General features: G+C 45.0%; 1 protein-coding gene across 2 annotated transcripts; it reads right to left on the reverse strand.

The window, feature by feature from the left end:
* Nucleotides 1-107269: 107269 nt before the first annotated feature.
* On the reverse strand, nt 107270-111385 carry LOC123091970 (nascent polypeptide-associated complex subunit alpha-like protein 1). Of its 2 annotated transcripts, none has more exons than XM_044513602.1 (4): nt 111172-111385; nt 110725-110803; nt 107993-108123; nt 107270-107920 (listed from the first exon to the last, which is right to left on the reverse strand). In XM_044513602.1, exons 1-4 carry the CDS (start codon nt 111241-111243, stop codon nt 107585-107587), a joined length of 618 nt encoding a protein of 205 aa, XP_044369537.1. In that variant the 5' UTR covers nt 111244-111385; the 3' UTR covers nt 107270-107584. The 2 variants fall into 2 exon arrangements, with proteins under 2 accessions (XP_044369537.1, XP_044369536.1); XM_044513601.1 differs by having other exon boundaries at nt 110725-110806; nt 111172-111382.
* Nucleotides 111386-144179: the final 32794 nt, after the last annotated feature.

The raw sequence follows: 144179 nt of genomic DNA on the forward strand, positions 1-144179 counted from the left end.
CTAGCATAGCAATGATAGTAATGAGATCCAAGGTGACAGTCATCTTGCCTGAAATCCCGCAAGGAAGAAGAACGAGTCCATGAAGAAGATGAAGCCACGAAGACGAACCAAGCGTAGACGAACGAATCCTCACGATCGCAACGAAACGGGAACTATCGAGAAGAAGCACACAACATGGTAAACACACCACACATGAACAAGGCATGATGCACAACCAAGCATGATGCATGACAAGGCTACATGAAGCTACTCATGGCAAGAGACGATGCATACAAGAGCAACACATCAAGGCAAGTTTAAATGAGGCCGGGAACAACATATAACAATTCCGGTAAGTCCTCATATGCAAATTTCGAAATTGTTCCAGATCTGAATAAACCTTATGTTCAATTTGTTAAATAGCAAGTTAAAATGCACCATGATGATCTACACGAGATTCTAGTCAAGTTACATATAAAGTTCATTTAATTCGGAGCTACGGCCTAGAAGATATGAGCAAAACAAGTCAAACATGGCATTGATGCAAAAGGCATACAAACATCAAGAAAACACCTCAAAACAAGGATGCAACATTATAATATGAAGCTACATGCAAAATCAAGCAAGTTTCATATAGAGCACACTCAAAACGGAGCAACGGTGCAACACATACCCTCCAAACAGGACATAACAATCTGCCCAAAACAGCAACTAGGCATATTGCAATCATCAAAACAATATGCTATAGCAGCTCAACATGATAACAAAAGGCATGGACCTGATGTACAGGTAAAGCATAACAAAACATGAACACTGAGCTATCTCCAGAAATCACTAGAACATGCTCAAACACACATGGCAAGATTGCAAATGATAACAGTTTCAGGCTTAGCAGAAATAACATCAAGTTGCAATGTTTAGAGCTATCAAACAACATGTTACAGGAACTTATCATGGCAAACAAAGGCATGGCATGAATCTATTAATTGTGTAGAACAAAAGTCCTTTACTGACCATGAGCCAAAAAGGAGCAGAAGATATGATGGCACCCATGTAAACATGGCAAGTTATATGACAGATTCATACATGGCAGGAACAACGATAAGTAGGATGTTGGTGAGCTTGAACCTCTCACCACAGAGCAATACATGGCATGAAAAGGCAACCAACAGTAAGAAGACATTTTTATGAAGCTAAGCATGGCAGGAGAAAGTTCATAGGGTGCATGTATCACTACCAAAGCACATGGCAACAACAGAACTTAATGTTAACAGGCTGACAGCAACATTATTTAGTAACTTTAGAGCAAGATTACAACAAGTTACAGCAAGCTATAAATGCAACCAGGGACATGGATGTATAGAACATGACATTTATAACAAAACATCCTTAGTGAACATCTCCAGATTATGCATGGAATGACTTGTAGCAGCAGGTTTACATAGCATCACAAAATAACAGATTCAGCCTAGCAAAACAGTAACAGCAAGTACCCTACTTAACAATCTTGATTCACTCACCACAAATCATTGCATGACAAGATAAGCATAGCATCAGCAAGAAGACATGTTTATGAAACTAACCAAGGCAAGAACAAGTTCATAGCATGCAAGGATCAACTACAACAACCTTGGCAAAATTGAATAACATGTAAACAATCTGCCAGGAAACATTTTATAGCAAAAGTAGAGCAAGAAAATGACATGCTAGACTACTCCATAATTGCAAACAGGGGCATTAATGGACATAGAATAACCATATGTTCACAACATCCTTACTGAAGTATCTCAAAATATGCTTGGATCTCTCTGTAGCATCAAGTTTACATGGCATAAAAATAACAGCAGAACAGGGACTGAAATCAGCAACATCTCGAAGCCTAGTTTGTATGCTTGTTCTAGTCACCAAATTGATCACAAAAATACATGGCATACAGCCCTGTAAAGATGGCATGATGTATCACAAAACTCATGTAGGCATCAACCTCATAGGATGCACACACAAAATGCAACGAAAAAGACAAATCATCAAGTTATAACAGTTTCAGCAGATTAACATCATATAGCACTCTTGCAACAATGATTCAGACATCAAGATGAGTTCAAATGAACATGGTGAAATAGAACGAAATGTAGAGCATCTCACAACGAACATTTTGATATATTACACGCACAAAACGGAGCAGTATGCAGCAAGTTATCATGCGATGAACAAGAGCTAAAAATATGCAAATATTCGGGACTTGGACGAAAAACGGGGTCAACCTCTGAGATCTGGATCTGGATCTGGCGTGTTCCACGAGGGCAGCCACAACATCACCGGAGTTGGGGCCAGGGTGGCCGGCGACGAGGAAGGAGGCCGGAGAGGGGGGCGAGGCGAGGCGGCGGGGCACGGGGCACCGGGCCGGCGATGCTCGAGGCCGGCGGCGGGGTAGGAGGCCGGCGGAGGGCACGGCGCCGGCGGGCGACGGGGAGGCGCCGGCGCAGACGACGACGGCCGGGACGGTGCGGAGGCGCGGCGGCCGAAGCGGGGCAACGCGGGGAGGAGGCGACGGCGAGGACGGGCGGCGCCCGGGAGGAGTCGGCGGGCGGCGCGCCATGGCCCCGGCGGCGGCAGCTACGGGCGAGGCGCGGCGGAGTCCGGCGACGGCGTAGGCTGAGCGGCGGAGGCTGGGCGGCGGCCGGGTGCCTGCGGGCGGCGGCCGGGCGCCTGCGGGCGGCGGGCGGTGGCGGCGGCCGGCCGGGCCTGCGCGGGCCCGCGATGGGCTCGGCGGGCCGCGGTGGCCGTGGGCGGGGAACGGCGGCGCGGGACATGTGGCAGCTTCTGATTGGGCGCGGGCGCGGGCGGACATGTCCGGGTGGCGGGTGGACGTGTCCGTCGGCGGGAGGAGGGAGAAGTTAGGGTTTGGACCCGGGATTTCGGGGGAGAGGGCATATTTATAGTTTCTCGGAGCTAGGAGAGTCCAAATGAGGCACGGTTTTCGCCCACACGATCGTGATCGAACGACCGAGAACATGGAGGGGGTTAGGATGGGTTTGGGGCCACTTTGAAGGGGGTGTTGGGCTGAAAAGAGAAGGGGGGTCTCGGGCTACGCGGTTAACCGTTGGAGTATCAAAGGACCTCCAAATGGCACGAAACTTGACAGGCGGTCTACCAGTGGTGTACCAAGGCTGCTTGGCAAGACTCGGTCCATTCCGAGAACGTTTAACAGCCGCTCACTACAAGAGACAAAAGGGGAACGCCGGGGGACATAGGAGTGCCGGATTGCAAAACGGATAACGGGGAAAATGCTCGGATGCATGAAATGAACACGTATGCAAAATGAGATGCACATGATGACATGGCAAAGTGCAACACGCAAGCAAATGACATGACAACGATGGCGAATAACTGGCAGACACCTGGCGCATCGAATCCGGGGCGTTACAACACTCCTCCACTAACAAGAGATCTCGTCCCGAGATCTTAGGACCGAGACGGAAGGGAAACGGGATGAGGAGAAACAAGAACTCAAGAGAATAAGCAAAGAATCGAGAGCCCTCGAGAAGAAGAGAGGAACAACGAGAATGACGAGAATCAAAAGCTCACGGAATCAGATAGACTATGAAACCACTCCGGTTAGAACGAGATAAGAAACGAATAAGACTGAAAGGATTTAGGCAGCACTCTGGCTGAACATGGAAAGAATAGAACATGAACTTGAGAGGATGAAATGATACTTGATGAACTCTTGAAGAATGAATTAAATCATGAAGAACGACCATGAAGAACTCCGTTGACAAAAGGATGGTGAGATAGTATGAAGGATGAAAGAATAAGATTAAATCTTACGATTATTTAGATGGGGGTTTCGACGAAATGGCCGAGTAATTAGAAAGGCGCATGGAATCCGGGGCGTTACAGGTTGTTGGCTTGCCCGGTGGATAAAAGGCTGCAAGCCCCCAAAGAGTTCTCGAGAACTATGCGGGACCCACTAGATGTCATGTCTACTAGACCCATATCGTAGGCCTGACGGTATAGCTTCTGCCTGTTCGCATGCCATGCCGGCGCGTGGATGTAACTTCACTTAATTCCGTCAACCGCCGCGCCTCCCACGACCTTCGCCTCCCTCGCGCGGTCGCGCCCTTTGAGACTTCGACCGGCTATAAATGAGCAAAAAATTTTGCCTACTCTTCATGCATGATACTCCCTCTGGTCATTTTTACTCCCGTCAACCATTTGCAAAGTGTTTGACCAAATTTATACTCTTTTTTGAACACCACCTTATATTAACTAACCAGCCACACCAGTACACTCATTCGATACAATATTCACCACACAGGGCGGTACGTTATTTACAAGAATACCATCTAAGCTATTGTCAAAGCTATACTTAGCGATTAAGTGTGCCACCTTATTGGCCGAACGGCTAATCTTTGATAATTGAATATTGTTGATCAACTTCGAGATGCTCAACGCTTTCATCTTCAGGTCACGCATAGCTGACCTGTCATAGTCCCCCGATGCAAGAGACGCTACCACAAAAGCACAATCAGTCTCTAAAATTACAGGATTATGAAGAGAAATACCTATGTAGAGACCAGCAATGCAAGCCCTAAGCTCCGCTTCCTCCATGCTTTGACAGGCATCAATGAAATCCCATGACCAAATTTATACTAAAAATATCAATATCCACAATACTGATTATAATGAGTATATATAAGAACTACGTTTTATAATGAGTGTAAAAATATTGATTTGACATTGTGAATGTTGATACTCCCTCCGTCTAGGTGAGTAAGTCATCTTAGGCTGTGCACCGTGACCAAGGAGGAGGGGAAAACGAGAGACATTAATGTTTATTTGCTAATTAAATAGTATTGCATGCAATGAACTAACCACTGCATGTCATGTTTGATAGTCTCAGGTCATTAAAAGCATGCACACCCTCATCTCTTATTGGTTGATATGTCAAGAAACAAGAAACGAGGTAGAAGTTAATGCACCGCGCCTACGTGTTTTGGGATTATTTGGTTTTCGTAAGATGACTTACACACCTAGCTATTAGAGTACCACTACCTCCCTTCTAGTTTAAAGGGCTCGACTCAAAATTTTCACCTACTCTTAGCAAGATAGTAGAGGTGGTGGAATAGTTTTTGAAGTCTGCAAAAGTACTCAACTAATGCTGTCGTTCTTCCCAAAAAAATATGTTTACCAATGCATGCATGAACACTAGTTACTCTAACCCCCCTCTCTTCTTTAATTCTTTGCCACGTCAGCATGTTTGCTATTCCCGTGTGCATGATACCAGCTAAGATACCACCATTATGGCCAGCCTTAATCATCGCATGCAATAATTTAGTGCACCTTGAAACATGAACATGTGTGGGGCGTGTATGTTTTTAATGACTTGAGACTATACCTGGCCCGGCATGCAAGATGACTTATTATGCACCGTTCCCCATACCTGCAGGAAGCCCGTTCGTCTCCAAATCTTTTCCTCTCCATGTGTGGAAACAATATGCCTGCCAAACTCTCCTTCTCCCTCCAGCGGTGGCACCACTCCACCCCGTGTGAAAAAATCTGCATGCATGACTCTCCTCCCCCCACGCTCGTCCAATCCGTTGTGACCAGCAATATTTCCACCCCTTCGCTCCCTCGTAATTTACTCCAACAAATATGCCCACATACCTTTTACTTAACTTCAGGTGCATTGGGTCACTGACATATGGGCCCAGCAGGGTACTGGCCCACATGTCAATGACGTAACTGAACCTGCAATTAAGTCAGTGCAGCTCAGTCCATATCTTACATAGGTGTGACATTGCTCGCTATAAATACTACGCCTCCCACGACATCACTATCTCCTCCCCCTCACGTTCAAGTTCATCGCTATCTCCTCCCCCTCCCTCTCATGTCGACCACCATGGCATCGCCCCTCCCAAGCACTAGGAGCCCCTCGCTGCACCGCGCTGACGGTCACGCGTCGCTGTTTCTTTCCTCGCCGCCACTAGTCGAGGAGGATGCATCGGTGTTCCGCTCCTCACCGCTATGCGACGCGTCGCCGTTCCATTCCTCACCGCCACTAGTCGAGGAGGACGCATCGGTGTTCTGCTCCTCGCCGTGACGCGATGCATCGCCGTTCCGTTCCTCGCCGCCACTAGTCGAGGAGGACGCGTCATTGTTCCGCTCCTCTCCACGACGCGTCGAGGTGGACGCGTCGGCGTTCCCAATCTCGCCAGCATGCGCGTCGAAGGACGCGTCAGCTCCCCGCTACGAGGAGAACGCCGCACCGCCCGCTGAGCCCCCCAGTCTTGAGGAGCTTTGGAAAGAAATGGATGTCGCCTTGTGGGAGGCTTTGCCTCCAGCAGAGCGCGCCAAAATAGAGGCGGAGAAGAAGGCCGAGGAAGAGAAGCGCACCGTGCAATAAGCTTTCTCGGAGATCTATGTCGCGTCCGAGAGAGTCGGGCAATTGGCTCTTTAGCAGAAGACTCGTGCAAGGGCCGTGAGGGTGGCGGAGGACGCCCGTGCCGATGCCCTGAGTGCAGTCGGGCCCAAGCGCCTCATCTATGCTTGGCGGTACGTGGACCGGGTGCACGCTTCCAGCCAGGAGGAGTACCTGTTGGCGCCGGATCACCACACCGGTGAGATCGCGCTCGCCCGCCGGCAAGCCGCCAATCAGCACCTCGCGAGTTGCGAGGATGAGGAAGAGGCGTTGTGTCGGCGCTGGGAAACGGCCGCGCACCAGGGCACTCATGGCGTGCTGCAAGCGCTCCTGCGAGCGCCGTGGCTTTTAGGAGGAGTATAATTTTTGTTTCGTAAGGCGATCTCATTAGTTTTGGGACGCAAATGATAAATCCCGAACGTTCAGGAATTTTTAGCGTCCTTAATTAAGTATGTAAAAGGGAAAGTTTGGAAACGTTGTGTATTATTACGCATTTTGCAAGTACGTGCATATAGCACAAACTTTACTATATACTATCGGACTACACGTCTCTCTCGATATATGCTTGCAGACTGTGCTACTCCCTCCGTCCAGGTCAATAAGTCATCTTTGGTTGTGCACGGTGACCAAGAAGGAGGGAAGACTTGTACACCTAGACGGAGGGAGTACTACTATTACTTATGTACGTGCAAATGCACGTTTTAACATTACGATGCGGTTTTTGTAAAAGTAGAAAAACAGCACTAGTCAAGCTTGTGAAACGATTCAATGCAAAACAAATGCAAAAATGCTCGTTTGATTGTTTACTTTTAGCTTCCTTCTCTGTGGTTATTTCTCTGTCGTACTTTGTACGGAGTATCTCACTGGTTGGAAAGGCATGCAAATTCCCAAACCGCTTCCTACACCCTGTATCGAATTTTTTGCCTAACAAGTTGTGCCGTGCAATTGGAATTCCAACTTGAGTACTACTACTAGTAGGAGTACCAGGGGCCAGTTCTTTTAGGCTTCTAGATTAGTAATCCCATAACTACTACCTCCGTCCTGGTTTATTGGTCCCCATTGTAATCTGTGTCAAATTTTGATCATAAATTTAACTAATGAAATGTTAGTGCATGTCACATGCACTACTCCATCCGTCTAGGTGAGTAAGTCATCTTAGGCTGTGCACCGTGACCAAGGAGGAGGAGAAAACGAGAAACGTTAATGTTTATTTGCTAATTAATAGTATTGCATGCAATGAACTAACCACTGCATGTCGTGTTTGATATCTCAAGTCATTAAAAGCATGCACACTCTTTATCTCTTATTGGTTGATATGTCAAGAAACAAGAAACGAGGTAGAAGTTAATGCACCGCGCCTAAGTGTTTTGGGATTATTTGGTTTTCGTAAGATGACTTACACACCTAGATGCACCGCGCCTAAGTGTTTTGAGTAACATTTTATCAGTTAAATCTTTGGTCAAAATTTAGCACAAATTACAATGGTGAGGAATAAACCAGGACGGAGTAGTAGTTTAGAAGCCCAAATAAATGAGTGAGGCGCCTTATTGTTACTCTCCACTGTGACTAGTCTTGTGGGAAAAGCTGGGGAAGCCGCCAAAAGAACTGGCCCTAGGAGTAGTAGCTAGGGATCGAGTGTGGGAGATGAACCGGAGAAAGTAAATGCAGAGAGATGAAATGCAAAAAAGACGGAGGGATGTGATGGTTGCTTGTCCGTTTATTTTACCAGGCCACTTATTACTGGGAGTGGTTGGGTTTTGTGATATGACGGCTTTACTGCCGCGCCACGAGCGGGGTGAGAGGTGAGACTCCCGTGCAGCGCCGCCCTCTACACTTGTACTACATCGGTCGTGGTTTATTAGTCCCCCATTGAATTTGACTGAAGATTTAACTGACAAAATGTTAGTGCATGTCAACAAAAACTATATCGTTGGATTCGTATTTGAACATAGTTTTGAATGATATAATTTTAGGTGACATGCATCAGTATTTATCGTACTATATATAATGTTAGTTCAATTTTTGGTCGTACTAATCTATAGTAGTAAGGTGCCCGTGCGTTGCACCGAAGAGTGAAATGCATTGATCGGGGAGTTGTTTATTTTGACAAAGGATGTGGGGGTCATCTCATGTGTAACGGGTATCGATAGGTTTCTTCGGATATTATCTCATCTCTAGAGCTCACAAACATCCGGGTGAAATAGATAAAAAGGTATCTTTTGCAAACAAAAGCGTTCAACTGTTCAACCTGCATCCAAAACTTGTGAAGAAATAACACTTATTGTGCTTTGCAAGAAATGATCTTTAAGAATTAGTTTTTGAGTATCGATTGTTATACATGTTGGCTACAGATGACATGGCACTTTCTTATAGTCAACAGTTGGCTATACTATTAAGTAATATTAACCATGCCCTTATACACCTAGACGGAGGGATTAAATCAGGATGACTTGCAAGGGGGCAGAGGAGATGTAAGAAATGGTTCATCGTAAGTCTTTCACCAGTACTGTAGTAAAAATTCATACATGGAAGATTCTAGACTAAACCATAAACGGATACACTTTTATTCATGCGCGATACTCCAATAGAGCAAGATCCTGCATGGAAGTCTCCACATGCTTAGACAGCGGATTACATTGAGCGAAGACTAATGATCAACATTTAACTTGATAATGCGTATTTTTTTAGAAGAACAGGGAGGCTCCTCCCCGGTTCCATTATCAAATGAAACCCAAAGTGTCTTACATCAGCTCACTGAGAGGAGCAGTTCAAAGGAAGGACTGCGGCGAAAGCCACTCAAGTTTAACGACAAGCTTACAGAATTAAAAGCGGCAAAGACATGAGCCATAAGCGCCCACACACACTACATGTTAAGTGCACTTGATAATGCGTATGTCCAGGTGAACCTCCTTGGAGTCCTCGTGCACCGAGTCGGCGGGTAAAGGATGGAACGGATGCCATGGGTTTTCCAAGTCCACATTGGCGGGATAGTCCCAGCTCCCCAGAGTCCAAGTCTGTCCGATGAGGCCGGTGTCGCCGCCCACGCGACCTGGAGGGGTAGTAACATTGACCACGCACCCGTACATCTGCCTCGTGTCAGTGTCAGCGTTAGCGGCGATGCCCCTGATGCACATTACAGAGACGGGGCGACGGCCTACGCGGGCCTCGCCGGTGCCCACGATCAAGAGGAAGACGCTGCCGTCCTCCTCCGAGACTAGCAGGCGGCGGTGATCCTCCAGCGACTCCGGCATGGTGAACCGGTAGCACGTGTCGTACTTGATGTTCTCCGCCAAGGGCCAGCAGTGACCGCTGCACGCATCCGTGAGGTGATGCACCATGTCCGCCGGCGAGCCACAAAATGGCATCGGGCACTCATAATAGTGGACGAAGGGCTCCTTGGAGGCATCGACCAGGACGTCCATGAAACAAGAGTGGCTGTAGGGGACGTTGCGCCAGTTGAATATATGAGCAAGTTACTACGAGATTTAATCCGAATAAGCACAAAATAAATCATGACGGCTATAACAGAGATGAAACTAATCATGTGGACTAGCATAGTAGTAGGATACAGAGTAGAAACATGAATTCTACCACGATTTCGAACAGGAAGGACAGAAACACATACGGTGCAACGGGAGCAGCACCGTTGGCGTTGAGGTTGTCGCCCATGTCGTTGAGGAAGAGGTTGCCGAGGTCGGGGAAGAAGTCGTCGTCGGTGAAGTCGTGGCTGCCAGCAGTCGCGAGAGTGCGCTCCCCAGATTTCAACAGCGCCCGCCGAATGGAGCGCAGGAGGGAGTGGCTGTAGGGGACGTTGCGGCCGCCGAATGGAGCGCAGGAGTAGCACACGAAGCAGTAGATGGTGTCCTTACTAGTACTCCCTAGTCTCTATCTATCTATATCTATATGTATCTACTCTTATAGAAAACCGAGTTGGTGATGATGGTATGCTTGCCATCTTGTAATAGAGACCGTCCGATCTATATCTGACAGATAGAAAGCCAACTATGACAATTTTACAAAAGATACCCGCACCTCTCTCCACATTTACAGATAAGGCCTTGCCTCGTTCATCCTTATCTCCCACAACCTCGTGCTCCTCCCTATGTCTCTATCTCTACTACTCTTTTTTTATAACAAATCGAATAGTGTTGCGCCGTTCGCTGCACGCCTGGCTGAACACACCTCCTCACCTCCATCATCACCAACTGAGTCTTTTATAGGAGTAGGAGTAGAGAAAAAACCGAGTTGGTGATGATGGTGTGTCGTGCAATGCACGGGCATCTTGCTATTTTTTTGCATATAAGTCCAAACACCACGTAGACACGGTCTTTGAGCACGGTTCGTAGTCGTTCCACGATCGGGCATTGAAGTTTGTAACTATTTTAGATTAGAATATACTACTCCTCCGGTGCTAGTAGTAGAGCAGAGTCCTACTCTACTACTCTACTCTAGCAAGCTAGGGCATAGTACTGTAGTAGGTACTGTAGGGAGTACCAGTACTGTGATCACTCAAGCAAGTTGTCTGGCATCGATATGACCCTACGCTGCTGGTATGTGTCTCGTAAGTCAAGCGGCGTGCTGTAGTCATCATCACCTGTCCACTTCCCGCAGCACATATTCGCTTCTCCATCTTTGTCCGCACATAATCTCGTCCAAGCTTCCATCCCCGCTAAGGCGCCTCCCCCCTCGTCCGAAACCCAAGCACTAACAATGGCAGAACCGAGCAGCGTCCGCCGAAAGAGTGGCTGGAATTCGCTCCCCACAGAGGTAATCAAGCTCATTGTTTCGCGTGTGGACAATCTCAGTACCATGCCGCTCGCCTCGTGCTCGTCGGGGCTGTACCGTTTACTCAAAGCCCTCAGGCCGGAGCTTTTTAAGCCAGCTCCTTGCTTGCTGATGCCGCCTGATCTTCAGAAACGGCGTGTCACGCAGCATAACGATCATAGGGTGGCGAGCATAAACCCCCTTGACTGCGATCCGATCCCTGTCAGCCTCAGCTACATTAACGGTATGTACTGGGTCGGCATGAACACGTCTTGGATGGTGCTCGTCGACGGTCGCGGCAGCTGGATGCTCGTGGAGGTCTACACCCGGCGATTGATCCCCCTTCCTTCGATTAACACTGCACTGCTTTGGCACCGCGGCCCAGAATACTCGGAATCTTACAGTAGCCAACATGATACCAAGTTTGATTTCTCAAGGTTGTAATCTGCCAAGTGCCCACAAGATCTGCGAATTATAAAGATTTCAGGCTAATTGCGTTCTTCAACCGTGGTCTCGCCTATCTGACAGGTCACTGCGGTAAGTGGATAAATCTGCACGTCCATCGCAGGATCATACATCCTCCATGGTTCTCTGATGCCATTGAACACAAGGGCTTCATTTACGCTGTCGACTCCTTCTATGGCTGGACGTATTGCTGGCCTACTCCAGTCATCGCTACAAACGGCTGTTACAGCAGTATGTTACTTTCCTATGATATCATGATGGCTTGCTTATATTACTGTCAACATTTACTGAAAAAATATTCATGCTCATAACATGTTGTTCTTAAGATTGACTAAATCAAGAGCCCTTTTTTATTTGACTCCAACTTGATATGATGTTGTAGGCCGCCTGGTGTCCCTACCCTTCCTAATCCCAGAACCTTTCAAAGAAAAGCGGCATGGCAGTTGCAGGTGGTTCCTGGCTCGATCAGACGACGGCGAAAGATTGATGATCGTTCGCACGTACCGGACGTGTTGTTTCGCGGAATACAATCACAGTCACTGCAAGGTCTTTGAGCAGGATCCCAGCTTCTCTGGGCCTTCAGGAATTTTTGACTGGAGGCTGGTAAGTAGCCTTGGTACACGCTCTCTGTTTGTCGGACTGAATTATCCGATTAACCAGGAGATAACCGACGGCAAGGATCATGATGGCAGCGCGGTTTCGTTCATCAGGCAAAACTGTGTGTACACAGCGTACCATGCGTCTCTGCATGCACCATACCCTGATATGTGCCGCCACGCTCTGCAGCCCAAAGTAGGAGAGAGGGTCGCAAGTATCAGACTTCGACCTGCTGGCTGGAGTTTCCCCCGTCAGGCACCCATCTGGTTCAAGCCGTCAGCCAATCTCCACAGCTTAATAAATAGTAACGTCTAACTGAGCCAGTTAGTTAGATGCGTACACTTGGTGTAGTAGGATCTTTATTTAGTTTGATGCATACACTTGTTCTTTTTGGTAGCCCTTTTGTAATGATGGCTGATGTTTGGTTTGGAAGAGAGAGCTGCGTCTTCACTCTTCTGGCCTGCTTACTGCTTCTGTTGCACCCCCAGCCCTGGTTGCTGCTGCTGCTGTTTTCAATGTACAATCAGTAGTATATTTCGTCTGTTGGTTGAATAAATGTGTTGTTAGAACGACAAACACAATGTTTTGGAAGTCGTTGCACGGTTCGATCCTTTAGTGCCCCGTACCGTACGTAGCTCATACTATTTTTCGTACGGAACACATTTTCCACTTGTTGATAACATGCAGCCCACTGATGAAGGCCCAATAGAGAAGCCCATAATTAACTGGAAGGGAGGCTCTCACATGAATCCGGCCCAGGTACATGCTCATGGTCCCCTAAACATAAATAAGTAAATAAATAAATAAAGCTAAATGCTCATGCACCAGTTCTTTGGGAAAATAGGTAGCCCAGTATTTCTTTTTGAAGAATACCCAAGCTAGGCCTATTTGTTTTCTCCGAATTACTGGGCTGCAAATCTTTCAAGACGAGGAGGGATGCATTCCGTCCTGGCCAAAGAGTATGGTCAGTGTCTGTTAAAAGTAATATCAAAAGGGGTTGAAAAATCCAAAAAAAATATAGCAAATGGGATATTAGTTTTTTTTGGTTTTTGTTCTTCACTGATATCTTATACGTATTTCATTGGATTTAACATGACATAGTACTAATTTATTTTTAAATTTGTTTTAGTATGGCCATTAATTTGTGGATTAAGAATATTTCGTTCCCCAGCAAAAATTTGCAAATTTGCAAATTTTCCCACATATTTAGTTAATTTTTTTACCCTGGTACTGACCAGAAAATGGCCGGCAATTCTAAAAATGGAAAACGGGCTGCAATAAATTCCATATGGATTAGAAAATGAGTAAAAATTATAAAAATAATAGCAAATGGGTTGTACACGCCACAAATTTTGAGGCTGACTTGTTTACGCAAGGCTTTGTCAGTGAACACACGATTCTAGCAGCAGTGACTGTTGGATGTCCATCCAACGGCCGACGTGCTTCTTCAATCTTTGATCTTCCTGCTCCAGCTGCCTAAACTAGCGCCGGCGGGACTGCCTGCTCCCTCCTCTTGTGGCCCGCTGTTATGCCGCGCAGGCTTCCCCGTCCCACCCTACTCCCGCCGCTGGCCTGGCCGCACGCAATCAATTGCCTCCTTATTACGCGGAAAAAAAATGATTCCTCTCACTGACATCTAGGGCACACCGGTTGGGAGGCTGGCCTGTGGGCCTACTATGTTGACGCATACGCAGGGCTTGTCAACTTAGTCAACAAACAATTCTAGCCGCAGTAACCGTTGGATTTGAATCGAACGGTCCTGCTGCTTCTTCAATCGCTGCTCTTCTTGCACCAGCTGCCCAAACCAGTGCCGGGCAGACCGCCTGCTCCTGCCTCTAGTGGCCGGCTGTGCTGCCGTTGAGGCCTCATCGCCCCCTACTACTCCCACCACTAGCCAGGCCTTGCGGCGACGGCAGCCTAACACCACAGCCGAACCAGTGAACCCTCGTACTCCTCTCCGCGTGGGCATCCACTGCCACGTCTTCCCCGGCTCCACGTCGTCCCCTTCCTAGGCCTCGTCATCGTCCACCACCTTGGTGCTCTCGGCGCGGCGTGGTCAATGTGATCAATGACATTCCATCGGAAGAATACTGTACGTGGAGAGGCTGACAGCTGGGTCCACGGCCACAACCTAGTTTTTTTGTGATTTGCCAAGTAAGTCACTTTGTCAGGCCTGTTGGGCTGCAAATCTTTCAACACGAGGAGAGCTTTCATTTGGCTGGCCAAGAAAATGGCCCATCAGTAATGAGAAATGGGTTGTACATTTTTAAAACACATCAAACCGGCAATTAGTTTGAAATATCTTTTTTTTATTTCGAGATTTTAAATTACATTAATTTTTATGCGTGGAGAATTTGTTGGATTTTATATTGATATAGATTTATTTTTAAAATCAGTTTGAATGTGAGTCAAAATTTCGGGATTAAAAATAGTTCGGACCGCACCGAAATATGCAAAGTTTCGTATAATTTTTTAACCGTGGCCACAATATGGGCTGTAATGCTAACAAAAAGAATATGGGCTCCAAAAAAACCTTAAGAATTAGCAAATGGGTTGTAAATTATTAAAAATAATGGCAGATGGGTTGTATGCTGTTTTCCACAGATTTGAGGCTTTCCTAAAAAAAGGTTGACACACAAGCAGTGACTGTTGGATGGCCATCCAACGGCCGTCGTGCTTCTTCAATCTCTGCTCTTCCTGCTCCAGCCGCTCAAACAAGCGTCGGCGGGACTGCCTGCTCCCTCCTCCCCGCGGCCGGCTCTGATAGCTCGGACCCACCATCTATATCTTCGCACGCAAGGAAGTGCCTCCTTATTACGCACACAAAAAATGAATACTCCCCCTGTTAGCTGGGACCGAGTATAGTGGCAGGCTGACTTGTGGGCCTACTAAGTTGAGGGGGGCGGAGGGCTTTGTCAACTTAGTCAATATGCACGATTCTAGCTCCAGTGACCATACGATGTCCATCCAATGGTCGTAGTGCTTCTTCAACCTCTGGTCTTCTTGCTCCAACCGCCCAAACCAGTGCCGGTCGTGCCTCATGCTCCTGCCTCCCGTGGCCGGCTGCGATGCGGCGGAGGCCTCACCGCTCCCTACTACTCCCACCGCTAGACAGGCCATCCCTCTACTCACCCACACCCCATGTTATTCTGCAGCGATGGCAGCCTCACACCGCAGCGAACCAGTGAACCCTCGTACTCCTCTATGCGTGGGCATCCACTACCGCGTCTTCCCCGGCTCCACGTCGTCCTCTTCCTAGGCCTCACCATCGTCCACCGCCCTGGTGCTCTCGGCACGGCATGGTCAACGTGGTCAAGGAACGGCTTCCATCGGACGTGGACTGTATGTGGAGAGGCTAACAGCTGGGTCCACGGCCGCAGCAAGGAAGTGCCTCCTTATTACGCGCACAATAATTATCCCTCCACCTAACAGCGGGGACCCACCAGACGGGCCACCATATTTCACGAAAAAAAATGTTTCCCCCTGACTACTGGGACCCACCAACTACACCTTCGCACGCAAGGAAGTGCGTCCGGGCAAAAAAAATGATTCGCCCCCCTGACTGTCGGGACCCACCAGCTACATCTTCGCACGCAAGGAAGTGCGTCAGGGCAAAAAAACGATTCGCCCTCCTAACTGCTAGGACCCACCAGCTACATCTTCGCACGCAAGGAAGTGCGTCCGGGCAAAGAAAACAAAATGGTTTGCCCCTTGACTACTGGGACCCACTAGCTACATCTTCACACGCAAGGAAGTGCCTGACAGTCGGGACCCACCTGGTCGAAGCATACGTAGCATTGTCATTCTGGTCACGAACGTGTACATACATACTGGTCGATGTAGAGGCGCGCACGTGTCGTAGTAGAGGCACGCACGTAGCATGTACACGTACGTACAGCGGCGAGGGTGCAAGAAAGAAAATACGGCCACATACATACGGGCAGGGTCTCGAACGCCTACTCGCGCATATGTATATGGCTGGGTCTAAACGGCGAAACAGCGTCGTCGTCGTGTTCATGCGGAGCCAACCGGCTGGGTCGGAATGGAATGTGTGGTCGTGTTCATCGGGAGGGCTTGGACGGAACAGGTGATGGAAACGAGGACTAGCATACCACAGAACGGAGGAAGCGGCCTTGTGTTCGACCGGCCACATTCCGGACGGGGTCCTGTTGATCGGAGGTGTGGCATACCGAAACAGAAACGACCTCCTACGGTCGAAACGGGGTCCTGTTGATCGGGAGGGGTGTGGCGTACCGCAAAACGGAGGAAACGAACCTCCTACGATCGAAATGGGGGTCCTGTTGATCGGGAGGGGTGTGGCGTACCGCAAAACGGACGAAACGGACCTCCTACAGTCGAAACGGGGGTCATGTTCATCGGGAGGGGTGTGGCGTACCGCAAAACGGATGAAACGGACCTCCTACGGTCGAAACGGGGGTCCTGTTCATCGGGAGGGGTGTGGCATACCGCAAAACGGGACTCCACGGGATACTGTTCATCTCCACCTTCGACCTCCTCCAGCCTCCACGGGCTACCGTTGACCTCCTCCAGCCTCCACGGGCTCCTGTTCATCTAGCCTCCACCGCGCGCTACTCCACCGGCTCCTGTTCAACCACCCCTCCATGGGCACCCCTCCACCGTCTACTGTTCATCCAGCCCTCCACACCATGGGGTCCTGTAGAACCACCCCTCCACGGCCACCCCTCCACTGTCTACTGTTCATCCAGCCCTCGACACCACGGGGTCCTGTTCATCCAGAGGCAACACCACTGCTCACTGTTCATCCAACCCCCCCCCCCCTCCCGCAACACTCACTGTTCATCCAATCGATCGGCTTCAGTTAGCAGCAGTAGCAAAGGAATCGCTCCATCGGGTTCAGTTAACAGCCATTGATCGATTTCTCGGGTCAGTAACGCGTAGCCTGCAGTGCAATCGCTCGGGTTCAGTTAGAGCCCAACGCCTAGCTCGGGTTCAGTTAGAGCCAACGCCTCGCGCGTGTACGAGATAAACGCGCATCGCTCGGCCCCCGACCTCCCACCGTAATCGGCAACTCCCCGAAATTTTCCTCGCCTTCGCTTCTACCATGGTTTTTTCCGTCATGGACGGCCCAAAAAATGTCATGTAGTTGCGTCTCCGGCACGCCCAGGACGAAAAGCCCATTTCCTGTCATGATTTTTTGTCATAGAAGTAGGAGCCCACCACATCTATGATGATACCGGGTTTTGTCACAATTATCGTTGTAGAAGTGTTATATGTATGACAGAAAAAAATTCGTTCGGCCCAAAATGTCACGGATGTGTCTTTTTTTTGTAGTGTATATTGGGACATACCAGATGGTGACCCTATTGGGTACTACCAAGGAGAAATATATTGTACTAACTAATGCAGGAAACTTAACCTCCTGAGTCAACCATAGATCGAGTCTTGTTTCGGTAACCCCCATACTGGATCAGTGCTACCACTTGTCCCTGACACGGGTAGGGCACGGTTCAGTAATTTGTTAACCCCTATTCGTGCACACACCATAAGGAGAGGCCATAGTGAAAGATACCATTGGCCCACGGTAGGCATGTCACTTGGTCAGGGGGCGTGGGTGTTTCCGGCTGAGGCCAAGAGGGGAGGCACCCTGTCGGTGTCAAAATCGGCGGATCTCGGGTAGGGGGTCCCGAACTGTGCGTCTAGGCGGATGGTAACAGGAGACAAGGGACACAGTGTTTTTACCCAGGTTCGGGCCCTCTCAATGGAGGTAAAACCCTACTCCTGCTTGATTAATATTGATGATATGGGTAGTACAAGAGTTGATCTACCACGAGATCAGAGAGGCTAAACCCTAGAAGCTAGCCTATGGTATGATTGTTGTTCGTCCTACGGACTAAAACTCTCCAGTTTATATAGACACCGGAGGGGGCTAGCGTTACATAGAGTCGGTTTCAATGGGAGGAGATCTTCATATCGAATCGCCAAGCTTGCCTTCCACGCTAAGGAAAATCCTATCCGGACACGGGAAGAAGTCTTCAATCTTGTATCTTCATAGTCCGGGAGTCCGACCAAAGGTTATAGTCCGGCCATCCGGACACCCCCTAATCCAGGACTCCCTCAGTAGCCCCTGAACCAGGCTTCAATGACGACGAGTCCGGCGCACAAATTGTCTTCGGCAATGCAAGGCGGGTTCCTCCTCCGAATACTTCATAGAAGGTGTTGAACACAAGGATAGTGTACGGCTCTGCAAAATAAGTTCCACATACCACCATAGAGAGAATAATATCTGCACAAATCTAATCTGCTCACGTACTTTGCAGCATGACATCGCGCCACGGCCAAGCCTTTATTCGAATCGTTTTTATGTCCCACCTCAGCGTGTTTAGCGAGGCGGTTTCTTTGGTACATCTTGTCAAAGCAGAGATCGTGTCCCCTTATTCCGGGATCCTCATCAATACGGGCGTGGGTAATCCAACCGCGCCATTGATTACGGTGCTTGGGAGATAAGCGAGTTTTATCAGGCTGGTGGGGACGCATAGTTTCGTCCGTCCATATAAGGGGATAAGTATCCGCCTTTTTACCTACGCCTTCTTCCTCCTTTGCTTATCCATTTCCGCGTACTCGAACTCCAGTGCCCAAGTCCGTACATCCCTCCTCAACCTTCTCCAGCCATGTCCGGAGTGGGAGGCAAGTGGATGGTCTCCTCCGTAACGGAGGAACAAGCCAAAAAGCTGCGGAAGGCCGGATACTTGTCTAGTGACATCACGCATCAGCTCCCCGACAAGGGGCAGTTTCTCCCCACCCCCAGGCCCCATGAGAGGGTGGTGTTCCTCACCCACTTCCTCCACGGACTAGGTTTTCCACTTCACCCATTTGTCCGGGGCTCATGTTCTACTATGGCCTAGATTTCCATGATCTGGCCCCGAACTTCATCCTCAACATCTCGGCGTTCATCGTCGTGTGCGAGGCCTTCCTCTACATCCAGCCCCACTTTGGCTTATGGCTGAAGACTTTTATTGTCAAGCCGAAGGTAGTGGGCGGCCGCCAAGCAGAGTGCGAAGGTGCCATGGTGGGCCGGATGGCCAACGTCCTATGGCTCGAGGGCTCCTTTGTGGAGACAATAAAGGGGTGGCAGTCGGGGTGGTTCTACATCACCGAGCCGCGTGACCCCAAATGGGCGGCGGCCCCCGAATTAAGATATGGTTTCCCCACACGGCTCACCTCCTGGAAAGAGACGGGCCTAACGTGGGGAGATTCGGAAGAGCTGACCGGACTTCAAGCCTGCGTCCAAAATCTGGTGAACAAGAATCTCAAGCTCGTCAACATAGTCCAGGTCATGCTCATCCGCCGGATCCTCCCATGCCAACAGCGGGCCTTCAAATTGTGGGAGTTTGATCCGGAACAGCACCAAACCTTGAGCAAGTTCTTTGACACTACGTACGAAGATGCTTGGAAGGTGCTGTTCAAGGGCGCCGAGGCCCCCGCATCCGCTACCGAAGATCACGGATTCAGCTCGCGGCGTCAGGCCAGCGAGGTAAGCTATTCTACCCTTTACGGGACTCTTGTTTTTCATAGTCTGACTCTATGTGGGATCTAAACTCCCTTAACTTTGACAGGACTGGCTGAAGAAGTCCGGGTAGGTTAACTGTCTGGCTCCCTTACCAGAAGACCCAGCGGGCGCCCGATTGATGGGGTTGCTGGTTCCGGCACCTCACGTGGTGCCGGATAAGAAGGCCAAGAAGAAGGCCACGGGAACTCGAAAGAGTTTCCGTCGCCTGGTGGTGTCGGATTCCTCGCCTGACAACCTCCATCGGGGGGAGGAAAGAAAAGGAAGGCCGCCCCAACTGGGGAGGCCGGAGGGTCCAAGAAGGGGAAGACCCTTCTACCGGACTACGCCTCCGATGCCGAAGACGGCGGGGAGGAATGGCCATCCAGGGTCAAGCCCCTGGCAAAATCGTAAGTATCTGGATACCCGAATAACTTATGGCGCTCCTCTATTATTCGGTATTTTCTGACGCCAAATTCAATCATGCAGTCCGCCCAAGGCTCAGCTCGGCGATTCGTCGAGTGGCTCCCTGGATTCGTCGGATGTGAATAGCGCTTCACTTCCGACGGCCTCCTCCCCGCTCCCTATGGACGACGCCGAGGTGGAGTCCCAAAAGGGACTAAACAAGGAGGAGGTGGTCCTGGAGGCGCCGCAAGGCGACCTCCCGGATTCCAGGCCCAAAGGGGGTAAAGCCCCAGAGGTGTCTAAGTCCGGCCCTGGGCCGGACACTGCTCCAGAACCTTCAGTGGTTTCGGAGTCCGGCGGGCGGCGCCTTCGTAAGAAGGGCAAGCCGACGATGCCTGCGACCTCCGTCCAACCGGAGGCGCCGGACAATTTGCTGGAGGTGCTTAATGGCGCCTCCATCGACGAGGAACGCCGCACTGTTATGAGTGCGGTGATTCAGAAGGTTCAGTCCGCCAAGAGCGGACTGATAGAAGCCTGTACGAGCCTGTTAACAGGCTTTGAGGTATGTATTCAAAACATATAAAAATGTTACCGCATAGACAATAGCCCCTAATGCTCAGTGTGGTGTTCAGAAAGAAAAGCCAGACTGAGGATCTAAAAAAAAGATATACGCAGGAGTCTAACATAAATATGTCAATATGCGAATGCAGGCTGCGCTGCTGACCTCTGCCGCACTGACTGCAGAGGTCGACGTATTGAAGCAGAACCTCGAGCGGTCCGAGAACGAGCTCGGCCGTGCCAAGAAGTAGCTCGAGGACAAGGAAGGTAAGTAATACCTTATTAAAGTAATACCTTATAGAAAGGATTTGGTTGCAAAAAATGACAGGAATAACATGGGTATTGCAGGGGCCACTACGGAGGTGGCGACCCTGAAGGAACCAGTGTCCAAGGCCTAAAACAGTGTAGCCTTGGAGCGCACCGCGCGAGAGAAGCAGGAGGCGCGGGTGGCGGAGGTGCGGCAAGACCTCCAGGCTCTCGTGGAGAAACACGAGAGTTTGGAGCGTGACTCGAAGGCTCGAGAGTCCGAGCTCGCCGTGGATCTTGAGAGTGCCAAAACCGCTAGGCCGAAGCCTAGAAGGCCCTCCAGGAGATCGAGGCAATAAAGAAGATAGTGGCGGGTAAGGCATTCTTTATGCAAAGCAAGCATATAAAAGTGAATTATCTGTTACTTACCCGAATCCGGAGCTCTCCAGGAGCGTTCGCCGATCTGCCCCATAGTGTGTCTGATGCTTCCGCGTTCTACCAAGCCGAGGAGGGGAGCGCGACGAAAAAGGTGTTCTGGTCTCAATATGCTGAGGCCGGACATCCGGTGCCCCTGAGCGACCAGCTGAAGCAGCTGGTCGAGCTCCACAAGGCGGCCAAACAGGCCATGAAGGGCCTCATAGTTCGGTTGTGGCCTAGAGAAGCCGTGCCTGGGAGCTACTTCGATCTGGTGCAGCGGCTGGTGGACGCCTATCCATGGATTGAAGTCATCAAGCGCTCCGTCTGTATTGAAGGTGCCCGTCGGGCCCTTGCCCGTGCTAAAGTGCACTGGGGAAGGATGGGCGTCGAGAAGCTTGTGACGGATGCGCCACCGCCGGGCAAGGTGTATCGCAAGCCCGAGATGTATTATGAGGGCGTCCTGAAGGGTGCTCGCCTTATAGCGGGTGAATGCTCCAAAGATGTAATTTTTGAGTAGACTCGCATCTGTTATCCTGTACATTGAAAACATTGTTCATATGCGCTAAGCAACGCTTTGTTAATTTAAAATATTACCTTCTATGCGGCCATTTATCAAATCTGAGAGATGCAAGTCATCGGCTTCTACCCCCATGCCACGAGTGCTGGGGTGTTCGGGATAAACCTGAGCGCTCTTGTTCCCATTCTTGGGTCCATCTAGGGAGGCGCTCAGCACAATGAACAAGTCCATCGGACTTATAATGCTTTATCACTCTCACTTAGCCATAGAATTCTATAATTTTAAATTTCGGCAAAGCCCCTAGTATTCGGAAGACCGAGTTCGGGGCGCTATCCACGCCTAGGCCAGATAAATCTGGCTCCTCGCTCTAAGCGGCATAAGTCTTTAGGGACTCGAAAAACCTCACGAACAGCGACCGGTCTCTCGCACTATCATGACTGTCAGTTTTAGCTTTCTCTACTGAGGTGTTAACCCAGCTCAACTGGGGCACAATCGCAGTAGTTCTCCCAGCGCTACCTTAGCCAACATTGCGGAACGTAAGGTACCAAAACATGGGAGCCGGGCAAACCCAACTATTGACCCAAGACATGATTCGGAGCCGATGCATATAGTGCTATAAGTTCGGGGTGCCGCACTCATGAGAGTGTTCGGTCTTCTCACACCGTGTTATGGGGTGCTTAAGCCCCTGGTGTATTGGCCGTACCAAAGTGTACGGTTGCATAATGTCATGACTGAACATATTTGTATAAAAATAGATGAATACAATAATAGATAAGAGCTATGTATTGTTTATTAAAAAGGGCTGCTATGAAAGCAGAACGATACAAATAGTGCGATAAGCAAGGGATGGGATTATTTGACATGTCCCCCTCCAGGGGCAAGCTGCGAAACTTTAAGTAAAACAGGTATTTAGCTCGTTATAGAGACCACCTGGACATTTGACGTGGCTTGTTCTCTCCCTGGCTGTTGCATCGTGTGTTCGGCGAGTGTATTGCCGGACAGGCCTTCCGGATAGTTGGGTCCTGAAAGTAAAAAAAGAAACGGCAGAATAGGGAGCCCCTAGTGCGGTTGAGCCGCATTCTGGGCGTGCCGTGGTTGTGCCCCTCCCCTTATGCCCATGGTATTTCCAAAGCGTAATTATGTACGCGTGGTACCGCTATCGCCATCTGGCGAGGGCTGGGGTTGGGGCCGCACTGCTATGCTTGCTCGGAACGTGCCAGCCGGTTTTGTTGTAGGTTACTTCGGGCGCGCTTGACGTTGTCCGGACGTTTAACACCCGGATTGGAGAATTGCCTTGAGAGGCTACTTTGTACTTCCGCCGCCAGGGCCGCCGTGTGCTCCTCCGTTCGGAGAGAGCGTTCGGTGTTTCCATTTACCGTAATGACTCCGCGAGGGCCTGGCATCTTGAGCTTGAGATATGCGTAGTGCGGCACCGCATTGAATTTTGCGAATGCGGTTCGTCCGAGCAGGGCGTGATAGCCACTGCGGAATGGGACTATGTCGAAGATTAACTCTTCGCTTCGGAAATTATCCGGGGATCCGAAGACCACTTCGAGTGTAACCGAGCCTGTACAGCTGGCTTCTACACCTGGTATGACGCCTTTAAAGGTTGTCTTTGTGGGTTTAATCCTTGACGGATCTATACCCATTTTTCGCACTGTATCCTGATAAAGCAGGTTCAGGCTGCTGCCGCCGTCCATGAGGACTCTAGTGAGGTGAAATCCATCAATGGTTGGGTCTAAGACCAATGCGGCAAATTCGCCGTGACGAATGCTAGTGGGGTGGTCCCTTCGATCAAAAGTGATGGGGCAGGAGGACCATGGGTTGAACTTTGGGGCGACTGGCTCCAACGCATAGACGTCCTTGAGAGCATGCTTCCGCTCCCTTTTGGGGATATGGGTTGCGTATATCATGTTCACCGTCGGCACTTGCGGGGGGAAGCCCTTATGTCCTCTGTTGTTTAGCGGCCGGGGCTCCTCCTCGTCATCGCTATGCAGCCCCTTGTCTCTAGTTTCGGCACTTAACTTGCCTGCCTGCTTGAACACCCAACAATCCCTGTTGGTGTGGTTGGCTGGTTGTTCGGGGGTGCCGTGTATCTGGCACGAGCGATCGAGTATCCGGTCTAAGCTGGATGGGCCCGGAGGGTTTCTTTTGAATGGCTTCTTCCGCTGACCGGGTTTAGAGCCTATGAATCTGGCATTAACTGATGTATCCTCAGTATTGTCGCCGTTAATGCGGTGCTTGTGCTTGTTGCGACGTGGCCTGCCATTGTTGTGCTTGGTATCCGAATTGCCAAGGCTCTTGGTTATGTTATTGCTACGAGCTAGCCAGCTGTCTTCTCCCGCGCAAAAGCGGGTCATGAGTGTCGTGAGGGCTGCCATAGATTTCGGCTTTTCTTGTCCTAGGTGCCGGGCAAGCCATTCGTCTCGTATGTTGTGCCTGAAGGCTGCAAGGGCCTCTACGTCCGGACAGTCGACTATTTGATTTTTCTTGGTTAGGAACCGTGTCTAGAATTGTCTGGCTGATTCCTCTGGCTGCTCGATTATGTGGCTTAGGTCATCGGCGTCTGATGGTCGCACATAAGTTCCCTAGAAGTTGTCAAGGAATGCGGATTCCAGGTCCTCCCAGCAACTAATTGACTCTGCTGGCAGGCTGTTAAGCCAATGCCGAGATGGTCCTTTAAGCTTGAGCAAAAGGTATTTGATGGCGTGTAGATCATCACCACGGGCCATGTGGATATGAAGGAGATAATCCTTGATCCATACTGCGGGATCTGTTGTGCCATCGTATGATTCGATGTTTACGGGTTTAAAACCCTCGGGGATTTGATGATCCATTACTTCATCTGTGAAGCATAGTGGGTGTGCGGTGCCCCTGTACTGGGCTATATCGCGACGTAGCTCGGATGAGGTTTGTCTATTGTGTTCGGCTTGGCCGTATTTATCATATCCGGCGTGACGGTTATCGTTACGTGATGTGGGGCACCCACGCGATCCGTAGATCGATATTGTTTGCCTTGCCTTATCCTCCAATATATCTCGCAGGTCTGTGGCGTTTCCCCGCGCTCTGGTATTTTTTGAGCGGCGCCAGGGTGCGGCTTGGTCTAAGGGCCGAAAGGCCTCTCTGTCGCGGCCACGGGGTGGCCGATCGGGCGCATCATACGCTGGTGATGTCGGTTTAGTTGCTTCCTCCTCTAGTTGGGGTAGCAGCCTGCAGTTTGGGTAGCTCTTGGAGGGGCGTTCGAGTTTATACTCTTCGGCCGCCAGGACTTCAGTCCATCTGTCGGCTAGCAAGTCTTGGTCAGCTCTAAGTTGTTGCTATTTTTTCTTGAGGCTGCTTGCCGTGGCCATAAGCCTGCGTTTGAAACACTCTTGTTCGATGGGATCCTCTCGCACGACGAATTCATCGTCGTCGAGGCTTGCCTCGTCTTCGGAGGGCGGCATATAATTGTCGTCCTCAACCTCCCTGTCTGCCCCTTTATCATGAGGGCTGCCTCCTCTGTCCTCCTGTGCTGAATCCTGCTGGAGGGGGTTGTCTTCGGCACTGTCCGGGGTGTTTTTGTCTCCATTGTCGGACTCGCCGTTTTTGCTCTGGCGGGATTTAGAGCGGCGCCGCTGACGTCGGCGCTTGGGTTGCTTCTTGGAGGGGTCGTCCTCCATTTTTTCATCGCCATCCCTTGCTTTGGGGGTGTCCACCATGTATATGTCATATGACGAGGTGGCTTTCCAGTGCCCTATAGGTGCTGGTTCTTGGTCATCTCCTTCATCGGCGTCCATACCGTTGATGTCTTCGGAGTCGAAGTCGAGCATGTCGGTTAGATCGTCGACAGTGGCTACGAAGTGGGTGGTGGGTGGGTTTCGAATTTCTTCGTCGTCCGCATCCCAACCTTGCTGACCATAGTCGGGCCAGGGCTCTCCTGACAAAGAGAGAGACTTTAGTGAATTCAGGATCTCGCCAAAGGGCGAGTGCTGAAAGACGTCTGCGGTGGTGAACTCCATGATCGGAGCCCAATCGGGTTCGATCGGAAGGGGTGCAGAAGATTCGGAGTCCGGAACGAAGTCCGGCACCTTGGAGTCACAGGCCTCGGAAAGGACTAGGCTGGTATTTGGCTCTATCGTCATAGAGATTGCGGCTCCTAGGGCACCGTCCAACCGTCCGTCCCCGACTGGCGCAGTCGGCTCCGATCTAATGGTCGGAGCGGACACCTGAGCGGCGCTCTGGGCGCTGTCCGGTGGCAGAGCTAGATCATGCCCATCGTCACAGTGCGGCGCGCTCGGCCGTGGCTCGAATCCGTCGAATATCAAGTCCCCGCGGATGTCGGCCGTGTAGTTTAAGCTTCCAAACCTGACCTGATGACCAGGGGAGTAGCTTTCAATCTGCTCCAGATGGCCAAGCGAATTGGCCCGCAGTGCGAAGCCGCCGAATACGAAGATCTGTCCGGGGAGAAAAGTCTCACCCTGGACCGCATCGTGGTTGATGATCGAAGAAGCCATCGGGCCTAAAGGTGACGACACAGAGGAACTCTCAATGAAAGCACCAATGTCGGTGTCAAAACCGGCGGGTCTCGGGTAGGGGGTCCCGAACTGTGCATCTAGGCGGATGGTAACAAGAGACAAGGGACATGGTGTTTTTACCCAGGTTCGGGCCCTCTCGATGGAGGTAAAACCCTACTCCTGCTTGATTAATATTGATGATATGGGTAGTACAAGAGTTGATCTACCACGAGATCAGAGAGGCTAAACCCTAGAAGCTAGCCTATGGTATGATTGTTGTTCGTCCTACGGACTAAAACTCTCCGGTTTATATAGACACCGGAGAGGGCTAGGGTTACATAGAGTCGGTTACAATGGGAGGAGATCTTCATATCGAATCGCCAAGCTTGCCTTCCACGCCAAGGAAAGTCCTATCCGGACACGGGACGAAGTCTTCAATCTTGTATCTTCATAGTCCGGGAGTCCGGCCAAAGGTCATAGTCCGGCCATCCGGACACCCCCTAATCCAGGACTCCCTCACACCCCCTTAGTTTGTGTGCGGTATAAATTGTGATCCCATGCAAGGTGGTGACATCTCCGTCTTAGATTTTTTTTCTTGAGCGAGGCCTTGGCTGATTCCGGGAGTCAGGAAAGTTAAGCTGGTGTGTGCTGGTTAGGCGTGTTTGCAACCCAAAGACCGTAATTGGAATTAGTCAACGTCTCGGTGATGGCTAAAGAAATCCTTTACTTGTTTGTAAAGAGTACAACCTCTGCAGAGTATAAAACCTATTCGAATAGCCGTGTTCGCGGTTAAGGACTACAGTCTGGGTTGGTCAAGTGTCGGTCTTAGTGTCAATCTTCGGAGGAAATAACTGAATTGAGCATGATTCATTCTGTAGGATAATTATTGTCACCACTAATGCTACAATGGATATCTTTGTTATCATGAATATTATTGCTATAAATATTATTGTTATTTCAGACTAACCCGCTTCTCTTATTTGTATATACCGAGTGTCACTTGGGATGGCCAGGCTACCAATGCACTCAGTTTTATTTTATTTTCTAGGTATCACTTGGGATGGCTATACTACCTGGATACTCAGTTTTCTTTTCAAGACCTCTCGAGGCGTCGCTTTCACACACCCGTTTGGTATTTTTCTTGGAATCCCTCGGGCGGTCCAACACCCGATGTTCCATTTTATTTTCTTGGTTTATTACTGATATAATTTATTTATTCATCTGCACCGTATTAATACTTATCATGTCATGCTTTATTTTTCAGTCAGCATATGCATATAATTTTAATCCATCATGAACATATGCATTTGGTATATCTTTTGCTCATGATGTTTGCGGGTACATTCAAATGTACTCACTAGCTTGTCCCTGGCTATTGTCTTGGCCAGATTGCGACTTGGAGAGGAGCACCACGAAGACACTCCTGCAAACCTATGAATTGGAGATAACGGCCACATGAGATAGAAATTAGACAGGCCAGTTGTTCCTATGAGAATGGTGTCAGGATCCCGATCCTAAGTCACACCAATCTAGCATGTAACACATCATATCACTTTGTGGCACTCACGCATGGTATTCCCACGGGTGCCACCTTACCTGTCCCGGGACCGTTTGCGCCTTTTGGCTCACGCATATGATAGTGTCGCTAGCATCCATATGACAAAGAACCCGGGCTGGCATGGCTATTCGTAAACCCAAGGTGGCGCTAACTTACAGGGAGAGGCATACATGACCCACCAACAAACGTGTCGGTCAGCAACGTACGAACCAAAGTCGTAGCAAGCTATAAGGACTTAAAGGAACAACGTGTTACATTTCCTCGTAGGGACAAACACATGAACGAAGAAGGACAAATGTCGGCCAGCCTAAGTGTTCTGGAGCAGTAGCAAGCTACCATGGCTCAGTGGAAGCACTAGGATACATTTCCCCATAAGAGAGGCTACCAAGAATAAACAATTAGGTAGTCGGATACCACACATACCAAGCATTTCAATAACATACACACAATAGGCTCGATATGTGCAAATACAACATGGCATCACAACAAAACTCTATGTGTCAAGTATTTATTCAATAGGCTCCAAGGAGCCAGATATTACAAACATGGGTCACATGACCCAACATACAGGGCATATAGACAATGGAAGCATAACATGTCTGAGTACAGACAACTACAAATAATAAAAGCTGTGAAGCCTGACTATCTACAAGACCCTCCCAAGGGTACAAGATCGTAGCTGAGGTAATGAGCTAAATCTTCGAAGTCCACGTGGAACTACTAGTGAGACTGAAGTCTCTCTGAAAAAACATAAATTAAGCAAACTTGAGTACAAATGTACCTAGCAAGACTTACATAAGATCTAGCTACATATGCATCAGTATCAACAAAGTGGTGGTGGAGTTTAACATCAGCAAGCCAGCTTTGACTCAGTGGCTATCCTGTACTATGACTACTGGCAACTCTTTTGAGGTGGCGCACACGAGTCCACATATTCACCATATCAATACACCACTATGGATCCGCTCCCGTCACCCTACGAGAAGGCCATCCATAGCACTCACGCTTATCTTGCGCATTTTAGAGTATCCACTTTCACTTGTCTATGAACTGTATAAGCAACCTAGTACTCCTTTATCGCGAACGCGTCTATTCGAATAGATCATGTTAACCCGGCAGGGGTGTACTTCTTCACACACGCTCTTGCCACTTACCACCATGTGCATGTCATGTATCTCGGCAACCTTCAAGCGGAAGCATGGCGTGGGTGTCGGCCATGACCTGACTAACCATGCAAGACTCTAGTCCTGGTTTATCGCCTATTCGGGTTCCATCCACAAGGGAGTCCGATCGAGGTTTCCATCACGGCCCCAAATGATGTGAGTAGGGTTCCCAAGCCCACCATCCGGGTGCCACTTGGTACACCGTGCCACTGTGCCTAGTCTGTCCCAAGCCCACCTGTATCGGGTGCCACTTGGTAGAATACTAACACTACCTACAGATACCAGAAACTAGTTGCAACTCATGGACAGAGATCAGGTTGATTAATAAGTCGAGAGAGATTGGAGTGCCCAAAGCCCAATGTTTGGTAGTAACTGTCTGAGATCACAAACACAGAACTCAGTTCCTGAGCACGGTTTCAATGAGACAACCCACCAAGTACTCCTACATGGACTCTCACTACTACCTTTACCAAATTGTGTTCACACACTTAGCTCTCAACAGTAGGACATGTTCACCACATTCCAATTCATCCCCGATGAGTCGGACCTAACTCAACTCTAAGCAGTAGTAGGCATGACGAACAAGCATGAATGAATAGGCACATCATGGCTCAAACAACTCCTACTCATGCTAGTGGGTTTCAACTATTTACTGTGGCAAAGAGAGGTCATGCGGAGGAAAGGGGTTCAACTACCGCAGCATGTAACAGTTGAATCGTTTTTGTCCTAATGTAGTAAAAGAGAGCAGGAGCGAGAGAGTGGGATTGTATCAGAATGAATAAGGGGGTTTTGCTTGCCTGGCACTTCTGAAGATGATATAGCTCTTCATTGGTGCCATCGAACTCATTGTCGGAACATACGTCTACCGAGGGGGAACAAACACCGGCAATAGAGAAAGAACACAATCAATTCAATGCAACAATATTATGCATGATCATGACATGGCAATATGCTGTGATTTGGGCTAATGCAACATAGAGTCATTTTGATTGAAGTGGAATTCAAAACTACATCAAATTCCAACTCCAAATATATTATCAAATTTGTCCTAATCATGATTCATCCTAAATAGTGAGGTTAACTTGCTCAAACATGCATAAAAATGGTATAGATGGAAATATTGGATTTTTCAGATAATTTTTCATATATAAATTATTTCATTTGGAGTTATAGTTGATTTAATATGAATTGTAGAAGTTTAAACCTTTTTCTAGAATTTCCTGGATTATTTTAAATCCAGAAAACAATTACTGCGTCAGCATGAAAACACCATTTCGTCAGCAGGTCAACCGTGGCTGACCAGGTCAAACCTGATGTGTGGGATCCACACGTCACTGACACAGGAACTAATCCTGGTCAAACCCAGTGCTGACTGGGATTTGACCACAGGTAGGGCCCACTGTCAGTGGCTGGAGGGGGGTTAGCTGGCCGTGATTAACACTAATCACGCGGCCACGTCGACTCGTCGGATCCCAACCGGCGGCGACCAAAACAACAGCAGAGCGTGTCAGAAAAAATGCTATGGGCTCCATTTTGAGCGTGGTTCGTTGTTACGGCTTGCTAGCGCTCACACGCATCTAGTGGTGGCAGCGGTTGGGCGCATGGTAGCGGGAATCAAGCCCGGCGACGAGCTATGGCAGCGGTCGGAGTGGTGGTGGTTGCAGCTGGGGTCTAGAGCACTCGGGCGAGCAAGGCGAGCGGCGGCGCAACAACTAGGGTGCTCCACGAGCAGGCTAGACGCACGGGAGCGAGAAAGGGATCATGGCATCGAGGACTACGACGACCATGGCGGATGGCGGCCTCGAAGCATGTGGGGCAGCCATTAGAGCTGGAACATGAGAGGGGGAGGTGAAGGGAAATGCTCAGGGGCTCACAGAGGTCACATCGAGATGGTCAGCGAGCTCTGGGCAGCGACGATGGTGGAAAATCAACGGTGAAAATCCTCCGCGGCCAGTGGTGGAGAAGGCGATGGTGGAGACGATGGAGGCTATTCAGGCTTGCTTCTGTTGGTGGAGAGGTGCTACAGGGGTTGGTGGAGCTCGGGGCACGATGATGGAGCGCGGGGAGCTTGTCGGCTGTGTGGTTTACGGCGGAGGATCCATGGCGCTCTCGGGTCCGAGATGGAGAACGAGGGAGAAGACGAGGAAAGTGAGAAAGGGGAGCAGGGGGGTCGGCACGTCTCCTAGCGAGTGGATGAGGTCAAGGGGGTTGGGACGTGGCAACCAGGAGCTGGCAGGGGCTCTCTCGTCTGCGTGACACGGCATCGTCCTCCTGGCCGAAGGAAGGAGATGACTAGCACTTAGGAAAGTTGCGCCGTGGGCTGCTCAGGTAAGCGCCAGGTTAGTATCTGTTCTATTTTATTTTTCTGTTTGTTTTCTTTTTATTTATTTCTTTCTGCCACTGTTTTGAATTTAGGCAAATTCAAACAATGCCAAAAAGTTTCTGAAATAATGCTATGATACAGATATGGACCTAGCCAAATGCACATACTTCATTTTAGAACCATTTGAATTTATATTCTAAATATATGAATATAATTTCAAACTCAAATACAATAGTGATTTAAACTCATTGACCAAAATGTTCCACAAAAATGTTCACTATTTTTGGTTTGATCTCAAGGCCTTGTCAAAATTATCAAACATTGATGATGGGCATTTTGGGTTCATTGAATGAGATTTTAGGGTTCTTTGCCCTTTATTAAAATAATTTTTGAGGCTTAAAATAATCCTCGGTTCAGTTTCCTGAATTAACATGATGCATGATGCTCACCTGTGCAACTAATTACAAAGCGAATTCTAGGGTTGTGACAACTCACCCCCACTAAACAAGAATCTCATCCTGAGATTCAAGACGTGAGGTAAGAAGACAGAGGGGACACAAAGCTAGCACAATCTTTATGATCCAGGTCACGCTTCATAAGAACATTGATTCGATCATCATCTTTGTCTCGACGTCTTGCTCCGGGAACTCCATCCAACATGACAATGAGAAGAAGGGGAAAATTTTAGAAGAATCGATCTTCTCGAAGATCGAGCAACTCAGGATCAACTCGTGGAGTGAGACATTGAAACATCTCTCGAGTTGAGACACAAAACATACATCCAGAGTAATGGACTGAAACAAATGACGAAGGTTCGATTGGTAGGCAACAATTCCACGTTTGAATAAGATGGTATACTAGTTTCAGAGTAGCGAGAAGTTAATTGTCCTTCATACCATAACGGGGCACCTTAGAGGAGGTGACTCATAGAATTATTCCCTTAAATGGCAAAAAGAATTACTTTTGATATTTTGATCATTGAAACTCTTTATACTAGCCTATGGCAAATCACAATCGATCATTTGAAGGAGTCCGAGAGAATGACATACTCAGACTAGGATGGATGATGTGGACTACCTTATTGAAGATAACGCAATGAGTGATTTTTGCTTATCATTGGAAATGGATGGGACCAATGGTAGGACCACTTTTGAAGATGATCCTGATCAACAATTACTGAGAAGGCAGCCCATGGAAAATTGGCACAATGATGGTGCAAGCTGGGGACAAAATGCAAATGTTGGGAATGTTCCAACCATCATATCTGCCTGAGATTACGATCTGGTTGATGTCAGGATGCTTCAGACCCAGCGTGCCTGAAATGGAAGGTTTGCAACACAGATTGACGAGATGACATTGCTAAATTCCCAGGAAATGGACTATGGTAGTAAGCTCCAAAACATGAGTTGGTTCTGCTACGCACATGTGAACACGCTGTCCCAGACAAGCATGACCACATAGTAGTCTTACAATAAAACACTACCGAGTTCAGGCAGGGAACCATAATTAATGATATCGAAGTCTCCACGCGTGGAAGTCGAAAGAATTCACCTTAGAATAGACTCCTTTATCTTGAACAAATCAATCAGTGGCTTGGGGTGCTAGGAAATACATGTGGAATGGAGGTAGCTAATATCACAAACCAATGTATACTTCGCACATGCATGAGTGACTTGGGATTATTCCAAAGGAAGAAATATTGACTTTCTCGAATTCAAAGCAGCAACTTGCATCAAATGCAAATGAATTAGAGGAAGTCACTTCTTTCATCCGAACATATGCTTCATGAACGGGACATGAAGATAATACTTATAAAAGTTTCCAACACTAACTTAGATGTTCAACATGAATCATGGAGAAGATAAAATGTTGTTGATGGGCTAAACAACAATCCACCCAGGCTTCCATATAAATGGAATTCCACAATCATGGGAACAAGGTGATAGCGTTGGTCAGACCCAAAAGATATAATGGTGTATGCTTGAGGGATCAACCACGAGTAAGACAACATTATGGATATCGTTGGTCCTGATTTGATTTGATGATAGCCCACACTCGAATCAAAGTTTTGACAAGACAATAGATCCAGCAACTGATCACGAGGAACAATCAATGAAGATATCATCTTTCTTCAACACACATACAACCACAAAGGGGATAACCCTTTGAGATGAACTAAGTTAGGCAAAGCTTTTATCTTCCAACTCTCCAAGTTTTTGTTTCGCTAAACCAACTAGCTCAAAGGTATCCAACACAGAGTCTCAGAGAAGGGGTGGTTTACAAGACACCAACTTGATCACGAGCTCAACATAACAGTTAGGGAACAACCTGGTGATACTTTTGAGAAGATATTCGGATAATCATGAACCACCGATATGTTATTAAGCTCGGGAGCAATCTTGCTTTGGAGGCAAGATGATATGACCAAAAGAGTGATGGGTTGACACAATCCTAACTCATTGATCAAAGAGTGCACCAGGAAAGATGGACTAGGTAGCACGATCAGTCTTAGAATGATAATTCAATAACTAACACACTAAGAATGGAATTATCGTCCATTAACTACCAAGCAACACGGTTGCTAGGAGTATTGATTTCACACACCACGGTTCACTTGTCGGCATTCCGGTTGCCATAACATGTGTACCGAGAAATGAACAATGATAGCGAGAAGTATCATTGTACCAAGAATTCATAAGATGGTGTGCAATTCTCATGACATTCTTGACATAAGACAGTAATACTCCAAGATAGAACAAAACAAAAGCTAGATTGGCATTTTGATCTGCGGAATAGAACTACTTTGACCAAATCCAAGAAATGGATAAGGTACTGGAGTTTGTTTCTCCTAGTCATTCTGGAATAGAATGGACTAACGGACCATAAAAATAATAGGCATCTATGAACACGAATGCACAACTACTCATGACTATCAATTGATAGATGGAGGTCAGAATACAACTAAAGAGGGACAACTCAAAGGAACATACAATTTTTTGAGTTGTGGGTGCATAGATTAGCATGTCAAACGAGTTCAACATATTTCTTCTGGATAACCCATGCAGAAAGGTAGAACTGGCAGAGTCACAACATAGATCAAGAACTCGTCAAGAGCACTCCGGTTGTGATCTTTTGGTTTAACGAGGAACTTCTGCCATAAGCAGTTCATGGTATTTGGAAGAAAGAAATACCACGGACCTCGAGGACTATCGCAAAGGTTACTAATACCCTAAAGCAACTAGCAAACACTATCAACATGAATGAGTAGAGTGAATCTCGGGTTCAAAAACCCAGGAATAGAATGCCTACTAACTAAATGGCATCACGGTATGCTTTCGAGAATGATGGCCAGAATCATCACACTGGAAACACAATACATGGCTAGATTACTAGGTGATTCTCTAAGACACCTAGAGTCATAATAATAGCTCCAACATATATACTGAGGCAATGAAGTACCTCAACACACTGGTTAGTGTGGTTAAACTGGCCCAAAGGAACATCGGTAACAGAAAGAAGGGATTTGCAAATGCATCATACTATTTAGAAACCGGGGATGACTCGGATAGCATAACGGTTGTAAATGCTCAAAAGATTTGAGACATCCTGCAAAATGGTGGCATAACCACTCAAAATCAAATATCAAGGTTCCGAGACCAATAGACGATACACAAAAGTACTAGAAACTGAACTGAGACTTGAATTCATCAATCCTATAAGTCTAAGGATTAGTAACATGTGATCCTGATAGAAAGATGAGAAGCCTAGTTCTTAATCCCCGTAGAAGAGAAGAGGTTGACTCAGATAAGAAGTGCATAAGGTAAAGGAGTAAAAGGAGCCTTATGTTCCCTTCCACAATCAATTCCCTTATATAACTAATGAATTTCTAGACTCAACTACGACCAGTTTTGCTTCGTAATCCTACAGGCAGTCAAGCTCTGATACCGCTATCAGGACCCCGATCCTAAGTCACACCAATCTAGCATGTAACACATCATATCACTTTCTGGCCTCATGCACGGTATTCCAACAGGTGCCACCTTACCTGGCTCGGGACCGTTTGCGCATTTTGGATCATGTATATGATATTGTTGCTAGCATCCATATGACAAAGAACCTGGGCCGTCATGACTAGTCGTAAACCCAAGGTGGCACTAACTCACACGGACAGGCATACATGACCTAGCAACGAACGTGTCGATCAGCAACGTATGAACCCAAGTCATAGCAAGCTACAAGGACTTAAAGGAACAATGTGTGAAATTTCCCCGAAGGGACAGACACAGGAACGAAAAAGGACAAATGTTGGCCAGCCTAAGTGTTTCGGAGCAGTATCAAGCTACCATGGCTCAGTGGAAGCACTAGGATACATTTCCCCACAAGAGAGGCTACCAAGAATAAACAACTAGGTAGTCGGATCCCACACATACCAAGCATTTCAATAACATACACACAATATGCTCAATATGTGCAAATACAACATGGCATCACAACAAAATTCTATGACTCGAGTATTTATTCAATAGGCTTCGAGGAGCCAGATATTACAAACATGGGTCACATGACCGAACCTACAGAGCATACATACAATGGAAGCATAACATGTCTGAGTATAGACAACTACAGATGATAAAATTGTGAAGCTTGACTATCTACAAGACCCTCCCAAGGGTACAAGATCATAGCTGAGGTAACAAGCTAAACCGTCGAAGTCCACGCGAAACTACTAGTGAGACTGAAGTCTCTCTGAAAAAACATAAATTAGGCAAACGTCGGTACAAATGTACCCAGCAAGACATACATAAGATATAGCTACATATGCATCAGTATCAACAAAAGGGTGGTGGAGGATAACTGCAGCAAGCCAGCTTTGACTCAGTGGCTATCATGTACTACGACTGCTAGTAACTCTTTTGAGGTGGCGCACACGAGTCCACATATTCACCATATCAATACAGCACTATGGATCTGCTCCTGTCTCCCTAGGAGAAGGCCATCCATAGCACTCACGCTTATCTTGCGCATTTTAGAGTATCCACTTTCACTTGTCCATGAACTGTATAAGCAACCCAGTAGTCCTTTACCGCAGACGCGGCTATTCGAATAGATCATGTTAACCCTGCAGGGATGTAGTTCTTCACACACGCTCTCGCCACTTACCGCCATGTACACGTCATGTATCTCGGCAACCTTCAAGAGGAAGCCTTGCGAGGGTGTCGGCCACGACCTGACTAATCACGCAAGACTCTAGTCTTTGTTTATCGCCTATTCGGGTTCCATCCGCAAGGGAGTCCGGCCGAGGTTTCCATCATGGCCCCAAACAATGTGAGCAGGGTTCCCAAGCCCACCATCCGGGTGCCACTTGGTACACCGTGCCACTATGCTAGTCTGTCCCAAGCCCACCTGTATCGGGTGCCACCTTGTAGACTACTAACACTACCTACAAACACTACAAACTAGTTGCATCTCCTGGACAGAGATTCATACGTCTCCAACGTATCTACTTTTCCAAACACTTTTGCCCTAGTTTTGGACTCTAACTTGCATGATTTGAATGAAACTAACCCGGACTGACGTTGTTTTCAGCAGAACTGCCACGGTGTTGTTTATTGTGCAGAAAACAAAAGTTCTTGGAATGACCTGAAAATCCATGGAGATAACTTTTGGAAAATATAAAAAATACTAGCGAAAGAATCAAGGCTAGGGGGCCCACACCCTGTCCACGAGGGTGGGGGGCGCGCCCCCTCCCCCTGGGCGCGCCCCCTGTCTCATGGGCCCCCTGCTACTCCACCGACCTCAACTCCAACTCCATATATTCCGTTTTGCGGAGAAAAAAATCAGGGAGAAAGTTTCATCGCGTTTTACGATACGAAGCCGCCGCCAAGCCCTAATCTCTCTCGGGAGGCTGGTCTAGAGTCCATTTGGGGCTCCAGAGATGGGGATTCTTCGCCGTCGTCATCATTAACCATCCTCCATCACCAATTTCATGATGCTCACCGCCGTGCGTGAGTAATTCCATCGTAGGCTTGTTGGACGGTGATGGGTTGGATGAGATTTACCGTGTAATCAAGTTAGTTTTGTTAGGGTTTGATCCCTAGTATCCACTATGTTCTGAGATTGATGTTGCTATGACTTTGCTATGCTTAATGCTTGTCACTAGGGCCCGAGTGCCATGATTTCAGATCTGAACCTATTATGTTTTCATGAATATATGTGAGTTCTTGATCCTATCTTGCAAGTCTATAGTCACCTATTACGTGTTATGATCCGACAACCCCGAAGTGACAATAATCGGGATACTTCTCTGTGATGATCGTAGTTTAGGAGTTCATGTATTCACTATGTGTTAATGCTTTTGTCCGGTACTCTATTAAAAGGAGGCCTTAATATCCCTTAGTTTAAACTAGGACCCCGCTTCCATGGGAGGGTAGGACAAAAGATGTCATGCAAGTTCTTTTCCATAAGCACGTATGACTATATTCAAAATACATGCCTACATTACATTGATGAAATGGAGCTAGTTTTGTGTCACCCTATGTTATAGCTATTACATGAGGAATCGCATCCGACATAATCATCCATCACTGATCCAATGCCTACGAGCTTTTCACATATTGTGCTTCACTTATTTACTTTTCCGTTGCTGTTGTTACAACTACTACAAAACTGCTATCTTTACTTTTGCCACTGTTACCATTACTATCATACTACTTTCCTACTAAATACTTTGCTGCAAATACTAAGTTATCCAGGTGTGGTTGAATTGACAATTCAACTGCTAATACTTGAGAATATTCTTTGTCTCCCCTTATGTCGAATCAATAAATTTGGGCTGAATACTCTACCCTCGAAAACTGTTGCGATCCCCTATACTTGTGGATTATCAAGACTATTTTTTGGCGCCGTTTCTGGGGAGCATAGATCTATTCTTTGAGTCACTTGGGATTTATATATGTTGATCACTATGAAGAACATGAAAGACACAAAACTAAGATTTTTCCCTCAACTATGAGGGGAGGTAAGGAACTGCCATCTAGCTCTGCACTAGATTCCCCTTCTATTTTGAGTAAGCTTGCGACACCTAAACCTGCTACTGCTATGAATTTTTATATATCGCATGTTATTGATGATACCACTTCTGCTATGCATGATAGTTATGATGAAACTACTTCTGTGCTTGATACTTGTCGTGGAATTGTCACGGCAGATGCGCTAGTGAAAGGACTTAGTCGTGGAGCCATCGCAGCTAGGAAGCTTGAATGGGTTAATCGGGACAAAGGACATGAGGTTTATACTGGTTCGGCCCCTTGCGATGAAGGTAAAAGCCTACAGTTTAGTTTTGAGTGGGACTGCTTATGTCTCGATAACCAGGGAGCAAATCGCTTGACCTAGCTCTCGAGTTGATGTTACTTGCCCTGAACCGCCGCTGGGTCGTCTCTTTATATACAGAGGCCGACGCCCAGCGGCTCTACAGAGTCCCGGCGGGCTTATAAATAGTGTTCGGCTCGGTCTCTTAATATTTCTTGCCTTACAATACAAGTCACACATATATGGCGGTTTATCACTACAGGCCTTAAGTCGCCTCTGGGCCTTGGGCCCTTACTGAGCCGCCATCTTCAACCTTGGTCTTGGGCTTCAAAATGCTCATAGGTATAACTCAGCCCCTCCTGGGTGGGTCATACCTAATAGTTATATCCCCAACATTAGGCCCCAGATTGATTTGAACTGGTTCATGTCAATCTTCGATACTTAAGAAAAATCTTCTGCTCCTTGCTTATGAAGCTTTTTGTAACCCGCCATGACGTCATTCTTCGAATTGGTGGTAACCCGCCATGACGTCACCTTCCATAAATGCACGTCTTGTCCAATGTATCTCAACGGATCTTTGTCTTAATGACCATCCAAAAAACGAGGCGTCCTTATAGTTGGATAACTATGTTTTTTAGCCTCCTCGTTTTTTGCATCGACTTCACGGAGATAAGCCGCCATGAGAGGATCCTTAGAATCCCACTTGCCTGATACCTGCTGAGCCACCAGATCTGAGTCGCCGAAGCACCTTACCCGGCTTAAGCTCATCTCCTTAGCCATCTGGAGACCATGGAGTAAGGCTTCATACTCAGCTGCATTGTTAGTACTGGGAAACATCAACCGGAGCACATAACAAAATTTGTCACCTCGAGGGGAAGCCAAAACAACTCCAGCCCCCGAGCCCTCCAATTGCCTGGACCCGTCAAAATGAATTGTCCAATACCTTTTGTCCGGCTCTTCTTCGGGCATCTGTAGCTCTGCCCAATCGTTGATGAAATCCACCAGCACTTCAGACTTGATAGCTGTGCGCGGCACATACTTTAAGCCATGAGGCCCAAGCTCAATGGCCCATTTGGCGACTCGTCCTGTGGCTTCTCTATTTTGAATGATATCCCCCAAAGGGGCAGAACTAACCATAGTGATGGGGTGGCCCAAGAAGTATTGCTTAAGCTTCTGGCTTGCCATGAACACCCCATAGAAGAGCTTCTGCCAATGCGGATATCGCTGCTTGGACTCAATCAGCACCTCACTGATGTAGTAAACCGGCCGTTGAACCGGGTGTTCCTTGCCAGCCTCCTTGCGTTCCACCATGATGGCCACGCTGACAGCACGCGTGTTAGCAGCCACATACAGTAACAAGGGTTCCTTGTCAATGGGAGCAGCAAGAACCGGCGGCTCAGCCAGCTGTCTCTTCAGATCTTCAAACGCAGTGTTTGCGGCGTCACTCCAGGTGAAGCTATCTATCTTCTTCATCATTTGATATAGTGGCATGGCCTTCTCTTCTAACCGGCTTATGAACCGACTTAGAGCAGCGATACGACCCGCCAAACGCTGAATGTCATTGATACATGCTGGTTTGGCCAGAGAGGTGATGGCCTTCATCTTCTCCCGGTTAGCCTCGATGCCCCTGTTAGAAACCAGAAAACCCAAAAGCTTGCCTGCAGGCACACCAAAAACACACTTGGCCAGGTTAAGCATCATCTTGTAAATCCGGAGATTGTCAAAGGTTTCCTTGAGATCGTCAATCAAGGTCTCCTTCTCTCTGGATTTTACCACTATATCATCTACATAAGCATGAACATTGCACCCAATTTGATTATGAAGACAGTTCTGTACACATCGATGGTAAGTCGCCTGGGCACTTTTGAGCCCAAAAGGCATTGAGACATAGCAGAAGGCTCCAAAGAGAGTAATGAATGTCGTCTTCTCCTGGTCATTAACCGCCATCTTGATCTGATGATAACCAGAGTAAGCATCCAAGAAACTCAAACGCTCACAACCCGCCGTAGCATCAGTGATTTGATCAATACGAGGGAGAGCAAAAGGATCAGCCGAACAAGCCTTGTTTAAGTCTGTGTAATCCACACACATACGTCAAGTGCCATTTTTCATAAGCACAAGCACCGGGTTAGCCAACCACTCTGGATGAAAGACTTCGATGATAAACCCTGCCGCTAAGAGCTGGGCCACCTCCTCACCAATGGCCTTCCGCCTCTCCTCATTAAACCGCCGAAGAAACTGTTTGATCGGTTTAAACTTTGGATCTATTTTAAGAGTGTGCTCAGCGAGTTCTCTCGGTAAACCCGACATGTCAGAAGGCTTCCATGCGAAGATGTCCCGGTTCTCACGGATGAACTCAATGAGCGTGCTTTCCTATTTGGGATCCAAGTTACCACTGATACTGAACTGTTTTGATGAGTCACCCGGAATAAAATCAACGAGCTTAGTATCATCGGACGACTTAAACTTCAGCTTCGGCTCATGTTCTGGGGTTGGCTTCTTTAAGGATGTCATATCTGCCGGGTCAACATTGTCCTTGTAGAATTTTAACTCTTCTGTTGCACAGACCGATTCAGCATAAGCCGCGTCACCTTCTTCATATTCCAAAGCCACCTTCCGGCTCCCGTGCACCGTAATGGTTCCCTTATGACCCGGCATCTTGAGCTGCAAGTACACATAACACGGTCGTGCCATGAATTTGGCATAAGCCGGCCGGCCGAACAAAGCATGATACGGGCTCTTGATCTTGACTACTTCAAACGTCAATTTCTCGGCTCTGGAGTCATATTCATCCCCAAAAGCTACCTCCAATTCGATCTTACCAACCGGATATGCCGACTTACCAGGTACGACTCCATGGAAAACAGTGTTAGACTGCTTAAGGCTCTTATCAGTTAGCCCCGTGTGACGGAAGGTCTCATAATAGAGGATATTGATGATGCTGCCTCCATCCATGAGTAATTTGGTGAATTTGTATCCACCCACTTGAGGGGCCACCACCAGGGCTAAGTGACCTGGATTGTCAACCCGGGGAGGGTGATCCTCCCTACTCCATATGATAGGCTGCTCAGACCATCTCAAGTAACAAGGAATTGTCGGCTCAACCGCATTCACAACCCTCCTATGAAGCTTCTGGTCTCGTTTACATAAACTGGTGGTAAACACATGATATTGCCCACTGTTCAGCTGCTTTGGATTGCTATGGTATCCACCTTGCTGCTGTTGCTGACCGCCCTGGCCAGATTGTTGGATATACCCACCTTGGTTGCCTTGGGAATTTTGGAAATTGGGATTTGACCCGCCGCCCGGGCCGTGAAAGCCGCCACCACCTAAGCCGCCGCCCTGCCCATTGTTACCATCAAACATGTTGGAATTTTTGAAAGCCTTCATGATTGTACAGTCCTTCCATAAATGGGTAGCCGGCGTCTGCTGAGTGTCGTGTCTCGGACAGGGATCATTCAACAATTGCTCAAGTGTGGGGCCTGACCCGCCAGATCGGGGAGGTGGCCTCCCTTTACGCCGTTGGTTGTTACCCTGCTGTTAGCCACAAAATCCAAACTACCGTCAGCCTTACGTTTATTACCTCCTTGATTTGTCGGGTTGTGCTGAGGGCCCTTGCCGTTACCGTTCTTCTTTCCCTTCCCTTCCTTGTCATCATCAGACTCGGGATCCTTGGTACTATCAGAATCGGCGTACTTGACTAGAGCCACCATCAGTGTGCCCATATCATTACAATCGCGCTTGAGCCGCCCCAGCTTTTGTTTCAGAGGCAAGAAATGACATTTTTCTCCAACATTAAGACTGCAGAGCTGGCATCCATCTTATCAGATGAATGTATTATGGCTTTAACCCGGCGCATCCAATGGGTTGTAGACTAGCCCTCCTCTTGCTTGCAATTTGTCAGATCCACAATCGACATGGGCTGCTTGCACGTGTCCTTGAAATTCTGGATGAACCGGGCCTTTAGCTCCGCCCATAAACTGATTGAATTAGGTGGTAGGCCCTTCAACCAAGTGCGGGCGGTCCCATCCAACATCATGGTAAAGTACTTAGCCATCACAGCATCACTGACCTCCAATAACTCCATAGCCACCTCGTAACTTTCAATCCATGCCCCGGGCTACAAGTCAGCCATATAATTCGGCACCTTCCTAGGTCCCTTAAAATCTTTGGGCAAACGCTCGTTGCGTAGAGCCGGCACTAGACATGGGACTCCTCCGGTCCAGGTGGCTACACCTGCCTTGATAGAGGTTGTCGGATAAGCCGGATACGGCTGGTAAGCCGTCAACTGAGCCACCTGCTCAGCCGCCTGCTGAGACACTTGCTCAGCCTCTTGACGCATTCTGTCTTGATCTACCAAGTTAAAGGCCTCATGGCGCGCCGGGTTATGTCCACCTGGCTGGTCACGGTGCCTGATGTTGCTTGGAACGGCCGCTGAATCCATGTGCCTGCTATATAACTCGGGCTTCGGCTTGGGCGAGGGGTCGAGTGGACCCTGTTCCGGCTATATGAGTATGCCTCCTGTTGTGCTAAGGCCGTCTGAAGAAGCTCTCTGACCCGGCGGGTTTCAACCGCCGCCGGAGAGTCACCATCAATTGGGAGAGCTGCCAATCGTGCCGCTGCTGCTATCATGTTCTCCAACGGGTTGGAATAGTGACCCAGGGGTGTTGGTACATACTGAGGTGGCGCCGTGCTTACGTGGGGAGGTCCCATCACCTGCGGTTGAGCCGGTGCACCGTCCCCGGGTGTTGCAACACGGTCCGCTCCTGCACGTGGAGAGAGCCACGGCGGGTTACCTGTACGCGGGGAGAGCCACGGCGGGTTACTGGGCCCTGCTCCTGGCGTGGAAAAGAGGTTTCAAGCATCATAAACCGGGGGGAGTCGAGACTGAGTCTTCTAATGCCTTCTCCTCATGACCTCATTAGAGGCATTCTGATCTTGCGTGAGCCGGAAAGTCTATGCCTAGATCTGCTGAGCTCGAACATCCAGAGCTGCCCGCTCTGCAGTTATCCTGACATCTTCTGCTGCTAGATCTTCCTTAGCATGCGCCATATCCAATTTCAACTGTGCCACCTCCTCATCATGACGAGCTTGGTCCGCCGGGTTGACCATGGCGGTTAACATAGTGGTCAGCTTATCTATAAGATCCATCAACACCTGAGCCGGCGAGCGCACAGGGCCTCCTGCCCCGGCTGTTGCTGCCCCGGCGGTCATGGCTGCCGCAGTTGTAGAGTCATGGATAGGTTGCGTACTGGCCATGAAGATTCCAACCCGGCTCGTCAGCTCGAAGCAATCCAGAATACTGTTGCCATCGGAATAGCCCCAAGCCCATCGTCTTGTAGTTGATACAATGAATTTGTCTCACCTGTGGATGACCCGCCATCAGAGTAGATGGTCATCTCATCGCCAGATGCAGATCCTTCAGAGGGCCCTTCATGGATGCCTCCCACGAAGGCATGCTTCACAACAGGCGGAGCCCGGGCCGGTTTCACGTGTTGAGCCATTTCGACGAGGTCGGTGTAGTTGTCCGGCTCAGGTCCCGGCTCACCGATCTTGCCGATGAAGACGTGAACTCTGCCGAAGGGGACCCGATACCCGTACTCAATTGAGCCGGCCTCGGGGCCCCAGCCTGCGTCATTGATGTAGAGCTTGCCGCGACGACTCTTGTTCATCCGGCCCACAGCGTATCCCTTGAGCCCTTCGAAGCTGCCCTTCAAGAACTCAAATCCACCGTGTGCAGGCCCCACGGTGGACGCCAACTGTCGTGGAATTGTCATGGCAGATTTCCTAGTGAAAGGACTTAGTCGTGGAGCCACCACAGCTAGGAAGCTTGAAGGGGTTAATCGGGACAAAGGACACGAGGTTTATACTGGTTCAGCCCCTTGCGATGAAAGTAAAAGCCTACGGTCCAGTTTTGAGTGGGATTGCTTATGTATCGATAACCAGGGAGCAAATCACTTGACCTAGCTCTCGAGTTGATGTTACTTGCCCTGAACCATTGCCGGGTCGTCCCTTTATATACAGAGGCCGACGCCCAGCGGCTCTATAGAGTCCCGTCCGGCTTATAAACAGTGTCCGGCTCGGTCTCTTAATATTTCTTGCCTTACAATACAAGTCACACATATATGGCGGTTTATCACTACAGGCCTTAAGTCACCTCTGGGCCTTGGGCCCTTACCGAGCCGCCATCTTCAACCTTGGTCTTGGGCTTGAAAATGCTCATAGGTATAACCCGGCCCCTCCTGGGCGGGTCATACCTAATAGGGATATCCCCAACAATACTACTTTGCCATTAGGTGAATTTCTTGATGAACAACTTGCTAGGGTTAGAGAGAATGAAATTATTGATGATGAAGTTATTGAAGATAGTGATGATGAAGGTTCTCCCCCTAATTATGAATTGCCTGTTGTTCCTGAGGGTTATGTTATGGATGAAGAAGCTGCTAGAGCTATTTTTGCTTGCAATAATAGATATGATCTTAAGAAGTTATTAGCTAAATGGAAGCAACAATCTCTTAATGCTAGATTGAAACATGACCCTGCTTTTGCTACTTCACCTATCTGTGTTACTGATAAGGATTATGAATTCTCTGTTGATCCTGAGATAATTACTTTGGTTGAATCTGATCCTTTTTATGGCAATGAATCTGAAACTGTTGTGGCACATCTTACCAAGTTAAATCATATAGCCACCCTGTTTACTAATGCTGAGAAGTCTCGCTATTACTATATCCTTAAGATATTTCCATTCTCATTAAAGGGTGATGCTAAAACTTGGTTTAATTCTCTTGATCCTGGTTGTGTGCGTAGTCCCCAGGATATAATTTATTACTTCTCTGCTAAATATTTCCCTGCTCATAAGAAACAAGCTGCCTTGCGGGAAATATATAATTTTGTGCAAATCAAAGAAGAGAGTCTCCCACAAGCTTGAGGGAGGCTTCTCCGATTACTTAATGCTTTGCCTGATCATCCTCTTAAGAAAAATGAAATTCTTGATATCTTTTATAATGGACTAACCGATGCTTCCAAGGACCACTTGGATAATTGTGTTGGTTGTGCTTTCATAGAAAGAACAGTCGACCAAGCTGAATTTTTATTGAATAATATGTTGACTAATGAAAATAATTGGACTCTTCCTGAGCTAATTCTTGAGGCAATTCCTGAGCCAATTAAGCCAACTCCTGAGCCGATTCCTAAACCAACTCCGAAGAAGAGGGGTGTTCTATTTCTCAGTCCTGAAGATATGCAAGAGGCAAAGAAATCTATGAAAGAAAAAGGTATTAAAGCTGAAGATGTTAAGAATTTACCTCCTATTGAAGAAATACATGGTCTTAATCTACCTATTGAAGAAACACACTGTCTTGATAACCCGACACAGGTAGTAAAGGTAAATTCTCTCTATAGATATGATAAATTTGAAATTCCGTCTACTAAATTTCATAGCCAATGCTTAGATGAATTTGATGAATTTATGGCTAGACAAGAAAGTTTTGATGCTTATGTTGGTAGAGAATTGAAGAATAATGCTTTCGAGATAGGACGCTTGAGTGATTATATGGCTAGAGTTAAAGGTGAACTTAAACTCATTCGCAAATATGCTTCTATATTTACCACTCAAGCAGAGCAAGTACTTAAAGCTCAAAGTGATTTGCTAAATGAATTTAATAATAAACATGACTTTTCTGTTAGAGTGGCTACTAGAAGTGGTAGAATGACTCAGGAACCTTTGTATCCTGAAGGCCACCCTAAGAGAATCGAGCAAGATTCTCAGAGAAATAATTTAGAGGTACCTAGTCCTTCTAAAAAGAAGAAAAAGAAAAATGATAGGACTTTGCATGCTTCTAGTGAACCTGTTGTAGACACACCTGAGAATCCCAATGATATTTCTATTTCTGATGCTGAAACACAATCAGGTGATGAACATGAACCTAGTGATAATGTTAATGGTAATGTTCATGTTGATGCTCAACCTAGCAATAATAATGAAGTAGAGACTGAACCTGCTGTTGATCTTGATAACCCACAATCAAAGAATCAACGTTATGATAAAATAGATTTTTTTGCTAGGAAGCACGGTAGAGAAAGGGGACCATGGGTTCAGAAACCCATGCCTTTTCCTCCTAAAACATCCAAAACAAAGGATGATGAGGATTTTGAGCGCTTTGCTGGAATGATTAGACCTATCTTCTTACGTATGCGCTTAACTGATATTCTTAAAGTAAACCCTTGTGCTAAGTATATGAAGGATATCATTACAAAAAAAAGAAAGATACCGGAAGCTGAAATTTCCATTGTGCTTGCTAACTATACTTTTAAGGGTGGAATGCCATAGAAACTTGGAGATCCAGGGGTACCAACTATACCATGCTCTATTAAAAGAAACTATGTTAAAACTACTTTGTGTGATCTTGGAGCCAGTGTTAGTGTTATGCCTCTCTCTTTATATCGTAGACTTGAATTGAATAAGTTAACACCTACTGGAATATCTTTGCAAATGGCTGATAAATCAACTGCTATACCTGTCGGTATCTGTGAGGATGTGCCTGTTGTGGTTGTAAATGTCACTATCTTAACGGACTTTGTTATTCTTGATATTCCCGAGGACGATATTATGTCGATTATCCTTGGTAGACCCTTTTTGAATACTGCAGGGGCTGTTATTGATTGCAACAAAGGCAATGCCACTTTTCTTGTTAATGGTAATGAGCATACGGTACACTTTCCGAGGAAACAACCTCAAGTTCATAGCATCAATTGTATTGGAAAAATTCTGACTATCATTATTGGAGGTTTTGATTTTCCTCTTTCTACTGTCAAGAAAAAGTATGATATTCTTATTGTTGGGGATGTGCATATCCCCGTTGAGGTAACCTAGTGTTATTTGAAATTTCTTCGGTTCCATGTTATTTGGGATGAGTTTATTAACAAGACTTGCTCAACCTTGTTAGTGGATTCATTTTGATGATCATGAGATGGATGAAACTAGAAGGCACAGCCTTCTGTACCCTCTTTTTACTTTCTGTTATTTAGAATAAATAAAGCAAAAATAGTATTATCTGTCTGTTTTCTGATTTATCTGTGCAATAAAAAATATCCCGAAAATAAAAGTGCTCCAAATGCCCTGCAAATTTAGTATGATTTTTTATGGAATATTTGAGGATTTTAGGCACTAAGAACACAGCAGGGGGCAAGCACCTGGCCACGAGGGTGGAGGGCGCGCCCACTCCCCCTAGCCGCACCCCCATTTCTCGTGGGCCCACGGTGGTCCCCTTCCACTTATTCCTGCACCCACACACTCCATCTTCCTCCCAAAAAAATCCCCATCAAGCTCAAGCACGAGTTCTAGCTCATTTTGCTACGATTTTTGATCTCCTTGCTCAAAGCTCCATTCACAAAACTACTTCGGGAGATTGTTGCTTGGTATGTGATTCCTCCATCGGTCCAATTAGTTTTTGTTCTAGTGCTTTATTCATTGCAAATTTTTGCTGCATAGGTGACCCTGTTCTTGAGCTTGCATGTCAAATTTATAAGGTCCCAAGTAATTCTAATGCATCATATAGGCTCTAGGCACTTGTGGGACTAGTTGCTATCAATCTTGTTTAGGTTGATTCACTTTTATTTTGAAGTTAATAAAAAATTCAGGAATTTTTCAGAGGAAAGAAATATGTCCAGGAGAATGTACCAAGGTGGTTCCTCAACTAAGAGAGGACCTAGGCATGCTATGCGTGATCAAGACAATGAACCACCAAGGGAAGTTGAGGTGTGGTCTTGTGAATGGCCGTCAAAGGAATTTATGGTCAATGCAGGCATTAAGGATGAATTTGATGCATATGTGCGTAATGCCGATCTTGAGGACTTCATACAAGATAAGTGTCCTCAGTACTACCAATTGACTGATTCATTCGTGAGAAGGTTTAAATTTTCATCTTCGCGTAATTCTCAGAATGTCCTGTTTGATATTTATGACGAATCTTATACCATGGACCTAGAAGACTTTACTACTGCTTGCAAACTCCCACAGTGGGGCAATGTTCATGAACCCCATAAATCTGAATATAAAGACTTTCTCGCTAGTATCGTTGTGGGAGAATCTAGGGATATAGCACAAGCTACCATAGGGAGCATTCATTTTCCTGTGATACATTATTTTGCTCTCTTCATTGGTAGATGCATTAACGGTAAAGATGAAGCATGTCACATGTGTGTCCCTGATCTTTGTGTCCTCAAGAGTGCTGTATTAGGTAATAAAGATTACAACTTGGGGGCAATAGTTGCACATAGGTTGCATAATAATGGTATATCTGGAGATTTATTTGGAGGGATTTACGCAACCCTTGTTGCCAATTATCTTGGTATATCCCCAAGTGAGGGTCGTATGGAGTTGCTTGCCGCTTATTTAGATTTTGACGCTATGGTCAGGCACCGTTTTCTTGTGAGGAATGAACAATTCCTCCAGTATTGACTAATCTTTGACAGATGTCGCATTGTCCATGTTACTCTCCCTCCTCCTTCCCTTTTTGATTACTAGGCAAAACGAATATATGTTGTTACCAGGGAGGAGGCAGCGGAACACGAGAGTAGAGCGGAGGTAGCTCGCCAACATGCCGCATCTTAGGAGGCATTGGCTGCTGCATCTCCGTACGACCCCGGTTATAACTTTGGATATCAGCCAGGCTATCCTTGGCATTAGACCAACTTAGGCCAAAAGCCTAAGCTTGGGGGAGTACGTATTTCTCACCGACTTTACATTCATGTTCACACACAATTCTAGTTGTTGGTGCTCATACTCTTTCATTGTATTATCCATGCTAGTTTAATTTCTTTTTCTAGCCTTCTTCTTATGTGTTTGATAAACCTTATGAAAAACCAAAAAAATAGTTAGTTTAATTTCCATGCTTGTAGTAGTAATTAAAATGAAAACCCAAAAAGATTTCTCATTCTTCTTTTGCTTGTTGGGATCTTTCCCGTGTAAATAGTTTTATTTCTTTTCTTTCCTTTGGGGTCAAGAGGAGAAGACCATAATGAAAATTCTTAGTGGCTCTAATGTGCATGATCGTTGATTTAACCAAGAGCCCATATTACCTTCTCTTCTCCCTTGAATTGAATGCTTGCAGACTCCACCTTAGTCCAATGCACGTGCACTATTATTATTATACACACCATTCGGTCGTGCAAGTGAAAGGCAATAATGACGATATATGATGGACTGATTGAGATGAGAGAAGCTGGTATGAACTCAACCTCTTTTGTTTTTGTAAATATGATGAGTTCATCATTCCTGATTCAGCCTATTATGAGTAAACATGTTTGTAATGACATTTAGAGATTATAGTTGCTTATGCCATGCTTAATTAGTAGGAGCTTATAATGGTTTACCTTGCGTGCCAACGTGCTATTAAAATGATTGTGATGTGGTATGATGGGATGGTATCCTCCTTTGAATGATTCGAGTGACTTGACTTGGCACATGTTCACGCATGTAATTGAAACAAATCAACATAGCCTTCACGATATTTATGTTCATGGTGGATTATATCCTACTCATGCTTGTATTCGGTGTAAATTAATTTTAATGCATGTTTACGACTGTTGTCGCTCTCTCAGTTGGTCGCTTCTCAATATTTTGCTAGCCTTCACCTGTACTAAGCGGGAATACTGCTTGTGCATCCAAACTCCATAAACCCCGAAGTTATTCCATATGAGTCCACTATATCTTCCTATATGCGGTATCTACCTGCCGTTCCAAGCAAATTTGTATGTGCCAAACTCCAAACCTTCAAATGAAATTCTGTTCTGTATGCTCAAGCAGCTCATGTTCAACTAGGGTTGCCTGTATCTTCCATGCTAGGTGGGTTATTCTCAAGAGGAGTGGACTCTGCTCCTCATTCACGAGAAAATGGCTGGTAACCGGGATGGCCAGTCCCATGATCAAAAAGATCAAAGCAAATCAAAATAATTAAAGAAAACTCCCCCAGGGCTATTGCTAGTTGGAGGCACTCGTTGTTTCGAGCAAGCCATGGATTGATGCTTGTTGGTGGTGGGGGAGTATAAACTTTACCATTCTGTTTGGGAACCGCCTATGATGTATGTAGCATGGAAGATATCGACATCTCATAGTTGTTGTGTTGACAGTGAAAGTATACCGCTCAAAATGTTATTCATCTCTATTTTAAAATTGAGCTCTGGCACCTCTACAAATCCCTACTTCCCTCTGCGAAGGGCCTATCTATTTACTTTTATGTTGAGTCATCACCTTCTTATTAAAAAGCACTCGCTGGAGAGCACGCTGTCATTTGCATGCATTACTATTAGTTTATATAGGGTATGACTTGACTGGATCTCTTTTACCATGAATTACAATGTTTAGTCAGTCCTTGATCTTTAAAGGTGCTCTGCATTTATGTTTTGCGGTCTCAGAAAGGGCTTGCGAGATACCATTTTGTTATATCATATTATGATTGTTTTGAGAAAGTGTTGTCATCCGAGATTTATTGTTATTGCTCGCTAGTTGATTATGCCATTGATATGAGTAAACATGAGACCTAAGTGTTTTTGTGAATATGGTTAGTTCATAATCTTTGCTGAAAACTTGAATGCTGGCTTTACATATTTAAAACAAAAAGAGCAAACAGAGTTTGTAAAAGTTTTTCTTTATTACTTTTAGTTTATCAACTGAATTGCTTGAGGACAAGCAAAGGTTTAAGCTTGGGGGAGTTGATACGTCTCCAATGTATCTAATTTTCCAAACACTTTTGCCCTTGTTTTAGACTCTAACTTGCATGATTTGAATGAAACTAACCCGGACTGATGGTGTTTTCAAGAGAACTACCATGGTGTTGTTTATTGTGTAGAAAAAAAAGTTCTCGGAATGACCTGAAAATCCACGGAGATAACCCCCCTGTCTCATGGGCCCCCTGCTGCTCCATCGACCTCAACTCCAACTCCATATATTCCGTTTCGCAAACAAAAAAATCAGGAAGAAAGTTTCATTGCGTTTTACGATACGGAGCCGCCGCCAAGCCCTAATCTCTCTCGGGAGGGCTGATCTGGAGTCCGTTCGGGGCTCCGGAGAGGGGGATTTGTTTCCATCAACCATCCTCCATCACCAATTTCATGATGCTCACCGCCGTGCGTGAGTAATTCCATCATAGGCTTGCTGGACGGTGATCGGTTGGATGAGAGTTACCATGTAATCAAGTTAGTTTTGTTAGGGTTTGATCCCTAGTATCCACTATGTTCTGAGATTGATGTTGCTATGACTTTGTTATGCTTAATGCTTGTCACTAGGGCCTGGGTGCCATGATTTCAGATCTGAACCTATTATGTTTTCATGAATATATGTGAGTTCTTGATCCTATCTTGCAAGTCTATAGTCACCTATTATGTGTTATGATCTGACAACCCCGAAGTGACAATAATCGGGATACTTCTCGGTGATGACCGTAGTTTGAGGAGTTCATGTATTCACTATGTGTTAATGCTTTGGTTCGGTACTCTATTAAAAGGAGGCCTTAATATCCCTTAGTTTCAACTAGGACCCCGCTGCCATGGGAGGGTAGGACAAAAGATGTCATGCAAGTATTTTTTTTCCATAAGCACGTATGACTATATTCGGAATACATGCCTACATTACATTGATGAACTGGAGCTAGTTTTGTGTCACCCTATGTTATAGCTATTACATGAGGAATCTCATCCGACATAATCATCCATCATTGATCCAATCCCTACGAGCTTTTCACATATTGTGCTTCACTTATTTACTTTTCCGTTGCTACTATTACAACTACTACAAAACTGCTATCTTTACTTTTGCCACTGTTACCATTACTATCATACTACTTTGCTACTAAATACTTTGCTGCAGATACTAAGTTATCAAGGTGTGGTTGAATTGACAATTCAACTGCTAATACTTGAGAATATTCTTTGGCTCCCCTTGTGTCGAATCAATAAATTTGGGTTGAATACTCTATCCTCAAAAACTGTTGCGATCCCCTATACTTGTGGGTTATCAGAGATCAGGTTGATTAATAAGTCAAGAGAGCTTGGAGTTCCCGGAGCCTAATGTGTGGTAGTAACTGTCTTGGATCACAACCGCAGAACCCAGTTCTTGAGGACGGTTTCAATGAGACAACCCACCATGTACTCCTACATGGCCTCTGACCGCTAACTTTACCAAATCGTGTTCACACACTTAGCTCTCAACAGTAGGACATATTCACCACATTCCAATTCATCCCTGATGAATCATACCTGACTCAACTCTAAGCAGTAGCAGGCATGACAACAAGCATGAATGAGTGGGCACATCATGGCTCAAACAACTCCTACTCATGCTAGTGGGTTTCAACTATTTACTGTGGCAAAGACAGGTCATGCAGAGGAAAGGGGTTCAACTACCGCAGCATGTAACGGTTGAATCGTTGTTGTCCTAATGTAGTAAAAGAGATCAGGAGCGAGAGAGTATGATTGTATCAGAATGAACAAGGGGGTTTTGCTTGCCTGACACTTCTGAATATGATATAGCTCTTCATCGGTGTCATCGAACTTATTGTCGGAACATACGTCTACCGAGGGGGAACAAACACCAGCAACAGAGAAAGAACACAACCAATGCAATGCAACAATATGACGCATGATCATGACATGGCAATATGCTGTGATTTGGGCTAATGCAACATCGAGCCATTTTGATTGAAGTGGAATTCAAAAGTACAGCAAATTCCAACTCCAAATCTATTATCAAATTTGTCCTAATCATGTTTCATCCTAAACAGTGAGGTTAACTTGCTCAAACATGCAAGAAAGTGGGACAGATAGAAAGATTGGATTTTTCTGATAATTTTTCATATGTAAATTATTTCATTTGGAGTTATGGTTCATTTAATATGAATTTTAGAAGTTTAAACCTTTTTCTGGAATTTCCTAGATTATTTTAAATCCAGAAAACAATTACTGCATCAGCGTGACAACAGCATTGCATCAGCAGGTCAACCGTGGCTGACCAGGTCAAACCTGACATATGGGGTCCACACGCCAATGACACAGGAACTAATCCCGGTCAAACCCAGCGCTGACTGGGATTTGACCACAGGTAGGGCCCGCTGTCAGTGGCTGGAGCGGGGGTTAGCTGGCGTGATTAATAATAATCACGCGGCCACGTCGGCTCATTGGAGCCCTGCTGGCGGGGACCAAAATGACGGCGGAGCACTTCGAAAAAAATGCTATGGGGCTCTGTTTTGAGCTTGGTTCGTTGCTACGGCTTGGTGGCACTTGTGCGCATCTAGTGGTGGCAGCGGTTGGGCGCATGGTGTCCGGGATCAAGCCTGGCGACGAGCTATGGCGGCGGCTGGAGTGGTGGTGGTTGCGGCTGGGGGCTAGAGCGCTCGGGCAAGCAAGGCGAGCGGTGGCGCAACAACTAGGGTGCTCCACGAGCATGCTAGACACACGGGAGCGAGGAAGAGATCATGGCACCGAGGACTACGATGACCATGGCGGACGGCAGCCTCAGAGCTCATGGGGCGGCCATTAGAGCTGGAACACGAGAGGGGAAGGTGAGGGGGAATGCTCAGGGGCTCACACAGGTCACGTTGAGATGGTCAGCGAGCTTGGGAAAGCGACAACGGTGGTGAATCAACGGTGAAGATCCTCAGCGGTCGGTGGTGGAGAAGGCGACAGTGGAGATGATGGAGGTTGTCCAGGATCGCTTCCTTCGGTGGAGAGGTGCTACGGGGGTTGGTGGACCGCGGGGCACGATGGTGGAGTGCAGGGAGCTCGTTGGCTGCGTGGTTTACGGCAGCGGATCCATGGCGCTCTCGGGTCCGAGATGGAGAATGAGGGAGAAGGCGGGGAAAGTGAGAGAGGGGAGTAGGGGGATCGGCGCGTCTCCCATTGAGCGGATGAGGTCAAGGGGGGTTGGGACGTGGCAAGCAAGAGCTGGCAGGGGCTCTCTCATGCGCACGCCACAGAGTCGTCCTGCTGGCCAAAGGTATGAGATGACTAGCACTTAGGCCAGTTGGGCCGTGGGCTGCTCAGGTAAGCGCCAGATTAGTATCAGTTCTGTTTTATTTCTCTATTTGTTTTCTTTTTATTTACTTCTTTCTGCCACTGTTTTGAATTTAGGCAAATTCAAACAATGCCAAAAAGTTTCTGAAATAATTTTATGATACAGATATGGACCTAGCCAAATGCACATAATTCATTTCAGAACCATTTGAATTTATATTCTAAATATATGAATATAAATTCAAACTCAAATAAAATAGTGATTTAAATTCATTGACCAAAATATTCCACAAAAATGTTCACTATTTTTGGTTTGGTCTCAAGGCCTTGCCAAAATTATCAAACATTGATGATGGGCATTTTGGGTTCATTGAATGAGATTTTAGGGTTATTTGCCCTTTATTAAAAAAATTGAGGCTTTGAATAATCCTCAATTCAGTTTCCTGAATTAACATGATGCATGATGCTCACTTGTGCAACTAACTACAAAACAAATTCTAGGGCTGTGACAAATGAGTCCCATCAGCATTGGAGATCCACGAGTTGCTTCCATCACCCACCACTACATATCCTTGTTATACTCAATGGACCTTTATGGTCTTGTACTCAAATTATTGTAATCACTTGGAATTATGTATCAAGGAAGTGTCCACTAGCAATAGTAATCCTGGGGCTGGTGATGACACGAGGGTCATTTACTGGGATTTTATGTTCCAGAAAATTGGCCCTGGCATGAGTTCCCCTCTCTGGACCCCTGAACGGACTATAGATCAGCCCTCCCGATGAAGAACAAGAGGTAGCGGTGCCTTCGTATTGTAAAATGCGATGAAACTTCTTCTCTTATTATTTTTTCTCGGGGAAAAGGAATTTATAGGCCTGAGATTAGGATCAATGCATCCATGTGGTTCCCACAAGGTAACAGTGCGTGCTTATTGGGGTGGTCATGCCTTGTTGCCTTGTGGGCAACTGGTGGGCCCCTTCGGTGGATCTTCGCTCCAGAATTTTTCATATATTCCATAAAAAATCTCCAAAAAATTTCGTCCAATTCCGAGAACTTTTACTTCTGCACATAAAACAACACCATGGTAGTTCTGCTGAAAACAACGTCAGTCCGGTTTAGTTTAATTCAGATCATGTAAATTAGTCCAAAACAAGAGCAAAAGTGTTTGGAGAAGTTGATACGATAGAGACATATCAGCAGGTCCGTGAAGGCTTGTGAGGAACGCCAGATTTGCACCAGCTGGGCAAACCTAACTTCACCAAAAATGCATCGAAGCAACTATGGCTTACCAGCGACGATTTGCTTCACATGCCAAAGCTCCTCGTGATCAGCCCAGCCCTAGGTCTGGGCCTCCTTGCACACTGAGGTCAATTTCTTGACCTTGACAGCCTTCTTCCTTTGGTCCTCCTGTAGGATGTCGCGCTCTGCGTACAGGCCCTCCACGTCTACCTCGACCTCGGTAACCCGAGCCTTGTCCTTGCCACGGGCTGCCTTCTCCTCGGCCAACTCTTCGATGGCCTTCTTTGTCGTAGCTTTTTGTTGTTCGGCTTCTTGATGAGCCTTTTTCAGCTCAGCTCGAAGGGCTTCAAGCCATGATGTGGCAGTTGACGCAAACAATCAAACACATCCATGTTAAAAACAGTCAATGTCATCACTAAAACATATTTTCACCTCAGGGCTAGCTTTTTGGCTTACCTTGTGCCTGATGCATCTGCTTTTTAGGTAGCTCTATGTCCTCCTTGGACCATGCCAGCTTATGGTTCCGCTCCACCAAATCCTCAGACTTGGAGGGAGCCAAAGTCGAGGCCTGCAAAGTTAAGTTATTAGTCACCTCAGATATCGATTTCGATCCTCTAATCAGCTTTGTCAATCCGACTAGAGTCTTAGGGGCTACGCATATTCGCTCTTACATGATTATTAGCCAAGCAAAACAATGACCCCCAAGTCAGTTTATTAAAACTAACTTGGGCCTTGGGCTACTTCTTATTATGCCCCTATGTATATATTTGTAGTTTATCTTTTATAGTCTGCGGACAGCTCTTTCTAGACACGTCTGTCAGGGGCTACTGGGTAGCCTAACTATCAACTAAACGCCTGGGAATTACAAGAATGGTAAACAGTTTATATGTAGCATACCTCAAAACCATTAAAAAGGCCTTAGAAGGCCTCCCAGATTCCAATCTCTTCGGACCGGAAGCTATTCAGCGCCATGCCAAGAAGGGCACGGTGCTCCATAATGATGGAGGAGCTCATCAAAGCCATTTCCATCTCCTTGGGCCACCCCGTGGAAGCCTGCTCTCGAGCAAGAGGGGATGGCGGGGCCACGTCGGCTCCACCCTCCTTAGAGGCAGGGTTGGAGGTCTTCGGCTGCCGCAGTAGCTCCGTGGCGACCAAGATCGAGGAGTCAAGACGTCCGAGCCCTCCTTCTTCGGCCAGAGGGGTTTCCTTCCTTTGGTCCTCAACGACCGAGGTGTTAGCCTCAGCTGGATCAATGCTGGTGGAGCCTTCCGCATTAACAGCGGAGGTGACCTGGTGCGATGAGATCTCCCCTAGCCTGTCACAAGCAGGAGAGGAAGGGGCGAGCTCGTCGATGCCACTCTTCGCCATTTCTGGCGGAGGGACCTTGTTCTCCGAGGAGCTGTCGCTGAGCAAGGTGTGCTACGGGCTTTAAAAGTAGGTGGAAGATCAAGGATGAATATTGGAAAACATGTTGCGCATGGTGTGTCACGCTACGTACCTCCTCACCAGCGACTTTTCCCTGTGTGGCTGCAGGAGGTCGTCCTCTGAAGAATCAAAGAGCATGCCCTTGGTGAGGATGGATGGTTGACTGGGCTGGTCTCTGGAGGCCTTTCGGCGCCTCCTACGGGCCCACTAATACAATGAGGTGCTATACAAATGGTTTTTAACCCCTTTCCGTGACGGCATTTTGAACCGTCACCAATTGAGTGTAGGTTATAGGGGTGTCCTTCCCACACGACCCGGAAACCATTGGCGATAGGCCCTTCAAAGTACAGCTAATCCCTGCCTGGTTTCGGTAATTCTTAACAACATATAGCTCATTAAACTAATACTCTTTCAAGATGATCATTTCAGGAAGTTCAATGATTTGCATGGCATGGACTAGAGATGTGGACCCCTCAAAATGCTAAGGACACATATTGGCAACAAGCTCAAGACTCTATTATTTTTATTTAAGTGATCCAAGATCACACTCAGTCAATAGGAAAGCCAATACTATTAAAAGGGGATGAGGTGTTGCGTAATGGCTTACTTTCTCAAAATGCTTAGTGATACGCTCCAACCCTCAACCACTTTCTCATTTCCACATATGTCCCAAACCTAAAAGTCAAACTTGGCCCCACCAATTTGATCTATCCGGTGCCACCGAGTTTCATTCGACATAGCCACTGCCACAAACCCTAGTCACTTCGGTTTCACCGATAGGGATCTCGGACTCACTGGGATGGGATTGCAAACTCACTGTTTCCTTTTTGTAACATTTCGGTCCCACCGAAATGAGCGAATCGGTCCCACCGAGTCTGCAATGCAAACTCTCTATTTCCTTTTTTAACACTTTGGTCTCACCTAAGTGAGCGAATCGGTCCCACCAAGTTTGCCTGACCAACTCTCTGTGTGCTCATTACTGAAATCGATCCCACCGAGTGCATGTGATCGGTCACACCGAGATTACATTATGCCCTAAACATAGCATATCGGTCCCACCGAGTTGACTGTGGCGGTCCCACCGAAAAGCCTAACATTCATATTTTGACCTGAATCGGCCTGACCAGTTTTACCATTCGGTCTCACCGGGTTTGGGAATCTGTGTGTAACTAATAGATTTTGTGTGGAGGCTATATATACCCCTCCACCCATTCTTCATTCATGGAGAGAGCCACCAGAACGTGCCTACACTTCCAGCATTCATTTTCTGAGAGAGAACCACCTACTCATGTGTTGAGGCCAAGATATTCCAATCCAACCACAAGAATCTTGATCTCTAGCCTTCCCCAAGTTGCTTTCCACTCAAATCATCTTTCCACCATAGCCAAATCTGTGAGAGAGAGTTGAGTGTTGGGGAGACTATCATTTGAAGCACAAGAGCAAGGAGTTCATCATCAACACACCATCTATTACCTTTTGGAGAGTGGTGTCTCCTAGATTGGTTAGGTGTCACTTGGGAGCCTCCGTCAAGATTGTGGAGTTGAACCAATGAGTTTGTAAGGGCAAGGAGATCGCCTACTTCGTGAAGATCTACCCTAGTGAGGCAAGTCCTTCATGGGCGATGGCCATGGTGGGATAGACAAGGTTGCTTCTTTGTGGACCCTTCGTGGGTGGAGCCCTTCGTGGACTCGTGCAACCGTTACCCTTCGTGGGTTGAAGTCTCCATCAACGTGGATGTACAATAGCACCACCTATCGGAACCACGCCAAAATCTCAGTGTCAACATTGCATTTGCTCCCTCCAAACTCGTCCCATTTACTTTCTTGCAAGTTGCATGCTTTACTTTCCGCTGCTTATATACTCTTTGCATGCTTGCTTGAATTGTGTTGAGATTGCTTGACCTGTGCTAAGTTGCTAAAATCTACCAAGAATTAAAATTGGGAAAAAGGTTAAGTTTTTATTTGGTAAAGTAGTTTAATCACCCCCCCTCTAGACATACTTTCGATCCTACAAGTGGTATCAGAGCTTTGATCTCCATTTTCCTTGATTTCCATAGCTTTGGTGATCATAGTCTTGGTTTCACAACCTAGGAGAGTATGGCGTCTAGCGAGGGAAATTACCACCGTAGAGGTCCTTAATTTGATGGTACTAATTTTGCTAGTTGGAAACATAAGATGAAAATGCATATTCCTGGACATAACCCCGTCGTCCGGGCTATTGTGTATATTGGTTTGCAAGGTGAATTCTTTGATGGGAGAGAACCAAATCGTGAAGCTACCACAGAAGAATTGAATATGTTGCAATACAATGCTCAAGCTTGCGATATCCTCTTCAACGGATTGTGCCCCGAAGAATTCAACAAAATCAGCCGTCTTGAGAATGCAAAGGAAATTTCGGATACTTTGATTGATATGCACGAAGGTACCAACTCCGTCAAGGAATCCAAGTTAGATGTGCTTCAAAGTCAACTTGACAAGTTCAAAATGAAGGATGGTGAAGGTGTCGCTGAAATGTACTCTAGGCTTGCTCTCATCACAAATGATATTGCCAGCTTAGGAAGTGAAGAGATGACTGACAAATTCATCATCAAAAGATCTTGAGAGCCTTGGATGGAAAAAATGATGCCATGTGCACTTTGATCCAGATGATGCCAAACTACAAAGATCTCAAGCCAACTGAAGTCATTGGAAGAATCATTGCTCATGAGATGTCACTCAAGGATAAAGAAGAGATTCACAACAAGTCTAGTGGTGCTTATAAAGCCTCATGTGATGCTCCTACATCATCAAATGAGAAACAAGCCTTCAATGAAGAATTGAGCTTAATGGTGAAGAACTTCAAAAAATTCTACAAGAGTAGAAGCAAGAAAAGAAGTTCCAAGTCAAGGTCCTACAATGACAAAAGATCTTCTAGTAGTGAGCGAAATTTCTACAATTGTGGAAGACCCAGACACTACTCCAATGAGTGTACGGCTCCCTACAAAAGAAGAGAAGACTCACCTAAAAGGAGAAGCAAAAGGGAAGAATAACCTCAAAGAGAGAGAAGGAGTAGAGATGATCGCTATGAACGAAGAACCTCTCAAAGAAGCAAGGATTGTGAAAGGAAGGACAAGTCATCAAGGAGCTACACAAAACAAAGACATCAAGCTCATGTTGGTGAATGGGTATCTGGCTCCGACTCCGACCACCACTCCGAGAGAAGTTATCACTCCGACTCTGAATATACTCAAGATGAAGGTGTTGCTGGTCTGGCACTTGTGTCAACCAACTCCTATGACATATTTGATTAACCAAATGAAGGTATTGGGAGATGCGTCATGGCTCAAGGCCCTAAGGTAACACACCCCGAGTATGTTGATTTCAATAGTGATGAGGATGACTTGCTAGGTGATGATGATTTACTTGTTGCCGGCTCTAGTGATGAATACTATGATGAAAATGCTATTAATCATGTTAATCAAGATGAAACGGATGACAATGATAAGAAGGAGATTGAGCGTCTAACTAAAGAACTAAACACTCTTAAGTTAGCTCATGAAACTACTTTAGAAGATCATCGAGAACTTTTAAAAACTCATGAGAAGTTATGCTTCGAAAAGCTCAATCTTGAGCAAAAACATGGGTTCTTAAAAGCCATCAATGATGATCTTCAGAAGAAAAGTTCTTCTTACATTGCCAAGCATTTACTCTTGTCTACTTACATGCCACAAGTAAAATCTAGCAACAAGAACAAGAAAGATTCTTCTTCTAGTAGTAACAATAATCATGCTAAATCCAATATTGTTGCTTCTAGTAGTTCTCTTGATTCCACTAATGAATCTCGTAGCCAAGTTACACTTGAGCAAGAAAATAGCTTATTGAAGGGAATTATAGAGAAAGGTTTTTACAAGAGCCTTGCCGGAAGTAAGTGTTTGAGTAAATTGTACGCAAGCAAGGAAGGCACTGGAAGAATCAAGGTGTTGGTTTTGAACGAAAGTTCAATGCCAATGGAGTTGAGTGGGAAGAAGATCAATACCCCAACAAGAGAAGTATGATCCTACTTCCTTCAAGGGAACACAAGCCCAAGATTATCTTCCACCACAAGACCACAAGCTAAAAGGAAAGGACAAGCTTCAAGAGGAGATTGATGCATTTGAAGACGCTCCAAAGGCCTTGGTCAAGTGGGTTCCCAAGACTACATCAAGTTCTACTTCATCAAGTACATCTACAACCCCAAGGATTCCCATCAAAATGATGTGGATCCCGAAGAAGAAGAACTAGAGAGTTCTTGAGGGTGACTCCGCCAACATAGTTCACTCATATTCATCTTGGCAAGGACAAGTGCAAACAACTTCCACATCTTGCACTAGTTCAAGGAGTCACAAACCCTCTTGTTGGTAAGACAAGGGACAAGGTAACCTAATGCTTTCATGGACATCATCATGTGTGTGCTTTACTCTATGTCTATGGATATCCTTGTTTGTTCCTTGTGGGACTAACCCATGTAGGTATTGAAAGTGCAACTCACTCCAATGGATTGCTTCAAATGATCTACATCAACAATGAGCATCCACATCTTCAACATCTACATGAAGTCATCATCGACAAAACCCAAGGTTAGTTCATCCCTCTTAGGGGAGATATCACATCTAGGGGGAGCTTTACTCTAAGAATTGAGCTAAAGCAACTCTAATGGTGTGAACACAATGATGCTTTACGTAAAAGTGGTAACCCCACTTGAGCTTAAACGATGAGTATGACCTATGATAAAATGTTCTCATTTGACTACTAAGTCAATATACTCATATATAGATGACCTAGTCATCGCCAAGTGCTTGATAGATGCTAGAGTGTTTGTGCATGCTTTGCCACATATTTCATTTGCCATTTTATTGTGTGAGCATGTTGGTTGCATACTTTTCTCATTCGAGGACATCCATTTGTTGCTTTGATTGTTTGGATCTTCTTCTTTTGCCAAATGGATGGACAAGAATGCCTAAGAACTTCCTCTAGCTATCTATGCTTTTCTCGTCTCAAACTCTTTTCATGCTACATCACAGAGTTTGATCTAAGTCAAATTCAAACCCTCTGGGTGAGGAGCACTCGGAGTCCCGATTTGTCATAGACTTAAACTTCCAAAACCTCTTTGTGTATTTCAGTCTGACCGATTCATCCATTTCGGTCACACCAAGTTCACTGGGTTGATCAAGTTTTCAATCTCGGTGCAACCGATTAGAACTCTTCGGTCTCACCGAGTTGCAGTAACCGCTTGCAATTTTGCATCTCAGTGCCACCGAGTTGTTCCACTCGGTCACACCGACAGTGCCAGGACATATATATCGACGGGTCAAATTTTGAAATTCCTCCAAAACCTCTTCACCCGCGCGTGTCCTGCTCTGCCGCCTTGGGTCTCCGGATCGTCTTCTCATCGCCAGTGACCTCCCGCCGCCGTCAACGGAATTCTTCCCCTCCGTTGCCGTCGTAGCAAGCTCATCGCGAAGTTAGGGTATGAGTTCGACACTTTGGGCATTCTTTTAACTTCGATTCTTAGCACAAAGGCAATGCCATGTTTCTTTCCAAGTATGAGATTGATCTATCCACAGAAAACATCATTTCGATTAGTTTTGATTTAAAAATTTAGGGTTAATTTTCCGTAGGACTCATCTCAGACCGACCGAATTGTAGAAATCGGTCTCACCGATTTTGCTTAGGCCATTACATATGTGATTTTCGATCTGACCGAAAATTGCAAATCGGTACGACCGAAATCAGGACTTTGTGAAACCCTAGCAAATTCGGAGTCACCGAACTGTGTCTTGGTCTGACCAATTCCACTAGTTTAGACTCCAAAGTTGCTTCGGTGTCATCGAGTTTTACAAATCGGTAGCTCCGAAATGCTTCCTGTAGAAAACTAAAACTAAGTTTTTGACTCATTCTTTTTGCAAAAACTCTGCACTTTGTGATGCTCATCTACTCTATCTCATCTAGAACTAGTCACAGGGTCATCTCTCAGTTTGTCGTGCAGTATGTCTGATCAAAGTGATAGTCAGAACAAGTCAGAGGAGCAGAGGGACTTGAGTGAGGGCACAAGTCCCTCTGGTAGCTATGATGAAGGTGGCAAGAGCACACCAAGCAACCTACCTAAGGCTCAGACTAGGCAGAGGAAGAAGAAAACTTCAGACTCTAAGGATGAGGACTTTGAGGTTGAAGAAGTCAGCTCAAAGAAGAAGGTGCTAAAGAAGGAATATGTTGCTGCTGCTTCTACCAAGCCAAGTCCGCACAAGAAAGCACCTGCCAGGAGAGTGCCAATGTCTAAGGCCAGGGGATCAACTCAAGAGACTATGGTATTTACACTTGAGCCAAGAAAAGGTGATGAGGGCAAGAAAAGGGTCAGGAAAACTACTGCTAGAGTTCTTGGAAATCCATCTATGAGGAGAGATTTTGCTAGTGAGGAGGAAGAGGAAGAAGAGGATGCTGCACCAGCACCTCCTGCTAAGTCAGAAAAGCTGATGGGAGATGCCATCAAGTCTGGGGCTGCTCCTTCAAAGCCCAAAACAGCCCGCAAAGCTCCAGCTCAAGCCTCCAAGACTGCACCTAAGAGAAGCACCAGGAACATCCCTGCTATAGAGAAGAACAAGGCCCCAGTGCTTGAAGTTGAAGAAGAAGATGATGAAGGCCAAGTTCTTAGGAAACTCAAGCCAAAAATTCCAAACCATGATGACAATCATCCAGCGGCTAGGAATATGAAAGAAAGAAAAGATGCAGGTCTCAGATTGTGGAGAAGGGCTGATCCATATGCAGTGAGGAGAAGGACAGCTGTGGACTATAAATTCCACACCAAAGAACAGCAAGATTTCTATGAGACAGTACTGCTTGACAAGAAGCCCATTGTCAGTGATATGAAGTGGGTTGATTGGGAGTATATTGATGAGAATGATGACCATTTTCCAGGAGTGCATGAGAGCTTCAAGCTCAATGGTGTTGACAAGTTTGTGGGTCAAAAGTTGACCAAATGGAATGATGAGCTCATTATGCAGTTTTACTCTACAACTCATTTCTATCTAGATGGAAGGATTGTGTGGATGACTGAAGGTACAAGGTACCAGTCTACTATTGATGAGTGGGCAAAGCTCATAAAATCCCCCAAGGAGCATGAGAAAGACATTGATGTCTATGCTGAGTAGAAGAAAGACCACAACTCCATGGCAAATATGTACAAGGAGATACCTGACAAAGCCTTGGAGACTCACAAGCTAGGCTCAGTGTACTACTTAATGTCTGGATTGGCCACAATGAACACTATATTGAGGCACACCTTGTTGCCCAAATCAGGAGATCACGGGATGATCAGAGGCCATTCCATTAATTTGCTTCAGATGTTTGATTTGCCCCAGAAGTTCAAAGTCATGAGTTTGATTGTTGAGACAATCAAGAGAACAGCTGCTGACCAGAAGAGGTCATGTGGGTATGCTCCACACATATAGATGTTGATCAACTCCAAGATGCCCAAGGGAGTGTACTTGTTGGACAAAGAGCATCTGCCCTTGAAGCCTAATTTTGAGGACAACACTATTGTCATGACTGCTGAAGATCCAACATCCCTAGAGGCTCAAGAGAAGAGAAAGAAAGCTAAAGCTAAGAACGCAGCAAAGATGCCAAGTGCTGAAGAAGCTTCAGAAGTGTTCCTCAAGTCAAAGCAAGACCAATTTGGATATCTTATTCAAGCAACCTTGAGAATTGAGAAAGGACTAGCTACCCTGACTCAGAACCAGGACAGCTTGGAGAGGATCATTGAAACCAAATTCTATGATTTTGACTTGAAGGTGACTGAAATTCAAACAACAGTTGAAGAGCTCCAGGAAGAAGCAGAAGAGAGGAAGGGAAAAGCAACTACACAAGTGTTTCATAGAGTGCCTAGGGCACATAGGTCTGCAACAGTGTCAGTGCTAGACACAAGAGCCACAGCTTCAGCACCTGCAACCACAGCTCCAGCTACCCCTCCAGTGGCAACTCCACCAGCTCCATCAACTTCCACTGATGTTTTCATCCTTGGAGTCCTCTCAACACCTCCTCCTAAAGATCAAGCCTAGAGAGTCGCATAGCACTATGCATTTTCAAGCTTTTTGGTAACTTGTTGCCAAAGGGGGAGAAAGTGTATAGATCATAGGCTTTGGAGAGAGAGAGAGCTTTGCTTCTATTGCTACTTATTTGCTTTGCTTGCTTGGTTGAGATACTTTATGTTTATGTGTGTGAGATACTTTGTATGGTCATGTGTTTGATCATATCATGCTTAATGCTTGTGCTTGGATGATGACATTATCTATCTCTTATGTATGATCATTCACTTTGCCTTGGTGATGAGTGCTTGTTCCTAATTTTTTTTTATCTTTTTGAGCGCTCCACCAAGATGTATGTGACATGGAAGAGTAACCCATGATCCTATTTAATTGTGCATTTGCATTCAAAAGCAAATTTTAAATAATGCACAAATTTAGGGGGAGCTCTTGCTTATCACATACTTCTCAAAGCGACGATGTATTTCATTCTTATTATCATTTGTCGAAGCTTTGATCTATATGTTGTCATCAATTACCAAAAAGGGGGAGATTGAAAGTGCAACTAATCCCTGGGTGGTTTTGGTAATTCTTAACAACATATAGCTCATTGAACTAATACTCTTTCAAGATGATCATTTCAGAAAGTTTCATGATTGGCATGGCATCGACTAGAGATGTGGACGCCTCAAAATGCTAAGGACGCATATTGGCAACAAGCTCAAGACTCTATCTTTTTTATTTAAGTGATCCAAGATCACATTGAGTCAATAGGAAAGCCAATACTATTAAAAGGGGATGAGGTGTTGCTTAATGGCTTACTTGCTCAAAATGCTTAGTGATATGCTCCAAAACCCTCAACCACTTTCTCATTTCCACATATGTCCCAAACCTAAAAGTCAAGCTCGACCCCACCGATTTGATCTATCCGGCGCCACCGAGTTTCATTTGACATAGCCACTGCAACAAACCCTAGTCACTTCGGTTTCACCGATAGGGATCTCGGTCTCACCGAGATGGGATTGCAAACTCACTGTTTCCTTTTTATAACATTTTGGTCCCACCGAAATGAGCGAATCGGCCCCACCGAGTCTGCAATGCAAACTCCTTGTTTCCTTTTCATAACACTTCGGTCTCACCGAAGTGAGCAAATTGGTCCCACCAAGTTTGCCTGACCAACTCCCTCTGTGCTCATTACTGAAATCGGTCCCACCAAGTTCATGTGATCGGTCACACCGAGATTACATGATGCCCTAACCCTAGCATATCGGTCCCACGGAGTGGACTATGTCGGTCCCACCGAAAAGCCTAACGTTCATATTTTGACCTGAATGGGTCTAACCGAGTTTTACCATTCAGTCTCACCTTTGGGAATATGTGTGTAATGATTAGATTTTGTGTGGAGGCTATATATACCCCTCCGCCCATTCTTCATTCGCGGAGAGAGCCATCAGAATGTGCCTATAGTTCTAGCATTCATTTTCTGAGAGAGAGCCACCTACTCATGTGTTGAGGCCAAGATATTCTAATCCAACCACAAGAATCTTGATCTCTAGCCTTCCCCAAGTTGCTTTCCACTCAAATCATCTTTCCACCATAGCCAAAATTATGAGAGAGAGTTGAGTGTTGGGGAGACTATCATTTGAAGCACAAGAGCAAGTAGTTCATCATCAACACACCATCTATTACCTTTTGGAGAGTGTCCTAGATTGGTTAGGTGTCACTTGGGAGCCTCCGTCAAGATTGTGGAGTTGAACCAACGAGTTTGTAAGGGCAAGGAGATCGCCTACTTCATGAAGATCTACCTTAGTGAGGCAAGTCCTTCGTGGGCGATGGCCATGGAGGAATAGACAAGGTTGCTTCTTCGTGGACCCTTTGTGGGTGGATCCCTCCATGGACTTGTGCAACCGTTGCCCTTCATGGGTTGAAGTCTCCATCAACATGGATGTACGATAGCACCACCTATCAGAACCACGCCAAAATCTCCGTGTCAACATTGTGTTTGCTCCCTCCAAACTCCTCCCATTTACTTTCTTGCAAGTTGCATGCTTTACTTTCTGTTGCTCATATACTCTTTGCATGCTTGCTTGAATTGTGTTAAGATTGCTTGACTTGTGCTAAGTTGCTAAAATCTGCCAAGAATTAAAAATGGGAAAAGATTAAGTTTTTATTTGGTCAAGTAGTCTAACCCCCCCCCCCTCTAGACATACTTTCGATCCTACAGCCCTCTGGTCACACACGCCAGGCAAAATGAGCTTAGGTGCGACGGGCGAGCGATCAAATATGGTTATACGTACGATTGTGTTAAAAAAATACAATTATACAGGCCCAATCGTTTCCGGTCATAAGTACATCCCACACAATTAGTTCTAGACAAACATTTCCGTTCGTATGTACATTCCACATAGTCAATCCAAGGAATACGTTTCCATTTGTATGTACATCCCACACATTCAATCCAAGAAGTACATTTCTGTTCGTATGTATATCCCACACAGTCAATCCATGGAAAATGTTTTTGTTCGTATGTACATCACACACAATTTTCCCAATTAAATTGTTTGTGATAGGGTTGCCATTGCAGACAATATTAACAATTTTACCGTTTCCGTTATTGAATGAATCACACATGGTGCATAGAAGAAGTTGTGTGGCATAGGTTGTCCATCACACACACTTTTTATGTGGTAAACGTTTGCGCAAGGTGGGATAACGCGAACAGTTTTCAAGAGGAAGTCGTGTGCAACTGTTCATTGCTCCAACACATTTTATTCCTAAAAACTGTGTGTGTTGTCTGAGGTCATCGCCCATGGTGTTTTCTCAATAACCGTTTGCAAGAGAAAATTACCAGTCTAATTGGCAATTACTAGGCTAATTGGCCTATTATTAATAATCCATTTATTAATCTAATTGCCATTTCATATTAATCACACAATATATTTCATTTTCGTATTAGGGAAGCAGGATTTCATAATTGAAATACATAAGACTACAACATCATATAGCTTCAACACTCAGCTACCCCATTACACAACTGCACCAGCACCAAGTTTCACATGCAACATCTATAACCTTTCGAAATTAGCATCATAGATGGTACATAGACAGATGAATCTCATTTGGAAAACTGCTAAAGCGGAAGGCGAATATTGAGCCTTCATTGATGTTGAACATCTTTGCAACATTAGGCCAGTGCTTGTGGATGATTGGCCGCCCATCCTTCGTCCTCTTCAGGAAGACTTCAATATTGAACCGTGGGTGTTGTATGAATACCTTCCTCGCCTCCTGACCATACAGGTGGTTTGAGAGGTAATCATCAGTGAACTGCTTTGTAAAGGCCTGAAAACAAGGATATGCATAAATATCTTCTCTAGATTTGAAATGGAGCAAAGGAATAAAAAAGACAATGTATAACAGTTAGTACCATCCTGTAGTGAACTGATGTCTTCTTCATTGTGCAGACAAAGATCTTGTTGTTTTTTGTCGCTAATTTCTTTATCCTAACAATCTTTTTGAGTTTCTTGACTTGACTGATATTTAGGGACAACTCATTTCCCCATATGCAAAAGGGGTTGAATAGTGGGTCAAAACCTCTGACAGTGGGACCTACATTTGCAAGACCAAGTTGTTAAAAACCTAATATTTAGCATGGTTCCTATAATTGCACAATAATGTGCTATTAGACAAAGGACCATGCATGTGCAAACCTCGATTGTAAACCTCAGTGCTGCCCATTGTTTCCCTGCAACACATATAAGGTAGTTAGTGATCAGGTTAAGTGAGGGTTGGCATGTTATCAGTAAAATATGTTGATGAAAAATAAACACATTGCAGATTCGTCTAATTAATTTGAGCCACACGGGAAACCCATTTATCCAAATCAAGAATGATTAAGAACTAGGAAATATAGCAATTGTATATGTTTATCATGTATTAAGTGTAGCCAAATTTAAAATATTCCTCATATGCATAACAATACAAAATTCTACCCACAACAATTGGACATCGCATTGCAGAATTGAACCAAGCAATTAACTAAACACCACAAAAAATGAACCAAACATTAACTGAGCACCAGATTGCACAATATAACATACTCCTAATAGAACAGCAGACAGTTAACCAAACCAAGCATGCTTAACAACTAGGAAATGCTACAATTGTATATGTTTCTCATGTATTTAGTATGCCCAAATTCGATTTATTCCTCACATGCATAACAATACAAAATTGTAACCACAACAATTGAACATCGCATTGCAGACTTGAACCAAACAGTTAACTAAACACCACAACAAATGAACCAAACATTAACTGAGCACCACATTGCACAATATATAACATACTAGAAGATCAGACAGTTAAGCAAACCAAGCATTCTTGACAACTTGGAAATATAACAATTGTATTTGTTTCTCATGTATTTTGTACAGATAATTCGATTTATTTCTCACATGGAAGACAATAAAAAATTGCACCCTGAAGAATTGAACATCACATTGCAGAATTGAACCAAACAGTTAACTGAACACGACAACTAATTAACCAAACAGTTAATAAGTGATCACCATATTGCACGACATATAGAACATATACACTAGAGCAACAAATTGCATCGTAAAACTAGGTAGGACAATTCACTAGAATTTGTTAAGAAAAGGCAGGAGCAGCACATGCAACGAGTAAACCAAGCATGCTTAACCAGTGTAGCTAGCTAACTGAACATAGGTCCTTATAGTGAGCTAATAATACAAGATACTCCTCATCGTCGAAGATATCGATGATGATTGGCTCCCTGGACATGGAAGAGGGTGAGGCCTCCACATCGTGGGTGCCCTCCTCGTAGTGGTGAGCTGCCTGCCGCTTTGGGCACCAACCTGCTGGCTCTCGAGTTGAGGTAAGCATGGGCACGCAGAGAAAACACCGAGTAGTCTTCGTCAAAGGCACCGACGGTGGCCTTAAGAAAACGCCATGAACTGTCGTTCAAAGCAGCCCACCACATTGCAGAGTCGGCACCCGAAGCGTCAACGGTGGCCCCGATGGTGAGGTGCTCCTCCAAAATTTGGGGGTGGCACAAATGGCAGCCATCGCGACCTCATCCGCGTGTGTGCCCGCGACTTGCTTCTCTGCTGCCAAATGCTCCTTGAGCTCCTGGCCATACTACATCCACCATGGCTTAGGGCGGCGCTTATATGAGGGAGGGGTGATGTCGCTTGAAGCTACGTCGGTATTTCCCCAAAGAGGAAGGGATGATGCAGCACAGCTACGGTAGGTATTTCCCACAGTTATGAAATCAAGGTATCAATCTAGTAGGAGAACCAAGCTACACTATCTAAACGATACCTGCACACAAAGAACAAATATTTGCAACCCGACGCGTATAAGGGGTTGTCAATCCCTTTCCGGGTAACGGCGCCAGAAATTGTCAAGTTGACGGGATAAAATTGTGGTAGATTGGATAAATAGATCTCGATAAAAAGCGAAATGAAATAAGTAATGAAAAGTGCAGCAATGTATTTTTGGGTTTTTGGAACAATAGATCTGGAAAAAAAAGCAAATAACAATAGATGTCAAAGTAAATATGATGAAGAATAGACCCGGGGGCCGTAGATTTCACTAGTGCCTTCTCTCAAGAAATAGCACACGGTGGGTAAACAAATTATTGTTGGGCAATTGATAGAAGATCGAGTAATTATGACGATATCCAAAGACATGATTAATATATAGGCATCACATCAAAGATTAGTAGACCGACTCCTTCCTACATCTACTACTATTACTCCACACATCGAGCGCTATCCAGCATGCATCTAGTGTATTGAGTTCATGGAAAAACGAATAATGCAATAAGAACCTTCAAGTAGGAATAGACCCCATCTTATTATCCTTGATAGCAATGATACATGCGTGTCTTGCTGCCCCTTCTATCACTAGGAAAGAACACCGCACGATCGAACCCATCACAAAGCACCTCTTCCCATGGCAAGAAAAAATCAATCTAGTTGGCCTAACTAAACCAAAGATTCGAAGAAAAAATACGAGGCTGTAAATATTCGTGCAAATAATAGATCAAAAGAAGACTCAAATAATATTCATGGATACAGATATGATCATAAACTCAAAGTTCGTCGCATCCCAACAAACACACCGCAAAAAGAGTTACATAAAATAAATCTCCAAGAGACCATTGTATTGAGAATCAAAATAAAGAGAGGAAGCCATCTAGCTACTGCCTATGGACCCGTAGGTCTATGATAAACTAGTCAGTCATCATTGGAGAGGCACCAATGAGGATGATGAACCCCTCTGTGATGGTGTCTAGATTGGATCTCTGGGTTCTGGAATTTGTGGCAGCTAGAATTGTGTTTCATCGACTCCTCTAGGGTTTCTAGAATATTAGGGGATTTGTAGGGCGAAGAGGCGGTGCGGGAGGTAACCGAGGGGGGCACAACCCTCCTGGGCGCGCCTGGGCTCCTGGGCGCGCCCTGGTAGGTTGTCCCCACCTCGGGCCTCCCCTCTAGTACTTCTTTGGCCCATGTTGTGTCTTCTAGTCCAAAAAAATTCTCCAAAAAGTTTCATTGCGTTTGGACTCCGTTTGGTACTGATATCCTGTGAAGTAAAAAACAAGAAAAAAACAGCAACTGGCACTAGGCACTATGTCAATAGGTTAGTCCCAAACAATGATATAATGTTACTATAAAATAATTGTAAACATCCAAGAATGATAATATAATAGCATGGAACAAGCAAAAATTATAGATACATTGGAGACATATCAGCACTCCAAGCATAATTCCTACACGTCCTCGAGTAGGTAAATGATAAAAATGGAATTTTTGATGCGGAATGATGCCTAACATGTTCATCACATATTCTTTTCTTTTGTAGTATGGTTCAAAGCAATAGTCTAGTTTTAACATGAAAATTTCAATACTCAAGCATATCAACAAGAAACCATGTATTTCAAAATATCAACACTACAGAAAGTTATCCCTAGCCCATCATGCTCAATCATTGATCCATTCATGAAACACACTCACATATTAGCTACATCCAATGTTCAAGTACGATCATAGTGCCCCTTAGTTGGTGCTTTATACGAGAAGATGGATACTCAAAATAAAAATAAAAATTGCATAAAGTAAATAAATAGGCCCTTCGTAGAGGGAAATAGGAATTTGTAGAGGTGCCAGAGCTCAAAGCTTAAATTGAGGGCTAAAATTTTTGAGAGGCATACTTTTCCCATCAACGAAAACGACCGAGTAATTCCCAACACTTTCCATGCTAGATATATCATAGGCGGTTCCCAAACAGAAAATAAAGTTTATTCCTTTTTCCATCGTTCCTTCACAATCCATGGCTAGCCGTATCCACGGGTACCTTCCATACCAACACTTTCCAAGGAATTTATTATTTGACGACATAAAGTAATTTTTTCATTTCGGGACTGGGCATCCCTATTACCGTCGTACTCTCGTGCAATGACAAGTGTATAAACACTCATCTTAAGAATAACTCATCTAGCATGGAAAATATTGGCCACCCTCTGCCGCTTCATGAGCGGTGCGAGTACACAAAAAGCAAAATTTATTTTGAAAATTAGAGATGACACATACAAATTTGCTTAGAACGGTATGGAAACATCGCATATAGGTAGGTATAGTGGACTCAGATGGCAAAACTGAGTTTAAAGATTTTGAATGCACAAGTAGTATTTCTACTTAGTACAAGTGGAGGCTAGCAAATAGATTGAGAAGCAACGAACCAAGAAACGAAAATTCACATAAGGGAGCATTAAGCATAACAAACACCGAATAATGCAACACATGTAGGATGTAATTTCTTTGCATAACTATTGACTTTCGTGGTTGCATAGGGAATCATAAACCTTAACCCCAATATCTTTCCCTAATAATAAAGAGGCTATCGCTTCTGGTCGTACGTCATCAGCAAATTTTCAAAAAAAGTCCATCTATTTTTTCTAATTCAACCCACGGTCCTATTTTACGGTAAAGAAAATGTTTCATTTTTACATAAAACTCACGACAATCACCACCGTGTACCATGTCCGCTTATCCATTCCCATCCACCACCACCGGGCACGCGCCACCGTTTGCCGCCAGAGTTGATGCCACAGGAGCCAAGGAGGCAGGCGTAAGCACCGCCCGAGCCCAGGAATGGGGCGAGGCATCACGGCTGGTGTTGGCGAATCCATTCCCGTTGGCGACAGCTTCCGGCGAGGAAACGAGTAAGCTCGGGGAGCTCCGACGGGGTCTTGTCGCCGGTGAGGCGAGGCCGAGGAGGCGGCGCGTGGGCGCGAGGAGGCGGAGGAGGACGCCAGCTGGTGGCACTTTGGCAGGGGCTTGGGGAGGGCGACGGCGGCGGCCGGCATGCTCGCTTGGGAGGATGGAGGCCGCCTCGTCGGGGCTCGGGCACGGCAGCACGGCGTCGGGTCATTACTGATGGCACCGGGCCAGGGTGGTGGTTTGACGGGCAACGAGGAGGAGATGTTGTCCTATAGCCAGCAACTGGGACTGCAGCTTGATGAGGCTGGTCATAGTGGGGAGTAACTTAGATTAGTAACATGCATATGTTACTAGACTATGTTACTACCTTTGTAGTGCATTGTATCATAGATTAGTATCATAGATGGTCTTATTTATTGCCATGCATGACACATAGTAGTATCACATTTATTATGTTACGGTATCTACCTATGTTACTATAACCATCTCTCTCTTTTTTAATTGCCTGCCACATAAGCATATTTGCGAGTCCCAAGTGCAGGGCCGGGCCGCCAAAATCCGGGGCCCTGTGCGAAACTAAAAAATGGGGCCCTATTTCACAAAAAATGAACTATCGAGCAATTATAATGTATCACGAAAAAAAATGTATATAATGTAATGTCTTACATAACAATTCGACATATAAAAAGGTCATACCTATCCAACTCCAGTTTGCTAATTATTTGAACATCCTCATTCTTGTAGTATTCTTTGAAATGAAATCTTCAATCATACCCTCGTAATCAATCTTCTCCAACACTTCACTCTCAAGTGCTATTGTAGCCAAATCATTGAGTCTTTGCTGGATCATAGTAGTACGCATATAGGATGTCAATAGCTTCAATTTAGAAAAACTTCTTTCTGCTGATGCAACTGTCACAGGAATGGTCAACATAACTCTATATGCAATACTTGCATTGGGAAAACAATCATGCCGCTTTAAAAAATTCAGAATTTCAATGTTTAGCAATTAGATGAACCGTCTAACTCACCTAATATTCGGTCCTATGATCTTTAACCGAGGAGGTAAGAACCAATATCTAATGAAGTAACGATCCCTGTCAATAATTAATTAGAAAATTAGAAATTTGGAGTAGTAACCGAAGTTAATCGAAAAGAATGACTCGCTAAGCACCTGAAAGTTAGAGTCGGTCACCGAAACAATCTGACGAGACGATGTCAACGAGTCTGAAATTTGAGAAAGGAGACGAGGAAGCCAACGGCGACACCGCGGCAGCGGTCAAGAGCCTGTCGCTTAGTCCGAATTCCGATGGACGAGGCGGTCAGGCGGGACGAGGAGTCGACGTAAGGCGGTAAGGGCTCCAGGCGGCGAGGGACGAGGGCTCCAGGCGGCATGGGACGAGGCGTTCTTTTCCTTTAGCGTACGCGTACCCACGATCCCGATCGTGTAGCGATCTAGTTCCTTTTTTAGGATAACATAGTGATCCACGCAAAAAAAAAGATAACATAGCAATGGAATAGGAGTCCAGGATCGCGCTCGCCGCTCGATGGCCTGGTCGCTATCGCTTAATTGGGCCTGGTCGCTTGATGCTCGGCCCAGTAGCACTAACACCTGCATAAAAAATATGGGCCCCTCCAAAATTTTGGGTCCTGTGCGGGCTGCACCTTTTGTATCATTGTGGGCCCGGCCCTGTCCAAGTGCATGATACTACTTATGTTACTCCCACTATTGCCAGCCTGATGCAAGCGTCAACAGCTCGCTTCACGGGCTGCGGGCCGTGAGCGGCGCTGTGCTCGCGCACGAGACCTGTGTCTGATTTGGATCGAATTGCAGACCGTGTCCTTGTCCAACACAAATCGATGGAATGCCAGACCTGGATTGATGTTGGATGCTATAAGAAGTAAGGGTCCTTGGCCGGAATCTCCATCAGGTCAATTTTGGACGAAACAACCAATGTCGCCGCTGAGTTCGCCGGAGGAAGAAGCACCGAGTTCGCTGGAGGTAGAAGAACATCCGTCGAGCACTCCAATGTCACCTGCTGTGGCTACACCAGAGGTATGTATCCCCTTGACCCATGTTTGAGTTATTTTTTCTGTCCCCTAACTCTCTGTCAGCAATTCTGCCCAATTGCGTCCAGTATCGGTTTGAAATTTGTTGTTTATTCACTTTTCTTCTCCAAAATTGTCAGATAAGTACAGTGTTTATAGAACTAACACGTTTTGGCTTAGTGTAGGTCCTAGATGTCTATTTCTGAAATTGTCCAATAAGTACAGAGTTTATAGAACTACACACGTTTTGGCTTAGTGTAGGTCCTAGATGTCGATTACTGTTGTGAACTTCATCCACAATGGGATGACTATCATGCTGAAGATAGCCGAATGGCATAGCTGTGGGCGATTGGATATTTTGATGAGAGAATAACTTGGGGAAGTGGAATAGTAGATAGATTGTTCCTTCTTGTCTGAACCTTAGATACATGACATCCTTATCAATATAGTTGAACTCCTTTGACCTTTCCTAATACGAACTCCCATCTCAACACCTAGCCTACAAAATATGCTAGCCTACTCCCTCTGTCTCTCTCTGTTCTTGGACCCCCTTCTACTACAACAATTACATTGGCAGGTAGATCTTCTTACATTCTAGACTGTTGGCCTCGGCTTCATCGACTATGTTGTGCAACAATTCGTACCACCATCTCGCCTCTCCTGGTGGCCTCGGCTTCGTCGACTATGATGTGCATCAATTATATTCGTGGCTTTTTACTTGCAAGGATAATGCACTGTAGACTTGTAATGCTTATTATTTGTATTTCATGACCTCATTGTTGGAAAGAATCAACTCGTTGAAGAAGAAAGCCAATGCAACTGCTCCATAGCTAGGCACTAGAGTATCTGCACCCCAATGGAATGGTACGAATTGCTGCTGGTGTTGAACATTGACAGGTAAAAGTTAGCATATCCAGAAATACATCATTATAAGCTACTTCCATAGATGCATCTAGATCATAGCATCTGAACTTGAGGATAGCAGAAAAAATTCAGACAGAAAGCATGATACGCTCCATATTGTGTTCTTTATATCCTATATCGAATAACAGGTCCATATTTGATTGGTTTCTTCATAGCAGCGCATGGACGCTAAAATATCTCTGTTTTGATATATTTCTATGCGATGATTTATCTATTGCCACTGTTGCTGAATTTTTTCATCCATAAATCATGCGACTCAAGTCAATTTGAGATTGTATTTGTTAATGAGGTCAAGACGGAACCTTGCGACAGCTCCAGGTTAACATACATCCATACTGAATTTTCTTGGCATAATTGTAAAGATTGTTCTATGAATTTTGTGACAGCAATGTGAGGTTTTTAACTGATATTGTGCTTGAAACAAAGTTGCATGATACATATTTCCTACAATCATTTTGAAAGATTTGCCCCCTTTATAGGTTATAAGGTAGGTCCTGAATTCTTGGCAGATATTGTATGAACGCCTATTCAGATTATTTCGATCTTGATTGCAAAGATATATCTTACAGATAACCTTGGACTTCTTGATGAACTCTGTACTCTCAGTATTTGTACACAATGCACATTCTGAAACTTACAACTATTAGTGATCAATGAGATAAGAGTACTTGATCCTTGATTCTTAAACTATCATCTTACTCATAACCATGTACTACTCAGTGAACCCTATATATCTGTCTGTAGTTGGACGCACTACAAAGCAGTGTCAAATTCAGTATCATATGTACATGAGTTTGTTGATTTCAGGCAGGCAACAAAAAACAAACTTTGATGTTTATAGTCTAATGTGATATTTGTTGGGCATCACCGAGGAACGCCAGCAAAGGCGTGAAGAAATACTCGCAATCAGGTATATATTTCAGTGGTCTAAATCACACAAACCTTCAGTACAATTACGGAATAATCCCACGTTTATGTTTTGCACTTACTATGTTGTTTGTCATGCGGCAAACATGAAAGATCTCAAGGAGTTTGTTGATGTCGTCGAAGGAGTTTCTTTCTCACTGGGCTACAAATTGCTTTTTCCCAACAACCAGGATGATAGGTAGGACAACCAGCAGACAGGGGTGGCATCAAGAAGAAGTTGGCCTGGGGCAGCGTGCACCTGGGACAACCAGACTGGAACGGCGCGAGCAGCGGCTTCCCGTAGGCTAGCATGGTCGACACTCGACATGTTGTGGTATATGCATGGGTACGTGTTGCCGGCAGAGCAACTAAATCCATCACGCTCATGGAATCGGCATGGCGGTCGTGCTCTAGGACTACAACGGATCGGAAGTGTATGGCACCTCGCTGGTGAGGCACAACACTTTGACCCAGCTTATGGCTTCCCTTTACTGTTATGTGTGAGGAGAAAGTACGGAGCGATTTTCTGATTGTAGATGCAATTTGTTTTGTCAGTGGAAAAGCGGCCGAGAGGAGGAAAGAGAATGAACATTAGACATCCAAAGGTCGAGCTATGCATCGTGCGCCATCTGAGCCAACTGCTTCTCACTTGTTATCCATCTGATTGAACAATTGATCGACCAGCTCTCATCAACCCATGCATGCATCGATGGATTTACTCTGAATTTTTTTGATTCGTGGATGCAGTGTGACATGTCGTGTGAGATGAAGGTGGCAAACCATCCAAACTTGAAGCCAAGCATGTGGTGGATCCGTCATGGATGATGGATGGACCGGTGAGTGTAGAAGTTTGAGCTGTGAAAATTTGTGCGATCGAGCTCCTGGTGTAATTAAGCATATGGCTTTTGTGATGTGTCATGTAGACGGTGATTGCCTATATTTATTTCCCTCTTAAATTTGCTGTAATAAGGTTCTCCTTTGCAGAAGAAAGATTGAACCGCCTTATGGTTTAGGTAGAAGCACCCTTTGATGTTTTCCAATTCTTTGTATTCATTCTATTCTGTGCTACAATAGTTAATTGCATATATATGTACTATGTTTGGATATTCTCACGCGACCTCTATGTACAACAAATGTAGATTTTCAGAATTATTTAACCAAAAAACTTTGCCTGCATTGTTCAGAATTTGAAGCCACATTATAATAAATTTTATTACTACATTTTTTATTTTATTCATGCTAGAAATGACTTTTGTTTTCACAAAGTGCCTAGCTTATAGGTTTGGCTTTACTTTTCTTTTTACTGCAGTAAAAGTGTTACAACACGATGCATATTTCCAAGTTTTATAAGAAACTTGAGTATCATCAGGGATGGATACCTCAATCTACGGTAGTGACCAGAGTTGAATATCTTCAAAGTTCACAAAGGTAGTTTTGAGAGATGGGGCTGAACAGTTATTTGTTGTATATATATTGCCATGTTGCTCCAATTTATCAACCCTCAGTCGTAGTCGTAAAAAATATACTTGGTGTATTTATGGGTCCACTTAGCATGAAGCAGTTTGATCAAATTGAGAATCAAACAGAAATATCCATCAAGCATATCAGGTCAAGGAAGGTAGAAAACTTGTTACATAAGGTAAGGTTCAGTAGCTTTAGAACCTTTTCTATTATACAAATACTCCTTCAGTTTCAGAACATGTATTAGTTTCGAATTCTCTTAGTGAAAACCTATTTACTTCAGAGCAACTAAATGGTGATGTATCCACTGTAGTTAGGATTTAGCTCAACTTTTGAGACAATTTTCTAGAGTTAGGTTAACTATATATGACAGTGTTGTTAGCGGTTCTGCCTCGCTTATGTCAAAGCTGCATATTTTTGCAGAATAAGGTATTACATGATGAGCTATTTTACCTCAGAAATACGGTCATGTGAATCAGGAACTTCATTTAATTCTCATCCTAGATAGTATGCTCCTTCTGTTACTATTGTTTATTTAACGACTGACAAAATGAGCTACAGGAGCAAGAATTGTAGGATCAAACCAAAAATCTGAGCAAGAGGTTTCAGTTGGATTCGTTGTCAATGCCAATTCTCTACCAGAGCAGGATGTGTAGCAAGAGATGGTATGATTAATAGCAGAAACATCTTGATCCTTCTCTTTTCTTTATGCAGCAAACCATTGACAGGTTCTACTATTCCGTAGTAACAAAACACACCATCCAGTTCCCAGGATATCTTTGTTGTTTTTTGGCAGTAAAACAAGCCATTGTTTAAAGGATTTTTAATTGTGGTTGAAAACATGTATATCCTTTGCTGCTCTAGAAAATGGGTTTTAGCCTTGCAAAGACGAAGCAAAGAAAAAAAAAGTGCCTTCTTCCAGGCTATAACCCCTGCATGTCACATGTGCCTTGTGTCTTTGCCAATGACCATAAGATTCATTCAGTCCAGTTACATAAGATTCAATGATTTTTCACATCATGTCATGTACATAAAAAACATCCATGCGACAATTCTATTCTTATGTTGTGTTGGATTTTCATACTTATTTTGTGTTCTGTATCTATTTTGTCTGGAAAAAATGTTTACTCATGGCAACGTATATTTCGGCCAAATAATATTTCGGATTGGTCCTTAGGAACTAAATTCGTGATAGCGCCATCATATTTTCAGTTTTCCAAATGGCATTTTAAAAGTCACTTTTTCAGATCAACTGGTTCAACACTACAGAGATCAACCAGATCCAAAGAAAATAAAAGAAAAGGCGCACCCCAGTCAGGTGTTCAAACTGTTACAAGATTTAGGGAAGGCCGCGCTACCCAAAACCACAGTAGGCAGCTAAACTAAACAAGTTCTTATCTCATGCTAACATATGTTCCTACGATAGATCCTAGGCACGACCTCATCAACAATTTCCACGTAGGTTTGAAGTTGGAACCAACCAAGAATTGCATCGCCTGGATGCATGAGGCAATGTGATGGTGTGAGGGCACGTCGTGTTTGAAGACACGCCGGCTAATGTTTGCGCTCGAGATCTTGGCCACATCTGCATAACCTACTTCTCGTGTCTTCCGTGTTGTGTTCTCCCGTTGCAACGCACGGGCATATGTCCACCCTTCAAAAAGAGATGATAGTGTAATCGTATGTTTATCAGAACTACATATATGAAATGTCGTGTAATGGCACACAGAGCAGGTTTTACGATTTTTGCCGCCCGTTGCAATGCACAGGCATTTGTATTAGTTCTTACTAAAGCATAATTACTCACCAACATGACTCACATATCATTATCATCATATCGCAAAACTATTACAAAGAATCAAGTTTATTTTGTCCAATGATCTTCATGAAATTTCTTATTATATCCCTCTTGAATATCTTTCACTTTGGGACTGATTTCATATATTGTAATATCTTTTGACAAGCTCAAACAAATTTAAGTGAAGAACATGAGCATAAAAATTTTCGTCTCTCAAAATAATATAAGTGAAGCATGAAAGAATTTCCTCAAAAGTTTACTAACTCACAAATAAATCTAAGTGAAGCATGAGAGAATTTCTTCAAAAATATTAAATCACACCGTGCTCAAAAAGATATAATTGAAGCACTAGAGCAATTCCACAGCTCAAAAAAATTTAAGTGAAGCACATAGAGCAATTCTAACAAATCATAGCATAATTTTGGCTCTCTCAAATAGGTGTGTCTAGAAAGGATACTTGTGACAAATTCTAAATCAAAACAAGCAAAGACTCATATAATACAAGGCGCTCCAAGCAAAACTCATGATATGTGATAAATAAAAAATAGCTCCAAGTAAAAAACCGATGGTTGTTAGAAGAAAGAGGTGATGCCTTCCGGGGCATCCCCAAGCTTAGTTGCTTGTTTCTCCTTGAATAATAACTTGGGGTGCCACGGGGCATCCCCAAGCTTAGTCTCTTTTCACTCCTTTTTCCTTCATCCATCATGAACTCACCCAAAACTTGAAAACTTCAATCACACAAAACTTAACAAAACCTTCGTGAGATCTGTTAGTATAATAAAGCAAATCACCACTCTAAGTACTGTTTCAAGCCTATTCATATTTTATTTTTGCATTATATCTACTATATTCTAACTTTACCATGGCTTATACCCCCGATACAATCCATAGATTCATCAATATAAGCACACAACGCAAAGAAATAGAATCTGTCAAAAATAGAACAGTCTGTAAGCAATTTGTAACTCCAAAAATTATGAAAAATGCGACAACGTAGGCAATTTGCATATCAATCTTGTGTAAAAAATCAGAATTTTTTGTCTCTTCTGTAAATTTAAGCAATTTTGTTACTGGACGCAAAAGTTTATGTTTTTCAACAGGATCAAATCCACTATCACCCAACATAATCCCAAAGGATTTACTTGGCACAAACTCTAATTAAAACATAAAAACACAATCGGCATAATTGTGTAAACACTCAAGAACAAAAAGAAAAAGGCAAAAAAAAATATTCATTGGGTTGCCTCCCAACAAGCGCTATCTTTCATGCCCCTAGCTAGGCATAATTCATAGATTCAAGTATTGTCATCTTTAATATTAGATCCATAGGATGCCTTCATGATTGATTCATATGGTGGCCTAATTCTTGTTTTAGGGAAGTGTTCCATACCCTTAGTGGAAATTGAAATTTAATGTTGCATTCTTTCATATCTATCACGGCACCAATTGTGCGTAAAAACGGTCTACCAAGTATAATTGGACAAGACGGATTGCAATCAATATCAAGAACAATAAAATCTATCGGCACATAATTCCTCTTTGCAAAAAAAAGAACATCATTAATTCTTCCCATAGGCTTTTTAATAGTAGAATCCGCCAAATGCAAATTATGAGAACATTCTTCAATGTCGGTAAGACCAAGCACATCATATAAAGATTTTGTAATCATGGAAACACTTGCACCTAAATCCATAAAGAAAAACACTCATAATTTTTAATCTTGACTTTGTAAGTAGGTTCCCACATTCATCATGAATTTTTCTAGGAATTGAAATCTCTAATTCCAATTTTTCTTCTAAAGCTTTCATCATGGCATCTACAATATGTTTAGTAAAATCTATATTTTGTTCATAAGCATGGGATGAATTTATCATGGATTGCAACAAAGAAATACAATCAGTCAACGAGCAATTATCATAACTAAAGTCTTTGTATTCCAAAAGTGTGGGAACATCACTAGTTAAAGTTTTCACCTCTCCAAACCCACTTTTATCAAATTTCTAATCAAGATTTTCACCCTCCGAATTATCCAGACGCCTTCTTGCTAAAGTTGACTCTTCTTTACTCCCTTTATCATCAATTTTAATTTTAATAAACAAGGAATCAATAGAAGAAACATCAATCATTTAAGATCTTCATCATTTTTATGAAAGCAATATGCTCTTTCTAAAAATTCTCTTTTGGCTCTAAGCATAGCGGTTCTGTTCTTACTTTCATCCATAGAAACATATAAAGCTTTAATTGATTCATCAACATTGGGTAAAAAAAATTCAACTTGAGATTTTCTACATCTTGAGAAATTCTATCAATGCTTCTAGTAATATCATCAATGTTATTCAACTTTTCTTCTTTTGTAGTTTTGAAAACTTTTTGAGCATTGATAAATTCTTTAATATTATTCTCAAGATCAAAGGTGTTCCAATTATTATTGTAGGAAGAATTACGATAGGAATTACCATAATTATTAGAGGAATTTAAAAGGCCTAGGATTAAAATTACCTCTATAAGCATTGTTATTAAAATTGTTTCGCGAGATAAAATTCACATCTACGGAATCACTATTTTCTCAATCAAAGTAGACAAAGGCACATCATTAAGATCAATAGGAGCACTTTTATTAGCAACCAATCTCATAAGAGCATCAACTTTTTCACTCAACGTACTAATTTCTTCTACCGAATTAACTTTTTTACTAGTAGGTGTTCTTTCCGTATGTCATTGTGAATAATTTGCCATAATATTATCAAGTAATTTAGTAGCTTCACCCAAAGTAATTTCCATTAAAGTACCACCCACAACGGAATCTAAAAGATTTCTGGAAACAAAATTCAATCCCGCATAAAAATTTTGTATGATCATCCAAAGATTTTACCCATGAGTAGGACAATTTCTTAGCATTAATTTTATTCTTTCCCAAGATTGCGCAACATTTTCATGCTCATGTTGCTTAAAATTCATGATTTGAGTCCTAAGGGAGATAATTTTCACGGGCGGAAAATACTTAGTAATGAAAGCATCTTTGCACTTATCCCAAAAATCGATACTATTGCGAGGCAAAGAAGAAAACCAAATTTTCGCACGATCCCTCAAAGAGAACGGAAATAATTTCAACTTCACAATATCATTCTCCACATCTATTTTCTTTTTCATAACACACATTTCTACGAATGGGTTTAGATGGGATGCGGCATCCACATTAGGACTACCGGAAAATTGCTCTTTAATAACAAGATTCAACAAAGCGGAATTAATATCACAAGACTCCACACTAGTAGCAGGAGGAGCAATCAGAGTGCTAATAAAATCATTATTATTGGTACTGAAAAAATCACTCAATTTGGTATTTTCTTGAGACATCACAACTACGCAAACAAGATTGCAAACAAAAAATAGATCTGACGAGAGAAAGCGAACGAAAAAGAGGTCGAATAAAACGGCAAATTTTTGTGAAGTGGGAGAGATGAAAACAAGAGGAAAATGGCAAATAATGTAAATTGCAAGGAGGTGAGATTTCTGATTAGGAACCTCATAGATGTTGATGATGTCTCCTCGGCAATGGCGCCAGAAATTCCTTTTGATGTCGCTTGAAGTGTTGGGGAACATAGTAATTTCAAAAAAATTCCTACGCACACGCAAGATCATGGTGATGCATAGCAACGAGAGGGGAGAGTAATGTCCACGTACCCTCGTAGACCGTAAGCGGAAGCGTTATGACAACGCGGTTGATATAGTCGTACGTCTTCACGATCCGACCGATCCAAGTACCGAACGTACGACACCTCCGAGTTCAGCACACGTTCAGCTCGATGACAATCCCCGGACTCCGATCCAGCAAAGTGTCGGGGATGAGTTCCGTCAGCACGACGGCGTGGTGACGATGATGATGCTCTACCGGCGTAGGGCTTCGCCTAAACTCCGCGACGATATGACCGAGGTGGAATATGGTGGAGGGGGGCACCGCACATGGCTAAGGAACGATCACGTAGATCAACTTGTGTCCTAGGGTGCCCCCTGCCCCCATATATAAAGGAGGGAGGGGAAGGTGCGGCCGGCCCCCAAGGGGTGCGCCTGGAGGAGTCCTACTCCCACCGGGAGTAGGACTCCCCCCTCTTGCCTTGGTGGAGAAGGAAAGGGGGGGAAAGAGGAAAGGGGGGCGCCGCCCCCCCCCCCCTCCTTGTCCTATTCGGACTAGGGGGAGAGGGGGAGTGCGGCCTGCCCTGGCCGGCCCTCCTCTTCTCCCTCATGGCCCATGTAGGCCCAATAACCCCCGGGGGGGTTCCGGTAACCCCCCGGTACTCCGGAAAAATCCCGGTTTCTCCCGGAACGTTTCCGATATCCAAATATAGGCTTCCAATATATCAATCTTTATGTCTCGACCATTTCGAGACTCCTCGTCATGTCCTGGATCACATCCGGGACTCCGAACAACCTTTGGTACATCAAAATATATAAACTCATAATAAAACTGTCATCGTAACGTTAAGCGTGCGGACCCTACGGGTTCGAGAACTATGTAGACATGACCTAGAACTATTCTCGGTCAATAACCAATAGCGGAACCTGGATGCTCATATTGGCTCCTACATATTCTACGAAGATCTTTATCAGTCAAACCGCATAACAACATACGTTGTTCCCTTTGTCATCGGCATGTTACTTGCCCGAGATTCGATCGTCAGTATCTAATACCTAGTTCAATCTCGTTACCGGCAAGTCTCTTTACTCGTTACGTAATGCATCATTCCGTAACTAACTCATTAGCTACATTTCTTGCAAGGCTTATAGTGATGTGCATTACCGAGAGGGCCCGGAGATACCTCTCCGACAATCGGAGTGACAAAACCTAATCTCGAAATACGCCAACCCAACATGTACCTTTGGAGACACATGTAGTACTCCTTTATAATCACCCAGTTACGTTGTGACGTTTGGTAGCACCCAAAGTGTTCCTTCGGTAAACGGGAGTTGCATAATCTCATAGTTACAGGAACATGTATAAGTCATGAAGAAAGCAATAGCAATATACTAAACGATCAAGTGCTAGGCTAACGGAATGGGTCATGTCAATCACATCATTCTTCTAATGATGTGATCCCATTAATCAAATAACAACACATGTCTATGGTTAGGAAACATAACCATCTTTGATTAATGAGCTAGTCAAGTAGAGGCATACTAGTGACTATATGTTTGTCTATGTATTCACACATGTATCATGTTTCGGTTAATACAATTCTAGCATGAATAATAAACATTTATCATGATATGAGGAAATAAATAATAATTTTATTATTGCCTCTAGGGCATATTTCCTTCAGTCTCCCACTTGCACTAGAGTCAATAATCTAGATTACACAGTAATGATTCTAACACCCATGGAGTCTTGGTGTTGATCATGTTTTGCTCGTGGAAGAGGCTTAGTCAATGGGTCTGCAACATTCAGATCCGTATGTATCTTGCAAATCTCTATGTCTCCCACCTGGACTTGATCCCGGATGGAATTGAAGCGTCTCTTGATGTGCTTGGTCCTCTTGTGAAATCTGGATTCCTTTGCCAAGGCAATTGCACCAGTATTGTCACAGAAGATCTTCATTGGTCCCGATGCACTAGGTATGACACCTAGATCAGAAATGAACTCCTTCATCCAGACTCCTTCATTTGTTGCTTCCGAAGCAGCTATGTACTCTTCTTCACATGTAGATCCCGCCACGACGCTTTGTTTAGAACTGCATCAACTTACAGCTCCACCGTTTAATAAAAACACGTATCTGGTTTGCGATTTAGAATCGTCCGGATCAATGCCAAAGCTTGCATCGACGTAACCATTTACGACTAGCTCTTTGTCACCTCCATATACGAGAAACATATCCTTAGTCCTTTTCAGGTATTTCAGGATGTTCTTGACCGCTATCCAGTGATCCACTCCTGGATTACTTTGGTACCTTCCTTCCAAGCTTATTGCTAAGCACACGTTAGGTCTGGTACACAGCATTGCATACATGATAGAGCCTATGGCTGAAGCATAGGGAACATCTTTCATTTTCTCTCTATCTTCTGTTGTGGTCGGGCATTGAGTTTGACTCAACTTCACACCTTGTAGTACGGGCAAGAACCCTTTCTTTGCCTGATCCATTTTGAACTTTTTCAAGGTATGTGCTTTGTGAAAGTCCAATTAAGCGTCTTGATCTATCTCTATACATCTTGATGCCCAATATATAAGCAGCTTCACCGAGGTCTTTCATAGAAAAACTTTTATTCAAGTATCCATTTATGCTATCCAGAAATTCTATATCATTTCCAATTAATAATATGTCATCTACATATAATATCAGAAATGCTACAGAGCTCCCACTCACTTTCTAGTAAATACAGACTTCTCCAAAAGTCTGTATAAAACCATATGCTTTGATCACACTATCAAAGCATTTATTCCAACTCCGAGATGCTTGCACCAGTCCATAAATGGATCGCTGGAGCTTGCACACTTTGTTAGCACCTTTTGGATCAACAAAACCTTCTGGTTGCATCATATACAACTCTTCTTCCAAAAATCCATTCAAGAATGCAGTTTTGACATCCATTTGCCAAATTTCATAATCATAAAATGCAGCAATTGCTAACATGATTCGGACAGACTTAAGCATCGCTACGGGTGAGAAAGTCTCATCGTAGTCAACCCCTTGAACTTGTCGAAAACCTTTTGCAACAAGTCAAGCTTTATAGACAGTTACATTACCATCAGCGTAAGTCTTCTTCTTAAAAATCCATTTATTCTCAATGGCTTGCCGATCATCGGGCAAGTCAACCAAAGTCCATACTTTGTTCTCATACATGGATCCCATCTCAGATTTCATGGCCTCTAGCCATTTTGCGGAATCTGGGCTCATCATCGCTTCCTCATAGTTCGTAGGTTCATCATGGTCAAGTAACATGACTTCCAGAATAGGATTACCGTACCACTATGGTGCGGATCTTACTCTGGTAGACCTACGAGGTTCAGTCGAAACTTGATCTGAAGTTTCATGATCAATATCATTAGCTTCCTCACTGATTGGTGTAGTTGTCACAGGAACCGGTTCTTGTGATGAACTACTTTCCAATAAGGGAGCAGGTACAGTTACCTCATCAAGTTCTACTTTCCTCCCACTCACTTCTTTCGAGAGAAACTCCTTCTCTAGAAAGGATCCGAATTTTGCAACGAAAATCTTGCCTTCAGATCTGTGATAGAAGGTGTACCCAACAGTCTCTTTTGGGTATCCTATGAAGACACATTTCTCCGATTTGGGTTCGAGCTTATCTGGTTGAAGTTTCTTCACATAAGCATCACAGCCCCAAACTTTAAGAAACGGCAACTTTGGTTTCTTGCCAAACCACAGTTCAAGAGGCATCGTCTCAACGGATTTTGATGGTGCCCTATTTAACGTGAATGCGGCCGTCTCTAAAGCATAAGCCCAAAAAGATAGCAGTAAATCAGTAAGAGACATCATAGATCGCACCATATCTAGTAAAGTACGATTACGACGTTCGGACACACCATTTTATTGTGGTGTTCCGGGTGGCGTGAGTTGCGAAACTATTCCGCATTGTTTCAAATGTAAACCAAACTCGTAACTCAAATATTCTCCTCCACGATCAGATCGTAGAAATTTTATTTTCTTGTTACGATGATTTTCCACTTCACTCTGAAATTCTTTGAACTTTTCAAAGGTTTCAGACTTGTGTTTCATTAAGTAGATATACCCATATCTGCTCAAATCATCTATGAATGTGAGAAAATAACGATACCCGCCGTGAGCCTCAACATTCATTGGACGACAAACATCAGTATGTATGATTTCCAACAAATCAGTTGCTCGCTCCATAGTTCTGGAGAACGGCGTTTTAGTCATCTTGCCCATGAGGCACGGTTCACAAGTACCAAGTGATTCATAATCAAGTGATTCCAAAAGCCCATCAGTATGGAGTTTCTTCATGCGCTTTACACCGATATGACCTAAATGGCAGTGCCACAAATAAGTTACACTATCATTATCAACTTTGTATCTTTTGGTTTCAACACTATGAATATGTGTATCACTACTATCGAGATTCAATAAAAATAGACCACTCTTCAAGGGTGCATGACCATAAACGATATTACTCATATAAATAGAACAACCATTATTCTCTGACTTAAATGAATAACCGTCTCGCATCAAACAAGATCCAGATATAATGTTCATGCTCAACGCTGGCACCAAATAACAATTATTTAGGTCTAAAACTAATCCCGATGGTAGATATAGAGGTAGCATGCCGACCGCGATCACATCGACTTTGGAACCATTTCCGACGCACATCTTCACCTCGTCCTTAGCCAATCTTCGCTTAATCCGTAGTCCCTGTTTCAAGTTGCAAACATTAGCAACAGAACCAGTATCAAATACCCAGGTGCTACTGCGAGCATTAGTAAGGTATACATCAATAACATGTATATCACATATACCTTTGTTCACTTTGCCATCCTTCTTATCCGCCAAATACTTGGGGCAGTTCCGCTTCCAGTGTCCAGTCTGCTTGTAGTAGAAACACTCAGTCTCAGGATTAGGTCCAGACTTGGGTTTCTTCTCTTGAGCAGCAACTTGTTTGTTGTTCTTCTTGAAGTTCCCTTTCTTCTTCCCTTTGCCCTTTTTCTTGAAACTGGTGGTCTTGTTAACCATCAACACTTGATGCTCCTTTTTGATTTCTACCTCCGCGGCTTTTAGCATTGCGAAGAGCTCGGGAATAGTCTTGTCCATCCCTTGCATATTATAGTTCATCACGAAGCTCTTGTAGCTTGGTGGCAGTGATTGAAGAGTTCTGTCAATGACACTATCATCAGGAAGATTAACTCCCAGTTGAATCAAGTGATTATTATACCCAGACATTTTGAGTATGTGTTCACTGACAGAACTATTCTCCTCCATCTTGCAGCTATAGAACTTATTGGAGACTCCATATCTCTCAATCCGGGCATTTGCTTGAAATATTAACTTCAACTCCTGAAACATCTCATATGCTCCATGACGTTCAAAACGTCGTTGAAGACCCGGTTCTAAGCCGTAAAGCATGGCACACTGAACTATCGAGTAGTCATCAGCTTTGCTCTGCCAGACATTCTTAACGTCGCCAGTTGCATCAGCAGCAGGCCTAGCACCCAGCGGTGCTTCCAGGACGTAATTCTTCTGTGCAGCAATGAGGATAATCGTCAGGTTACGGACCCAGTCCGTGTAATTGCTACCATCATCTTTCAACTTTGCTTTCTCAAGGAATGCATTAAAATTCAACGAAACAACAGCACGAGCCATCTATCTACAACAAACATAGACAAGCAAAATACTATCAGGTACTAAGTTCATGATAAATTTAAGTTCAATTAATCATATTACTTAAGAACTCACACTTAGATAGACATACCTCTAATCTTCTAAGTGATTACGTGATCCATATCAACTACACCATGTCCGATCGTCACGTGAGATGGAGTAGTTTCAATGGTGAACATCAATATGTTGATCATATCTACTATATGATTCACGCTCGACCTTTCAGTCTCCGTGTTCCGAGGCCATATCTGTTATATGCTAGGCTCGTCAAGTTTAACCTGAGTATTCCGCGTGTGCAACTGTTTTGCACCCGTTGTATTTGAACGTAGAGCCTATCACACCCGATCATCATGTGGTGTCTCAGCACGAAGAACTTTCGCAACGGTGCATACTCAGGGAGAACACTTCTTGATAATTTAGTGAGAGATCATCTTAAAATGCTACCGTCAATCAAAGCAAGATAAGATGCATAAAGGATAAACATCACATGCAATCAATATAAGTGATATGATATGGCCATCATCATCTTGTGCTTGTGATCTCCATCTTTGAAGCACCGTCATGATCACCATCGTCACCGGCGCGACACCTTGATCTCTATCGTAGCATCGTTGTCATTACGCCATCTATTGCTTCTACGACTATCGCTATCGTTTAATGATAAAGTAAAGCAATTACAGGGTATTTGCATTTCATACAATAAAGCGACAACCATATGGCTCCTGCCAGTTGCCGATAACTTCGGTTACAAAACACGATCATCTCATACAATAAAATATAGCATCACGTCTTGACCATATCACATCACAACATGCCCTGCAAAAACAAGTTAGACATCGTCTACTTTGTTGTTGCAAATTTTACGTGGCTGCTACGGGCTTTAGCAAGAACCGTTCTTACCTACGCATCAAAACCACAACGATAGTTCGTCAAGTTAATGTTGTTTTAACCTTCGCAAGGACCGGGCGTAGCCACGCTCGATTCAGCTAAAGTGAGAGAGACAGACATCCGCCAGTCACCTTTAAGCACGAGTGCTCGTAACGGTGAAACCAGTCTCGCGTAAGCGTACGCGTAATGTCGGTCCGGGCCGCTTCATCTCACAATACCGCTGAGCCAAAGTATGACATGCTGGTAAGCAGTATGACTTGTATCACCCACAACTCACTTGTGTTCTACTCGTGCATATGACATCTACGCATAAAACCTGGCTCTGATACCACTATTGGGGAACGTAGTAATTTCAAAAAAAATTCTACGCACACGCAAGATCATGGTGATGCATAGCAACGAAAGGGGAGAGTAATGTCCACGTACCCTCGTAGACCATAAGCGGAAGCATTATGACAATGCGGTTGATGTAGTCATACGTCTTCACGATCCGACCGATCCAAGTACCGAACGCACGGCACCTCCGAGTTCAGCACACGTTCAGCTCGATGACAATCCCCGGACTCCGATCCAGCAAAGTGTCGGGGATGAGTTTCGTCAGCACGATGGCATGGTGACGATGATGATGCTCTACCGGCGCAGGGCTTCGCCTAAACTCCGCGACGATATGACCGAGGTGGAATATGGTGGAGGGGGGCACCACACACGGCTAAGGAACGATCACGTAGATCAACTTGTGTCCTAGGGTGCCCCCTGCCCCCGTATATAAAGGAGGGAGGGGAAGGTGCGGCCGGCCCCCAAGGGGTGCGCCTGGAGGAGTCCTACTCCCACCGGGAGTAGGACTCCCCCCTCTTGCCTTGGTGGAGAAGGAAAGGGGGAGGGGAAAGAGGAAAGAGGGGCGCCCCCCCCCCTCCTTGTCCTATTCGGACTAGGGGGAGAGGGGGCGCGCGGCCTGCCCTGGACGGCCCTCCTCTTCTCCCTCATGGCCCATGTAGGCCCAATAACCCCCCCCCCCGGGGGGGGGGGTCCGGTAACCCCCCGGTACTCCGGAAAAATCCCGGTTTCTCCCGGAACGTTTCCGATATCCAAATATAGGCTTCCAATATATCAATCTTTATGTCTCGACCATTTCAAGACTCCTCGTCATGTCCTGGATGACATCCGGGACTCCGAACAACCTTCGGTACATCAAAATATATAAACTCATAATAAAACTGTCATCGTAACGTTAAGCGTGCGGACCCTACGGGTTCGAGAACTATGTAGACATGACCTAGAATTATTCTCGGTCAATAACCAATAGCGGAACCTGGATGCACATATTGGCTCCTACATATTCTACGAAGATCTTTATCGGTCAAACCGCATAACAACATACGTTGTTCCCTTTGTCATCGGCATGTTACTTGCCCAAGATTCGATCGTCAGTATCTAATACCTAGTTCAATCTCATTACCGGCAAGTCTCTTTACTCGTTACGTAATGCATCATTCCGTAACTAACTCATTAGCTACATTGCTTGCAAGGCTTATAGTGATGTGCATTACCGAGAGGGCCCGGAGATACCTCTCCGACAATCGGAGTGACAAAACCTAATCTCGAAATACGCCAACCCAACATGTACCTTTGGAGACACCTATAGTACTCCTTTATAATCACCCCGTTACGTTGTGACGTTTGGTAGCACCCAAAGTGTTCCTCCGGTAAACGGGGGCTGCATAATCTCATAGTTACAGGAACATGTATAAGTCATGAAGAAAGCAATAGCAATATACTAAACGATCAAGTGCTAGGCTAACGGAATGGGTCATGTCAATCACATCATTCTTCTAATGATGTGATCCCATTAATCAAATAACAACACATGTCTATGGTTAGGAAACATAACCATCTTTGATTAATGAGCTAGTCAAGTAGAGGCATACTAGTGACTATATGTTTGTCTATGTATTCACACATGTATCATGTTTCCGGTTAATACAATTCTAGCATGAATAATAAACATTTATCATGATATGAGGAAATAAATAATAACTTTATTATTGCCTCTAGGGCATATTTCCTTCATGAAGCTACGTCGGTATTTCCCCAAAGAGGAAGGGATGATGCAGCACAGCTACGGTAGGTATTTCTCTCGGTTACGAAACCAAGGTATCAATCCAGTAGGAGAACCAAGGAACACTGTGTAAAGGTTACCTACACACAGAGAGCAAATACTTGCAACCCGACGCGTATAAGGGGTTGTCAATCCCTTTTCGGGTAACAGCGCCAGAAATTGTCGAGTTGACGGGATAAAATTTGTGGTAGATTGGATAAATAGATCTCGATAAAACACGAAAGAAAATAACTAATAAAAAAGTGCAGCAAGGTATTTTTGGGTTTTGGAATAATAGATCTGAAAACAAAAGCAAATAAAAATAGATCTCAAAGAAAATATGATAAAGAATAGACTAGGGGGTCGTAGATTTCATTAGTGGCTTCTCTCAAGAAATAGCACACAGTGGGTAATAAATTACTGTAGAGCAATTGATAGAAGATCGAATAATTATGACAATATCCAAGGCAATGGTCAATATATAGGCATCAGGTCCAAGATTAGTAGACCGACTCCTGCCTGCATCTACTACTATTACTCCACACATTGACCGCTATCCAGCATGCATCTAGTGTATTAAGTTCCTGGGTAAACGGAGTAATGCAATAAGAACGGTGACATGATATGGACGAGATATATTCATGTAGGAATAGCCCCCATCTTATTATCCTTAATAGCAATGATCATGCGTGTCTTGCTGCCCCTTCTGTCATTGGGAAAGAACACCGCACGATTGAACCCATGACAAAACACCTCTTCCCAATGCAAGAAAAATCGATCTAGTTGGCGTAACTAAACAAAATATTTGAAGACAAATACGAGGCTATAAATAATCAAGCAAATAAGAGAACAAAAGAAGACTCAAATAATATTCATGGATATAGATCAGATCATAAACTCAAAGTTCTTCCAATCCCAACAAACACACCGCAAAAAGAGTTACATCAAATAAATCTTCAAGAGACCATTGTATTGAGAATCAAAAGACAGAGAGGAAGCCATCTAGCTACTGCCTACGGACTCGTAGGTCTATGATAAACTACTCACGCATCATCAGAGAGGCACCAATGAGGATGATGAACCCCTCCGTGATAGTGTCTAGATTGGATCTCGTGGTTCTGAAACTTGTGGCGGCTGGAACTGTGTTTCATCGACTCCCCTTGGGTTTTCAGAATTTTTGAGGATTTATAGGGCAAAGAGGTTATGTCGAATGTCACCGAGGGGGGCACAACCCCCCTGGGTGCGCTTGGGCTCCTGGGCGCGCCCTGGTGGGTTGTGCCCACCTCGGGCCTCCCCTCTGGTACTTCTTTGGCCCATGTTGTGTCTTCTGGTCAAAAAACAATTCTCCAAAAAGTTTCACTGTGTTTGGACTCCGTTTGGTACTAATATTCTGTAAAGTAAAAAACAAGCAAAAAATAGCAACTAGCCTAATATAACAGCATGATAATATAAAGTTGTTATAAAATGATTGTAAAACATCCAACAATGATATATAACATCATGGAACAAGCAAAAATTATAGTATGTTGGAGACGTATCCAGGGGTCAGTGATTTGGGTCGAAGGTGTCGCACCGGCGGTCAGGGCATGTGGGATGTGGAAGAGGAGGAGGATGGGGATCGGGTGTGGATTAACTGCCTGGATCGACGAGGCTGAGCAGCGTGAAGGAGGGTCGCTGGTGAGGAGGCGGCGCTACAAACAAGGAGTGAAGGTTTGAACTTGGAAGGCGGAAACAGGGGAAATGTGGCTTTTGGTAAGGGGAAGGGTGCAGGGAGGTAGATACTTCCATGGAAGCCGAAAAATTTGGATTGGTGCAACGAAAAAACTGGCATGCAAAGTGTCATCAGATACAGTCCCTTATTCAACACTATGTACGATATGTGAACATCACAAATGATTCATATAGCTTACCCTGTGTATGATGAGTTTGAACATGCAAATTTTGGTCTGAATATCCCTGGTTACAGTGTCCATCCACATCACTACATAATTTGGGTACACAAAGGAGTCTACAGCACACCCACACTTCTTAATCTAGCAAGTTCAGCAATTTAACAGAGCTAGCTGACCTAAACATTACCCTAACAAATTAAAGACCGACGCTCTAAATTAAAAAAGAGTACTACTCTGGCTGGCGCGCGTCGATCTCCGCCTCCTCCTCCATGTCCATCTCGCACTCGACGATCTCCTGGGGAAGGGCATCAATCGCACCATACTCGGCAAGCATCTCACCATCCGCGTCCGCCATCTCTTTGGAAAAGGCCGCCACGAGCTGGGCGTGCGCGGCCGCGATCTGGGCTTCGATGGGCTTCGTCATGGCAAGGTATGCCGCGAAGGAACGGATGGTTGCTCGAATGCTCTCGGCGATTGCCAACTCTTCGGTCATGGGTTGCCGACCGTTGTCGGAGAAGCTTCGTTCGATTTGTGCGGTGACCGCCATGAGCTGGGCGTGGGTGGCCTCGACATGGTCGTGGGCAGCCTCCATCAAGGCTAAGGCTGCCACTGCGGAATGGACAGCTGTTGTGCCGGTCTTGCCAGTTGCTATCCCCGACACAGATGTTGTTGCCGCCTCTTGAGCAGCAACAGCGGTAGTTTGGGCTGCCTTGGCCGCCCGGTCATAGATTGCGACTGCGCTCATGCAGCTTGTTACCACGCGCATGGTGGCTGCGGCCGTGCTCTCGCTGTAGTGGGCCGTCAAAGTGGCCTTCACGACGCGTGTCCACGTCCCCATCTTTCATCGGCGATGATTGAACGGTGAAATGATATTTGGGGAGCGAGCTAGTGTCCTTGACGCGGCGGCTGTGGACTGTAGCAGACGCACCTTCTCGTGTAAAACATACACGTACAACTCCGACGGTGCTCCAAGATATTTTGTATTGCATCTCACACGGTTGGTGATAATGAACTATGTGCGGCCTACTTGATTTTTCATCTTGATTTGATATGCATAATTGGGTCACAACGGCAAAGGAGGGTGTTTGAATTGCTAGAACTTTTATCTGTAGCGAACATGCAACTATAGGTGTGTCGTCAAAAAAATTGGAATTATTCAGGGTTTGTTTGGACATTTTTATACATTAACATGGTTTTCTAGGCATTTCATGTGCACAATTCAAAATTAAATTACATGCACATGCTCCGGTGCACCAAAATGGGTTGTATAATCATATATATGTCTATGGGTTGATGCTTGTATCCCATGCAATAAATGGTGATGAATTTCAAGCACCCCGACATTGTAGATCTTTCCGGCAAACATTGAGATACTTGGTTTTGAAATTCTAGTAAATCCAAAACTCATATGAAATTCATGAACCTTGGCATGCTATCATAGAATGACATCAACATGATGTGGTAAAAAATTGTCCCATTTGGGCCAGGTTTTGGTATAAGCTTCACACAAACCAGAGTTTCTCACAAGAAGCCTCACGATTCTGGTAGGGAACGTGTCACCTTTGTGGACGAAATGATATTCGCTGCCTCTTCTTGCTTTCAATTTTTTCCTGGTGTCAACATAGAACATCAGGGGTGTCGTGTTAAATTTTGGAAATTTTTCGGGGTTCGTTTGGACATTCTTAAACATTAACTAAGTTTTCAAGGCATTTATGTGCATAGCTCAATTTAAACTACGGGCACATGCTCCAGTGCATAAAAATGGGTTAAAATCAAATGTGTGTCCTTGGTTGCATGCTTAGGTCCCATGTAAGAAAATGGGAATGAAAGTCAAACACTTCGGCACTGTCGCTTGGCTGCAAACATTGAGATACATGGTTTAAAAATTCTAGTAAATCCAAAACTCGCCTGAAATTCATGAAACTTGGCATGCTATCATGGAATGGCATCAAAATGTTGTGGTAAAAAATTGTCCCATTTGGGGCAAGTTTTGGTATAAGCTTCTCACAAACCAGAGCTTCTCACAATAAGCCTCATGGTTCCGGTAGGGAACGTGTCACCTTTGTGGGCCATACAATGTTCGTTGCCTCTTCTTGCTTTCAATTTTTTTCTGGTGTCAACATAGAACAATAGGAGAGTCGTGTTAAATTTTGGAATTTTTCGGAGTTCGTTTGGACATTTTTATACATTTACTAAGTTTTCTATGCATTTATGTGCATAATTCAAATTGGAACTACATGCACATGCCCCAGTGCATAAAAATGGGTTGGAAAATCATATGTGCGTCCTTGGTTGCATGCTTAGGTCCCGTGCAAGAAATGGGAATGAATGTCAAACACCTCGGCACCATCGCTTGGCCGCAAACATTGAGACACATGGTTTAAAAATTCTAGTAAATCCAGAACTCGTTTGAAATTCATGAAACTTGGCATGCTATCATGGAATGGCATCAACATGCTATGGTCAAAAAATTGTCCCATTTGGGGCAGGTTTGGGTATAAGCTTCTCACAAACCAGAGCTTCTCACAACAAGTGTCATGGTTCCAGTAGGGAACGTGTCACCTTTGTGGACGAAACGATGTTCGTTGCCTCTTATTGCTTTCAAAAAAATTTGGTGTCAACATAGAACAACAGGAGAGTCGTGTTAAATTTTGGAGTTTTTCGTGGTTCATTTGGACATGTTTATACATTTACTGAGTTTTCTATGCATTTATGTGCATAATTGAAATTTGAACTAATGCACATGCTCCAGTGCATAAAAATGGGTTGAAAAATCATATGTATGTCCTTGGTTGGATGCTTAGGTCCTATGCAAGAAATGGGAATGAATGTCAAACACCTCGGCATCATCGCTTGGCCGCAAACATTGAGATACATGGTTCAAAAATTCTAGTAAATCCAAATCATCTAAACTCCATGAAACTTGGCATGCTATCATGGAATGGCATCAACATGTTGTGGTGAAAAAATCGTCCCATTTGGGGCAGGTTTGGGTATAAGCTTCTCACAAACCAGGGCTTCTCACAACAAGCCTCATGGTTCCGGTAGGGAACGTGTCACCTTTGTGGACGAAACGATGTTTGTTGCCTCTTCTTGCTTTCAAATTTTTTCTAGTGTCAACATAGAACAACAGGAGTGTTGTGTTAAAATTTGGAATTTTTCGGGGTTTGTTGCACATTAACTGAGTTTTCGAGGCCGTTTATGTGCATAATTCAAATTTTAACTACGGGCACATGCTCTAGTGCATATAAATGGGTTGAAAAATCAAATGTGTGTCCTTGGTTGGATGCTTAGGTCCCATGCGAGAAATGGGAATGAATTTCAAACACCTGGGCACCGTCGCTTGGCCGCAAACATTGAGATACATGGTTTTAAATTCTAGTAAATCCAAAACTCGTCTGAAATTCATGAAACTTGCATGCTATCATGGAACGATATCAACATGCTGTGGTAAAAACATTGTCCCATTTGGCGCGGGTTTGGGTATAAGCTTCTCACAAACGAGAGCTTCTCACAACTAGCCTCATAGTTTCGGTAGAGAATGTGCCTCCTTCATGGATGAAACGATATTCGTTGCCTCCTCTTGCTTTCAAATTTTTTCCTAGTGGCAACATAGAGCAATAGGAGTGTTGTGTTAAAATTTGGAATTTTTCGAGGTTCGTTTGGACATTTTTATATAGTAATTGTCTTTTGTAGGCATTTTATGTGCATAATTCAAATTTGAACTACATGCACATGCTCCACTGCAGAAAAATTGGTCCAAAAATCAAATGTGTGTCCTTGGGTTCATGCTTAGGTCCCATGCAAGAAATGGGAATGAATTTCAAACACCAGGGCACCGTTGGTTGCCGGCAAAATGTTCAGATACTTTGTTTTTAAATTTTACTAACTCCAAAACTTGTCTGAATTTCATGAAACTTGGCATGTTATCATGGAATGGCACCCGACATCTTGTGGTATTTTTCATGTCCAGTTTGAGAGAAGGCACACTCAAATCAACAGCCAACAACGCATTTTGAAACAAATAGTTGCCACCTTATCATCTCAAACATTTGTATAATTTAAATCATGGGCGTTCTGTAACCATTCATGTGACGCCACGCATCACACTTTTAATGGCTAGGAGGTGCCGTGCGGACAGCTGCTTGAGTAGACGTGAGGAGTGCGAGCGCAGTCTGCTCCGCAGGCTAACCGGGAGGCGTGCAAGCTGTCCTCCAATGGGTAGGCTCACCGGGAAGCATGCAAGTTGTACGCTACGCAAGCTCAGTGGGAAGCAAGCCCTTTGACTTCCATAACCGACCACCTTCCTCGCATCCTCTCCAGTAATGGCGCCCGAGCCACTGTTTAATACGGGCGTCCTTACTGTTCGCCTCCCATTCCCCTCCCCCGGACCTCCACCAACGCCATGGCGCTGAAGGATCAGCTGCCACTAGTCTTCTAGTTTGATGAAGTCGACTCTGAGCCAGACGAGATAGAAAATAAGGAGCAATGGGGCCTCATGGACATGGCCTTGAACCAGCTGGCCGCGGCGGTTGCTGCCCCTGCGCCCGTCCCAGCTCCCATCCCCCGCGCCCGCGCCAGCGACCATCCCCGTAGCATTGATGGGCTGGTCACAAGAGCACTATCGCAGAGCCAGAAGCCACGGGAGTCAGCGAGGTCACCGTGAAAATGCGCGAGCTCGTGGACATGCCAGCGCCTGTGCCCGTGCTCGCCTGTGCACCCACCATGGCGCCGATCCCCGTGCGTTTGCATGCACCCACCGCGTCCGTGCCTGTGCGCGCGCCCCCCTCAGCGTCATGAAACTCTGCCATCGACTGCTACCTCGCAGCACCGCGAGTTGCCGTCCTCCCGCGCCACGACCCTCGATCATGCGACGACTGGATGTTTGATTTCCAAGTGAAGAACATTTTGTGTTGCCTTGAAGACTTCAACAACGGTGTCCCGGAGCACGACCACGACAATGCTGGTGCGGCATGCTGCCTCCGCCGTTGCTGGAATTAGTTTTTTGGGGTTTAATACTATATCACGATCATATGAATATAAAGTCGCAGTGTGACTGAATGATACATATGGTTTGAGCAAACTTGCGTTCTTCTCTCTGAATGTATAGACTTATCAAACGATTTTTTTTTACAAAAACTTCAATGGTTTTTAAATTTAAAACACTCATCGCAAACGTTTCAGATAGAACACCCATATGCAAACCGACAGCTCCCTAAGCCAAGGGAAAATGTGCCTAGCAGGATTTGTGGAGCTCTTCATCACAAACATTTTAGATAGAACACTTGTATGCAAAGCGAGAGCTATGGTCTTCCCCAGTAAGCCAAGGGAAAAATTTGCCGCGTAGGATTTGTGCATCGCTTCATCGCAAATAGTTCAGATTGTATATGGTATGCAAAGCAAGAGCTATGGTTCCTTCGCCCCTAAGCCAGAAAAAATCTGGCACAAAGGATTTATACATCCCTTCAACACAAATGGTTTTTACGGATGACCCGTGTGCAACCACGTACAGACAATTTGGTAAGATTTGCTTCTGTCATATTGGGTATATTGCCATTTGTCAAACTGGAAAGATTGACATTTGTTGATCTAGTAACATTGCCCTTTGTCAACCTTGTAACACTGCCATTTGTCAAAAATTGCAGCTAAAAATCACTAGCACTATATAATTTTTGCAACTAAAATTCAGTAATTTAGCATAGATTTCATTCATAGATTAAGTTGTCGTTCTTTATACAAATAGTTCAACTCGACAGCTGAACCGACCAAACTTTTTCCCAATTGTTGCTAACCACGTACTGAAATAGCTAGTTCAACCACATCTATTGTCAGATGAACTGAACAAAATAGCCCCTAAATACTAGTACTACTACGGAGGGGCTTTGTACTACTTATGTAATTGTTTATTGAGGTGTGTGTGAATGATCTGTATAGTCACTTATGTATATATGTATGTATATGTATATATATATAATATATATATAGGTAAATTGTGTGTGTGTTATTCTTCTGTAGACAGAGCAAATCACACGGCTTATTAGCAGCAATCATCTGTGTTATTATTGGTCTTCACACACATTTCTGATTACGGACCTGTTTGCCACGTATCACACACATATTGTTCAGTTGAACTGTTTATGTTGTCTTGGCTCATCGCAAACGGTTCATCCAAGTGAACTGTATGCCCTCCATCGCACACACCTTGATCTAGCTAACCGTTTCTATTGTATTGCCTAATCACACACGGTTCATCCTGGTGAACTGTATGTCATATATCGCCCACACCCTCATCTGGCTGCCCATTTTTGTTGTTCTGCCTCATCGCAAATACTTCTTCAAGATTAACCGTATGCCACGCATCACACACGCAACTCTAATCTGAATCATGTTTGATGTCTCCGCCATCGCCAACATTTTGTGTCTTTTTTACGGTTTTATTACATCATCGTTTGTGATTAATGCATCGCACACAGTTTCATCGAAGGGTCTCTGATTGGACTGTCGTGTTTGGACCAACGTGTAGTAGTGACCCTAGGAGGATCATCATCCTTGACGTCTTCAGATGCCGCCCTCTTCCATTTTGGGGAAGGTAATCCTTCCCCCTCCTTCTCCTTCACCTCTTCCTCCTTGTAGACAGAGGAGGCGTGAGTGTCCTCGGATCTGGCCTCCAAAGGATCTCGGATGCGCAGACCTTCCCTCCTCTTCGGCTCTTTCTTCTCCTTGACCGGGACCTTTTATGGTGCCTCAGCCAAGAGAGCCTCGAGTTGAGGAGTCTGCGCCACTTCAGGAAATGGTGCCAGGAAGTTTATCTTTGGTGCCCTAGCAAGCCACTTCTGGAACAAAAGGCTGGCCTTGATCACCTCCACCTCCTCCAGATTGCCCCAATCCAGGCCTTACTTCGTCCAGGAGACACCTTCTGGAGCTTGTTGATCATGGCCCCGACACATTTAGCTAATTGGGCATTGCCACTCTTCGGCTTGATGTTGAACATCTTTAGCCATAAGCCGAAGTGCGGCTCGATGCGTAGCAAGGCCTCACAGATGGTGATGAATGTCGCGAGGTGCAGAATGCAGTTTGATGCTAGATGGTGGAAATCTAGCCCGTAGTAGAAGGGAACCCCCCCTCATCCCCCACACAAAGGGGTGCAGGGGGAATCCCATACCTTGTACGAGGTGGGGGACGAAGATCACCCTCTCCCCTTTCTTGGGAGTGGGGACGCACTAGTTGGGCTCTGGATCCCGGCAGGCGGTGCCAGCAGGGATGTACCCCACGGTCTGAACCTTTGTGATGTCGGAGGCCATGCATTGGCCCTTCAGAGTGGCGTCAGCCATCACGGGTGGGGAGATGTGGGCGCTGGACGGAGGCTGAGAAGTTTGGGAATGGATCCAGGGTGCTAGAGCTCTGGAGGCTTTGAGCAATGGTGCAAGGGATGGAAGCATAGGGTAAAGTGGGATTACTGCCCCTTGCCTTTATAGGTCAATGAAAGGCCAAAGGTCCCTTTTACTGCGCCAGATGAATCTCCACGTTCCAATTCTTGGTGCTGTTATAGGCGCATGGGGTGAAACAATCCTTGATGATATCCTCCGAAATATGGAGCATGATCTCTGCTTTGATGATACGTGCCAATGAGAGAGCAGCCTCGGGCTGCTATTTGAGCTACAATAACTGGGTCACTTAAGCATTGTGGGTGGTGAAGGTTCGGAAAAAGTTGTCAGGCCAGAATAGGACAGAACATTGTTCACACCTATGCGGCAGGCCCTTCGAGGCTAAGCTATCTTAGGACTACGGATGCCGAAGTATGACCCTTAAAACATGTAGTTGGCAGGCAGCCCTGTTAAATGGAAGCTCGATAGTTGCCTCAAATAAAGGAGAGCTTGGGTTTACATGAAAACCACCTGGAGAGAGGAACTCGCCTGTCAAGCTGAAGATCCCAAGCCGAAAACATTGGTCCAAGGAAGATTGTTGTCTCGGGCTCTAAAGATAAGTTCGAGGGCTATTGATAGTGTCCTGGACTAAGGGGTACCAACCTAGTTGGCCCATAGTCCATGGGCCGAGCTTATGTCCCGCTTATCTCACAAGGAAGGACCCCGGAAGCCTCGAACCTTGACATGACCAAGGCGGACTCTGCCGAATACTTGGCATGTACTTCAAGGACTACTCCACCTATCGGCATGTTTATCCCTAGTTGACAACCGACCGTGTGTAACTCTAGCTACCCCTGGTGCCTATATAAGCCAGAGGGTTTAGCCCGTAGAGGGACAATCACAATAACCTACCTTAGGGTTTAGAACACACCATACGACCTGGAGGTAGATCAACCTGTACTCGATACTCCATCATCAATATAATCAAAGAATGGTGTAGGGTTTTACCTCTTCGAGAGGTCCCGAACCTGGGTAAACATTGTGCCCCTGTCTCCAGTTCACCATCGTTCCTAGATCCATAGCTCGGGACCCCCTACCCGAGTTCTACCGATTTTAGTACCGACACTTTGATTATCATATACTATTCCCTTTATTTTGTGGTACTTTACAAAACCCGAGGTGAGATATATTTGTATCCGCTAGAGTCATTTCCATGCTCATTATACCAGTCTCCTCGTTACGGGTTTTGTTCTTCGTTCTTGTTTTACATGTTCCAGTGTCCCTGTGACTAAGTCACATGTGTCTGGTCAAATGATGATGGATGCCATCACACCGAGAGGCCCCTAAGAATATCTCTCCGCCGTTGGAGGAGCAAATCCCACTCTTGAGCTATCCAGCCCCTTGTCATACTTTCTAATGAACCTCAAAGTTGTCATTACGATCACCGTGTTACAGGTGATGTTTGAGCAAACCCAAAGTATATCATCTGGTATGAAGTGACTATAGTACTCTCATGGTCTAAGGAACTAAAGCATACGTTAAATCTCTGTGTTATATCAATAGACTTGTGACGATTACATCTCAAAGTATAACAAACAAGTTGGGTCAATTCAATACTATTGTTCTTCTAACATCATACCCTCAATGTTGTTTTGGGATTATTGTTACACTTAACCACGTACTCAACATGCAACACTTGAGCTAGTCCTAGAGGCAAGACTAGGTCCGGTTTTACCGTTTATCATTCCACATGTGCTTATGAGTTTTCCTCCGAATCACATAATCAAGAATCATAGCAGTTATAACATAGAATATAAACTCTTAATTGTAAACATGGAAATAAATAATACAATATTATTGCCTCCAGGGCATATTTCCAACAGACGTAGAACCACATGACGGTCACGGTGGGCATTTAGTTTTATGCAAAAATTTAGTTCGGGTAGTTTGAGTTAATAAATTGTGTTGTGAGAATTAACACCGGAAATTCAGCTGTGAAAACATGAACCCGACAAATCGGGTCTCAGGTTTTGCTTGATTTCCAAAATTGCTCTGATGCGGAAGCTCAGCCAGGCTGGCAGGCAGGGAGGACATTGATGCAGGAGAAGAGTAACCCGTCGCAGCCAAATGGATACAAGTGAGGTGTACCGTAGATGTGCTCGTCTCCATTCAATAGACCTAGACCAGTGCAACCATCCACATGACTTTGTCTCCTGCTGCCATTGATCATGCTGCCTCGAGTGACGTTTAGATCTCTTGATCGTTTTGATATCTTGATGCCAAAGAGGGAGAGAGAGTCAGAGAGTGTGTTTCTTTTGCTAAGTTACATCACCTGCTGCTTTATTGAATTCTTATGTGATGTAAACTAATTTATCGCGTGTGATGACCCAAACTCGTGTCACTTTAGTTATACTACTTCTTTATGCTATGGCACATCTTTGGTGGTTATTGACATGTGTTTTTGGTGTTTACGTTGATTCTTCATTGTATTATATCTTATGTTTGTGCTCCACCAAGTTGTATGTGACATAGAAGAGCTCCTCATATGCCTTATAGATTATGCATTTACATTCAAACGCAAATCAAAATAATGCACAAATTTAAGGGGAGTTCTTGTACATCAAATACTTTTCAAAGCAATGATGTTATTCATTATTATATCTTTTGTCAAAGCTTTGATCTATATGTTGTCATCAGTTATCAAAAAGGAGAAGACTAAAAGTGCATCTAATCCCCTGGGTGGTTTTGGTAATTCATTTCAACATATATATCATTGAACTAATGCCTGCTCAAAGTACAATTCAGGAAAAGGTTCATTTTAGGTACAACATGGGAGATGAAAGCACACCGCTTAAAAATATTAAGGAAAAGTATTGGATCAAGTCTCAAGGCTCACCATTTTATATTTAAGTGATCAAAGATCACATTGAGCGCATAGATCAGAAGGGGATGAGGTTGAGAAGATGAGTTCATTGCTCAAAGTGCTCAAAGATCAAACTCCAAAAACCTTATATACTTTCACAACGCCCACTATCAACCAAGTACTCCACTCGAACTCACTAAACAAAACCCATTCAGAGTCACTGATCTACCAGATATAGATGTTGTCCTAAACCCTAGTTGATTCAATCTCAAGGAGATGTCCATTTTGACTCACTGAAGGCACTGTAACAAGCACAAGAGCAAGGAGTTCATCATCAACAACATCTAGTACCTTTTGGAGGGTGGTGCCTCCTAGATCGGCTAGGTGTGCTTAGAAGTCCTCAACCGTTGTGAAGAAGAGAATAAGTTTGTGAGGGTTTGGAGATGACCTACCTCATGAAGATCTACCCTAGTGAGGCTAGTCCTTCATGGGCGTAGCCGTGGTGGAATAGGTGAGGTTGCCTCTTCATGGACCCTTCGTGGGTATGAGCCCTTTGTGGACTCGATTCCTCCGTGGAATCTAGTAACCGAGATCTTCGTGATCTTATATCCGTCGTGGATCGAAGACTCCTCAACATGGACGCACGATAGCACCACTTGTCGGAACCACGGGTCAAAAATCTTCACCGTGTCAACTTGCGCTTGCGATCCTCTTCAACTTTACTCTCTACATTACTCGCACATGCATGTCTTTTCTTTCCGTTGCCTATACTCTAGATATGCATGTGTAGGGTGTGCTTGTATTGCTAGCTAAGTTAAAATCCGTCAAGAAATAAAATTAGGAAAATAGACTTTTAATCTTTGCTAGTAGTCTATCCCCTCCCCTCTAGACATACTTTCGATCCTACATAAGGTGAGGCAAGTCCGACGCCTCCGGTTGTCGGATTCAACATGGCTGACGCGTTGGGCGAGTTTCAGGTCACCTAAGCGGAGGGGGCGGCGGAGCAGCAGGCCATCTTCCGCTGCTACCTTCGCGAGGCATGAACGGAGGTGGACGCTCTCTTCACAGCATATAGTCCGAAGGGGAGTCGGAGTTGCGGGAGGCAGCCATCCACCAGGAAGCAGGTCCGTCCGACACTACCGGCACGGAGGTCGGCTACACCTCCAATGACGAGTAGGAGCAGGCTATATTTATCTACGTAGTACTACTTAGCTTTTGTGTTGCATGCGTAATATGGATTGAGGTACTTGGTTGCACGAGGACACAAAATGAAGGGTGACCCGGCTCTCTCCGCGGACGGGTCCTACGTATGAGGGGCCATAGTTGTCATATGCGGATGTAGATGCTCTTAGGACTGAGATATGTTGTGAGGAGAGAATCCATAGAAAAAGGTAAGAAAAATATGATGTGATTGAGATTGTGCACGTACAACTACATGAATTGATTTTGTTGTTTGCTTGCAAGAGATTTCTTGCTATTGGCGATTTATGTTGTTTGCTTTGCAAGTGATTTCGGGTTAGTTTGGTTCACGTCCTCGTCGTACCGTGCCTGGCCTGGAGCGTGCCTGGATTTTCAGAGAAGCTGAGCCAGCCTGGGCAGACCGAGGCAACCCCAGGCGTCCAGTTTCGAGCGCCTGAGCAGCCGGCCTCGATGCTAATTGCTGCCTGGAAATTACTGCTGCCTGGAAATTACTAATCACAAAACGACGGCACTCCTGCAGCTATAGCATGTCAGAAGTACAGTCCAAGATTCCTTCCAGGCTTCATCCAAACATATTTTCTTCAGGCTAGCCTGGCCAGGCAGCAATTGCTAGCTTCTCGTGTCCACACCTAGCTTCTCGTGTCCACCCCAGGCAACATTTTTTCCCAGACATCAACTTGTGGACACAAACCATCCGCTCTTCTTTCCCCGAGAAATGAGGTGGAGGACCGGCTTGGAAAATATAACACTATCATTTGGTTCGCTGCCGGCAAACCCAAACCCCTGGGACGCTATCAAACCGTCGTTACTTCAGCTTCGTTTTCTTACTGCTTAACAGTTATAATCATGTTATTTTTATCTGTTACAAAGAATACAACGGGGTTTATTTAAATTAAATCTAATAATATTTCAGTCAAAGGTGAAAAACATGCCAGAAAATTGCCACCACTGACATGTCCGTGCTAAAAACACTGTACCAACTTAACCGCAGGCAGGATCATGTCCAAACGACCTTATCAGAGATGCAAAGCAAACACTGTACCAACTCAAGCTGCAAATCGCTCAAAGAGAAATGGTTCAACTAGTTCCAGAAATGTCGCCATACTCTTAAGTTGTGACCTCCATAATGGCAGTGACAATGTCTCCATTGGCAGACTTGAGAGCCCTGACAGCCTTGGCCCTTGAGACGCCCGCCTGTGTCATCACCAGCTCGATGTCCTTTGGCTCGACTCCTTCATCGTTGACAACCTCGTTGTCATCATTCTCCATGCCCGACGCCTCAGGACTTGAGATCATTTGGCTCAGGTCAGGAGCCTTGAACTGTTCGGCAGCCTGGCTCTGCAGCTGGGAGCTGAGATCCTCAATCTTGGCTTCACCGAAAATAACATACGTCTCTGAATTTGGGCTCTTGAAGACATCTGGCTTTGAGATGACGAATAATATCTGGAAACAGTGGTGTTAGTCGACCAACACAGGAATACAGACCACGCTGTGTAAGTGATTGTAATAACTCACATTCTTGCTTTTCTTCACAGTGACACGGCTTACGCCAGTGATGGATTTCATGCCAAGCTTCAGCATTGCCTTGCGACTCTTCTTCTCACTCCTGCTTTGCTTTGATGTGCCACTGGCATCACCTTCTTGCCCTGTAAAATAGCAATAAGAACAATATGGATCATACAGTGTAAGAGTTGCATAAAGCGAATTGTATAATACAATCCGGAGCTTCCAAATAAAAGGGAACCGGAGCCAGCTAGTCATGAGAAAACACAACAACAATTTCTTTAACACTACCTACCACATATGATAGTCGGCACCAAGAAAACGTCTCCTTGCATATGCAAGTCAAATTTAAGCGAAATGTAATTTACTCCCAAGTAAAACATAGTGCAATTCCCATTTGCCCAGTATAACCTCTAAGGCTGTAACAATAAAACATCGATAAAATAGACGCATCTATAAAAATGTACAAAACTATCGCAGCCTTGCAGCTACAGGTTTGAATAGCAGACTAAAAAGTACACAAACATATGCACCAGAAGCAGCTAGACATCTGCGCCATCAAATTGACTACAATCTAAACATCTCCGCTCTTTTGTTTATACAGCACAAAAGATCTTCCAATATCGGTCACAGCACAGTACACAGACTATATTCCATCTCAATTGAATTGAATGAGGATTGTAATTTTAAAGTATCTACAAACCCACATGACCAAACCTATCAATATTCTTGTCAGATGCAAAGAGAACATCCCAATGATTTTCAGCTTAAAGAGAGCCTTAAGAAGCTAAAAGCAGACAACCAGTAAACATGCATTCATACAAACAAACCAGCCAGTGGTGAAGCTACGAGTAGACACCCAACAGAGATACTCTTCCTCCCGGGTTGCTCTTGGGCGACTCCAGCGGACCCCCGCCGCCACCCTCCTAGTCCACCTCCTCCACGCCCCCTACCCCTCGCCGTCACCGGAGGAGGCCGCCGGGCTAAGCCCCTCGACGGACGGCGGCAAGGCCACGCTCTGCTCTCCACGCACCCTCAGCCTCCTCCCGGGATCCAAATCGGATGCCTCCCGCACCTTCCTGCATGGAGCCGCCAGCTTCCCGCTGGCCGACGCGTGTTGGCCCTGCTGCTCGCCGTCGTCGTTGGGAGTGTCTCCCGTGTTGCTCGCCAGATCCCGCCGTGACATGGCTCTCTCCTGGCCCGCTGCGTCTTCGCGTGGCCAGATCCGGTCCAGTCGACAGCTGTTGCGCCCGCTCGAAGTTCTCTGCTTCGACGGGTGCTCAACGCCGCTCTCCCTGGTCCCGTGCTCACACGGGTTGGGCGAGCCCCTCGCTGCGTCTCGGTCATCCACGGGTGTTGCGCGGTGGTAGGTGCGTGCGCTGCATTCCGATCTACTGCTCTTCGTCACGGATCTGCTCGTCTGGCGGTGCCCCTCTCCCCGGGCTGCCGGATTTACTCCTTTATGTCCGGCTAGTCGGGGTTTGAGTGTGGAGGTGTTGGAAGGTGTGTGTGGACCGTAGAAATCCGTGCCGACGGCCGCCGGCTGGCAACGGCGATGTCGTGCCCCACCATGGTGGGGCTGTACTGCCTCCTCCTTCTGGACTTGGGGATGGGGAGAAATCTCTGCCTATTCGTCCGGCCACGACTGCGGCGGCGCACTCACGCCACTCCTCCATGTTGATGGCGCGGCCTGCATCTCCTTCATGTCCGTATGGTCAACTTATTTGCACTCTGTGTGATCTCTCTAGTTTGCTTCATTCCACTCATCGCCGGCCATCCATCCCGTACCGCCGTCAACATCGCCTTTACGTCGAGCCCTTCACCACCATCCATCAGCCCCTGCCCATTGTTTGGTGTGTTGCCCTTGTAGTTGTGCATGCTCAAGACCCTCCCATGGCTGTCGTTGTTGTGTTGCGGCGAGCTTCGTGCTCTTGGTGTTCTCTCGGTTCATCTTTGCTCAATGACGACGCAAGATGCCTCCCCAACTTGCTAATCGTTCCGAATTCCTGCAGCGGAGCCCCTAGTCATGGTTCGTGTTCAGCTGTGGCACTCGTTCATTTGTGGATGCGCTTGTGTTGCGCCGTGGGGTTTGGTACGCACGCCGGTGCGGGGCGTTAGGCTGCTTGCAATGTATTGGTATTGTGATCTCTCGACGGCACCCCGCATCTACTTGTGTCTCTCGTGGTGATGGTCCTACGGTCTGCTAGCTAGGCCATGACATGTCCTGGGTGTCTTTTTCCTCATCTTCTTTTACCCTTTTTATTTGTACGTTTTTTTGGCCCAGTTTCCCTCATAAACGTGGCCAATTTGTTCAGGTTTTTGATCCGGTTTCCCTTATAAACAGGATCAGTCTCTTGGCATTATGGCCATTTGAGTGGTAATATATTCACGTGGGGAAACTCTCCCCCCGGTGACCGTTCAAAAAAAAAGTACGTGTAGACTGTTATGTCAAGCAACATCACTTAATTTGCTCAGCAAACAAATCACGGCTATTTCAAGTGTATACAAATATTAGATGGATACTATACATATGTACACATGCTACCATTGTTGGCACCAGCACTGAAACCATCCAAGGGCAAAGACAATCCAACCCTAAAAGAAGGTCTAATAATGTAAAGAGAAAACAACAGGATTTAATAAATCTCACTCTGTTATTATTTTCACATGTTCGCATCAGATTTATTAATTAATACAGTTTTACGCAAAGTGGATACAGGAGACCAGTGAGCATAGTGAGTTACCATCCAAATCATCGTTGTCATCATCATCCTCATCGTCGTCGTCATCATCATCATCATCCTCAACCACAACCTCTTCTGCCTGCTACCAAGATTCACACAATAAGATCTTCAGATGTTACCCAGTACACAACAACTAAAACACCTATGTCACCGAGGATAATATTGAGTTATACTTATATCGATATTAAACAGTGAATTACGCTGCCTCGTGTAAATAAATAACCAGATGAAGCATTAGGCGACAGGATCAGAATTACCAATACCCATAATAACACACTGAAAGCAATAGCCTTCCAGGATCGGACTAGTTCATCGCATGGATCTAGAACCAGCAAACACAAGGACATTTCATGGAATATTTAATCCCTGAACAAATCGATCACCGATTCTGACGATGACTGGCATGGCTCGGGAGGGGCTGGAGCAAGGATCACATCCAAATCTCACCTCAGTTTTCTTCGCCTCGAGCTGCTCCTGCTCGATATGCGCGGCGAGCTCCTCGGCAGTCTGCGCCGTCATCCTGGTGCTACGGTGGTAGTGGAGGGGCAGCGCTTGTGAAAAGGGAGGAGGTGGCGGCGGGCCGGCGAGGGCGTCAAAAAACCCTAGGCAGATTCTCGTAGTGGTTGCGAGACCCGGACTAAACTCTTCATTTATTTATTTTCAGGTGGGATCGCGGTGACCACCTCAACATTTCCAAAAAATACAATATGGCACAGTTGAAAAACTAACAGTTTTTTTCTAGATAATGAAAAAAAAACTAACAATTAATAGTATAACTTTTTTTCATGGTATTAATACTATAACTTGCCGCTAACTTCCAAACGGTGGGCAGATAGCTACGTATCCGAACGCCTTGAATTCTATCTGCATACATGCGTAGCTTCATCCGAACGCCTTGATTTCTATCTGTATACATGTGTAGCTTCATCCATTCTCTTTGGCCATGTTTGATTACCTGCACCGTTCTTTTCACTCTTTGCATGCGTCTCGGATGGGGTTGGCCGAGGTAAAACAGGCAAAAAATCACCATCTGCTCATAGTTAGTTGCCCACAGCTAGGCTAGTTGCATGATGAAACCAATATAAACCTGTCGTTTGGTTGCATGTGTTGTACTGGGTGCACAAACTACACGTTGTTTGGTCGCAAACTGTTGTCACCATTTTTTACTAGTGGTAACCTTACCACACACGATGTGAACATGGTTTCGGTCCTAATCAGGAAACAAGTCGCAATTCAACAATACAAATGTAACAGTCAAATGGCTCAATAGGGGAAAGTTCATCGATGTCGAACTAATTCAAAGTCCATCCTGGTACTCTTCTTATTTTGTTGTTGTTTATGAAGGAAATATGCCCTAAAGGCAATAATAAAGTTATTATTTTATATTTCCTTATTCATGATAAATGTTTATTATTCATGCTAGAATTGTATTAACCGGAAACATGATACATGTGTGAATACATAGACAAAACACCGTGTTGCTAGTATGCCTCTACTAGACTAGCTCGTTGATCAAAGATGGTTAAGTTTCCTAACTATAGACATGAGTTGTCATTTGATAAATGGGGTTACATCATTAGTGGAATGATGTGATGGACAATACCCGTCTGTTAGCTTAACATAATGATCGTTCAGTTTTATTGCTACTGATTTCTTCGTGTCAAATATATATTTCTCCGACTATGAGATTATGCAACTCCCGGACACCGGAGGAATGCCTTGTGTGCTATCGGACGTCACAACATAACTGGGTGATTATAAAGATGCTCTACAGGTATCTCTGAAGGTGTTTGTTGGGTTGGCATAGATCAAGATTAGGATTTGTCACTCCAAGTATCGGAGAGGTATCTCCGGGCCCTCTCGGTAATGCACATCATATGAAGCCTTGCAAGCAATGTGACTAATGAGTTAGTTATGGGATGATGCACTACGAAACGAGTAAAGAGACTTGCTGGTAACGAGATTGAACTAGGTATGAAGATACCGACGATCGAATCTCAGGCAAGTAACATACCGATGACAAAGAGAATAACGTATGTTGACATTGCAGTTCGACCGATAAAGATCTTTGTAGAATACATGGGCACCAATATGAGCATCCAGGTTCCGGTATTGGTTATTGACCGGAGAGGTGTCTCAGTCATGTCTACATAGTTCTCGAACCCGTAGGGTCCGCACGCTTCAACATGGCAATGGGTACCCGCTACCCGCGAACCCGGCGGGTAAAAACCCTATTAAGGTAAGGGTATGGGAAATAAAAATACCCATGGGTTTCTAAATGGGAAAAAGGTTGTACCCATTGGGTAAGGCGGGTACGGGTAGGTGAAGGCAATACCCATACCCGTGAACCCGCAAACCCGTATACTACCACACCATGTCAAGTAGGTCCCATGTGTTATTGACTAGATTCAGAAGAAAAAAACTAAGTTACCAGGGCTAAGTACAACTTGTCAAGTAGATTTGTTCTCGTCTCCCTTCTCGCGCCTCCAGCTGCCTTCAAAAGGGAAAATGTCCGGGTGCAGTGGCGACTATAAGGTGGGACATGGTCGTGGTCGCGGCTGCACTATGCAACGTTTCGCTACTCCTACGAGAACACACATGTGCTCTGTCGATGACAAGGGCAGAGCATGACAAGCGTCCAGTTTAGTGATGCTCCGCACTGAACACTCTTTTGGAATATCTATGTTGCATGAATGCGTTAATGATTGGTCTATTAATGAATGTGTATGGTGTATGAATGGATTATTTGAATGCATTCACGATTATTAGTTAACTTTAAACATGCTGATATAAATATCGAGATGGGTATTTTTACCCGCGGGTATTACCCATACCCAGCCGGGTACGGGTATGGGAACAATTTGAAACCCGAGGTGCGGGCATGGGTACAGGTTTGGACGGAAAATATTGAGACGGGTACGGGTTTGGGAATGCATTACCCATACCCATGCCCTGCGGGTGCCATGTTGACGCACGCTTAAAGTTCGATGACGATATGTGTTATATGAGTTATGTGTTTTGGTGACCGAAGGTTGTTCGGAGTCCCAGATGAGATCACATACATGATGAGGAGTCTCGAAATGGTCGAGAGGTAAAGATTGATATATTGTAAGGTTATATTCGGACACCAGAATGGTTCCAGAGAGGTTCGGGTATTTTTCGAAGTATTGAGGGGTTATCGGAACCCCCCGGGGAAGTAATGGGCCTTATTGGGCCATAGGGGAAAGAGGAGGCAGGCCGCAGGAGGTGGCGCCCCCCCCCATAGGGAGTCCGAATTGGACAAGGGGGAGGGGGCGCGGCCCCCCTTTCCTTATTCCTCTCTCTTTCCCTCCTCTTCCCTCTTTCTATCATGCCCAATACGCAATCCTATCCGAGAGGAACTCGAAGGTCCCACCAAGGATAGAGCCGCATATTGAAGACGCTTTGCAAGGTGCATGTCATTACATCGTACCATTACATAATAGATGGGGATACATACAAAAGCCATATAATGCCACAGAATACGACATCATACATAAGAGCAACATCCAACTATGAATGAAACACAAATAGAAACTCAAAGGACATCCACCCTGCTAGCCGAGGCTGCCGACCAGGAACCTAACCCCTGAACAAAGAAGAAGCAGAAGAAGAACTCCAAGACAAGCATACATCGCTCTCATGTCAGATCATTGCATTACCTGTACCTGCAACTGTTGTTGTAGTAATTTGTGAGCCATGAGGACTCAGCAATCCCATTACCATGGGTATCAAGACTAGCAAAGCTTAATGGAAAAGGAATGGATAAGTGGTGAGGTTGCAGCAAGCGACTAACATTGTATGGTGGCTAACTTACGAGTACAAGAATAAGATGAGAAGCTACGCAAACGGTCGCAAAATATAATGATCAAGAAGTGATCCTGAACTACTTACGTTCAAACATAACCCCACCGTGTTCTCTTCTCGAACTCACCTGAAAAGAGACCATCACGGTTACACACGCAGTTGGTGTATTTTAATTCGAATCCGGTGTCAAGTTCTCTACAACCGGATATTAAAAATTCCCATCTGCCACATAACCATGGGCACGGCTCTCGAAAGTTTAAACCCTGCAGGGGTGTCCCAACTTAGCCCATGACAAGCTCACGATCCGTGGAGACAAACCTCCATCTCGAGACCTCCGATCAGACTCGGAATCCCGGTGCACAAGACATTTTGACAATGGTAAAACAAGTCTAGCAAGACCTCCCAACGTGCCGACACCCTGATAGTAGCTGCGCGTATCTCGTCTCAGGCCACGATGGATGAGCTATGGTTACAGCGACCAAAATACCCCAAGTTGCCAAGGGGCGCCACCGCAAGCTGCTCTATTTTGGGACCAACACCATCAGCACTGGCCCCCTTGTATTATGTAGAATCACTCCTCGGGTAGCGCTAACTCCTTATGCATCAAATTTAATATCAAGTTTAGTTATTATGTTGGGCAAATGGTAAAACCAATGTTGGGCCTTGCTGGAAGAGTTTTATTCAAAGCGAACTGTCAAGAGGGGCACATAAACCCTCATCATGTTAGGGACACAAAATCAAGGAACATAACACCGGTATGACGGAAACTAGGGCGGCAAGAGTGGAACAAAACACCAGGCAGAAGGCCAAGCCTTCCACCCTTTACCAAGTATATATGTGCATTAATTAAATAAGAGATATTGTGTTATCCCATGATATCCATGTCCCAACATGGAACAACCTGCAACTAGCAACGCTATAAGAGGGGCTGAGCAAAGCGATAACATAGCCAAACAATGACTACTAGGATGGTGGAAAAAAGGTTAGAGGTTGTCATGGCAATTTGGGAGGCTTGATAAACAAGTGGTAGGAAGCGCGACATAGCGATAGCATCAAGACAACTAGCATAGCAATGATAGTAGTGAGATCCAGGGTAACGGTCATCTTGCCTGGAATCCCACTAGGAAGAAGAACGAGTCCATGAAGTAGACAAAGCAACGTACTCGAACGAATCCTCATCATCGCGACGAAACAGGAACTATCGAGAAGGAGCAGAATCGGAAAGAAGCAAACAACATGGTAAACAATCAACACATGAACAAGGCATGATGCACAACCAAGCATGATGCATGTCCGGTTTAACGAGTCATAGCATGGCGAAGTGCAACAAACAAAACTACAATTTAAGTGAAGCTTAATATGCAACGAGTTGCATATTGACGAGACACCACATTCTATTATTTAGTTCATTCTAGTTTAGCTACTCATCAATATTAAATGTTGGTTAACATGGCAAGAGGTGAAGCATAAGCAAACTACACGTTTAGGCAAGTTTAAATGAGGTCGGAAACAACAAACATCAATTCCGGAAAATCCCCATAAGCAAATTTCAGAATTGGTACTGTTCTGCCCTAAAACCATATTTTAATGTTGTTAAACATGCAAAGTAAGTGCACCATGTTAATCTATGCATTTTTCTTCCCCATTTACATATAAAGTTTATTTAATTCGGAGCTACGGTTATTTAGTTATGAAATAAACCATTTTAGCATGCATTTGTGCAAAACATGTTTAACCATTTTTAACATGAATGAAAGTTGCATACTGTTAAAGAACAAGAAAATCTGAGCAAGATGCATATATGACATGTTTCATTTGAATGCATGGATATTTTAGTTATGAGCAATGCAAAACAATGGCAGTTCCTGTAAATAATAATGCACTGGAAAATGCAAAAATACAAAGAGTGGAAAAAAATATGCACAAGCCGGTTTGAGAGCAAGATGCATATATGACATGTTTCATTTGGATGCATGCATATTTTAGTTATGAGCAATGCAAAACAATGGCAGTTCCTGTAAATAATAATGCACTGGAAAATGCTAAAATACAGAGAGTGAGAAAAAATATGCATGGACAGGATTGCAGCACAGTGCAGCGGCCTAGAAGCGGATGAGGCCTAAATGTGTGTGTTGGGGAACAAAATAAAAGGGGGTGTGCTAGGGTTTGAACCCAGGACCCCCTGGATGATTGGAAGCGTGGTCAACCAATTGTGCTAGGATGCATCTGTCATATGTGAGGGGGTTTGGCCCTAGAGCACAACCGGAAAGAAGCAAACAAAATGGTAAACAATCAACATATGAACAAGACATGATGCACAACCAAGCATGATGCATGTCCGGTTCAATGAGTCATGGCATAGCAAAGTGCAACAAACAATACTAAAATTTAAGTGGAGCTCAATATGCAATGAGTTGCATATTAACGAGACACCACATTCAATTATTTAGTCCATTCTCGTTTAGCTACTCATCAATATTAAATGTTTGTTAACAATGCAAGAGGTGAAGCATAAGCAAACTACACATTTAGGCAAGTTTAAATGAGGCCAGAAATGACAACCAACAATTCCAGAAAATCCCCACAAGCAACTTTTGGAATTGGTACTGTTCTGCCCTAAACCATATTTTCATGTTGTTAAACATGCAAAATAAGTGCACCATGTTAATCTATGCATTTTTCTTCCCCATTTACATATAAAGTTTATTTAATTCGGAGCTACGGTTATTTAGTTATGAAATAAACCATTTTAGCATGCATTTGTGCAAAACAAGTTTAAGCATTTTTAACATGAATGAAAGTTGCATACTGTTAAAGAACATGAAAATCTGAGCAAGATGCATATATGACATGTTTCATTTGAATGCATGGATATTTTAGTTATGAGCAATGTAAAACAATGGCAGTTCCTGTAAATAATAATGCACTGGAAAATGCTAAAATACAAAGAGTGGAAAAAAATATGCACAAGCCGGTTTGAGAGCAAGATGCATATATGTAACGCCCGGATAATTAGGCTACAGTAAAACTCTTTTAATGATGCCATGTCATCCGTGTTACTGTTGCTAATCAAGTGGTAGTTCAAAATCTTTGCAAATTCAAAATATGAATTAGTGACAAACACCCTAAGTTTTCAAAAGGCAAAGCCAAAATGTTCGGGGGTTGCCAAATATTGCACTGGTAATTATGGTGAAGCAAACACCATTTTATAAAATGCCTAAATGCCCTAAAACTGAATAAAACAGAAAGGAAAAAAAAGGAAAACCAAAAGAAAAAAAAGGGGGGGGGGGAAGCCCCTTGGACCAGCCAGCCCAACCCACCCGCACGGCCGTCGCCAACCCCCTGGCCCGCAGCCAGACTGGCCGGCCCAGCCGGCCCAGCCCCCGCACCGCGTCCCCTTCCCCTGTTCCCCCGACCCGGGTCGGAACAGGGCGCGTCCCAGCCGAACCCACCTCGCCGACGACGAGGCGTGGGGATAAGGACGCCGACGCCGCGCCCCTCGGTCTCCCCTCCCACTCGCCCCACGCTCGCCCTCGGCCCCCGCGCCTCTCCCTCTCCTCTCCCGTATGCTGAGTTCTCTTATAATAATAGCTATCAAGCTAGTCTGAAGATGGCCCCCTTCGAAGTGTTATATGGACGAAAGTGCCGAACCCCTCTGAACTAGTCAGAAACTGGGGAACGTCCAATCTTTGGTCCGGATATTATCCAACATGCCGAAGATCAAGTCCGCATTATCCGCGAGAATCTCAAGACTGCTCAGTCACGCCAAAAGAGTAATTATGACCGTCATCATAAAGACATGGTCTATCAACCTGGCGAAAAGGCCTATCTTCGAGTTACACCAATGAAGGGTGCTCACCGCTTCGGGATCAAGGGCAAGCTAGCTCCTCGCTATATTGGCCCATTCACTATTCTGGAAAGGCGTGGAAAAGTGGCATATCAACTGGAGCTTCCGCCGAACCTTTCTCAGGTTCACAATGTGTTCCATGTATCACAACTCCGCCGCTGCTTCAAGGACCCAATCCGAGCAGTGGATCATGAAGTGCTCGAATTGCAACAGGACCTCTCCTATAAAGAGCATCCGGTCCGCATTCTCGACCAAGCTGAACGCCGCACCCGCCAGAAGGCGATCAAGTTCCTCAAAGTCCAGTGGTCGCACCATTCTGAAGATGAAGCCACTTGGGAACGTGAGGATCGCCTGCGTGATGAATACCCCGCACTGTTTCCTTCTACCTCCTAAATCTCGGGACGAGATTTCTTGTAGTGGAGGAGATTTGTAACGCCCGGATAATTAGGCTACAGTAAAACTCTTTTAATGATGCCATGTCATCCGTGTTACTGTTGCTAATCAAGTGGTAGTTCAAAATCTTTGCAAATTCAAAATATGAATTAGTGACAAACACCCTAAGTTTTCAAAAGGCAAAGCGAAAATGTTCGGGGGTTGCCAAATATTGCACTGGTAATTATGGTGAAGCAAACACCATTTTATAAAATGCCTAAATGCCCTAAAACTGAATAAAACAGAAAGGAAAAAAAAAGGAAAACCAAAAGAAAAAAAAGGGGGGGGAAGCCCCCTGGACCAGCCAGCCCAACCCACCCGCACGGCCGTCGCCAACCCCCTGGCCCGCAGCCAGACTGGCCGGCCCAGCCGGCCCAGCCCCCGCACCGCGTCCCCTTCCCCTGTTCCCCCGACCCGGGTCGGAACAGGGCGCGTCCCAGCCGAACCCACCTCGCCGGCGACGAGGCGTGGGGATAAGGACGCCGACGCCGCGCCCCTCGGTCTCCCCTCCCACTCGCCCCCACGCTCGCCCTCGGCCCCCGCGCCTCTCCCTCTCCTCTCCAGATCCATCTCCCCCTCCTTCCCCACCGCAACCGAGCGCCGCCATGGCCTCGCCGCCGTAAATCGCGCGGCCACAGTCTCCGCCTCGCCGCGCCTGCGTGCCCGTCGACGCCTCCGTCACCTTCCTCGCCTACCGGAGGCCTCAGCTGGAGCTCGGAGGCGCTGCAGCATCGGATCCCCTTCGTCCCCTTCTCCGGCTGCCATCGATCTTCTTCGTCTCCGGCGCCGCCCCCTGCAGCTCCTAAACCGCCACCGAGCCTTCTTGTGTGCTCCACGGTGAGCTCTCCTTCCTCTCCGCTCTCTTCTCCTCGCCCCAACGTGCTCGTAATCACCGCCTCGTACGTGCCCGAACCCATCACCGCGGGAGCTCATCGCCGACGAGCTTCCGGCGACCAAATGGTCCCGCTCCAGTGCCCGTTTAGCTCGCCCCCGCACGTAGAGCCTGCCTAGCCTCTTCTTTTGCTCCGTAGCCCGCTGTTCCGCCGTCTCCGACATCCACCCGTACGAGTCGCCGCCTCCGCTGCTCGCCGGCGTGGTTCCGGTCATCCCCGAGACCAACCCGTAGCCCCATGCGACGCGCGACGTCGTTAGCTTTCGAACGGGAGTAGCCACGCCCGTTTTGGGCCACCGTGGCGGAATCCCGAAGCTCGCCGGCGTCCTCCGCCGTGTTTTGGCTTGCCAAAGCCAACTCCGGCGCCGGCATCCGACGTGGCTGACCTGGGGCTACCACCAGGGTCACTGCCAACGGGCCCCACGGGCCCCAGTTGACTGGGTTGACCAGTCAACCCTGCTGACTTGGCAACCCCCAGCCACTGACCAGTGGGGCCCACCCCCTAATTAACAGGAATTAATTAAATTAGTTTAGTTAACCTAAATTAGACAATGACAGGTGGGCCCAGTAGTTTAATAACTGAATTTAGATTAGTTTGAACCCTGTTTAACCCACTGTCTATGACAGGTGGGTCCCCCATGTCAATTTGACTAGTCAACCGAACTGCTGGCTGCTGACGTCACTCTTATGTCATGCTGACGTCATAAATTCATTTTCGAATTAAATAATTAATTAATTAAATTTCAGAAATTAATATAATCTTTAGAAAATCATATCTTTTAATCCGTAACTCGGATGAAAATACTTTCTACATGAAAGTTGCTCAGAACGACGAGACGATTCCGGATACGCAGTCCGTTCGTCCACCACACCCCCCTAACCTATCGAACCCGCAACTTTCCCCCTCCGGCTCCTCTGCCCGAAAACACGAAACACCGGGAATACTTTCCCGGATGATTCCCCCCTTGACCAGTACCACCTTATACCACGTTAGGGCACGCCTAGCATCGCTTCTTGACATGTCATGCATCGATATGCATCTGTTTACTTGGTATTCATTGTTTCTTCCCCCTCTTCTCTCCGGTAGACTACGAGACCGACGCTGCTGCTGCCCAATTCGACTACGGAGTTGACGACCCCTCTCTCTTGCCAGAGCAACCAGGCAAGCCCCTCCCTTTGATCACCAGATATCGCCTACTCTTCTCTATACTGCTTGCATTAGAGTAGTGTAGCATGTTACTGCTTTCCGTTAATCCTATTCTGATGCATAGCCTGTCATTGTTGCTACAGTCATTGATACCTTACCCGCAATCCTAAATGCTTAGTATAGGATGATAGTGTTCCATCAGTGGCCCTACACTCTTGTCCGTCTGCCATGCTATACTACTGGGCTGTGATCACTTCGGGAGGTGATCACGGGCTTATACTATATACTTTACACTGTTACATTAATGGTGATACTGTTTGGAGATGGGGGCTGAAGGGGCAGGTGGCTCCATCCAGGTAGTGGTGGGCCTGAGTTCCCGACGGCCCCCGACTGTTACTTGGTGGCGGAGCGACAGGGCAGGTTGAGACCACCTAGGAGACAGGTGGGCGTGGCCCTGTTCGGCGTTCGCGGACACTTAACACGCTTAACGAGATCTTGGTATTTGATCTGAGTCTGGCTACGAGCCTATACGCACTAACCATCTACGTGGGAGTAGTTATGGGTATCCCGACGTCATGGTATCAGCCGAAGCACTTCAGACGTCAGCGACGGAGCGGCGCGCGCCGGATTGGAACGTAAGCCTGCTCTTGTATTAAGGGGGCTAGTTCTGCTTCCGGCCGCCCTCGCAACGTGCAGGTGTGCTATGGGCGATGGGCCCAGACCCCTGTGCGCTTAGGTTTAGACCGGCGTGCTGGCCTCTCTGTTTTGCCTAGGTGGGGCTGCGACGTGTTGATCTTCCGCGGCCGGGCATGACCCAGGAAAGTGTGTCTGGCCAAATGGGATCGAGCGTGTTGGGTTATGTGGTGCACCCCTGCAGGGAAGTTAATCTATTCGAATAGCCGTGATCTTCGGTAACAGGACGACTTGGAGTTGTACCTTGACCTTATGACAACTAGAACCGGATACTTAATAAAACACACCCTTCCAAGTGCCAGATACAACCGGTGGTCGCTCTACCTCAGGGATATGAGGAGGGGATCGCCGGGTAGGATTATGCTATGAGATGCTATTTGGAGATACTACTTGGAGGATTTCAATCTACTCTCTTCTACTTGATGCAAGACGGTGGCTGCGAGAAGCGTAGTCTTCGACAGGATTAGCTATCCCCCTCTTATTCTGGCATTCTGCAGTTTAGTCCACTGATATGGCCTCCTTACACATATACCCATGCATATGTAGTGTAGTTCCTTGCTTGCGAGTACTTTGGATGAGTACTCACGGTTGCTTTCTTCCCCCTTTTTCCCCTTTCCTTTCTTTCTGGTTGTCGCAACCAGATGCTGGAGTCCAGGAGCCAGACGCCACCGTCGACGACGACCCCTACTACACTGGAGGTGCCTACTACTACGTGCTGCCCGCTGATGACGACCTGGAGTAGTTTAGGAGGATCCCAGGCAGGAGGCCTGCGCCTCTTTCGATCTGTATCCCAGTTTGTGCTAGCCTTCTTAAGGCAAACTTGTTTAACTTATGTCTGTACTCAGATATTGTTGCTTCCGCTGACTCGTCTATGATCGAGCACTTGTATTCGAGCCCTCGAGGCCCCTGGCTTGTATTATGATGCTTGTATGACTTATTTTATTTGTAGAGTTGTGTTGTGATATCTTCCCGTGAGTCCCTGATCTTGATCGTACACATTTGCGTGCATGATTAGTGTACGATTGAATCGGGGGCGTCACAATATATGACATGTTTCATTTGGATGCATGCATATTTTAGTTATGAGCAATGCAAAACAATGGCAGTTCCTGTAAATAATAATGCACTGGAAAATGCTAAAATACAGAGAGTGAGAAAAAATATGCATGGACAGGATTGCAGCACAGTGCAGCGGCCTAGAAGCGGATGAGGCCTAACTGTGTATGTTGGGGAACAAAATAAAAAGGGGGTGTGCTAGGGTTTGAACCCAGGACCCCCTGGATGATTGGAAGCGTGGGCAACCAATTGTGCTAGGATGCATCTGTCATATGTGAGGGGGTTTGGCCCTAGAGCACAACCGGAAAGAAGCAAACAAAATGGTAAACAATCAACATATGAACAAGACATGATGCACAACCAAGCATGATGCATGTCCGGTTCAATGAGTCATGGCATAGCAAAGTGCAACAAACAATACTAAAATTTAAGTGGAGCTCAATATGCAATGAGTTGCATATTAACGAGACACCACATTCAATTATTTAGTCCATTCTCGTTTAGCTAATCATCAATATTAAATGTTTGTTAACAATGCAAGAGGTGAAGCATAAGCAAACTACACATTTAGGCAACTTTAAATGAGGCCGGAAACAACAAACATCAATTCCGGAAAATCCCCATAAGCAACTTTCGGAATTGGTACTGTTCTGCCCTAAACCATATTTTAATGTTGTTAAACATGCAAAGTAAGTGCACCATGTTAATCTATGCATTTTTCTTCCCCATTTACATATAAAGTTTATTTAATTCGGAGCTACGGTTATTTAGTTATGAAATAAACCATTTTAGCATGCATTTGTGCAAAACATGTTTAACCATTTTTAACATGAATGAAAGTTGCATACTGTTAAAGAACAAGAAAATCTGAGCAAGATGCATATATGACATGTTTCATTTGAATGCATGGATATTTTAGTTATGAGCAATGCAAAACAATGGCAGTTCCTGTAAATAATAATGCACTGGAAAATGAAAAAAATACAAAGAGTGGAAAAAAATATGCACAAGCCGGTTTGAGAGCAAGATGCATATATGACATGTTTCATTTGGATGCATGCATATTTTAGTTATGAGCAATGCAAAACAATGGCAGTTCCTGTAAATAATAATGCACTGGAAAATGCTAAAATACAGAGAGTGAGAAAAAATATGCATGGACAGGATTGCAGCACAGTGCAGCGGCCTAGAAGCGGATGAGGCCTAAATGTGTGTGTTGGGGAACAAAATAAAAGGGGGTGTGCTAGGGTTTGAACCCAGGACCCCCTGGATGATTGGAAGCGTGGTCAACCAATTGTGCTAGGATGCATCTGTCATATGTGAGGGGGTTTGGCCCTAGAGCACAACCGGAAAGAAGCAAACAAAATGGTAAACAATCAACATATGAACAAGACATGATGCACAACCAAGCATGATGCATGTCCGGTTCAATGAGTCATGGCATAGCAAAGTGCAACAAACAATACTAAAATTTAAGTGGAGCTCAATATGCAATGAGTTGCATATTAACGAGACACCACATTCAATTATTTAGTCCATTCTCGTTTAGCTACTCATCAATATTAAATGTTTGTTAACAATGCAAGAGGTGAAGCATAAGCAAACTACACATTTAGGCAAGTTTAAATGAGGCCGGAAACAACAAACATCAATTCCGGAAAATCCCCATAATCAACTTTCAGAATTGGTACTGTTCTGCCCTAAACCATATTTTAATGTTGTTAAACATGCAAAGTAAGTGCACCATGTTAATCTATGCATTTTTCTACCCCATTTACATATAAAGTTTATTTAATTCGGAGCTATGGTTATTTAGTTATGAAATAAACCATTTTAGCATGCATTTGTGCAAAACAAGTTTAAACATTTTTAACATGAATGAAAGTTGCATACTATTAAAGAACATGAAAATCTGAGCAAGATGCATATATGACATGTTTCATTTGAATGCATGTATATTTTAGTTATGAGCAATGCAAAACAATGGTAGTTCCTGTAAATAATAATGCACTGGAAAATGCTAAAATACAGAGAGTGGGAAAAAATATGCACAGGCCGGATTGCGAGCAAGATGCATATATGACATGTTTCATTTGGATGCATGCATTTTTTAGTTATGAGCAATGCAAAGCAGTTCGTGTAAATTATAATGCACTGGAAAATGCTAAAAAACAGAGTGGAAAAAAATATGCACGGGCCAGATTGCAGCACAGTGCAGCGGCCGAGAAGCGAATGAGGCCTAAGTGTGTGTGCTGCAGAACAAAATGAAAAGAGGGTGTGCTCAACCAGTTGTGCTTGGATGCATCTGTGATATGTAAGGGGGTTCGGCCCTAGAATACACAACACGTCGAACTGATCTGGACTAAAGAATCAACGAACATAGAGCAAAAAGGAAAATAGGGGCGCTTGGGATTTGAACCCCAGATCCCTCAGATTAGCATGCGCGGTGATGACCACCAAGCTGGCGAGGACATTGTGTTTAGGTGGGACACAATAACTTATAACTGATCCCAATAGCTAGTCATGGCTTCCGGGATGGATGGCAAAACTCCGGCGATGACAGCGAGCGAAGGCGGCGGCTTCTACAGCAGAAGAGCACCAGCGTGGGTGCGGGATTGGATGCTTGAGCAGCTGTGGGATGGTCGTGTGCACGCGGAGCAGCTGCAGGAGATTGGCTCGAGCACGATCTTGAGCTCGTCCCGGGCATGGCGGCGAGGCAAGACGCAGCAGGGCCACGGGCTCGCAATCGAGCGCAACCGTGCGCATGTGCAGATGCATGTGCGTGGAGGTGTGCCGGCGAAGGTGCAACAAAGGGGCAGCGTGTGTAGAGGACGCGCGGCGAGGAGAAGCAGGGCAAGCAGCAGGAGGAACCTGCTCGAGCAGGAGCATGGCTCGGCTCGGGCGACGGTGTTGCGAGGCAATCGGCGAAGCTGCCGGGGTGCGGCGGTGAATGTGAGCGCGGTGCGATGGAGCGTGAGGGGCTCGGGTGTTGGGTGTGTGCGTGTTCATGCTGTGGATCATGAGCAGAGCAACGACCTGAACATGTAGGACGAACTCGAGGCCATGCGGATCGGCGAATACGCAGACAAACGACACCGGAGGGAGATGATGTGGAGCGGAGATTCACCGTTGGGGTGCTGCTGGAGTTGGTCGAACTCGACGGTGAACGGCGACGGCAGGGCGACGAGGGAGCTCACTGAACTTGGCATTCCTCTGAACCATGAAGAAGATGAAGCATAGGAAGAGGACGTCAAGGAACTTGGTGCCTTTGGCCTTGGATCGCCGTGAAACGAGGTCGTGGCGGTGTCGCGAAGTTCCGCGAGGAAGGGGGGAACCGGCAGAGCGGGCTACGCCTGAGAAGAGCTCTGGTTTGTCTCGGACATGGCGTCGGGAGGCGAGGCAGCAGGTCGCGTGGGTGCCTCTAACCTGCGCGGCAGCCGCGACAACGAGGGGGAGGAGGAAGACGAAAACCTAGGGCGCTGCTGCGGGGCTTTATAGGAGGGGGCCTGGACGGCGCAAGCTCGGCGTCCGTGAAGGAGCTCACGGCGCTGGCGCCGGCTCTGTACACAAGAGGAAGACGGCGAGCAACGGAGCAGGTGGCTGTGAACAGAATTGGCCCAGGTGGGCTGCGATGGAGCTGCTGCTAGGCTTGGTTGGGCAGCGGGTGAGGGAAAAGGCCCAAGTGGCTGCACTAGGATGGCTTTCCCTTTTCTTCTTAATTTTGTAAATTTGAAATTCGCAGCTGAAGAAAAGGAAAAGTCCAGGGAGGTAGGAGATGAATTTGGCAGATACAAGAGTATCCTCATGCTCCTGGAATTATGCTCTATTTGATAAAATTGCTTTGGACATTTTTAGAGGTAGAAAAATAATTCAAGTTTGAAATAAATTCAAACTTGAGCCATTTTTGAACCCAATCAAAACATCTTCAAATGAGCTGAAAATTGGCAGAGAGGGTTTAGGCATGGTGAGCTAGCATCAGGAAAAGAATGAACATTATTGGAGGCAAGAAATATGTCACTCGAATAAATGGCTAAATTTGAAAGAAAAGAAGAAAGAGATGGCGTTGCTTGGAGATGGATTTGTTCGAATGGTGAAGATGCCAACAACAATGAAGATGAATAGAAAGATATCATACCATATCATACTCAAACAAAATGAAAATGCAACAAGAAGCAAGATGATCATGATGCAACAAAAGACAAGGGCAACATTCATAATATGATTAGCATGCAACAAGGCAAGATGATCATCGCAACAACAAGGATGGCAAAATATAATCAATAATGAGCATGATGCAAGAAGCAAAAACATGACAAGGCACTCAACATGATCATGGAATAAACATGTAGGAATGAAATATGCAAAACAATTATGATAATGCAACAAACATAAAAAAACACGGCAACAACTAAAATAAATAAATGAAGAGCGACTGGAGCATCGATCTCGGGGCGTTACAACTCACCTCCACTAACAGAACATCTCATCTCGAGATCTTAGGAACGAGACGGAAGAAAAAGAGGATGAGGTGAAGTAAGAATGCAAGACAGAAGATGAACAAAGTTGAGAGCACCCTGGTAGAAAAGGGGAACCGCGATTATGGAAAGAATCAATAGCTCAATGAATAAGATAGACTCTGAAACCACTTCGGTTAGAACAAGGTCGAAAAGAAAAGGAACAAAAGAATTTCGGCAGCACTCCGGCTGAAAATGGAGGGAATAGAACATGAACTTCACAAGATGGGATGACACTTGACGAGATGAACAACACAATGCCTCCGGAAGAATTGAAATAGTGGAATGAAAAGAACTGATAAGAGAAGAACAACTTCCACGACGAATGAATTTGATAGCATCCTTAGAAGGAAGGGTTGAACGGAGTTGTTGAGAAAATCAAAAAACAAAAGAATAAGCTTGTTGTGGACTTATGGAAAAACATCTCAAAACTTGAGGTGAAATTATGCCACAACCAAATGATTGAATAGATGAGAAGAATGACGAATTGCAAAACTCCACTTCAAAAGAATACGGAGAATTAATTGCACCTTGAGACGCAAGAACAAGAATACTTGAGCAGCTCCACAAGAATCTTGATGAACACTTGAAGAATGACTTAAATCTTAATGAACCATTATGACCGGTAAAAAAGGACGATGAGATAGAATTGAAGGATGAAAAGGATAAGATTAAAGTCTTGTGATGATTTTGATGGGGCTTCACGACGAGACAAGAGGGAAAAACGTGGAACTCTGAAAAAGAAAAGATGAAAAACACTTGGGACTAGTTTACTCATCATGATCAAACTCCGAAGGAAGGGATTAATCAACTTGATGAAAGAAGAATAAGAGTTATGTTATGCTCATCCTCCATCAATTAAATCGACGTGAAGCAATGTATTTGCATACTACTTATTCGCGTTGAATATATTAAGGGAAGATATAGCGCAAAACTTGGGAAGGTCTTCCTGAACCACCGGAAGGATTGGAAAGAACGAATGAATTGATATGGTAACAAAGGAAAAGGAATCTTGAAGGAACCACCGTAAGAATTTGAAAATGAATGAAGAAAGATAATGAATCACCGGGAAGAATTAGAAGAACAAATATGCTTTAGGGGATATAGAAGCCAAAGAACAAAGAGATCATGAGCTGACTAAAGACTACTTGACAAACGCACCGGGATAATTGGATAACGATAGCTGGAATGTGAGGACGAAGAATTCTTCAGGAATGATGGCCTTCGGTGAAACAAAATGGAAAACAACTCCTGGCATACTCCGGATGGGTAAGAAAAGAATTTCTGATAAACGAAATAATTTGAGAGGATAACAAGAAGCTAGAACCATGAATCTTCGAGAGAACGGGCAAGATTTAGGAGAAAACTCTTCTTTAGTCTTCAAATGTAGAGAATGATGACGAGAAACACCACCAAAATTTTTGAGATACTCCGGGAGGATGAAAAGAGGAAAAGGTTGAACCAAAGATGAAAATAATTTGATATCGATCTTGGAAAGGCATCTGACTGATGAAATTCATTCTTACATCAAACTTGGAAAGAATTAAAGAATAACTCCGGAAAATTAGAAGAGTCGGGTAAGATCCTGGGGAATACCTGTGGGTTAGCGCCCACTAAAGAGAAAACACCGTTGAAAAAGGATTGTTGAATGAGAACTGATGCACCGGAATGATTGAGAGACTTTAATTAGGTGACAACATCGAATTAATTGGAATACAGACGAGTCTCCTTTGATGTCTTCGTCGCTCCGGAATGATTAAATGGCGAGAGACGAACGAGCAAGGGGATAACATTTGAGCCGAGGGAAGGAATATAATCAACACCGAATACTTGAATTGAGTCCACCGGAAAAGAAAACAAGACGAATCAATGACGAACTTGACGAGAATTCACGGGTTGAGACAATTGAGGAAGGACTGAATAGGCTCCGCATGAATGAAATTGATGCTCGATTAGAGACTCAAACTCCGGGAAGAAAATGGGGGTGGGAGGGTGGAAAAAACAAAGGCAACTTGGAAGGGGGAACCGACGAATAACTTGAAGAGAAAAGCACTGGTTGAAATAATTGAGGAAAAAATGCAAAGACTTTGCACGAGTAGGACGAATACTCGATTACAGACTCCGGCTCCGAGAAGAAAAGGGGGTGGGCGGGTGGGGAGAATAAAGATAACTTCGGATGGGGAAACAACATCGTCGAGAAAGAACTGAGGATTGATCTTGACAAATACGAAGAGGATAGAATCAACTTGACAAGAAATGCACTGGCTGAAAAGAGCTGACAACACAATGATCGGAAACTAACTATGTGATCCTAAAGAAAATTTGAAGGGGAAGAGAAGTAATTCAAAAACACCTACGTCAAGATTCCTCACCAAAGCGACAAAGGGGACGAGGAGTAAAAAGAATTCCTACTCTCCGATATAACTAGACTCTGAAAAAGTTTTCTTCTAGACTCGACAATGGCCATGCTACGAACAATCAAGGAGGCTCCTATGGTCGGCCGAGGCTCTCATACCAACTTTTCACGCCCAATATGTGATCCTATCCGAGAGGAACTCGAAGGTTCCACCGAGGATAGAGCCGCATATTGAAGACGCTTTGCAAGGTGGATATCATTACATCGTACCATTACATAATAGATGGGGATACATACAAAAGGCATACAATGCCACAAGAATACGACAACATCATACATAAGAGCAACATCCGACTACGGATGAAACACAAACAGAAACTCAAAGGACATCCATCCTGCTAGCCTAGGCTGCTGACCAGGAACCTAACCCCTGAACGAAGAAGAAGCAGAAGAAGAACTCCAAGATGAGCATACATCGCTCTCATGTCAGATCATTGCATTACCCTTACCTGCAACTGTTGTTGTAGTAATCTGTGAGCCATGAGGACTCAGCAATCCCATTACCATGGGTATCAAGACTAGCAAAGCTTAATGGGAAAGGAATGGATAAGTGGTGAGGTTGCATGTGATAGCCTGGCTTATTAGGGATGATAGACTACTCATATCAATAAGGAATTCCTTCTTTTCTGGGAGCCCATTCGGAAAGAACTCCAAAGTTAAGCGTGCTCAACTTGGAGTAGTTTCAGGATGGGTGACCGACCGGGAAGTTTCTCCCGGGTGCGCACGAGTGAGGACAAAGTGCGCAGAAAAGACTAGTATTGATCTGTGGGGCCAGTCTAGATCCAGCCAGGAGTAACGACCACCGGTGGGTGTGTCTAGGGCGTTACAAGTTGGTACAGAGCCGACCCTCGCAGTTACACGGATGCTTGCGTACAGGTGCAGGGTCATGTTGGTCATGACGTTTGTGACCCGTCGTGGCACACGGCATGGCACATGTGCCGGACTGGATGCACAGACGTATGTGCCAAGAGGGAACGTTCCTGTGGCCCGACGAGTACGTCGGTTCCTCTGAGTGGGGGTGTATGTGATAGCCTGGCTTATTAGGGATGATAGACTACTCATATCAATAAGGAATTCCTTCTTTTCCGGGAGCCCATTCAGAAAGAACTCCAAAGTTAAGTGTGCTCAGCTTGGAGTAGTTTCAGGATGGGTGACCGACCGGGAAGTTGCTCCCGGGTGCGCACGAGTGAGGACAAAGTGCACAGAAAAGACTAGTATTGATCTGTGGGGCCAGTCTAGATCCCGCCAGGAGTAACGACCACCGGTGGGTGTGTCCGGGGCGTTACATTGTAGCAAGCGACTAAGCATTGTATGGTGGCTAACTTACGAGTACAAGAATAAGATGAGAAGCTACGTACACGATTGCAAACTAGTAATGATCAAGAAGTGATCCTGAACTACTTACGTTCAAACATAACCCCACCGTGTTCTCTTCTCGAACTCACCTAAAAAGAGACCATCATGGTTACACACGCGGTTGGTGTATTTTAATTCGAATCCGGTGTCTAGTTCTCTACAACCGGATATTAAAAATTATTTTAATTCAAATCTGGTGTCTAGTTCTCTACAACCGGATATTAAAAATTCCCATCTGCCACATAACCGTGGGCACGGCTCTCGAAAATTTAAACCCTGCAGGGGTGTCCCTACTTAGCCCATGACAAACTCACGATCCGCTGAGACAAACCTCCATCTCGGGACCCTCCGATCAGACTCGGAATCCTGGTGCACAAGACATTTTGACAATGGTAAAACAAGTCCAGCAAGACCTCCCGACGTGCCAACACCTTGATAGTAGCCACGTGTATCTTGTCACAGGCCACGATGGATGAGCTATGGTTACAGCGACCAAAATACCCCAAGTTGCCAAGGGCCAGCACCGCAAGCTGCTTTAGTTTGGGACCAAGACCATCAACACTGGCCCCCTGTATTATGTAGAATCACTCCTCGGGTAGCGCTAACTCCCTATGCGTCAAATTTAATATCAAGTTTAGTTATTATGTTGGGCAAATGGTAAAACCAATGTTGGGCCTTGCTGGAAGAGTTTTATTGAAAGCAAACTGTTAAGAGTGGCCCATAAACTCTCATCGTGTTAGGGATGCAAAATCAAGGAACATAACACCGGTATGAAGGAAACTAGGGCAGAAAGAGTGGAACAAAACACCAGGCATAAGGCTGAGCCTTCCACCCTTTACCAAGTATATATGTGCATTAATTAAATAAGAGATATTGTGATATCCCATGATATCCATGTCCCAACATGGAACAACCTGCAACTAGCAACGCTATAAGAGGGGCTGAGCAAAGCGATAACATAGCCAAACAACGACTGCTAGGATGGTGGAAAAAAGGTTAGAGGCTGTCATGGCAATTTGGGAGGCTTGATAAACAAGTGGTAGGAATCGCGACATAGCAATAACATCGAGACAAGTAGCATAGCAATGATACTAGTGAGATCTAGGGTAACGCTCATCTTGCCTGGAATCGTGCTAGGAAGAAGAACGAGTCCATGAAGTAGACGAAGCAACATAGTCGAATGAATCCTCACGATCGCAACAAAATAGGAACTATCGAGAAGGAGCAGAATCGGAAAGAAGCAAACAACATGGTAAACAATCAACACATGAACAAGGCATGATGCACGACCAAGCATGGTGCATGTCCGGTTTAATGAGTCATGGCATGGCAAAGTGCAACAAGCAATACCACAATTTAAGTGGAGCTCAATATGCAACGAGTTGCATATTGATGAGACACCACATTCTATTATTTAGTTCATTCTCGTTTAGCTAGAGGTGAAGCATAAGAAAACTACACATTTAGGCAAGTTTAAATGAGGTCGGAAACAACAAACAACAATTCCGGAAAATCCCCATAAGCAACTTTCGGAATTGGTACTGTTCTGCCCTAAACCATATTTTAATATTGTTGGGATTTGAACCCTAGATCCCTCAGATTAGAATGTGCGGCGATGACCACCAGGCTAGCGAGGACATTGTGCTTACGTGGGACGCAATAACTTATAACTGATCCCAACAGCTAGTCATGGCTTCCGGGACGGATGATAAAACTACGGCGACGACAGCGAGCGAACGCGGCGGCTTCTGCAGTAGAAGAGCACCCGCGTGGGTGCGGGATTGGATGCTTGAGCAGCTGCGGGATGGTCGCGTGCAGGCGGAGCAGCTGCAGGAGATTGGCTCGAGCAGGAGGTTGAGCTCGTCCCGGGCATGGCGGTGAGGCAAGACTCAGTAGGGCCACGGGCACGTAATAAAGATTTAATGTTGGCTAACATGGCAAGAGGTGAAGCATAAGCAAACTACACATTTAGGCAAGTTTAAATGAGGCCGGAAATGACAACCAACAATTCCAGAAAATCCCCACAAGCAACTTTTGGAATTGGTACTGTTCTGCCCTAAACCATATTTTCATGTTGTTAAACATGCAAAGTAAGTGAACCATGTTAATCTATCCATTTTTCTACCCCATTTACATATAAAGTTTATTTAATTCAGAGCTATGGTTATTTAGTTATGAAATAAACCATTTTAGCATGTCATTTGTGCAAAACAAGTTTAAGCATTTTTAACATGGATGAAAGTTGCATACTGTTAAAGAACATGAAAATCTGAGCAAGATGCATATATGACATGTTTCATTTGGATGCATGGATATTTTAGTTATGAGCAATGCAAAACAATGGCAGTTCCTGTAAATAATAATGCACTGGAAAATGCTAAAATTAAGAGAGTGGGAAAAAATATGCACGATCCGGATTGTGAGCAAGATGCATATATGACATGTTTCATTTGGATGCATGCATATTTTAGTTATGAGCAATGCAAAACAATGGCAGTTCCTATAAATAATAATGCAATGGAAAATGCTAAAATACAGAGAGTGGGAAAAAATATGCACGGGCTGGATTGCAACACAGTGCAGCGGCCTAGAAGCGAATGAGGCCTAAGTGTGTGTGCTTGGGTTTGAACCCAGAACCCCCTAGATGATTGAAAGTGTGGTCAACCAGTTGTGCTAGGATGCATCTGTGATATGTGTGGGGGTTCAGCCCTAGAATACACAGCGCGTCGAACTGATCTGGACTGAAGAATCAACTAACAGAGAGCAAAAAGGAAAATAGGGGCACCTGCGATGACCACCAGGCTAGCGAGGACATGTGACGCCCCCGATTCAATGAACACTAATCATACACGCAAACGTGTACGATCAAGATCAGGGACTCACGGGAAGATATCACAACACAACTCTAGACATAAATTAAAATAATACAAGCTTTATATTACAAGCCAGGGGCCTCGAGGGCTTGAATACATAAGCTTGAATAAAAACGAGTCAGTGGAAGCAACAATATCTGAGTAAAGACGTGAGTTAAACAAGTCTGCCTTAAGAAGGCTAGCACAAAAGTAACAATGGTCGAAAAGGCAAGGCCTCCTGCCTGGGAGCCTCCTAACTAGTTCTAGTCGTCGGCATCCGTCACGTGGTAGTAGGCACCCTCGGGGCAGTAGAAGTCGTCGGCGGTGGCGTCTGGATCCTGGGTGATAATCCCCAAGTGCAGGGAATCATCGTAGCAATTCCCAAAGGTGGAAGTGATAAGTATGGAGTGTCGAACCCACAAGGAGCTAAAGGTATGACCAATATTCTCTCAAGCCCTATCTGCCACTGATACGACTCTACGTGCACCGAATGTTTACTTCCAACTAGAAACAAGAAATAAAAACTGTGATGTGGGTAAAAAGAGGATAACTTTGTATGATATCGGAGAGCTAAAATATAAAAGTAGGTGCTGTTATCATAAAGTTAGAATATATTACAAAATAATATAAATAGCGAGTGTGTAATAATGGTGGATAGGTGTGCGGAATTGTCCTAAGCAATTGTTAACAAGATCGATAGTCGTCATTGCAATTTCATATGAGGGAGAGGCATAAACTAACATACTTTTCCTACTTGGATCATATGCTCTTATGATTGGAACTCTAGCAAGCATCCGCAAATACTAAATATTCATTAAGGTAAAACTCAACCATAGCATTAAAGCATCAAGTCCCCTTTTATCCCATACGCAACAATCCCTTACTCGGGTTTAAGCTTCTGTCACTCTAGCAACCCACTATAAGCGAATCATGAACGTATTGCAACACCCTACAGCGGGAATCCCTCACGCTTGCGCGACACGGAGGGCACCATAGGACAGCACCAAAATAGAACATACAACTCGTACCCATCTAGATCATCAATCAACTCAAAGACAAAAGATATCTACTCAAAACATCATAAGATGGCAACACATCATTGGATCATAATATGTAGAATAAAGCACCATGTTCAAGTAGGGATTACAGCGGGGTGCGAGAGAGTGGACCGCGTAAAAGAGATGAGGATGGTGATGATGATGGTGATGTTGATGAAGACGATCACCGCGGTGATGATTCCCCTCCCGATGACACTCCGGTGCCACCAAGAGAGAGGATGAGAGGTTCTCCCCCTTGTGCTTCCTCCTCCATGGCTTTCCCCCTCTGGTCCTTGGCCTTCATGGAGATGATGGCCCCTCCGAGATCCTCCTCCATGGCCTTCGGTGATGATGGCCCCCTCCGGCAGGGTGCCAGAGAGGGCCTAGATTGATTTCTCGTGTCTACAGAGGCTTGCGGCGGTGGAACTTCTGATCTAGGTTAATTCCCGAAGGTTTCTCTATTTATAGGAATTTTTGGCATTGGTTTCACGTCAGGGAGGTCTCTGGGCTGTCCACGAGATAGGGGGCCACGCCCTAGGGGGGGGGGAGGGCGCGGCCCCCACTCTCGTGGGCAGCCCGAGACTCTTCTGGCCCAACTCCGATGCTCCGTGGTCTTCTTTTGGTCCATAAAAAATCCTCAAAAATTGGCACGTCAATTGGACTCCGTTTGGTATCCCTTTTGTGTAAAACACAGAAACAAGGAGAAAACAGAAACTGGCACTGGGCTCTAGGTTAATAGGTTAGTCCCAAAAATCATATAAAATGACATATAAATGCATATAAAACATCATAGATGGATAATATAATAGCATGAATACTTCATAAATTATAGATACGTTGGAGACGTATCAGCATCCCCAAGCTTAATTCCTGCTCATCCTCGAGTAAATGATAAAAGAAATAATTTATGAAGTGTGAATGCTATAAGGTGCACAAGTTTGATCAATGATAATTTCAATCACCTTTTCTAGCATCAATATGTGTCATAATAGTAGCTTATCTCATAAAAAATTTCATGATTAAGTAACAATCTATTCACAATGTCAAGTATGGTTCAGAAACTTCATTGAGAACTAACAAACTATAATCTCAGTCATTGAAGCAATTGCAATTTATCATAACATCAGAAAGAGTCAAGAATAGAGCTTTTTAGCAAGTCCACCTACGCAACTATCATATAGTCTTCTACAATTGCTAACACTCACGCAATACTTGTGGTTATGGAGTTTCATCCGGACACTGAGAAAGATAGGGGCTTATTGTGTTGCCTCCCAATGTATTCACCTTTAGGTGATGTCAACAATAATAGCCCATGCTAACTTACATCCAATTGGATATATATATCATGATCTTTCAAACACGAGGAGCTTGCCAAAGGATAAAATGAAAAAGGGAAAGGTGAGGATCACCTTGACTCAAGCATAAAGTAAAAACATAAAGTAAAAGATAGGCCCTTCGCAGAGGGAAGCAAAGGTTGCCATGCGCGTTTAGGGTTGATGCACAAAATCTTAATGCAAAAGAACGTCACTTTATATTACCCCTTGTATGTGGACCTTTATTATGCAGTCCGTCGCTTTTATTACTTCCACAACAAGATCGCACAAAGCTTATTTTCTCTGCACTAATAAGTCATACATATTTAGAGAGCAATTTTTATTGCTTGCACCGATGACAACTTACTTGAAGGATCTTACTCAATCCATAGGTAGGTATGGTGGACTCTCATGGAAAAGCTGGGTTTACGGGTATTTGGAAGCACAAGTAGTATCTCTACTTGGTGCAAGGAATTTGGCTAGCATGAGAGAGAAAGGCAAGCTCAACATGTTTGGAAGGTCAATGACAATATACTTTAACTGAGATGTCGGAAAACATAAACCATTACGTTATCTTCCTTGTCCAACGTCAACTCTTTTAGCATGCCATACTAATGAGTGCTTCACAATCATAAAAGATGTCCAAGATAATATATTTGTATGTGAACCTCTCTTTCCTTATTACTTCCTATTAATTGTAACGATGACCAAGACTACGTTTGCCAACTCTCAACAACTTTTATGCCTCACACTTTCTATGTGTGAAGTCATCACTAACCATGTTATAAGCAAATGAAACATATAAAATTTCAGATTTATGACATTCAATTCATTCCCCCATTTACTCATAGGATATACATGAAGCACGTGAGTAAATGACAAACTACTCTAAAAGATATGAGTGAAGGACACTGAGTAGTCAAATAATTAACTAGCCATGGGAGGGTTCCTTTTTTATTGAATATTTCAGATCCAATGATTTTATTTAAACAACAAGTAAAATTGAAAATACGCTCCAAGCAAAACACATATCATGTGACGAATAAAAATATAGCTCCGAGTAAGGTATACCGATAGTTTTGAAGACGAAAGAGGGGATGCCTTCTGGGGCATCCCCAAGCTTAGGCGCTTGAGTATTCCTTGAATATTAACTTGGGGGTGCCTTGGGCATCCCCAAGCTTAGGGTCTTCCCACTCCTTATTCTCCTCATATCGATATCTCACCCAAAACTTGAAAACTTCAATCACACAAAACTTAATGGAACTTCGTGAGATAGGTTAGTATGATAAAGAGTAAACCATGCACTTTGGTACTGTAAAAGACAAGGTTCATAATTGTTTTCACACAATTCCTACTGTACCAAATAATTTCTACAATTTATATTGCGAAATATAAGCCATACAAAACTAGAAAACAAGCAAACTATGCGATGAAAACAGAATCTGTCGGAAACAGAACAGTCTGTAATGATCTGAACAATAACCATACTTCTGCTACTTCAAAAATTATGAAGTAAATTGGTGGACGTGCGGAATTTGTCTATTAATCTTCTTCAAAAAGAATCAACTCAAAATCACTCTTCTGTAAAAAATGAAAGCTAATCTCGTGAGCATAAAGTTTCTGTTTTTTTACAGCAAGATCACATTAACTCTCACCCAAGTCTTCCCAAAGGTCTTACTTGGCACTTTATTGAAACAAAAGATATAAAACATGATTAATAAAGTAGCCTAATCATGTGTACACACAAAAACAGTAAGGGTAAATATTAGGTTGTCTCCCAACAAGCGCTTTTTTTAATGTCTTTTAGCTAGGCATGATGATTTCAATGATGCTCGCATAAAAGAAAAGATTTGAAACACAAAGAGAGCATCATGAAGAATATGACTATCACATTTAAATTTAACTCACTTCCTATGCCTAGGGATTTTGTGAGCACACAATTTATAGGAACAAAAGTCAACTAGCATAGGAAGGCAAAACAAGTATAACTTCAAAACTTTAAGCACATAGAGAGGAAACTTGACATTATTGCAACTCCTACAAGCACATATTCCTCCCTCATAATAATTTTCAGTAGCATCATGAATAGCAACTTTGTTCTCATACTCAATTGGAACCTCTTCTGAAATAGTGGAATACTAACTAAAATTGACACTCTTCCAAATCCACTTTCATAAATATTGTACGAAGATTCAACACCCTCCAAGATAGTGGGATCACTAATTCCTAAAGTTGACACTCTTCCAAACCCACTTTAAATTATAGTATTATTCATACTCCAAAAGATATAAGTGAAGTTCCTGGAGCATTCTACAATTAATATAAACTAGCCAATATCCAAGCTCAAAATATATAAGTGAAGCGCACGAAGCATTCTATAAAACCATACTCAAACGATTTAAGTGAAGCACAAAGAGCAATTCTATAAGATCATACTTAAAAGATATAAGTGAAGCACATGAAGTATTCTATAAATCAATGAAGAGCTATCTCATACTATCATGATTCTTAAAGAAAAATAAAAACACAAAGGACACAAATCATCTGAACAAAACAAAAACCAAGGTATACCGATATTTGTTGAAGAAGAAAGATGGGATGCCAACTGGGGCATCCCCAAGCTTAGATGCTTGAGTATCCTTTGAAATATTTACTTGGAGTGCCTTGGGAATCTCCAAGCTTAAACTCTTGTCTCTCTTTATTCTTCTCACATCGGTAACTCCTCGTTCTTCAAATACTTCATTCACAAAAACTTAAACAAAAACTTGTGAGATCCGTTAGTGTAATAAAGAAAACAACCACTTTAAGGTACTGTAATTAACTCATTCTTTGTTTATATTGGTGTTAAACCTACTGTATTCCAACTTCTCTATGGTTCATACCCTACATACTAGCCATAGATGCATCAAAATAAGCAAACAACACACGAAAAACAGAATCTGTCAAGAACAGGACAGTCTGTAGTAATCTGGAAGTTCAGTAAACTTCTGTAACTCCAAAAATTATGAAATAAATTTGAAAATTTGAAAACTTTGTGCATAAGTAATTTGCAAAAAGTTCCAGACCCATTTGACTTTCCAGTAAAAAATATAAATTCATGCACTACAGTCAAAGTTTCTGTTTTTGTTCTGCACAAAGTAAGCAAGCACTCTTATCATACTAAAACCAAAGTTTGGCACATTATTTTTATAATACAATGGTTATATACAAGGGGATAATTATTTACAGAGAAACTTCCATGAAAAATTCTACATTGTTTCCCTGAGCATGAACACAAGTGCTCAAGGTCGACCCTCACTTCTTCAATGCATAACTTTCCAATCGCTTCTCTTTTTGAAAAACTTTTTAAGGTATGAGAGGCAAGTAAATATTTTTGGTATTTTCATTCTTTAATTTTTTTGTATGTTTCACCCTCAACTAAAATGAAACAAAAAAGGAAAAACAAAATCTACTTAGTGAAGAAAGCAAACAAGCACACACGAAAATATCAACCCCACGCTATTGCTCCCCGTCAACGGCGCCAGAAAAGAGCTTGATAATCCCCAAGTGCAGGGAATCATCATAGCAATTCCCAAAGGTGGAAGTGATAAGTATGGAGTTTCGAACCCACAAGGAGCTAAAGGTAAGCTCAATATTCTCTCAAGCCCTATCTGCCACTGATACGACTCTACATGCACCGAATGTTTGCTTCCAACTAGAAACAAGAAATAAAACTGTGATGTGGGTAAAAAGAGGATAACTTTGTATGATATCGGAGAGCTAAAATATAAAAGTAGGTGCTGTTATCATAAAGTGAGAATATATTACTAAATAATATAAATAGCGAGTGTGGAGTAATGGTGGATCGGTGTGCGGAATTGTCCTAAGCAATTGTTAACAAGATCGATAGTCGTCATTGCAATTTCATATGAGGGAGAGGCATAAACTAACATACTTTTCCTACTTGGATCATATGCTCTTATGATTGGAACTCTAGCAAGCATCCTCAAATACTAAAGATTCATTAAGGTAAAACCCAACCATAGCATTAAAGCATCAAGTCCCCTTTTATTCCATACGCAACAACCCCCTTACTCGGGTTTAAGCTTCTGTCACTCTAGCAGCCCACTATAAGCGAATCATGAACGTATTGCAACACCCTACAGCGGGAATCCCTCACGCTTGCGCGACACGGAGGGCACCATAGGACAGCACCAAAATAAAACATACAACTCGTACCAATCTAGATCATCAATCAACTCAAAGACAAAAGATATCTACTCAAAACATCATAAGATGGCAACACATCATTGGATCATAATATGTAGCATAAAGCACCATGTTCAAGTAGGGATTACAGTGGGGTGCGGGAGAGTGGACCGCGTAAAAGAGATGATGATGGTGATGTTGATGAAGACGATCACCGCGACGATGATTCCCCTCCCGATGGCACTCCGGTGCCACCAAGAGAGAGGAGGAGAGGTTCTCCCCCTTGTGCTTCCTCCTCCATGGCTTTCCCCCTCTGGTCCTTGGCCTTCATGGAGATGATGGCCCCTCCGAGATCCTCCTCCATGGACTTCGGTGATGATGGCCCCCTCCGGCAGGGTGCCAGAGAGGGCCTAGATTGATTTCTCGTGGCTACAGAGGCTTGTGGTGGCGGAACTTCTGATCTAGGTTAATTCCCGAAGGTTTCTCTATTTATAGGAATTTTTGGCGTTGGTTTCACGTCAGGGAGGTCTCTGGGCTGTCCACGAGATAGGGGGCCACGCCCTAGGGGGGGCACTCTCATGGGCAGCCCGGGACTCTTCTGGCCCAACTCCGATGCTCCGTGGTCTTCTTTTGGTCCATAAAAAATCCTCAAAAATTGGCACGTCAATTGGACTCCGTTTGGTATCCCTTTTCTGTAAAACACAAAGACAAGGAGAAAACAGAAACTGGCACTGGGCTCTAGGTTAATAGGTTAGTCCCAAAAATCATATAAAATGACATATAAATGCATATAAAACATCATAGATGGATACTATAATAGCATGAATACTTCATAAATTATAGATACGTTGGAGACGTATCACTTGGCTCCACCATCTGGTTGCAGCATCCGCGAAGAATGGAAAGAGGTGGAAAAAGGGGAGCAAAGCAACCGTAAGTACTCATCCACAGTACTCACAAGCAATGATCTACACTACATATGAATTTGTATCAATGAAATGGGTACTATCTGTGGACTGAACTGCAGAATGCCAGAAGAGAAGGGGAAAGCCTAGCCTATCGAAGACTAGCATCTTCAAGCAGCTCCAAGCAGCTCCAAGCATCTTGCAGCATTGAGAAGCGTATAGAATAGCAGTTTATTTTAGCAAACATGTTGTAACATTAGCGCCCAGAGGTCACTTCCTCGACTCCCTGCGAGGAAACAATCCCGAAGCTATCATTTCCATTACCTTCCTCTGCATTCAGTATCCAGTTCTAGTCGTATCGATCGGGATACAACTCCGAGTGTCCGTTACCATAGGACAGGCTATCGATAGATGTTTTCGTCCCTGCAGGGGTGCACTAACTTACTCAACACGCCCGATCAACTTCGGTCGGACACACCATCAGGTCATGACTGTCCTCAGCCGATCAGCACGCCGGTCTACATCCTAAATGCGAAGGGGTCATGGGCCAATCGCCCTTTGCAATCCTGCGCGTTACGAGGGCGGCCAGTGAGCAGACGTGGCAACCTCCTTTAAATAAGGCAGGTGCTTACGCAGTCCAACCCGGCGCGCGCCGCTCCATCGCTGACGTCAGTGAGCTTTCGGCTGATACATACGACGCAGAACGCCCATACTATGCCCACGTGATGGTTAGTGCTATCATGCCAGAGGCCCCTCAGATCAAATATACAAACCGTTAGTGTGTTGGTAGTGCGGTCACGAGCAGAGACTCATGAAATATGTGACCCCACGCCCCCTCTCGAGGACTTGCGGCAAGGGCTAAGAATGCCTGACCACGCCTCGTATCCAACTCTCGGGTACCCACAAGGTCAACCCGTCTCCACATCACTCGCGGGTACCCCTCAGGGTCGACCCGCCTTTCCAAGTAATAGTTGTAAAGTCCAAGTATCCGTGTGTCCAAACACCAAGGCGAAACCCCGAGGAATCACCCTCGATGGATTCCACTCGATGTAATCATCAAGTTGAACGTAGGAGGAACCACCCTCGAGGTTCACACTTGAGGGGTTGCACGACAGAGCCGTATCAAAAGTGGTTAAGGAGGAATCACCCTTGATGACCACAATGGAATAGCTACACTACAGAGATCTCATCAGGAGTGATGTATGAGGTACCACCTTCGGCACTGTCAGGACCCCGACTCAATGCCACATCGATCTAGCATGTAACACCTCATATCACTTTGCGGCCTCACGCACGGTATTCCCACGAGTGTCGCCTTACCTTTGCCGGGGACCGTTTGCGCCTTTTGGCACACGTATATGACAGTGTCGCTAGCATCCATATGATAAGGAGCCCGGGCTGACATAGCTAGTCGTAAACCCAAAGTGGCACAGACTTACAGGGACAGGCATCCATGACCTAGCATCGAACGTGTCGGTCATCAGCGAGTGAATCCAGGCTGTAGCACTGGGCTAGCAGGACTCCGGTGAACCGGGCTGTAGCGGGCTAACAGGACTCCGGTATTCATCGCGTGACATTCCCCGAAGGGACAGACACAGGAACGAAGAAGGACACATGCCGGCCAGCCTAAGTGTTCCGGAGCAGTAGCAAGCTACCATGGCTCGGTGGAAACACTAAGAGACATTTCCCCGTAAGAGAGGCTACTAAAGGTAAACAACTAGATGGTCAGATCCCACACATACCAAGCATTTCAATAACATACACACAATATGCTCGATATGTGCAAATACAACATGGCATCACAACATGACTCTACGACTCAAGTAATTTATTCAATAGGCTCCGAGGAGCGAGATATTACAAACAGGGGTCTCATGACCCAACAATCAGAGCATACAAGTCAAAGCACAAGCGGAAGCTATCATGTCTGAGTACAGACATCTATAAATGAAAAGGGCTGAGAAGCCTGACTATTTATCAGATCCTGCCGAGGGCACAAGATCGTAGCTGAGGTAACAAGCTAAACGTCGAAGTCCACGGGGAACTACTAGTGAGACCGAAGTCTCTCTGCAAAAACATAAAATAGGCAAACGTGAGTACAAATGTACCCAGCAAGACTTACATCAGAACTAACTACATATGCATCATTATCAACAAAGGGGTGGTGGGGTTTAACTGCAGCAAGCCAGCTTTGACTCGGTGGCTATCCTAAACTACGACTGCGAGTAACTCTTTTGAGGTGGCGCACACGAGTCCACATATTCACCATATCAATACACCACTATGGATCCGCTCCCGTCTCCCTACGAGAACGCCATCCATAGCACTCACGCTCATCTTGCGTATTTTAGAGTATCCACTTTCACTTGTCTATGAACTGATATAAGCAACCCAGAAGTCCTTTTCCGCGGACACGGCTATTCGAATAGATGATGTTAACCCTGCAGGGGTGTACTTCTTCATACATGTTTCCACCACTTAGCGTCTGCACACGACATGTGCTCGGCAGACTTCAAGCGAAAGCCGACGTGGGTGTAGACCACGACCTACCTAAACACTCAAGTCTCTAGTCCAGGTTTATCGCCTATTCGGGTTCCATCCATGAGGAGATCCGGCCGGAGTTTCGCTCACAGCCCCAAACGATGTGAACAGGGTTCCGTGACACCAAACGGGCGCCCGGTTTACCCGGCCACGTGCCTACCGCATCACAGCCCACCCCTACGGTCAGCGCTGTCCACGGCCTCCAGCATACTACAAACACCAGAAACTACTTGCAACTCCTGGACAGAGGACAAGGGTGAATAAGAAGTCGAGCGGGGTCATATTTCAGGGCCCAATGTATGGTAGTAGCTGAATCATGGATCACAAACACAGAACTCAGTTCCTGAGGACGGCTGCAATGAGACAACCCACCATGTACTCCTACATGGCCTCTCACTGCTACCTTTACCAAATCGTGTTCACACACTTAGCTCACACACA

Source organism: Triticum aestivum, chromosome 4B, assembly GCF_018294505.1.
Source record: "Triticum aestivum cultivar Chinese Spring chromosome 4B, IWGSC CS RefSeq v2.1, whole genome shotgun sequence".
Taxonomy (NCBI): Eukaryota; Viridiplantae; Streptophyta; class Magnoliopsida; order Poales; family Poaceae; genus Triticum; species Triticum aestivum.

Bases quoted from the DNA above. Each gene is read 5' to 3' on its own strand.
- LOC123091970 (XM_044513601.1), bottom strand. From the start codon at position 111,243: ATGACGGCGCAGACTGCCGAGGAGCTCGCCGCGCATATCGAGCAGGAG. The intron at 110,807-111,171 runs GTGAGATTTGGA...GAATCTTGGTAG, and splicing joins TCGAGGCGAAGAAAACTGAG to CAGGCAGAAGAGGTTGTGGT. The intron at 107,921-107,992 runs GTGAGTTATTAC...CACTGTTTCCAG, and splicing joins CTGTGAAGAAAAGCAAGAAT to ATATTATTCGTCATCTCAAA.